Source organism: Ylistrum balloti, unplaced genomic scaffold, assembly GCF_031769215.1.
Source record: "Ylistrum balloti isolate Yb309-2 unplaced genomic scaffold, AGI_CSIRO_Ybal_v1 Utg370580, whole genome shotgun sequence".
NCBI lineage: Eukaryota > Metazoa > Mollusca > Bivalvia > Pectinida > Pectinidae > Ylistrum > Ylistrum balloti.
Genome location: NW_026782361.1, coordinates 683,961 through 820,731, shown reverse-complemented (window position 1 = coordinate 820,731; position 136,771 = coordinate 683,961). Strand labels below are relative to the sequence as shown.

General features: G+C 35.5%; 10 protein-coding genes across 11 annotated transcripts; 7 read left to right on the top strand and 3 right to left on the bottom strand.

The window, feature by feature from the left end:
- The first annotated feature begins 1,515 nt into the window (after positions 1-1,515).
- Positions 1,516-4,146, top strand: LOC132556647 (toll-like receptor 4). The gene has a single exon (XM_060221082.1). The coding sequence runs from the start codon at positions 1,516-1,518 to the stop codon at positions 4,144-4,146; it is 2,631 nt and encodes an 876-aa protein (XP_060077065.1).
- A 6,711-nt stretch (positions 4,147-10,857) lies between these two features.
- On the top strand, positions 10,858-14,821 carry LOC132556600 (ER membrane protein complex subunit 4-like). The gene is made up of 5 exons (XM_060221027.1): positions 10,858-10,970; positions 11,448-11,571; positions 12,361-12,514; positions 13,270-13,427; positions 13,982-14,821. The coding sequence occupies exons 1-5, from the start codon at positions 10,873-10,875 to the stop codon at positions 14,015-14,017; spliced, it is 570 nt and encodes a 189-aa protein (XP_060077010.1). The 5' UTR covers positions 10,858-10,872; the 3' UTR covers positions 14,018-14,821.
- A 5,010-nt stretch (positions 14,822-19,831) lies between these two features.
- LOC132556646 (uncharacterized PPE family protein PPE12-like) lies at positions 19,832-26,875 on the top strand. The gene is made up of 11 exons (XM_060221081.1): positions 19,832-19,874; positions 20,072-20,086; positions 20,543-20,557; positions 22,424-22,444; positions 22,894-22,911; positions 23,334-23,351; positions 23,657-23,710; positions 24,098-24,193; positions 24,738-25,157; positions 26,278-26,309; positions 26,861-26,875. The coding sequence occupies exons 1-11, from the start codon at positions 19,832-19,834 to the stop codon at positions 26,873-26,875; spliced, it is 747 nt and encodes a 248-aa protein (XP_060077064.1).
- A 6,167-nt stretch (positions 26,876-33,042) lies between these two features.
- Positions 33,043-36,491, top strand: LOC132556645 (uncharacterized). Its single transcript, XM_060221079.1, has 3 exons — positions 33,043-33,126; positions 33,282-34,525; positions 35,193-36,491. Exons 1-3 carry the CDS (start codon positions 33,043-33,045, stop codon positions 35,419-35,421), a joined length of 1,557 nt encoding a protein of 518 aa, XP_060077062.1. The 3' UTR covers positions 35,422-36,491.
- A 2,230-nt stretch (positions 36,492-38,721) lies between these two features.
- On the bottom strand, positions 38,722-42,595 carry LOC132556627 (AN1-type zinc finger protein 1-like). Its single transcript, XM_060221062.1, has 8 exons — positions 42,538-42,595; positions 42,020-42,062; positions 41,576-41,615; positions 40,675-40,802; positions 39,837-39,925; positions 39,485-39,681; positions 39,079-39,159; positions 38,722-38,922 (listed from the first exon to the last, which is right to left on the bottom strand). Exons 1-8 carry the CDS (start codon positions 42,593-42,595, stop codon positions 38,758-38,760), a joined length of 801 nt encoding a protein of 266 aa, XP_060077045.1. The 3' UTR covers positions 38,722-38,757.
- Positions 42,596-42,861: 266 nt separating this feature from the next.
- Positions 42,862-50,134, top strand: LOC132556629 (cyclic nucleotide-binding domain-containing protein 1-like). The gene is made up of 14 exons (XM_060221064.1): positions 42,862-42,978; positions 43,264-43,345; positions 43,878-43,991; positions 44,357-44,403; positions 44,707-44,878; positions 45,170-45,318; positions 46,024-46,172; positions 46,663-46,724; positions 47,106-47,184; positions 47,422-47,554; positions 47,923-48,029; positions 49,058-49,208; positions 49,579-49,646; positions 49,970-50,134. Exons 1-14 carry the CDS (start codon positions 42,900-42,902, stop codon positions 50,096-50,098), a joined length of 1,521 nt encoding a protein of 506 aa, XP_060077047.1. The 5' UTR covers positions 42,862-42,899; the 3' UTR covers positions 50,099-50,134.
- A 1,235-nt stretch (positions 50,135-51,369) lies between these two features.
- LOC132556620 (NADH dehydrogenase (ubiquinone) complex I, assembly factor 6-like) lies at positions 51,370-58,728 on the bottom strand. Its single transcript, XM_060221053.1, has 10 exons — positions 58,544-58,728; positions 57,829-57,928; positions 57,235-57,315; positions 56,619-56,660; positions 55,937-55,993; positions 54,241-54,343; positions 53,786-53,919; positions 52,702-52,803; positions 52,042-52,098; positions 51,370-51,584 (listed from the first exon to the last, which is right to left on the bottom strand). The coding sequence occupies exons 1-10, from the start codon at positions 58,726-58,728 to the stop codon at positions 51,456-51,458; spliced, it is 990 nt and encodes a 329-aa protein (XP_060077036.1). The 3' UTR covers positions 51,370-51,455.
- Positions 58,729-62,266: 3,538 nt separating this feature from the next.
- On the top strand, positions 62,267-70,006 carry LOC132556634 (pachytene checkpoint protein 2 homolog). The gene is made up of 11 exons (XM_060221069.1): positions 62,267-62,376; positions 63,072-63,237; positions 63,524-63,703; positions 64,268-64,358; positions 65,529-65,665; positions 66,177-66,263; positions 66,481-66,587; positions 67,150-67,303; positions 67,990-68,102; positions 68,573-68,642; positions 69,914-70,006. Exons 1-11 carry the CDS (start codon positions 62,267-62,269, stop codon positions 70,004-70,006), a joined length of 1,308 nt encoding a protein of 435 aa, XP_060077052.1.
- An 11,056-nt stretch (positions 70,007-81,062) lies between these two features.
- Positions 81,063-94,645, top strand: LOC132556648 (palmitoyltransferase ZDHHC1-like). The gene is made up of 11 exons (XM_060221084.1): positions 81,063-81,233; positions 84,122-84,291; positions 84,438-84,539; positions 84,980-85,104; positions 85,860-85,889; positions 86,178-86,303; positions 87,113-87,213; positions 88,147-88,217; positions 92,888-93,017; positions 93,265-93,406; positions 94,002-94,645. Exons 1-11 carry the CDS (start codon positions 81,063-81,065, stop codon positions 94,643-94,645), a joined length of 1,812 nt encoding a protein of 603 aa, XP_060077067.1.
- Positions 94,646-102,427: 7,782 nt separating this feature from the next.
- Positions 102,428-136,357, bottom strand: LOC132556577 (L-fucose kinase-like). Of its 2 annotated transcripts, none has more exons than XM_060220993.1 (29): positions 136,278-136,357; positions 132,825-132,907; positions 132,581-132,732; positions 131,981-132,031; positions 131,723-131,848; positions 131,545-131,617; positions 130,787-130,881; positions 130,224-130,304; positions 129,633-129,752; positions 128,876-129,062; positions 128,419-128,558; positions 127,143-127,307; positions 126,668-126,793; positions 125,262-125,363; positions 125,015-125,145; positions 124,726-124,803; positions 123,769-123,905; positions 122,804-122,955; positions 122,362-122,508; positions 121,689-121,850; positions 117,312-117,346; positions 115,779-115,882; positions 112,526-112,663; positions 111,012-111,106; positions 110,004-110,222; positions 109,040-109,139; positions 108,453-108,682; positions 108,203-108,220; positions 102,428-106,148 (listed from the first exon to the last, which is right to left on the bottom strand). In XM_060220993.1, exons 2-29 carry the CDS (start codon positions 132,898-132,900, stop codon positions 106,077-106,079), a joined length of 3,312 nt encoding a protein of 1,103 aa, XP_060076976.1. In that variant the 5' UTR covers positions 132,901-132,907; positions 136,278-136,357; the 3' UTR covers positions 102,428-106,076. The 2 variants fall into 2 exon arrangements, with proteins under 2 accessions (XP_060076976.1, XP_060076975.1); XM_060220992.1 differs by having other exon boundaries at positions 132,825-132,910; positions 136,278-136,344.
- Positions 136,358-136,771: the final 414 nt, after the last annotated feature.

The following is a 136,771-nucleotide window of genomic DNA, read 5'->3' as shown; positions in this document are numbered from 1 at the left end:
ATACACACATCATATCAACCCTTATACACCTATCATATCACCCCTTATACACATATATCACCCCTTATACACCTATCATATCACCAATTATACACCTGTCATATCACACCTATCATATCACACCTATCATATCAACAATTATACACCTATCATATCACCTCTTACACACCTATCATATCACCTCTTACACACCTATCATATCAACAATTATACACCTATCATATCACCCCTTATACACGTATCATATCACCCTGTATACACCTATCATATCACCCCTAATACGCCACCTGCAGCCTCTCTTGCTAGGACTGATCACCCTTACCAAGAATTAGTTGGTTTGGCCCTACTTTGAACGTGTTCAACACTTTCAGTATCTTTCATGGTTGCACTTTTTTATATGACCTACCTTTGCATCAACATTTCCGGTTACGGTTAGATACCTGCACGCACAGCACATAAACACGGAAGTTGTTAAGATGAGGCGTGAGAGATTTTACTGATTCAGATAAGTTTTATATTATTGTAAGACAGTCTGATCATTTTTGTTTATACAAATTAATTTTAAGGCATTATGGTCATTATTTATTATTACTATTATCTTTGTACGTTGTCTGATGTAGATTACAAATCGGTCAAAATAAAAACAAAAGTTGTTCTATGCCTGATTTTGATGCCATACTCTTCAGCATATATTTGTTTCATTATTCTATTTCCAGTATGTTGGAGATAAGGGGTAGAAAAAAAGGATCATTCTCTAGTTTAAGGGTAGGACAGAGGCAATTTTCCCCTCACTTTTTGATAACTTCCGACGCCACTAAAAACATAGCGCTGTTGATAAAATCTAACTGTGCAAAACAGATAAAAAGCTCGTTACCTGTGCATAGCCTCCTACCCCCCCCCCCCCCCCCTCTCCTCCTTATGGCATAGTGCCAAGATAAAACTCCTGTCAACCGGACTATGTATAATAGTGTGTTTTATCTCGTGTCAGGGGGGCGATTAAACTAACATAGATATGCGGAAGTGTAAATTTTAAACATCCATGGGAAGTTGGCCGATAGGTATTTCAATGTCAGTGCCATTCCGGGGAAACATTTCGCACGGTACGTTATTTAGGTGTTATGTAATTATGTACGTATTTAATATCTATATTCGTTCCGAATTATATTTCCGTGATATTTTGTTTTCTGTGAGATCAGTGTGAAATTCGTGCATATTGTACTTTCATTTTCATCATTTCTATGAATTAGTCGAAAAGTATTACCAAATTATATATGCGTGCGTGCGAATGTGGCTTTAATTCATAGAATTATTGAAGTTTTATCATCCAAAATGAAATTTAAACAAACGTGTTTGACGTTTGACAGTTGTTTACCTTTCAAAGGCGCCTTTACCTAAAAATTCAAATTAGTTTTTACCAATGTATCATAATCAGTGTACGAATGCTGCACTCGTTGCGTCACGTGACTTCTTCAGAGCTAATTCCTTCCTTCATAAAGAAGCATCCTTTTTGCAGGTATGTACAGCTATATGAACATGTATCAATGGATTCTGTTGATGACTCTACAGTTCAGCTATCCTATCCAGGGCGTATACAACGTGCACAGCCTTTCAAGAATACTTGACAATACGAAAACACAAAACAATGGACATGAAATGGCCGTGTCTTCCAACTGTTCGAGTGAGGTTCGGTGTTGGTGTGGAGAAGTGGGCGACATAGTTGTGGCGGATTGTTCCTCGTTAAATCTAACGGTGATCCCGGAATTCCAAGTCACGGTAAATATCATAGATCTCCGGTACAATCAGTTACTTGTAATAAACAACACAGATCAGCTGCCGACAAACCTTCTCTACCTCGACCTATCGAATAATGGACTTACTGGATCCATAGACTACCCCTTCAAGCACCTGGCCAACCTGACCCATCTGGACTTCAGTTACAACGATTTGAGATACTTACCTGAAGTATACCCTCCGAACATTTTCTGTGGTTTACACTCTTTGATATTTCTCAACATCAAAGGAAATAATAAAAGAGGAGATTTGGTTCAGTATCACTACCCTCGCCCTGTAGCCACTCTACTCGGATTGACATCACTACGCATGGACGGACTTAGGAACGCGCGTCTCGGCGATGTGTTGTCACCTTTGAAGAAGCTAGCATCACTAGATCTGTCTGGCGGAAGTGGTCAGTGCTCAATTGACCACATGGCGGAAGATTTCTTTGACGGTGTTCCATCCTCACTGAGTGATCTTGATCTGTCCAGTTGTGATATACTGTATATAGAAAACGGAACCTTTCAATCCCTACCAAATCTCGCTGTCCTAAGTCTGACCGGAAATAAACACCTCACGTTTCACGTTCTGAGAAATTTGACGTACGATTTACAGTTTACAAACATACGCACGCTCTACTTAAACCAGCTTCATTGTACATATGGTATAGGTACATTCATATTTAAAGAAGACATGATCTTCCTGAATAACACACGACTAAAAGAACTGCATTTAGACTTCAACAGGATTGAAATGGTGGAGGACACTATGTTGCAATACCTTCCCGACTCCCTCGAACAGCTCACGGTCGCTGGAAACAAATTTACATTGGGAAGATACTTAATTATGATGTATTTGCTGAAATCTCTGAAAAAAATCGATATCAGTTTACAAGCGGGTCAACATGGACCTGTTAATGAAATGTTAGATCAGTGTTTTGATTGGCGAGGCCCAAAAGAAGCAAATGATCACTCTCACGAATATGGAGGACTGGAGCTCTACACTCAAGGATATCCCGATGTAAATGTCCCTGAAAACTTGGAAGTCATTGACGGTCATAGCAGTTCTTTCCGGGGTGCAATAGGTCATTTCAGCTTCATGAAAACGAATCGTCTCAAGTATCTGGATGGACACGACAACTCGCTGCACACATGGAAAGGTCCCGTCCGTAATCTACACCGAGTCGAGTACATGGATTTATCGGATAATTCCTGTGAACATGTGACTGCTAACTTCTTTGAGGACTTTCCGAGTATGACGACTCTTAATATCAGCAACAATATCCTAGGTGAAGTTTTCAGAAATGATACTGCTGGAGATTTACTTAAAAACCTTACAAATCTGAAAACACTGAACATAAGCTACAACAAGATAGACCGTCTGTCTGAGGCGGTATTCCACGGTCTCGCTGCTTTAGAACAAATTGATCTCAGTTTCAATCAAATGACTGACTGGGACGTCATAATTGACCATATGCATCATTTACAACTTCTAAATTTTTCAAATAATCGTTTGACTGTTCTTCCGAAATCATTTATGGATGCTGTAGACCGTCTGATTAAGATAACTGACCTTACACTAGACTTACGGGGAAATCCACTACGCTGCAGCTGTGCTGGACTTGATTTCCTGAAATGGGTAGACAGAAGAAGAGGCAATTTCTTCAATCTGACCACGTATAATTGTAGAATCACGGATGAAACAGAAATGTCATTTGTTCATCTAGAGGACATTATATCAAAACTGGACAAAGAGTGTAGTAATTATGTTGGTGTAATTGTAGGGACATCCTCGCTGATAATGATCTGTGTGTCCATTGTCATCAGTGGTCTGTTGTACAGATTTAGGTGGAAGATTCGCTACCTCTACTACATGGCGCGGAACAGATACAAAGGGTATGACGTAATTAGGGACAGGTCAGGGTACGCGGAATCACAGTATACGTACGACGCTTTTGTGTCTTACTCGGATTCCGATAGGTCGTTTGTTATACAAGAAATATTGGAGAACCTCGAGACCCAGCGTGGTTTACGTCTTTGTCTCCACCAGAGGGATTTCCTCCCAGGTAACGAGATCGCCGTCAACATTACAAATGCCATTAACAACAGTCGCAAAACGGTTGCCATCATTACCAACAGTTATCTCGATTCCTATTGGTGTATGTTCGAGTTCAACATGGCACGCATGGAGAGTGTGTACACACGTGCTGAGGAGAACGTGCTGTTCTTGATTCTGCACGAGAAAATTTCCCGGCGACAGATTCCAATGGACGTGCTTGACGTCATCGATTCTGACTCATACATAGAGTACCCAGATGACGAGGAGGGCAATGTGGTGTTCTGGAATAAACTCGAGGAAGCTATATCGAGATAGCCAGCTTCTTTAAATCACTTGTGGACTTTAAATGAACACGGTTAACTAATGTGTCAAAATGCCATAAATCTATTCTGAATAATTTAATCTTCATATTCTAGTACACGTATATAACTTGCATAACATACCTTTTTAATGCTTCTCATTGTGTTTTAATATTGTGTACTAGTTATTGTCTGTTATGCACTAGACACGAAGAAAATGTATGACCTCTTGTTACACACATTGCGAGTCTGAGAGGAGTAATAAAGAAATATTAAAATCCTGACACTACAAGGGCGTGAAAAGAAAGACTTCAATCATGCCATAAGCTTACAATTATTGTAAAATGAAATAATTTCAGTCATTACTGATAGCCGCAATTATGTTTAGATCTATTTTGAAGTTTTGTACATCTCACATAAGCTGGATGTCAGAGAAATGTTGTAGTAAAGTAACCCATGTTTATATTAGACGTCATTCTACTCTTTGTTTGAAGAGTTGTGACTTAGATGATTCTGTTTTTGTTGATCTACATCCTTTTGAGATTTATTTGCTACATCCTATCTTGGAAAAATAGAAATAACTGTTTTTGAGACTATAGCGTAACCTAGTGTCGTCGACGAATTCGGAAAAGCTTGCCTTTCCGGAACACATGGTCTTGTTCCCATAACATCCTTATGAATAATCTCCTTGTAAATTTTGACGTTGTTCGTATTTTAAGCTTGATTTATCGATTTGTCCATATTCTCTCGCTGTGTTTTGTAGATGTTTTATAAGTTTTATAAACATTAAAACTTTTGCAGTGCAATCTTTTTTTTTTTTTTTCTATCTCTACATTAGATCGAGTAAACATGTGTCACATCGTTTGGGATAGTTTATTTACTAAAAATGATACCGGACAGATATACGTCTGTTTGGGGAAGTATAGGAGGAGCCATTATTTGCTTTATCTTTTTGGTCTGGTTCATTTAAATGCTTTAAACACTCAGAATACATTGATATATAAAATATTTATCCGTTTTGATATAAAAATGATGTAATTTAACGTTTGCTTATTTCTTATTAGCATCAAATAATCCGTATATTACGAATATGAGGGCATGGCGTTTGAGAGGATGTGACAATCTTAGAAGTTTCCCGTCTCGTTAGCTGTGTAGTTACACAGGAGTGTCTTGTTGTATATATAGATATAACGTTTTGAGGGAATGTGATAATCTTAGAAGTTTCCCGTCTCGTTAGCTGTGTAGTTACACTGGAGTGTCTTGTTGTATATATAGATATAACGTTTTGAGGGGATGTGATAATCTTAGAAGTTTCCCGTCTCGTTAGCTGTGTAGTTACACTGGAGTGTCTTGTATATATTTGGTATGGCCATTTTGTTGCCAGTTTAGAGGCATTAACATATTTTAGCACACATATTCATCAGTCATGCATCTGACTATCTTCAAACTACTTCAATGTTTTAAAACATTGTGTGGTGCGTCGGGGTATTGGATTTCAGGTTTCAAAAGTTTAATTTAGTTTAAATCAATTTAATTGCAAACAAACTACAACAGGACTGGACAAAAGTTATAACAACTTATTTACGTCCTTTCCATAACAAATAAAAACATGCAAATTAAGATAGTCACGTAATAGCCTTAGAACTTTTCATATTTCTTACTTAAAGATGGGCTTAGAAAATGAGGAAAAGAAAACAAAATTGGGGTAAGGGGTGGGGGCACCGACCAGAAATTCTGTGGATTTAGTGACTGTCATTTCCTAATCCAGTCGGCAAAGAACTGACTCTTTACTGGACACACATTGCGTTCTACTTATCTAAAATGTTCAGTCACATCCCATGCTTTAGCCGTCGTTCTCCTGGATCACTCCTTGTCCTTCGACGAAATCGTTCGCAAATACTTCTATTCACTGATACTGTTTTGAGTAGATCATGAAGGGAATATAGCCAAGGACGTACGCGCCACTGTTCGGAACCCCACTTATAACATCTTGTTAACCTCAAAGAGAAGATGCATATAACACAAACAGCGATTGAAAACAGTATATTTGCAGGCTTTCGAATTTGTTTCCTTTATCAAGCTAATGAGCGCAAATGACGGAGTCTTGACGACAGTATACTTTCGGCGAACGGACGAAAGTGTAAAATCAAATGGCAATTGTCGCGACGCATTTTCGTGAAGATCACAACCTTGTACTGCAGATAGTCCGGAGATGTTAAGTAGATAAAAAGCAGAATGTTAATATTTGCTCTGTTCGAAGGCATTTGTATCTAAAACGGGAAAAGAATGTTGTAATTCAATCCTCTATGAAACAAGCATTTCGTTTTGTTTTATTGTTTGTTTTTGTTTTTATCACCCCATAATTTACGAAAAACAACCTATTTCATTTAGTGATGTCACGTTTGATTGACCAATACGGTAGTGTAATATTTTCTATCTTATTGATCAATAGAGAAAAATCCGAACAGCCGGGACTGAAGTTTGGAATATATGGTCAAGAGTTTTGCACATCTTAATAACAAACTGACGTTTTCTGTCAAGTGGAAGATTATGTGTAGATCACATAAATAATAACCAATGTTTATGAGAAGATTTGAAATATAATGTATAACTCTTTATAATAAACATACATAAAGCCCTATATCAAAGGGTTATTTATGCGAGAAAGGAGACTGGTTAGTTGGCATAAAAGCTGAGATATCCCGATGAGCAATCGGGTCATTTGTGATTCTTATTTCCCCTGATCTGAATTCGAGTAAAAATGTTAAGATCCTAAGCGTACTGACCTTTTCTCGTATTTCAGGGCTATGAGAACTAATATACTATGTTTACAGGATACACATTTCACCGAAGAAAATGAAAATATTTTAAGAAATGAGTGGGGCTTCCAGTGTTACTTCAATTCTTTCAAATCGAATCCAAGGGGCGTTGCAATTTTGTTAAAAAATAACTTTGAATTGAAGGTACTTAAAGAAAGAAAAGGTGGAAGGCCTTATGGTAATTTTCTAGCTATCGAAATTGAGATTGAAAATGTTATAGTTACCCTTATTAACTTGTACGGTCCAAATGAAGATAATCCTGAATTTTACAATATTTTATCTGAAACAATAGAGGATTTTGGTAATAAATATGTGATTATTTGCGGTGATTTTAACCTGGTTCTAGACCCCGAAATAGACTATGATAACAGTTACAAACAAATCAATAATCCTAAGGCAAGGGGGAAAGTTTTGGAAGTTGTTGATAACTTTACACTAATAGACATTTTTCGGGAACAGCATGAAAACTTGAAAAGATACACATGGAGGAAAAGTAATCCACTAAAACAGGCAGGTCTGGATTTCTTTCTTGTTCCAGAAAATTTACTTTCCAGTACTATAAAATCAAACATAGAACCTGGGTACAGGTCTGACCATTCTTTTCCTTCAATTTCCCTAAAACTTACTGAATTCAAAGCAGGGAAAGGTGTCTGGAAATTTAACAATAGTCTACTATATGATATGAATTACTTAAATCTAGTTAAAGAATGTATAATAGAATATAAAGAAATCTTTTGCCTTCCAGTCTATAACTTTTCTAAGTTATCAAACATATCTGATGCCAATCTTCAGTTTACCACTAGTGATCCTATTTGTCTTGAGACTTTACTTGCACACATCAGGGGTAAAACAATTTCCTACTCAGCCTATATCAAAAAACAAAAAAATTTAGATGAAGATACCCATAAAAAAGATATTCAAACTCTTGAAGAAGAAGACAGCACTGATTTAGTTCAATTGGAATCGAAAAAGAAAGAACTGGAAAGAATTAGAGAACATAGAATTAAAGGCAGCTGTATAAGATCAAGAGCTAAATGGATTGAAGAAGGGGGAAACCCACAAACTATTTTTTCAATTTAGAAAACAGAAATTTTGTCTCAAAAATAATACCTAAACTGCAATTAGAAGATGGGAGGATAATTGTAAAGCAAGAGAGGAAATTCTGCATGAAGTTCATGATCTTTATGAAAAGCTGTATACAGCTGATAGGGAGATTCAAAGATCACAATGTATACAAACTAAATAAACAGGAAGCAGAAACATCGGAGGGTACCATAACTCTAGCAGAAGCAGGGAAAACATTAAACAACATGAAAAATAACAAACGTCCTGGAATAGACGGTTTCACAGTTGAGTTTTTTAAATGTTTTTGGAGATACTTAGGTAATTTTATTGTTAGATCTATAAATTCTGGATATGAAAAATGTTAACTGTCTATTTCTCAACGACGTGGAATTATTACATGCATACCAAAGGGGGATAAACCCAGACACTTTATAAAGAACTGGAGACCAATCACATTACTTACTTTTATATATAAAATAGCTTCTGGTACAATAACACGTAGAATTAAAACTGTTTTAGACAAAATTATAGACAAAGATTAAACAGGATTTCTAGTGGGGCGATTTATGGGGGAAAATACAAGACTAATTTATGATTTATTGCGATATTCTGAAGAAAATGATATGCTGTTAATGATAGATTTCGAAAAGGCTTTCGATTCTGTTTCTTGGGTTTTTGTGGAAAAGGTCTTAAATTTCGTTGGTTTTGGAACTGGTATAATAAATTGGGTCAAAGTCTTCCATAATAATGTTAGTGGAACTATCAATCAGGGGGAAAACTTATCATCCTTTTTCAATATACAAAGGGGTTGTCGTCAGGGTGACCCAATTGCTCCATACATCTTTATTCTTTGCGCAGAAATTTTAGCTTTGAAATTACGAAATAATAATAATATAAAAGGTATTGAAATAGACAAGTGTCCAATTTTGCTTTCACAATATGCTGACGATTCCTTTTTGGCATCAGACGGTTCTGAGCGATCTCTTAAAGAATCTATTACTGAATTGAAGTTTTATGGTCGAATGTCTGGTTTGAAAATGAATATATATATCAAAACTACAGGTAGTCTGGATCGGGAGTAAGAAATTTTCTGAAGACACTTATCTTCCTGAGCTAAATTTAGAGTGGGACAGACATAAATTTACACTTTTGGGTATTGAGTTCCATGTTAATTTACACGAGATTCCAAAAAGGAATTTTGACAAAAAACTTACAAAGCTGAAATCTTTAATAAAAATCTGGAATAGGAGAAATTTAACTCCAATTGGGAGAATCCATATTACCAAATCACTCCTTATTTCACAACTAAACCACCTATTTATCTCATTACCAAATCCAGATGACTCTTTTATTTCAAAACTCAATACTACTCTTTTTCAGTTTTTATGGAACAGCAAAACTGACAAAGTTAAAAGAGAAGTAGTTTTTCAAAGCTATTTTAATGGCGGCCTGAAAATGATTAACATTAAAGCTTACATAGATTCTTTATGGCAAGTAATTCTGAAAAATACTGTTAATATAGACCTATTAGCAAACTGTGGTGTTGACTTTGTACAATTATGTCAGAAAAAAAATTAAAAATAAGTTTTGGATTGATGTTTTTAAAGCCTGGAACAAATTAACATTGATTAATGAAAAAAATACCCCAAAAGGAGATTTTTATCAGCTGTGATAAAGTTTCTATCTTCAAATGAAATCCCAAACTCAAAACCTCCATATCCTTTTATACCAACAAATTTAGAAATATTTATGATGAAAAGAAAAGGCTCCAAAGATTTTTACAACATTTTGATAAAAAGCAACACTATACCAACAGGGAAAAGGAAATGGAACAAAGTTTTTGATCTGAATGATTTAACTTGGGATCAAATATACAAAATTCCTTTCTCTGTTACTAGAAGCACAAAGCTACAATGATTTCAGTACAGAGTTAACCACCATATCTTAATTACAAACCTTTTCTTTTCAAATCACATCTTGCTATTTCTCCGTTGTGTACTTTATGTAATGCAGAAACTGAAACAATAATACATTCTTTGTGGGAGTGTAAAGAAGTTCAAAACCTACTTGATAGCTTTAAAATTTTACTAGAAGCTCTATTCATTCCATTTGATTTCAATAAACAATCTTTCATTTTTGGACTGACATCACCAAACCTCAATATACACAAAGTTGACAATGAAATACTTCTTCTAATCAAACAATATATATTCAAGATGCGATGCCTTCACAACTCTCTGAACATTTATAGTCTTATTATCACAATAAAATACCATTATAATTCACAAAAATACACTGCTAATAGTCAAGGTGAAATTGCCATGGAAAATTTCAAAAAGAAATGGAAAAAATGGGAGAAAGTTTGTAATTTGTGATTTCAAGAAAAATATATTGACCCACTAATGAAGTGCCGATAAACTATATACAGTATTTTGAAAATAATTTTTTTTTTTTTAGTATTTTAATTATTATGCCATCCCCCCCTTCCCTCTCTCTCTCTCTCTCTCTCTCTCTATTTTCTCTCTGCGGGTGTTTGTTGGTGAGGGTGTGTGTGTGTGTAAGGGGGCGTGGGTTGGTATATATGTTTATATATATATACACTGCAGATGAATTTTTATACCGATACACGAATGATATAATGCTCATGGCAATTATGAATAGTGGTGAGAGGAAGTGTGTGTCATGTTTTCTTGTGTATGTTTGTATTTATGTGAAAATTTCCAAAAATAAACAAATACAAAAAAAATGTTAAGATCCTCTATTTCAATAGTGGAACTCGGACATTTTTACTAAATCGTCTTGTCATCAATTTTCCCCGTTACAAGGGAGATAATTCTGATTACAGTTGGAAATCTTTTATGCCGGAGGAGGAAATAAGTGACAGGAGGACCAAGAAGATGGCATCAAGCAGGAAAAGAGGGTTCCATAAATGGACTATTGATTTTACGAGTTCACGGTGAGTATACCAACTAATTAACTGGTACCTGAAAAATGTTGAGTATTTTTACCAAAGGCAGATTTTAATGACCCCGATATATTGTTCTTATCAAAACTCAATACTTACTTCAGTTTTTGCAGTGTAACGTACGCGTGTTCGCAGGTTAGTAGGCCAAAATGATAGGCTTACTTATATCTCATTCCATTTTTTCAGCAGTTCTCCAGCAAGGTTTACGAAATCAGGATTCCATCTGTATATGTCCTTATTAAAACTATTTAAAAGATGTAAACCTCGTTTTTTAGACATGTCTTTTTGCAGAAACATATTTACTATAGATAGGAAGTATATCTTAGGCTATGTACCTTGCTTTGGCCCTTTTTGTTTACACTTTGAATGATGTAGCTATATGTAATGGAACAGATGCCTACCTCAGCAGCTACAATTATGTTTGTCTGTACCTGGTAATATCTGTCTAAATGTGTAACTTGTTTTTAGAAAACTGGACCGCCAACTGATGACACAAAGTGCAGAATTAAAACCTCCATTGGGGTTTAATGACAACCTTGTCAGTGTTCAGGATCACAGTGGTAAAGACTCTGACCAGAAACTCATTGATAAAGTAAGCATTACATCCACATGGAACTCTTACAGACCATGCAGAAGATAAAGTAAAAACCAATGTTGTGGTTGTACAGGATCATATAGCAAATTGAGGGTCCACTGTACTATATACATAATTCAGTGACAAGTGAATATAAATGTTAATTAAGTGTTTCAGAGTCTGTAAATTTGAGATTATAAAGAGTTCTGTCACTTTGAGATGTGAGCAAGTTCTATTTTTTGGGACTCATGATCTGATATTTGAGTCATGGACAATTACATATTGCTTTTCCCGGGAAAAAATCTGAAAAAAATTTCTGAAAGTACTGATTATATGATTACATTCATTCTCATACCAATAGGTTTTATGTCTTTATTTACTAATTTTTCGAAACAAGCGTGCACGCTCTATGCTCCAGGGGTTATGATTACCTTAGCTCTCTGCACCTTTGAATGTTTTATGGCAAACTTGAAGGCACAAGCCTAATTTGATCAGTCTAGAGCGGGTTTCAGGAGGAAAAAATTGACCAATCACAGACTGATATGCTCCTTTGAAGATTACAAAGGAGTAACACCCAACTTCAAAGCCGGTACAGCATACTGTTATGTGACTTTGAGATTCATTTGATGTACAACAAAGGATCAAAATAATCTTCTTGTCTTATCCATAAGGTGTCTCACATGAAATCTTTAATTTTGCAAGGAAATGTCCAAGGGGTGCAGATGCAAAAGGGATTGGAACCCCCATGAGTTTGGAGTTGGAGGATGACAAGGTTGATAACTAACATAAATTTTTGTGCATTTTTAGCGATCATGGGACATAGCCCTGGGACCACTGAAGCAAATCCCAATGAACTTTTTCATCATGTGGATGGCAGGAAATACTATTTCTATTTTCCCTATTATGATGGTGGGCATGATGTTCTTCAAACCCATCCAAGCACTCATAGCAATCCAGACCAGTAAGTTTCACAGCTACAGTTAAAGAAAACATAAGATTCTGTGTACCTTCGAAATGCTTTTATTCTCTTATTTTCAAAATGTCAGTAGGATTGTTTCTCCATCTTGAAAAACCTTTTTTTGCCCTGATGTTTACATTTTCTCCAATATAAAATGTATTGTGACAACCTTAAAGAGCAGTTTTAGTACAAGTGTAATCAACATTTTTGTTTTGTAGGTTTATGTTGAAATTGTTCAGAAAAGGAAAATCTTATCAATGAGTTTCCTAACAAAAACTTGTGTGAAGCATTTATCTGTGGAAGTAGCATTGTAGGACAGGTTCTAATTTTATCTATTCAGAGCAATGTAGTTGAAGTTATTTTTCTTGTCCTTACAGTACTCCTTCTGCAGAGTTTTTTGTTTTATAATGTTGTAGAGCTTTAAAACTACATGTAATTACATTAATTTAATTAAATCTCCGATCAGAGTTTACTTACACCCAACAGATGATGATAATTCAAGAGACTTTACCTCTTCATCACTGCGATATATATGTAGTTGTCTCAGAGTTGTTCACAAATTATCTAGCACTGAATTTGTACCTTAAAATATCTTTGAATCACCTTAAAGGATTAACAATATATATGTGTATAGATTATTACAAAGCGTTTATGTCTACATTGATTTGTTCTTTATTTTACTGCTTATATGATGATAAAATGTACCTACATCGTATTTAGTGAAACTGTGTTATATTGATTAAAACTGTCTGTTTCAGCTTTTAACATGATTGAGGGGTCTAAAACAGTCCTACAGAAATTTGTGTATTTAATCGGCAATGTTGTTTGCTTGGGATTAGCTGTTTACAAATGTCAAGTGATGGGCTTGTTACCAACACATTCCTCGGATTGGCTGGCATTCGTGGAACCTCAACAGGTTGTATAGCACTTTCTTTTGGAAGAAGTTTGTTTAAAGTATATAAAAGAGTTACAGAATATCCTGCTTGATTTTGTTATTGTCATATTTAACTGACTAGAATCTAATGTACTAAAAGAAGTAAATCAAACATTTTGAAATCTGAAGAATATTACCAAAGGATTATTGATCGCTACTTTTTCACACATTCCTGCACACTTTAATCCACAAATGTTTTATTTTGGTACATTGAAGAGTTTAACACATTCCTGCACACTTTAATCCACAAATGTCTTCATTAAGGTATAGAACTTAACACATTCCTGTACATCTAATCCACAACTATGATTATTTTGGTACACTAAGAGAGTAGTATTCCACATCTACACACTGTAATTAACAACTGTGTTTTTTTCAATGTCTTCACAAAGATTAGGACCTGGAACTTTGAGCTTTACTAGTCAACTAGCATTTACCATGTTTACATGAATTCATAAGCACAAGATTATCTTATAGAGATTAAATAAAGATGATTTAATTGTTATTGTAGTGATAATAATGCTTTTTTTCTTCAGAGAATGGAATGGTCTGGTGGTGGCGTGTTGCTGTGATCTGTGTGGAAGTCTATTTGTTGCATTGTATTTACAATGGACATGTTTGTGTTGTACCATACTGTTATCTGAAGATGCAAATCAGTGACTCACTCGAGACACCCCTTTACAATAGGAGTATTAGGCAAAACAATGTAGAAGGACAAATGTCTATACTCTGCAGAACAGCCAGACTGGACACCTATCCTTTGGGAGTACAAAACCAACACCTGTGAAAGACGCAGCAGAATTCTTAATCTGTATATTCAACAACTCATACTGGACAAGCATATGTTTAAAATTAGTACTAGACCGATATCAATATTCCATAAGGCAGACAGAGAAGCCTCTGTATTTAACTGTTTCTACATCTCAATAAGATCATTATACAAGACGAATCTATCGCTATTATTTATTTCATGGATACATGACAATTGATGGAATTGTCTTGTATACAGTTTGTACTTCACATTGTTGACTAGAATGCCTTAACAGTAATTTTGTGTGTAATTGCCTTCAGAATGTTATGTTCAGCAATATTTTCATCAGACGATACAGTGATAAACGTAGCAGTTGAGAGGCATCAAGAATGCAACATACACTACAGCAAATTTTCAAGTACTGGACTTTATACTCCAGAATCTTTCAGTTAATTTCCTTATTAGAATTTAATGGTGACGTTGGTATATTGGTTCATGCTAATGTGAGAGTGAAGTGTGTTAGCAAGACTTGGAATATGTACATGGTCATGATAAGTCTACACAGCATAGATTGTCAGTTGTCATTGTTAATTCATTCGTCAATAAATTTTCAATTCTTCTCCCACTCCACGTCTACTTTTATTTGTATTCAGTAGAATATTCTGAGTTGATGTTGCTTGTGATTTATCATTATCCTGTAATCACATGTTTATATGACATCAGAATTCTTGCTGTTTTAGATCATCATCATCTACTGGTCAATTATTCCTGGAGATTAGTCAATCTTGTGTTCCATGAAATAATTTCATTAATTTGAGAGATCTTAAATAATGTATGTGACACGGTATACCATACAGTGTGCTTAGTTACTTTCTTTCATGTTTTAAATTTGATATATTTGTATCATTAAGGAATGTTGGTAGCACCAAAGGATAAAACCTCAACCATGGACAAATCTGGTGCAATCTATCACATTAAATGTGTGGATTGTCTTCTGTGTGATGGAAATGGAAAGACTACATCAAGAATGGTTGTCAGAACACCATTGGTCCCACATGAGGGACCGCATCCTCATTTCCACTAGATTTATCACTGGTAAATATTTCAGTAGATAATGCTTAACTATACATATATTTTTTTTAAATTTTAAGTCTTATTTGTTAACTTTTTTTAAGAGTTTGTCAAATATTTGGCATTTTACGATAAGACAGAAAAGCTGAAAAAAATAATTGGTCGATAGGGAAGACAAATTTGTTAACACCTTCTTTGTTCAGATTCAATGGTAACCATGTTAGAAGGTCAGTAAATACAAAATTGGGATGGATCACAGCTCAGGTCATTTGATCAGTAGACAGAGCTATGACTGCATGACAGAATTATTTAGATTAACGAGAGTTGTGGTTACTCGGATGTTCTAGAGGGTCATTTATGACCAGGGACATATTGTATGTATCGTTGTCAAATACTTTGATTATTTAACCAACATTATTACTACAGAATAATATAGCAGTAATGAAATCATACAGAATATTCCAATGCGCTCAGTTTCTGATCACTTAACATTAGGAAACAATCCAAAAGTTTACGTAAAATCAATAATACCAATTGGAACTGGAAGACAAACTGACCTTTTGGTACTACGCCGAGTTGAAGGAATAATGCCAGTCTGAAATCTATATACTATGCTGAGGTGAAGTAAGAAGGAATAATGCTGGTCTGACCTCTATATGCTATGTTGAGGTGAAGTAAAAGAAATAATGCCGGTCTGACATCTATATGCTATGTTGAGGTGAAGTAAGAAGAAATAATGCCAGTCTGACGTCTATATAATATGTTAAGGTGAAGTAAGAAGGAATAATGTCAGTCTGACCTCTAGTTACTATGTTAAAGTGAAGTAAGAATGAATGAAGCGGTCTGACCTCTAAATACTATGTTGAGGTGAAGTAAAAGAAATAATGCCGGTCTGACATCTATATGCTATGTTGAGGTGAAGTAAGAAGAAATAATGCCAGTCTGACCTCTATATGCTATGTTGAGGTGAAGTAAAAGAAATAATGCTGGTCTGACCTCTATATAATATGTTAAGGTGAAGTAAGAAGGAATAATGCCAGTCTGACATCTATATAATATGTTAAGGTGAAGTAAGAAGGAATAATGTCGGTCTGACCTCTAGTTACTATGTTAAAGTGAAGTAAGAATGAATGAAGCGGTCTGACCTCTAAATACTATGTTGAGGTGAAGTAAGAAGGAATAATGCCAGTCTGACCTGTATATACTATGTTGAGGTGAAGTAAAAGAAATAATGCTGGTCTGCCTCTAAATACTATGTTGAGGTGAAGTAAAAGAAATACTGCCGGTCTGACCTCTATATACTATTTTGAGGTGAAGTAAGAAGGAATGCTGCAGGTGTGACCTCTTGATACTATGTTGAGGTGAAGTAAGAAGAAATGCTGCCGGTCTGACCTCTATATACTATGTTGAGGTGAAGTAAGAAGGAATGCCGCCGTCTGACCTCTTGATACCATGTTGAGGTGAAGTAAAAAGGAATAATGCCAGTCTGACCTCTATTTACTATGTTGAGGTGAAGTAAAGGAATAATGCCGGTCTAAACTCTAAATACTATGTTGAGGTGAAGTAAGAAGGAATACTGCCGGTCTAACATGTAGATACTATGTTGAGGTGAAGTAAGAAGGAATGCTGCCGATCTGACCTCTTGATACTAAGTTGAGGTGAAGTAAGGAGGAATAAAGCGGTCTGACCTCTATATACTATGTTGAGGTGAAGTAAGAAGGAACAAAGCGGTCTGACCTCTAGATACTATGTTGAGGTGAAGTAAAAGGAATAATGCCGGTCTGACCTCTGGATACTATGTTGAGTTGAAGTAAGAAGAAATAATGCCGGTCTGACCTCAATATACTATGTTGAGGTGAAGTAAGAAGGAACAAAGCGGTCTGACCTCTAGATAATATGTTGAGGTGAAGTAAAAGGAATAATGCCGGTCTGACCTCTGGATACTATGTTGAGTTGAAGTAAGAAGAAATAATGCCGGTCTGACCTCAATATACTATGTTGAGGTGAAGTAAGAAGGAATAAAGCGGTCTGACCTCTATATACCAGTTGAGGTGAAGTAAGAAGAAATGCTGTCGGTCTGACCTCTTTATACTATGTTGAGGTGAAGTAAAAGGAATACCGCCGGTTTGACCTCAATATACTATGTTGAGGTGAAGTAAGAAGAAATAATGCCGGGCTGACCTCTATATACTATGTTGAGGTGAAGTAAAAGGAATACTGCCGGTCTGACCTCTAGATACTATGTTGAGATGAAGTAAGAAGTTATAGTGCCGGTCTGACACCTAGGTAATAAACTGAGGTTAAGTAAAAAGGGATACAGCTGATGTGACCTTTAGCTTTTGTGTTGATGTTGAGGCCGTCTGACACAATTTATTCTCTGGAGATTTTGTTGAGAGCAGTTGATTTGGTCTCTTGATACCTCAGCTGATGAAATGGTCGGACCATCATTTACGGTTTCAGAAAGATAATAGTAGATTTTGACAAAATATATTCTATAGGAATATACTAATACTGTTGAAAGCAAAATGAACTCTCGAATGATAAGATAAACTTGTCTCTTTCACCACAGAAGACATATGTTATCCTGATCTGTCAGATTACACTGTAAACCTTTCGCTTTCCCTGGTTTTATTGGCATACCAGTTATATCGGTGTTAAGAGAGCCCGGGAAAATTGATTGAGAGAGACATGTTTAGTGGGTGTCGCCAGGGCTACGTATATCTAAGTATGGACATCTTAGTATTACTTATCAAGTGTCTTCAACCTCATTGATTGTACAAAAGACGCACAAATGAAAAGCAACATTTAATATAATTAAGTGCTAAGTGCACTCTAACTTAGGTCTCGTTTATAACTTGCAGGTTTGTCATATCTTGTTCCTTACTTTGAAAGATTGTACAAAAGACACTTGATTGAATAGCACTTTTTTTTACACAATTTTACAGTTAGTTGCAGTAGAGCCAAACAATGAATTAAACTGCATCATGCTGTTTCGTCCTTCTTGTCAGTGATGTTAAGAACCTAATTTTTGAAGCATAGGAGGCGACCGAGGAAAATCCAAAGTAACCGAAAGAAAAATCAAAGATGGGGATGTGCACTAGCTAAATAATTCAGTGAATTTTGTAATTTTCATGTTTCTGATGATTTTAAAACAATGTCAAATACATGTGTATAGTCTAAACAGTGGCATTGATCGAATGAAAATCTGATGATATTCTTCCTGTATGTTTTCAATGGTGTCCATGTCAATGCAAATGCATCAACTAAAATACCGGCAGCCGACATAATTTTAATTCAGACTCAAGAGTCTCAGAAAAAAATACGGACAAGATAAAGATTTACGGATACGGAGACCCCTGATGATGTTAATCGAAATCGAGACCTGACGGCGAAGTAAGTATGTCGCTTGTATTATTTTTGGAATGTTTTTTGATGAGTATGATGCTAGTATTATTTTCGGAAACACTTTTCCTGATAATAGGCATTATTTATCGAACAATGTTTGATGGGAATGATGTAGCTATTGTTATGTTTTATATTTGTTGGTAAGAATGACGCGGGAATTTTTTTTTTCATTGAAAATGTTGTCGGTATTATTTCTGGAACCATTTTCAATGAGAATGTTGGAGTTATTATTTATGTAACAAAGTTTGATGTGAAAGTCGCGGGCTTTTTTAAAATAATTTCCAAAGAGTGGATGAGAATATCTCGAGCTATTTTTGGAACAATGTTTGACGATAATGACGTAGGTGTAGGTAATACTTATGGAATAGTTGCAGTAAAAATGTTGTCGGTATTATTTCTGAAACCATTTTCAACTTAGAATATCGCGGGTATTATTCGTGGAACAATTTAGATGAGAATATTGTGGATACTTTTTTTTGGAAGAGTTTTCGTGTTAATCTGGTAGAAAACTCTTAACGTTAAAGTGGTAACCCTTGTAAGATAGGGCATGACAAGGGGATGGTATGTGTCGAGGGAAATTAATCTTATACAAACTACTTTGAGGTCACTCTGACTGAAACTAAATCATCGAAACTGCGTCTCAAGTTTAGTTATCCTTACCATGACAGTTCTAGTTTACGCTGTAAAATCCCACAGCTTCAGGGTTAAAAAAGCTCATATAGACTTTTGTTCGTTGTCTGTCAGACCTAAAGACATTTATTCATCTGATACATGCTTCAGTCAAAGCATGAATACCACAAAGCCTGACAAGTTCAATAATTCACAACTCACTAAGACTATCATGAAGTTTTCGCCAAGTCGTAATATCTGTTGATGAGATGTGGATATGCATTGAGGTTGTACATGTTGGTTTATGAGCAATACACGCCAAAGGATGTATCGGTACTAAAAATGTCATGTCTCTGACACTCGACTCACCATCTTGCAAGTATACTGAACCATCTCCGTTTAGACAAAGGTGTCAAATGAATGTCTCGATGTATAGAAGTAAATATAATCAAATTGTAAGTAATACACCTGCCTCCTGACCTATATAAAAGGCCAGTGTTGGATTGTTGCTTCACAGTGTCCTTGAGAGTCCAGTCGGAGAACTGTCAGCATGAACGGTGTAGCGCTTTTAATAGTGATTGCCCTAGCGGCAGGTATGTGGGCTGTAATCCTAATAGGATATAACGGCATGTGTATTTTAGTAGAAATTTCAATTTCGATATGCGGAATTAATTAATCATTCAAACAAATAGAAAATAACTTTCAAGCTAATTACACAAAAATTGAAATGTCACTCTTGCTTTATTCATAATGGAAACAATTTCTAAATATCTTTATTTTTGTATTTCAGGTTCTTCCGAGGGATGTGAGTAAATCCTTTTACTTATACATATCACTTATAAAGGTGTTCATTTCGAATATTGGTTAATTATTTTCATGCTTGATATCTTGTTATTGCTAATTTTTCCATTATCTATTTTACAGTTGGCTATCGAAGACGTGTTTTCACAAAAATAGGTCAGTTTTTCCTCCTTGACATTTTTTATCTATCAATGGACAATTTCCCTTCTTTACAAACTTCTAATTGGTAGATATATACTATAGATGTTTACTTCCATGAACGGCATTAAAATAACGTGTCTATAGTATTGTTTAAAGGATTTAGAGTATATGTTTTCAATGACGTCACAGCATGCAAACCTTTGGTATATTTGTTTAAATGCAATACTTCATATCTGTAATTATATCTGTAACGGAAAGTAATATGCAAAGTGTAAGAATCTCATACAATGTTTTGATATGATTTAACATGATTTTTCAGTTCCTGTACCTATGCGTAAGTAGTAATTTCTCAATTTCTGTACCTACACGTGAGTAGTTTTATAATTGTTTTTGTAAATCAATGAGGACAGTCGTTTTCTGAATGTTTTCATACGGTCTATGATGGACTTGAACTTTGTTAGAATTATTTTTATTACAATCATTATCATTTTTGTTTCACTCATTTTTGTAACCCTAATGGTCACTAATTAACCAAATGAGAACATTGATGGGTTACGCATATCATATCACACACCGTAATAAGGTGGGAACCTGCCTTCGGAGTCGATGATGCTTTCTTGTATGTTCGTAAAATTGTCCATATTCAGTAAATTCCTATACATATCTCATTTCTCCTGACTTGGTGTCTAAGTGTGATATGCTGATGATTAGGTGTTAAGATATTCACGTTTTTATGACATGACATGCAATGGCTATTTTGTAAATGTATGATTTCTTGAACAAGTTTCTTCATCTTGAAATTTTTACACATATTAAACTCCCTGTATAAAATAATTGGTTATTTGAGCGATATGTCTGAGATTGATGCTCATTCATTTACAACCTGCAAAAGTCTTTCCAATTAACTCTTTTTCACTTTATTCAACTCTATGATAACGGACTCGGTGGCTGTTAATTCATGGGACTGACCTTTAATTCATTCTCTTCTTTCTTTTATTCTCTCGTTTGTTTACGCTAAAAAACAAAAGACACAAATGAATATCACATTTTAATACCAATTTGGATTTGCTACAGCAGAGCCAAACAATGACTTAAACTGCATCATACAGCTATTTCGTCCTTTTGGGACTCGTCAGCGATGCTGAGGGCCTAAGTCTAAGAGGCAAATAGGGAAAATCCAAAGTGATCGAAAGAAACGTTAAAATCTAGACGGGGAAATGCAGCATATAACAGATAATTTTAGAAGTCAAAATCCATGCAAATCGAATTTGTTCAAATTCCTTTTTCTTTTCACAAATCTCCTGTAAACGCATTACAAAAAGTTGAAAGTATGAAATATAACTTATATTCAGTGCACCTAGGACGTTTCTTATACCTTTTTTGTGAATAGCTTTTATAAATATCCTTTTTTGTGAAAGAATACCGAAATACAACAGGGAAAACACGACGCACGATAATGCTGTGAATGCAACAACTTAAGTGATTTATCAATGCTAACCCAGAAACAATCATCTGAACTCCTCACACATGTCTGTCTGATTGATAGATGGACGGTAGGTCAGCGGTAATACACCGTCCTCAGGTGTTAGTATTACAATAATGTGTATACATTAATCAATCACAAGGTATCATAATTAGATACTACTCAGCACATTTATCATTGTATTAAACTGCTGCTTGCTGTTAGCCCATATATCATGATGAACTCAAGGTTGCATGTCCAAAGTATTATTCCGAAATATAGATGCAATAACAAAAAAAGAGGAGGGTACGCATGCTGGTAAAGCCTTTCTGTCTTAGGTTTTGTTGCGAAATGTTAATTTATCGCTACAGTTTGTATGACGTCACTTACGCCATCATTATCATTATTACTCACCAAAATAGAATTGAACAAGCTCGTGAATATTTCAGATAAACATTTTAAAAGATGACAAGAAAAAATTATTTTTTTCAAGGGTTTGACTATAGTATGTTAATCTAATTATTTTTAGAACAGGTCAGAAGCAATTAGATGATGGACAATGACAGGATTTTCAAATAAAGTTTTGAAGTAACTGAATTAAATAATTAGCCTTCTTGGGAATCATTGATGAAATAATAATGTGTAATTTGAGGGTGTCGAACACTTTTATCTCTTTACAATGAAGTAGCACTTACATCTCACTACAATGAATTACATATGATATGTTCTTTTTTTCAGCGTTTCAAGTTAAAAGACCATGTAAGTATAGAAGTGTTTTGTTTGTCATCATTTTCGTGTTATCTATTATAATCATGACACGAAATCTGTTTGACAGCGTATCCATAAATATAGAAATATATTTTTATAACAAATACAATATTTCAGTTTTTTTATGATAAAACTTTAAACTTTGAACGTATCTCGATTTTTCACTTATCTAAACCATTGTAGAATAACTGTGTTTTTGATAGAATTACGATATATCTAAAACATTGTAGAATAAATGTGCTTCTGTTAGACTTACGATATATCTAAATCATTGTAGAGTAACTGTTTCTGATAAAATTACGATATATCTTAACCAATATAGAGTAACTATGTGCCTCTGTTATACTGATATATCTAAAGCATTGAAGATTGAACGTGTTTCCGTTAGACTTACGATATATCTAAACCATTCTGTAGTAATGATGTGTATTTCTTTCCAGTTGTCATCAACAGACATCGTAAGTATACCGTTTAATGTTTCTATCACGTTACTAAATAAGTCATTGAGGGAATAAGGCTACTGACAACTTGTTACGGATTGTTGTTATTTTATACTTAGTAATTTGTTTTATTTAAATGAGAAGTGCATTAGATTTGGGATACGGAACGTATTACAACAACACTTTGCTGAGTAAAATTGTATTTTTAATTAACGAACAAGTGATATAACCAAGAGCCAAGCTTATAGGTATTCTGAACCGCAACATGCGGTGTGATTCAATGTCGTCTAAGTTATCGAGTGCTTCGTGTATGTAATATTATCATATTTAATAATACATGTACATTGAAATGCTTATGTACAACAAAATTTCCACATATGATTTGTTTTGAGACAAATACATGAATTCGTATTAATTTACCTTTTGTCTATTTTCAATAGATGTAATGGTGAAACAAGGTAAGTAGCGACGTGACAGTAAATAGTGTGAATACGCATTTCCGAATATTATGTTATTTAATAATGAATTGATAATTCTATGATAAACATCGGAACAATTCAATCTCATTTCAAAAGAATTTTTGAACATTAAAAAGTCCGTTTTTAATTATTCACTTATTACTAATGTTATAAATAATTGAATCAATGGCAAATTGAGTTTTGACGATTAAACTGCATTGTTATAAGGTTACTAGAAAATATCCAGATAACTGGAATAGCTGTGATCCATGCAGATGTAGTTATCGATGTTAATTTCATTAAAGTTCCCAAGATCCAGACGGTAGTGCTGACAAAGAAGGTCCCACAGATACAGAAAGGTAGGCACACAAATGACATACGGAAAGGTAGGTACACGAATGCCACAGATATAGGAAGGCAGGTACACAAATGCCACAGATATAGGAAGGCAAGTACACAAATGCCACAGATATAGAAAGGCAGGTACCCGAATGCCACAGATACAAGAAGGCAGGTACACAAATGCAACAGATACAGATAGTATCAACTACGTGTATTTCGTTTACATAACTCATTCTTCAATACATGTTTTCATATTGTGCTAACCATTTGGTTTTATTTGGCTCAGTAGGCATTCACTCAACCACATGGTTTTGATACTACCATTAGATTTTAATATCGCCCAATGTTAATAATAATAATAATAATAATTTCAAAAAATTGCTTAACCCTGTTGAACTTCTCAGTTTTAGTAAATAACCCGGTACCTGTAAAGCAGGTCGTGCCACGTGACCGCACCGTTGTTGTGAACAACCCTGTTCCAGTGGCACAACAACTGTCAGGTAATTTTTTTGTCTTTGACTTGGTGTGAAAAATCAATTGAATTACATTGAACATTATTTTCGTGGGAGTTTATTTTCTTTCATTTGTTGGTATTCTTAATAAACGGATTCCGATGTCTACAAACTGTTCGCGTAAATATCTTAATTTACAGGACCATAATTGATGTGACGAGAAGACAGATATGAACGTTTTTATAATTCCAGTGTAGACGTTCAATCATGTTCAAACATTACATTGTAAAACAATTTTTTTCTTGTGCGATTTTATTTCACGAATTTCGCAATCCAGACAAAGTCACGAAAGTTAATAGCCGCAAATGAAGACATGCATATCAAACATTGTTAGAGTATAATTCCTGTGTCAAGAAACTAACTCACTGTGAAAAAAGTGTTCGTGGGAAGTTCTTGCACAACTATCTTTAGTTCAAATTTGAGAATTAATTTCCAGATTTGGTAAATGTTAATTATAGAGAATCTCGTCAAAGTCTACTACAGGGTCTACTAGATAAGATTTGTATTTAATTGTAATATTCATCATCTACAGGGTCAGTTGGTGGTGTAGGGCTTGGAGCAGCTGATATGGGCTTTGGACATGGATCTATTGGCATGGGAATTGGAGATTTCGGATTGGGGCACGAAAATGGGGATCTGGGACTAGGACATGGAAACGGGGATTTGGGATTTGGAAAAGGAAATGGGGATCTGGGACTAGGACACGGGAATGTGGATTTGGAATTTGGAAAAGGAAATGGGGATCTTGGACTAGGACACGGAAATGTGGATTTGGGATTTGGAAAAGGAAATGGGGATCTTGGACTAGGACACGGAAATGTGGATTTGGGTTTTGGACACGGTAAAAATGCCGATTTTGGAGGTGGACTCGGAGGAAAAGACCTTGGACTAGGCGGCTTAGACCAGATGGGAATTGTCCCTATCGACAGCTTTGGTGCATTCTCCGACTCTGGTAAGACTTCTCTAATTCAATATTCTCTTACCTTCGTATTCATTCTTGTGAAGCATTAAATATATCATACTTATGTTTATGAAACGCTCAACATTAGGATGTAACTCCATACCGTTTCTTTATTATCATCAGTTCGGTGGTGTAACAACACAGGGCCGTACAACTATATATTTGAGGGAATGTATGTATTCTTACAATGTGTTGTGATATACATGTATATATATATATATATATTTCTATGCACATTTCATGCTCCCCGAAAATTTTCGGATGAGCATATAGTCCTCACCTTGACCGTCCGTCTGTCTCTCCGCCCGTCCTTTCGGGTCCAGAGCATAACTTTACTTACAGTTAAGGAAGAATCATGAAGCTTTGTGTATACATAGGTCACACTAAGCTGCTCAGTATACCGAATTGTGGGTCTGCAACCTCTCAATTATAGAGTTATTGTCGTTTGTTAAAATTTCGTGTACGGAACATTTAAACTAAGATAATGAAACTTCGTGTATATGTTAGCCATACAAAGACTATGTGCAGTGTACCAAATTGAAGGCCCGCAACCCCTTACTTCATTGACCTTTGTTAAAATTCCGAATCTAGAGGACAACTTCAATTTGCTGGCATTTAAACTAGGATAATCAAACTTAATATATACATTAATATTATTAAGAGGATGTGCAGTGTACAAACCTCCTGGTCTGCAACCCCTTTATTACAGAGCCATTGCCATATGTTAACATTTTGTATGAAAAGCATCACGGGCATGCATTTAAACAACGTTATTGAAAGTGATGTATACAAACGCAATGTTCAGTGTCCCGACGTCAGGGACTGTGACATCTTAATTTCAGAGTTATTGCCCTTTTGTATTTCTTTTAAGTCCGGTTCATAACTTTGCTTGTATTAAAGCTAGGATAATGAAAAATGATGTTCAGTATTCCAAAACCAGTGGCCGCAACCACATTATTACAGATTTAGTGTCCTTTGTAACAGTGTAACCAAATTCAATGCCTGAACCCCTTGAATTACATAATTATTGCCTTTTGTTATAATTCTGTTTCCAATAAAATTGTTTTCGGTGAGCAATCATCAGTTTAACTCACTCTTTTGTTTATTTTAGGTTCACTGAATGGTGGTGGTGATGGACTTTTTGTAAGTATTTTATGGTGGTGATTACGAATGCCAATAATCAAGATCTATTTCAATAAGGAGGTTTAAGAAACAACACTGTCAATGTATTTCACGTTCAATATCATAGAACTGTCCTAACCAGAAAGAAATTCACATGGTAACTTGAAGTTTGACAAAAAACGACGCTTGTTCCGGTTTAGGCTAGTTTATGTGGATTACGTTTTGCACGTGTATGTAAATTTCTATCCATGTTTACATATTTATAACATACATTTTCTGAAATTTTAATCACTATAACAAAAAAGAGACTTCAGATGAATCATGACTTGTGTGTGATAGGACAAAAGATGACTTCTGAATCGTGTGTGATAGGAATCCAGATGTCTCATGACTCGTATGTGATAGGAATCCAGATGTCTCTTGACTCGTGTGTGATAGGAATCCAGATGTCTCTTGACTTGTGTGTGATAGGAATCCATATGACTTATGAACCTTGTGTAATAGGACTTTAGAATAGCATGCATGTTTTCTATTTCCTTTCCTAACTTTTTTGTTTATGCATTTGCTTTCAGAAAGAAACACATTAGCAGTCAGGATGTACGTTAGCCAGCGAGGAGAAACGTGAGGGCGATGTTCATTACTAATTGCTGACAGTGGAGTGTTCACTAGCTTTTTGTAGTTGTTAACTTACAATCAATTGTTTTCTTGGCACCGTGTTTATTCAAAAAATAAAAAAAATCTGTTATCATTTACCTTGTTTTCAATTCTAGATGACATAAAAAGGTTGTTGTAATTCAAGTGGAAATCATAATTTAAAAAGTACAACAAACATTCTCTTAACCAGTAAGAAGTAAGAAGACTGTAAGAAGATGTTTATTTTAAACACAAAGGAGTCTAGACATCAGTTCAGTATTTGGCGAATGACAAAACTGTTAAGTCAACTGTGAAATTGTCACGATGCTATTTCGTCCCAATCACACTCTTATGCTGCAGCCAGTCAGAGGGACAGTGGGTGTTTCATCCCATGTTGGTTGTTAACATGGGGATCATGTAGATGGCTCAGTTCGTGCCTCATTCTTCTCTATCTATCAGTTCGTGCCTCATTCTTCCCTATCTATCAGTTGGTGCCTCATTCTTCTCTATCTATCAGTTCGTGCCTCATTCTTCCCTATCTGTCAGTTCGTGCCTCATTCTTCCCTATATCTCAGTTCGTGCCTCATTCTTCTCTATCTATCAGTTCGTGCCACATTCTTCTCTATCTGTCAGTTCGAACCACATTCTTCTCTATCTATCAGTTCGTGCCTCATTCTTCCCTATCTATCAGTTCGTGCCTCATTCTTCCCTATCTGTCAGTTCGTGCCACATTCTTCCCTATCTGTCAGGTCGTGCCTCATTCTTCCCTATCTGTCAGTTCGTGCCACATTCTTCCCTATCTATCAGTTCGTGCATCATTCTTCTCTATCTGTCAGTTCGTGCCTCATTCTTCTCTATCTGTCAGTTCGTGCCACATTCTTCTCTATCTATCAGTTCGTGCCTCATTCTTCTCTATCTGTCAGTTCGTGCCTCATTCTTCTCTATCTATCAGTTCGTGCCACATTCTTCCCTATCTGTCAGTTCGTGCCTCATTCTTCTCTATCTATCAGTTCGTGCCTCATTCTTCTCTATCTGTCAGTTCGTGCCTCATTCTTCTCTATCTGTCAGTTCGTGCCTCATTCTTCTCTATCTGTCAGTTCGTGCCTCATTCTTCTCTATCTGTCAGTTCGTGCCTCATTCTTCTCTATCTATCAGTTCGTGCCTCATCCTTCTCTATCTGTCAGTTCGTGCCACATTGTTCCCTATCTATCAGTTCGTGCCTCATTCTTCTCTATCTATCAGTTCGTGCCTCATTCTTCTCTATCTGTCAGTTCGTGCCACATTCTTCTCTATCTATCAGTTCGTGCCTCATTCTTCTCTATCTGTCAGTTCGTGCCTCATTCTTCTCTATCTATCAGTTCGTGCCTCATTCTTCTCTATCTATCAGTTCGTGCCTCATTCTTCTCTATCTATCAGTTCGTGCCTCATTCTTCTCTATCTATCAGTTCGTGCCACATTCTTCCCTATCTGTCAGTTCGTGCCTCATTCTTCCCTATCTATCAGTTCGTGCCTCATTCTTCTCTATCTGTCAGTTCGTGCCAAATTCTTCCCTATCTATCAGTTCGTGCCTCATTCTTCTCTATCTGTCAGTTCGTGCCAAATTCTTCCCTATCTATCAGTTCGTGCCTCATTCTTCTCTATCTATCAGTTCGTGCCACATTCTTCTCTATCTATCAGTTCGTGCCACATTCTTCCCTATCTGTCAGTTCGTGCCTCATTCTTCCCTATCTATCAGTTCGTGCCTCATTCTTCTCTATCTATCAGTTCGTGCCACATTCTTCTCTATCTATCAGTTCGTGCCTCATTCCTCCCTATCTGTCAGTTCGTGCCTCATTCTTCCCTATCTGTCAGTTCGTGCCTCATTCTTCCCTATATCTCAGTTCGTGCCTCATTCTTCTCTATCTGTCAGTTCGTGCCTCATTCTTCTCTATCTATCAGTTCGTGCCTCATTCTTCTCTATCTATCAGTTCGTGCCTCATTCTTCTCTATCTATCAGTTCGTGCCTCATTCTTCTCTATCTATCAGTTCGTGCCTCATTCTTCTCTATCTATCAGTTCGTGCCTCATTCTTCTCTATCTATCAGTTCGTGCCTCATTCTTCTCTATCTGTCAGTTCGTGCCACATTCTTCCCTATCTATCAGTTCGTGCCTCATTCTTCTCTATCTATCAGTTCGTGCCTCATTCTTCTCTATCTATCAGTTCGTGCCTCATTCTTCTCTATCTATCAGTTCGTGCCTCATTCTTCTCTATCTATCAGTTCGTGCCTCATTCTTCTCTATCTATCAGTTCGTGCCACATTCTTCTCTATCTATCAGTTCGTGCCTCATTCTTCTCTATCTATCAGTTCGTGCCTCATTCTTCTCTATCTATCAGTTCGTGCCTCATTCTTCTCTATCTATCAGTTCGTGCCTCATTCTTCTCTATCTGTCAGTTCGTGTCTCTTCTCTATCTATCAGTTCGTGCCACATTCTTCCCTATCTATCAGTTCGTGCCTCATTCTTCTCTATCTGTCAGTTCGTGCCTCATTCTTCTCTATCTATCAGTTCGTGCCTCATTCTTCTCTATCTATCAGTTCGTGCCTCATTCTTCTCTATCAGTTCGTGCCTCATTCTTCTCTATCTATCAGTTCGTGCCTCATTCTTCTCTATCTATCAGTTCGTGTCTCTTCTCTATCTATCAGTTCGTGCCACATTCTTCCCTATCTATCAGTTCGTGCCTCATTCTTCCCTATCTATCAGTTCGTGCCTCATTCTTCTCTATCTATCAGTTCGTGCCTCATTCTTCTCTATCTATCAGTTCGTGCCTCATTCTTCTCTATCTATCAGTTCGTGCCTCATTCTTCCCTATCTATCAGTTCGTGCCTCATTCTTCCCTATCTATCAGTTCGTGCCTCATTCTTCCCTATCTATCAGTTCGTGCCTCGTTCTTCTCTATCTATCAGTTCGTGCCTCGTTCTTCCCTATCTATCAGTTCGTGCCTCGTTCTTCTCTATCTATCAGTTCGTGCCTCGTTCTTCCCTATCTATCAGTTCGTGCCTCATTCTTCCCTATCTATCAGTTCGTGCCTCATTCTTCTCTATCTATCAGTTCGTGCCTCATTCTTCTCTATCTATCAGTTCGTGCCTCATTCTTCTCTATCTATCAGTTCGTGCCACATTCTTCTCTATCTATCAGTTCGTGCCTCATTCTTCTCTATCTATCAGTTCGTGCCTCATTCTTCCCTATCTATCAGTTCGTGCCTCGTTCTTCTCTATCTATCAGTTCTCCTTCCTCCCTTATCCAGATTTCTTCGTCTTTCTCAGTTTCTAGTGATCCTTTCTTTCCATTACCTTCGAGCTGCTCCAGTCCATTATATGGTGTGTGATGGCTGATTAATCGTGTCCTTTTCCTAGTATATTTCTGGTATTTTAGTGTATAACTTGCTTTCAGTTTTGACAACTTATTTTTTATATTCCTTGATGCGTGTGCCAAATCTTCGTCCAGTTTCACCGATGTACCTGGAATTTGGTCAACCACGCCGCATGTGGCCTTATAGGAGAGAAGATATGATGATTTCACAAAACCCTAAAAATTGTCGCCTCTTCTGAGTTTTTCACGTGAGGTTGTGTTTTCCCACAAGTGGCCTGAGGATGTTTACCGGCCATATTGATACTTTATCGTTATTTTCCCCAGAAGCTGCCACAGGATATCTGCTAGTCATCCTGATACACTGTATCCGATTAACCTTGTGCTGTCCACAATCGGTCGTAATGGATAGCTTGGCTTGTGGATATTTGGAAAACACCTGTCCTGTACATCGTTTAGCAGTTCCCGGCAGGGAAAAGAGATGTACTTATACATGGATTAATTCTATAGAAATGCTTTATAAATCTACTCAAGTATAACGTTTAGAAAGACATAAATAACTATCTAAAAAGCAATTACATATATTGTAAAGAACGTGTTTATGTATGAAAATCCGTAAAATTGCTGTTATGTCTGTTGAAGTTTGGAACTATATTTTCGGGCGGATCAATTGTTTTGGTGTACGTCATTAAACCAAATTCAGCGTAACGTTAACGTTAGTTCAACAAATATTGAACAAAACACTTGACGTTTTGATAGTCCGAAATTTCAACCGCTGCTCAGGATAAATAGAATATTCAGGACAGAGGCTCGCCGCTTTTGTCACTTATATTTTCAGACACTGACAATGTATTCTCTATGTAGTCAAAAAAGTCTTTGTGCGAACGAAGATAATATTCAAATACATATGAAAATGATAAAGAAAAACGTATTTCCTACAATTTTAGCAGAAATAATTGATTCTGTAATAAAAGGGATCTTAATTTATTTCCATTTCACGTAAGATTTAGGAAGCATACAACAGTTACCGATTCACTGAAATGTAGAAATATCATCAATCATATGAATTAGCAAACATGTGGTATCATGACTAGTGAAGCTAACACATTAAAAGTACGGAAAACTCGTCAGTTTAAACTGAAAAAAAAACAAGACTGCCCAACCATTACATGTTAGGAGAACTAGACACATGTGTCCGTTTTATAGGTGTGACCTGTAGTATAAAATTGGCCTACTACTGGATTTACACTGGTATGTACTTTTGAGGTATCACATCTGATCATGGCCAAGGACACATTTTTTCTATCAATTAGTACACAGTATACATCATTGCTGCATTCGCCGAGTGTTTGATTCCGTCGTGTCCACATTCTCGTTGATAATGCAAAATATAATTCCATCGTCTTTAAAGCTGTTGTTGAACTTAAGCTATTAATCTTTTCAAGCATAGTAGACCTGTCTACAAAGGCAACCCAACGGAGCAGAGAATAGTGACCTCTATAGGTAGGTCTGTTTTATAGAGAGGTTCAATCACTATCATGTATATTACATGAGGAATTATCTGATTATTGAAGGAGGTCTACGACCGCTATTACGGCCTTTTAAACCATTCCATGAGGCAATAAAAGAATGACCCTTACAGACAGTTATTAGTTATAAATGTGGTATTTAAATAACTCTGGGTCGTGACAGCTCAGTCGGAGTCTACAGTTGCTGAAGATCCGAGGTGCGACGTGGTTCGATGCTCCTTTCCCGTCGTTGTTTTTGTGTTTGTGAGAATCCAACCGGTCTGTGCTGTCGTGGTTGTGACCTTGGGCAAGACTCTTTACCGCAATTGCTCTTGCGTGTTACAGTCCTTCCGTGTTTAGTCCACTTAAGTTACAATGTACATCACTAAAACGATTAGGCAATGTCACATTCATCATTGCATATATATATACACACACACACGCACACATATATGTGTTAATATAACCAATTCATTTATGACGATATCTAAAATATACATGTCGCACCATATCCTAATGAATAGGTGATCATATGACTCATCTATTGAATACTCGCCAAATGCAAAAATTTAAACGGCGCCTCAAACTCGTGGTAATTATACTTATAATAACTCTTCCGTGTTGTATATATAATGTCAGAAGCTAACACAACAGCCTACCACAAATACATCTAAGTCACAGAGGAAAATGCCGATCTGAATATTGGACAAGTGCAACGCACTTTGCGACATGTTTTTTTGTGCAGCGTCCAGACTCTCCATAGTCATGTACATAAATTATAGACATTATTGTAAGTAATTTTCAATGTTGGTTTTGAAGTTTCGTGTAATTATAGCAAAAAAAATTTAAGTGTAATTTCACTAGTTATAACTGATGTGACCTTGATGTACTTAATCAGGTTCATTTCCTAGGATCCAATACCACGGACTTCGATTTAGTAAGCAGAAAACACCGAGTATAGTAATTCGAAAAACTTATACACCTGACCTCAAAGTGTCTTTTTAACAATAGTTTTATATTGATCGTGAATGGCCGAAAATTTTGACCAAATTGGCACTTAGGTTCCAGCTAAGTTCACATTACTAGGCCCCTTAGCCATAGCTTATTATCGCCTTTTGGCGAGTGATTGTTTGAGCTCCTACGATCGCGCATAACATGTTTACCATATTTTTTAAAAATCTGATAGCCTCTTTTATTGGCAAACAACCCTATTTGTCAAAAAAGTTATATTTAGCTGACCTATTTCATGTTCACTTGTACGCACTGAACATGAACTTATCAGGCATGACCCACGCGGAAGCCAGGTATTTGTCTATTCGGCACTCTTCTGACACTATCATGGGTAAATATAAGGTTAGTCAAGAGAGGATCGCATAGATAGATAAAACAGTCGTCAAAACGTTTGTATATATCATGAGGGTTGAATAATAAATAAGCTCCCATATAACTTTGACGTTCTTGAACTTGGCCCCGTTCTAATCAAGCAAAAAATGTAAACAAGCGTGTAGGTTTATAACCCCGGATCAAAACAACTCATGTCAGTCAGGAAAATGATCTCGTTCAGGAAGGTAGCGCTAACTGTAAGTGGCGTAAGAAACAGATCGGTGATAACTGTTCATGAAACAAAAGTGGCATCACGTCATGCCTTTGCTGATGAACGTCAGAATGATAGCAATTATCCGACGATAGAAGGTGTCCAAGGCCCCGATAGAGATATTTCAGCTGAGGAATCTCGGAAGATTTTGGAAGAGGCAATAGAATACTCGATACATGGCCCAAGTGTACAAGGGATTCAGGGGGGACACGATGAATTAGTTGCTTTAGGAAATGCGTCTGCTACCAACGTCGTTGATTCTCAAATTCCAGAAAATATTCGGAACTATTCATATTCCAGAAACATCAGTTTGCATGGATGTATGCAGACGAATGTTCCAGACCCATATAAAGTTCAGTCTGGCCACTTTACTTCACAGCTGGATCACGGTACACCACAAAACATGCCAGGAAATGGCAAAAAACTATATCAGAAATATATATCAGGTGGTCGAAATGATGTCAATAGTTCACAGCCTCCAAGACGTTCTTTTCATGTAGGCGTTCAACATCTGTCTCAAGATACACAACCAAATTACCATGGTGCATTCATTGATAATTCTGTGAAATCACAAGGTATTGAAGGTGTTGGTTATGGGCTTAAAAACTACGATAAAAAATATAATCAATTTGGAATGGAAACTCAAGCTCATGTTTTCTTGGAACAAGAGGAAATCATTCGAAACACAGCAGAAAGAAATAGAAAAAGTATTTGGAGTCACCAATCCAATGTATCTCCAGATACACCGATGGATGTTTCTGCATTATGCAGTAGCCAGGCCAACGATGACATAACATTTGGACTATGGTTAGAAAATTGTAATGGGTTTCACCTTCACAAATATCGTAAAGAAAATCTACAATGGTTCAAGATAAGGAACAACAGTTCATCCAGAATCTTTAACCAACAGGACCAAACCATTTACTCATTTGTAATTGGTTGTCAACAAATGAGGCATTATTCAACCTCAAAACAAAACCAAGATTCACAAGAGGTTGGTAACAACCCACCTGAATCTGATCAAAGCCTAGACAATTCTGCAAAATATTCCAGGGCCAATTTAAAGAAAGCTATAGCAGAATATGGTTCCACTGTGATCATTTTCCATGTTAGCCTTGCTTTGATGTCTCTTGGAGGGTTCTACGCTTTGGTGTCAAGGTATATTTGATTTGGTGGGAGAAACTGGTGTAGATCATATATATCAATGAGTTACACTAAGATAAAAGTTTATTTACTTAAGTATATATTGCATCATAATTTTTCAGAACATGTTGATATTAGAGGAAGTATTATCTTATTTAACATATTTTTAGCCCATTATCATCAGATATGGTATGCTGGTCTGTCATTTGAATGAGAACAATTATTGCTATCACTATTTCTTGAAAAGAATTGGATTGGTCTTTCTTAAATTTCATCAGACACTTTTCCTTGATTCTTAGTTGTATTGTATTTGACAATGAAAGTTTGATATTGCAATTTTAAGAAAATTGATGGATGGATCCATATGTAGGTTCCCATTTGTCACTAGATGTCCTCTTTACATTTTTGAAAAGTTAAATGGCTGAAAGGCAGCCATCTTGGAATTTGACAATGTAAGAACAGGAAGGTTAAAGGTTTTTACTTGTTGACAATTAAACGAGCTGCCCTCCATTGTATTCTTTACAATTTTTTTAGATAAGGGTCCGTTCATTATTGATCAGACCAGTGACATGTAAGTGGTTTTATTTAGACATTGATGAACTCTGAATAAATATTTATTGAATTTCCTGTATTATAAAACTGAATGATAAGTTTCTGTATGAGTAATATTTGTTCTTTGCAGTGGGATTGACGTCGTTGGACTCTTGACTAAGGTTGGAATAGGAGAGAGCATTTCCCAATCAAAGGTGGCTGCAGGTGCTAGCACATTTGTCATTGCCTATGCTGTACACAAAGTGTTTGCCCCAGTTCGAATTGGAATCACACTCACTGCAACACCATTCATCGTGCAGTACCTACGTAGAGTTGGGTTCTTGAAGGCTCCTCGCAAGTCCACTCCAAAGTCAACTTGATTGTTAATTTGATACAGGATTGGTGAAGTTCAGTTTCTGTACTTTTGATACAGGGTTGATGTACAGTTTCTGTACATAACATGTTCACATGATTGAGGTACAGTTGTATTTATATATGTCTCCATATTTTTGGTTGTCTTGATCTTCCACTTAATAAAAGAAACCTATTCTTAACCCCTTTATGAGACAGTTTGTCACAACTGTTTGTCACTGAAGTTTTTTTACCTACCATAGATTAGTTTACTTTCATTTGAGGTTGCCTTACAGAAATACTTCTACTAGTAGAGTTACACTGTTTAAAATACTGATCTTGGAATGTTATCAAGATGATAATAGAAAAAATTCCAAAATTTAGGAAACGTACTGTTACCCGAGTGAATGTTTCATTTGAAACTGTAGACAAATCTTTGTTACCTGTGGAGTATGACCATTACTTACAGGTATTACTATGCTACCTTTGGAGTATGACCGTTGTAGGATACAGCCTCAAGATTCACAATTAAGTCACAGAAATGTGTAGACCAGTTATAAAAATATTTATTTTTTTCATGGCACTGTAGGATACAGCCTTTTTCTCAAGTCACAGAAATGTATTGGCAAATTTGAAAAATATTCAGTAATGTAATACTTTAGTTCTGTAGAACACAGCCTAATTCACAAAATGAATATGAAATAAAATGTAAATAAGTAGTTCATCAATGTGCTTTATAGAAATGTTTATTTTCTGGTCCAGACAGTATTGTGATAGTTGATATTATTAGTGCTTACTTTTATATTTGAGTAAGAAGTATTACAGATGGTACATAAAAACTTTTATAAAAGAAGGATACTGCAAAAACAAGCGGACATTTGTTAATGTCCAAGTTTGACAATGGACGATGACAAGATTTTCCAGAGAATCAAATAGATTTTCATTTATCATTTATTAATGTCAGGTTGATTTAGAACATTGTTTTACAAGTGGTAATGGGATATTTGTTCTGTTTACAGGACACATGTTAAAAGGCAGGTAATATTTACATGCTAATACAAAATCTTCTAAACAATAAACTTAACCTGGAGGAAAACAATGTCTGGTGTTTTGATTTATTCCATGTATTTACCTTATTGTGTACATGACCACCTCACTTGGCAAAAAGAGCATCACAGTTAATCTTTTCTGATATACACTACTAATCCAGAATGTCTTTATTTTGCTAATTATCATTATTCATATTGTTACTACTAGTTGTTATTTAGCAAGAAATATCAGTAAATGAAAGGTGTTCAGTGGAGAGGATTATTAACTTTGCTTTCAAATGGGAAGGTCACTTTCTTGGATTGAACAATATTTACATGGCAGGTATTGTCTATGAAGCAAAAGACATCTAACACTCCTGCAAGTTATAGGGTCTGTATAAATCTTTTTTACCATATTTCTACTTAGTTTCATTGACTTTGGTATTTCTTAGTTGTTTTAATGGAAAGGCATTCCATGTCGTGTAAACGGAGTAGCTTTCATTATTTCATCAGATGTTGGGCTATTCAAATCGCCCTGCGTCAATGGTCAGTCCATCATCTGGATCTGAACAATTCTTGTAGCTTTCTGGAAAAATCAATAACTGCTGCAATCTTTTTTAAAAAACGTGAATTGCATGAACATCAAGGCACTTACCTGCCATTGAAAACTGTCCCTTGTACACTAAGTCATTGTTAACAATAAGAAATTTCCTCCTGAAGAGTACTTCAGGGGGTTGTTGCTAGCAAAATGTCCCTCGATAAAGCCTCCGTGATAAAGGCAAAACTAGTAGACAGGTTAAACACCAAACTACAATTAATGTGCTAGTATGTTGTGATTAATTTTCTCTTCATATTTCTGGAGTATTTGCCATCTTGGATTTTGACAGTGATAGTTTATTATCCCTGTTTCTAGAGTACTAGATAGATCTTTCTCAAATTTCTTATGTACATTCCCCTTAGTACCAAGTTGCACAATGTCCAATATTCAGACTGATCTGAAAAAAAAACATGGCTGAAAACTGGCCATCTTGGATTTTGTAGGTTCCTCTCTGTCCCTAGTTGTGCAATTTTTAGTCTGATCTCAGAATCAAACATTTTGATATTGTAAGTTTATTGGAAGGTTATCACTGTTTCTTAGGTACTGTATGGATCTGTCTCAGATTTTATATGTAGGTTTCCCTTGGTCTATTCTTGTGCCCTTGATGATTTTAGAACTGTCACAAAAACAAAATACTGACAGGCGACCATCTTTCATTTGACAGCTGAAAATTATTATTGCTATTTCTGGAGAGGAATTCTTGGATAAGAAAAGAAGGGAAAAGGGGAGGGGAAGGTGTCAATTTTCAGGTTTTTTAAGGAAGATGCAATATTTCATTATTACTTGATTTTGTGAATAAATTAAGTTTATTCAGTCTCCTTGCACTTATTCTCACAGTTCATAGACATAAAAATTGGTGAATTTAAGAGAACCCAGGAGGACATTAACAAAGGTAAATCCCCCATGAAAATGAATGATTTTGACATGAACATGAAACGAGGTTGACTTAATGACTTTAGGATGGTAAGATCTTTAGAAGTTGTTTGAACCTATGTGACCTAGGAAGGAGAGTGATGTTGTTTCCATGCAGATTTGAAAGCCCCTCATACCAGCAAACCAGAATAAAGATATCATCACTCTGGACCTTGTGGAATTTTCCCCCAGAAATCATTGACCCTGGAGGTTGTTTTAATTATGTTATTTGCCTCTGTAATTGTTCATGGATATACGATTTCAGCTACAGAGTCCAAAAGCTAGCTTAATTGGCTATCCAATTGAATGTTGTATTCATGTACCAAAGTAAAGTAACATTAGTGTAGTCAATATTAGATGAATGACCACTTGGTTGGACCTTCAATGCATGTCACACTTGTACTAGAAGCTCAAGGTTCCTCTAGATTTGTTTAGGGCTTTGGATTCTAGTTCTGAGGTTTCAACCCTTCAGATTTTCTGTGACTGTGTGATTTAGTGTCAAGTTTTCACCTTGCAAATGATCAGCAATTAAATGGATGACTGCTCTATTGCACTTCCAATATATGTTACAATTCTTATAATATTCATTCCATGAAGCCATCACACTTGAATGGTATATCAACACCAGACCATTTCATACTGCTGGATTATTTAGATGCCAGAGACACATTTTGGTGATTGTATGCTGTTTTGAATTCCTTGAATGAAAATTGACGGGTGCTGTATTAATTAATTTAATTCCATGCGAGAAACTTATATTTTTTAATTTTCAAGAACAAGACAAACAAATATTTATAAAAACTAGATTTAATAACAAAAAATTCCTGTCAGGATTTATAGTCTTTAAAATTGTGTATTTGAGAACAGTCTGAGTGTACACTCTCCAGAATAACTGAGCTGCCATTATATAAAGTTTCTTTCTGCAGGCAGAGCTCTAGGGATGCAGTAGTATCCAGCAACACCCCACAGTCATGCAGGAATAACCGTAACTTCTGTAACAATAGGATTTCAAGAGTAAAACAAGAATTCATCATCAAAATCTTAATTAATCCTTCAAATTAAAGCAAGACATAGCCTCTATTTGATTGTAGAGTCACATTATTGATGTCAAAGTTCTTTTGTAATGATGAAATGTTAGTTGTCCTTACCTTTTCACTACCTGTGTTGTTAGAGTTCACAATCTTATTAAAATCAGCAACACTGTCAATCACTCTTCCTATGGTCCAAGTCTGTAATACAACAGCAGCAATACTGATAACATCCAAATCATGGTCATCATCTTCAAAAAACTTTTCATCCCATAAATTTCTTTAGATGAAATATCATATTTCAGCATTTATTTTTGCGAAAAGTCATGATTAAAAACTGGGCTCTTTTTTCTTCACAGATGATCTCCCTTGTTAGCATTGAGTAGTTTATAAAACAATATGAATTAATAGTTTGTTAAACTCTTAGTTGAACACATTGTAATAAAAATCACATTGTAGTCTGCCATATTTCCAATTTTTTATATTCCTATGCCTCAAAAAGTATACAATCCTACTTTCATCTCACCTTGGAGAAGAACATAGCTTTGGACTTGGGTTTAGTGTCCTTGGGAAGGTGAACCAAGAAGAAGACTCTGCTGTCCTGTGGAATGCCCTTATCACCAACAGCATGCATCTTCAACTTCATCAAAGCCACTTTTGCTGCTGTCTTGCTTGACTTACCTCCCTTGGAACGCATACCTGAATCTTTGTTTGGTTTTGATGCTGTAAAGAAAATAAAGAAAAAAAAATGAAAACTACAACAAACTTGAAGAGGAACTTTGTTACTACCTGTTCAATAATATCATAATCCCAGATGGACTGCATTAGATTTACGTGGGTAATACCAGAACAAAAAATATAGAAAGATGATCACTCACCAATGATCTGACGAACATGTTCAGCTGTTTTTGTTTTATCTTCTTTAATTTCCAGTTTTTCACAATTATGATCAGATTGATGACGATGACTGAAAAAAGATTTGAAAATAAGCAATCAATAAATTCAATATCATATAAATGCTATTATGTTCTATACATAATATTACCTATTAACCACTATTTACTTTAACATTCTGAATGGATATGGAGACATGACCTTCTTATTGATGAATGAGAGTACAGTAAAGTCTCCAACATCTGAGAGTGCTGTTGAAGTCTATAATATTAATAACTTTGAATGTACAAATATTTCGAAGTGTTAAAAATATGACCTTAGGTTTTTAAACATGATTTTTAATGATCTATGAACCTATGTGTATCATGAATGTTTAAAGAAAAAAATGGATAAACTAAATATCATGCCACAGACTAGTGAATAAAGAGCAATTATTTGGGAAAAAACTAGTAGAAAACCATGTCACGGCAGCAGATGATGATATGTAGGAGATAAGTCTTTGATTGGTTAATGCAAAACTTTTAGTCAGTCTGAGAGTAAATAAATTTGTCAAACATTTGAAATTAATAATAAGGGTAGAACAATATACATCCATCCCATTTCAAATCATCACAAAGAAACACGGAATATACCTGTATATTTTCTTATCACATAACTTTTAATGACAATAATTTTTTACCTCAGTATGCATTTGTATGAACTGAACATCTTGACCAAAGTTTAAAAATTTGGTAAGTAAATACTTCATCAGTTAAAAACTTAAATTGGACAGACAGACAGAAGGATATATAGACAGACAGATGTACAGACAAACTAACTTACCTTAAACAAAAATTTTTCTCACATTCCATGCAAGTAACTTTCATCAATTCCCGTCCTTGACATCCTTCAAACGTACAACTGTAGCTTTTGTCCCCACTGTAATCTCCTGAGGCTGTATGTTTGTTCACCTGTGAAGCAATACCTTCATAAGATAAAACCTTAAAGTACTTTACTTATAGTTATTGACACAATTTCAAATATGAGCAGTTAGAATAAATCATTAGATAAATTCATAAAAAATCAATTTTGTCACACAACTTTATCTTTTATAGAAGATAATGGTAATGCAAAAACAGTTAAGGAATCAAGTAAACCCATCCTCGATACTCCAGGGGAATCTATCACTTTTGCTCCAGTAGTATCAAGGATGAATAAACCTTGCACAACATGCATTCAAATTGTAGTGAAGATTCAGTTTAATCTTTAATCTTTTTCTTTCCAGAATCTCATGGAAAAATGGTAAAACTGTATCATCCTTTTTCTTCTACCGGTAATCACATTTATATTATCATTATTAAAGATGAAACTGTTTCAAATTCCTGTTTTCCCCAATAAATTTTGACCAAATTGTCCATCAAGCAAGTATCTTTAATATGTAAGAAAAGCTTAACATAGATGATACCTGGCCAACCCTTCCTATTTAGGAGGGCTACTCTTGATTTTGAACCCCTAATTTTGCTATTTTTTAATGAATTTGCTATACTATCCTTAGAGCAATGATCTTATTATGATTTCATTTGAGTGAACAACACAAAAAATACAAGTGACAAGTGTTATTTCTTTACTAAAGGGTAATATACATATACACACATTTCACCTATGCTCTTATTTTGAGCAGGTAAAATCTTCCTCATGAAAATCTATAAAAGTTGGCAAGTATGGCAGTGCAATATATATCTACCTGATCACATTTGTGGTTGTCTGGAAATTTATGATCACCACTATAAAGAAAAAAGACATAGCCATTTATCATTAAAAAGCAAATCCTCCCCATGAAAATAAAGTTTGATTTTAATGGCCATTCTGGCCAACAAAACCAAAGTTACCACATTTACAAAGCAATATTTTCTATGAATCTTCGACCTTTTCATGTGCTATAATCATCTTGTCATTTATGTTTCAACAAAGCCACTACTGAGTGTTTGATGGCAGTGAAATTTATTTTGGTTGCAAGTACAAACTTTACACAATGCAATCAAAGAATATTCATCTATTGATACTTTACAAACATTTTATAATTCTAATGTATTTTGGCTTACAAAAAAAACAGTGTTATATGTATATCGGTATATATACATTGTATATAAATAGCAGGCAGTGAAGTTCACTTGTTCCTAATTCTTACCAAAACGTTTTTCCACACCCGTCACAATCATAGGGTAGAAAATCTGAAATAGTGAATCAACAATCATATTATATGTACAAAATGTTTAAAACAAGAATCAAAATAATTTCTTCTAAATATCATGGATTAGAGTGACGCAAGACATTGTCAGTCGCCTGATTTTTGTCACCCACCAAACCAATAATATCTTTAATAGTTCAAGAGCACATGCATCAGGATGCAGTAACAAGTGATAGGTAACAGGTTTCAATTTGTGTTTTCATTTTCAAAAAATGCCTTCCCATTATAATCATAGAAAATGCCTATGTAAAAAATTGGAATTTATTACTATATGTGGTCATCTCTACACTGGTTACAGATCCTGTCGTCTGCTACATACAGCAAAAGGCGTATAGGCTAACGATCAGCCAGGAACAATACATAAGGAATATGTGGTATTTTTACACGAAACGGAATAGGACCTACAGTGTGCCTTATATCATTTAAGATTACAGATCACCTGAAATATATTTCAATACCTAATTGTTTACAAGATTGTAAACTACAGTGTTTCCCTAAGTCAGGAAATTCCGCCATTGTTATTAAAATAAGTAAAGCTATATTTATTATGGTTTTGATTATCGGATTTCTTCCATATTTTAAAATTATCAAGAAAACATACTTTTCACATTAAATACCTTAAATATCTTTTCAACAAGTGCATTACTACCATTACATTTTACAAAAAAAAAAGATAAATCTTTGATACGAAACTACGGTCTGTTGCTCAGCGGTGTTACGAATGTAAACAATATGGCGGTGACATGAACAGGTGCCCGTTGATAATTAATTGAGCATAAAACTCTCATAATCTTTGTAAATACGGATAAAAGTAATTACGATGGCACTTGTGAAGCTTGAAAACACACTCAGGCGTCCAGCATGGGGACGAGATCATACAAACAGTAAAAAGAACAATTGTAAGTTATATATTTGCATTCATTTTACAGATATTCCAAACGTGTGTGATTTTAATGTATGACCTCTTGTAATATGTTAAATGTCATAGCAATTCAACATAGCTTAAATGTCCACCAGATAAAGTTTTCAATTTAGCTGCTTCTTTTATAGACTAGATCAATTCAATTTATATTCTATTGACAACATTTTCCCGTGTTATGTATATTATGAACAGTAAGAATGAAGGATCCTTGGACATTTTCACTTTGTTTGATTATTCATTATTGTTTTGATTGACTTGGTAGTGCCAAATCTCACTGAAAAGCCTCCAACAATCGACTATGAAAAATTAAAGTGGCTGAATAATTTGGAAGGACTAAAAGGAAGGTAAGGATGCCATACATGTATTTAACTTGTATGAATATATTACCTCAGTCTCCATGTGTTACATAAATGACCGGATTTATCACCAGACATGGGCTTATATCTGTTAATTATGATAATATATTATTCCACTTATAATTATATTTGTGGACAAAAAGGATAATATAATTATGCTATTCCACTAGTTCAACAAAAAAAAAATCAATTCTCAATTATTATACATTTCATTTCGATCCATAAAAATAAAAAGTGCTTTGAAATTTTTGAAGTGAAATTTATAGAACCACATGATGTGCTGTATGCCTTTAAGATCAAAGTCAATATTGATAACCACTATTGTTGTTGATTTTGTTTCACTCTACTGAACAAGTCCTCATATAACATAGAATATAGGAGAAACTGGTTTATCACTGAACTGATAAAGGTGACATTTAAACACATTTCAGCTAAACACATTAGAATTGTCTGCATGTATCATTACATATTGTTTGATGTATTTCAAATGTTGAAAAATATTTTCTAAACTACATTTCAGAGACTATACAGAATCTACAGAAGATGCTCATGAAGTATTCATGAAAAGTTATCATCATATGTTTGTCAAACCAGAGAAAAAAACTGGATTTCCAGTCCATGCTGCCAAAAGACTGTAAATATATATCAAGATTTAGTTTTCAACAGATTATGATTATTATTATGAACAAGTTTTGCCACAAAAACTCGAATATGAGGATGGAATCAAAGAAATGTACCCTTGTATTGTATTTCAGTCAAATTTTCTTTTTGCAAACTCAGCCATTCTAATTTAGAATAACTTCCTATTTCTCAATGGATCAACATAATTAGATTGTTGGCCTTAATGTAATTCATGGTATTGACAATTCCTAGTTCATCAGTTGAATAAATGAAATGGTCACTTTACTTTTGGAATTGTTTTCAACACCTAAATGTCAACACTTGTATTTTTTTGTTAAATTTCTAAACGATTTGATGGCTATTTATGTTGTATTTCAGTGAACAGCAAAAATCCACATTATCAACAGTCACTCACAGAGCCACAGGTAAATCCCAAGGGTTCTTGAAGATCTAAAACAAATCGCTGCTGGAATTCTTAATTTGAGGAATTAGCTTCGATAAATGGAACATGATTTTGTGAAAAACAACAGTTTTGAAGATTTGCGAAAATGAAGAAAATGTAAATTGTTGTTGTCAGACTGAAAATTTAGGAACATGAATGCAGGACTACATGGTGCACTGATAAATCTTTTTATAGGATCAGTACATGTACTGACTGTCTTGTCAAGAATAATTGACTGCAGAAATGTAAATTGATTTCAGTTTGAATATCATAATTTTATTTGCAGGAAAGACAACTGAGGCTGATAAGATGCTAACCAGGAAATTGTACCCTGTAGATAAAATAACATACGATATTAGAGATTATCTCCCTTTGTTGCACAAACAACGCCAGAGTGAACATCCAGAGGCTATTTATAGATCCAACATGAGAACACTTCGGAAACTACTGAAAAAATTGTGAGTGAAATATATTGATTGCAGTTGAATTCCATTTCAATATTCATCAAAGAAAAATTAAAATACAACTTTAGAACAACAACAATGCAGAATATCTCCTACTTCTTATTTGCTTTGTTAATGTAAGTTAACAAATGCTACAATCTTTGAAAGGATTTGTGTTTTTTATGTACGGTAATAATAACAACAGCTGTTGAAATAATTCATTGTTGTAGAATTTTTATTCTTATGAATGTGCTCATTACTATTTAGTCACCTTTTAATGCTTTATGAACATCTGTTTTTGTTCAGACCATTTGAAAGGACAGCATCAGAAAATGACAAAATGTTTTCCATCTTGAAAACAATGGATTTTTTCCGTGATAAATTCCCACCTGCAGTCCTTAAAGAGCTGTGTGTTGTCGCAGTGTGTGAGCAATGGAAGGACCCTGGATTTTCAGGTATGATTAAGATGTATTCGTACATGTATCTGAAGGAAATATTGGTACATGTATCTGAAGGAAATATTGGTACATGTATCTGAAGGAAATATTGGTACATGTATCTGAAGGAAATATTGGTACATGTATCTGAAGGAAATATTGGTACATGTATCTGAAGGAAATATTGGTACATGTATCTGTGACAAACACTGGTATATGTATCTGTGTCAAACACTGGTATATATGTCTGTGTCAAACACTGTTATATATGTCTGTGTCAAATGCTGGTATATATGGTTGTGTCAAATACTGTTATATATGTCTGTGTCAAACGCTAGTATATGTGTCTGTGTCAAACACTGGTATATATGTCTGTGTCAAACGCTGGTATATGTATCTGTGTCAAATGCAGTTATATGTATCTGTGTCAAACACTGGTATATGTATCTGTCTCAAACACTGATATATATGCCTGTGTCAAACACTGGTACATGCATCTGTGTCAAACACTGGTATATGTGTCTGTGATTCTCAGATTAATATTGTTACATGTTTTCTTTTTGATCATTTATGCTTGTTGTTGCTATTGAACTCTATACTTTTTGATAAAGAACTGAATGAATACACCACACAGAATTTCTAGTACTAGTTGATAAACTTTATCTGTATGGTATTGTTTGTGTGTGATGACGATATTTGATAAACTTGTACATGTGGTTACAGTGTATGGTAATACTAGTGTGTACATGGTACTACGAGGGAGTGTCTCCCCTACCAGTCATCCTTATCTGGATGAGATGGAAAACGTCAACGAGAATGGACAGCCTGGTTCACCCAAGTCACGCAAGACAGAATCTGATGGTGCTCTACTTGTGAGTCATTAACATTCAAAAGGATCAATTATTTGTTTTAAATTGCAGCACATTTTATCCAGGAAAATATGTAAATGAATATCACAATCTGTCAAAATCTGAAAGTAATTTTTTTGTACAGTCCAATATGTGGCTGTTGAAAGGTGTTTGTTGCCTCCCAGACAACTAAGAATGTCCTATAAGTACAACTTCTCCCTAAAGTCACACAAGATTAAAGATGGTCAGCTCTTCTGCTCACTTCAGGTTCAATGATCTTAAAGTCACAAAAAATAACATATAATCAGGTCTACTCTACAATGGACTTCTTATACTGTTTAAGTTCCCTCCAGCTCAGTCTTTGTGACAGGTAGCAACATAGTTCACTCTTTTAATTTAAACATCAAACAATGTTTTCATACAGAAACCAATTACCCAGATAAATATGATACAAATGCTAGCCACCAAATAGCGATATAAAGGGGCTGATTCAGATGGTGGTTATTTTTTTCAGCTTGGAGTAGGGGACATGTTTGGGACACTGAGAAAGCGTGATAAAGACGACAAAGGCAATAAGTAAGATAGTGTGAGATTGTACAAGCACTTTGTCATCCTATACATATGAGAACTTTATCATTCAATAAAACAAGCATTTGTAAAATGGTTATCACATTGAAACTTTCTCAATTTGTCTCTTAACAATAAGTGTAAAGTGTGAAAAATATGTCAGCATGATTAGTTAAGAATGTAACTTTTTCAATTTTAACATTATATGTATCAGTGTTATAAAATTCTAATAATATCAGACACAGAACTGATCTTATTTCAATATCAATTTAGGTGGCAGATTTTATTCACAAATATCATTGTATAACTGATTTACCCTTCAAACTGATTCAGTATACAGTAAAAGTTTAAATGACTGACCGTAGCAATCATATTTTTTCTTTTGTACAGACCATTTAGTGTTATAACCAATGAACCTAACTGTGAATTTATGAAGATCTCCTCAGCAGATTACAACAGAATCATTGATGTGAGTCTTTACCAACGGTATTGTTTTATGGTACATTTTATCATTGGTGAGAAATAACACTTTGTTGAAATGTTTATTGTATAGACAGCAGTGTTTAGTATGTATAAATTGTTCATCACACATTAATATTCATTACACAAATGTTCATCCTAGAGAGATGTTTATCATACAGTTGTTCATCATGCAGAGATGTTTATCATTGATGGCAATATTTATAAAGATTTATTTCATTTACAGCAAATCAAGCAGAGGGAACACACAGAGAAAGTAAATCTCCTGTTATCCTGTGGACAGTACAAACTCTGGCCCCGACAACCTCTATTACAGGTGGCTGAATTGATCGAGTGGATATCATGTCCTCCCAACACCAGTAAGTATACAGTACTGTGTCTACACAACACTGATAAGTTCACGCTATGCTGGAAAGAAAGCAAATAATGGCCCCTATACAGTACTAGTATATTCATAACACACTATTAAATAAATATGTAATAGGTCTTATAAATCAAAGAAATGCCTTTATCCATTATAAGAATATGTAATTTCAGGAAAAATACTTCCAACAAATTAAAAAATTCCAGAGATCTTTTTTTTAATATCAAAAACAAATCTGATCAAAGTAACATTGCTAGCTGTTGAATGGTACTATTTTTTTCCAGTGAAGGATACATGCCCTATGAACCTCTTGTTGAAGTTTTTTTAGTGAAGTTTGACATTGTTACATGTTGTATGTTACAGTTGTTGCCAGTGAGGGATACAAGGCACCATACATAGGATTTATTAAATCTGGGGAGTGTCATGTTCTCCGTCAAGTAGAAGTCATGTCAGACAAAAATGGACGAAGGGTGAGTTACTTTAACTGACAACAAAGTTTACTATATTTAAGTGTTAAACGAAACGTAGTCGAACTGTAACAATTTATTGCGACCAAGCATTACCAAGTGTTTATCAAAGGGTATCCAAATAGACTACAATACATTGTTACTATTTTGTATAGGATTTTTCAACAATCTCGTCTCGCTATTTTCTACCATTTTGTAAATAGGATTACAACGGAAAAAGTTGTGTTGGTTCCTTACCACCTCATAACTCCATACGTTACTGTATGCTTTGTGCTGGTCATTTGTCTGATGAAGGTGACAGTCATTAGAATGTCACCTTTCACTATTTTGATACAAATGAAGGAACCTCATTCTTTGGTGTTGTTGTTCATTCAGTTAGCAAAGTTCATTTACAAAATGTACATCACTCTCACATTTATTTCATGTGACAACAGACGATACAGTGTTTGTTTCTCAAGACTGAGGGCTAAACTCTAAGGAGTCACAACTTCATTTTAATGGGTTCTTTAAACATGTACTCATGACTGTACCAGTGGTTCTTTCTGTCCGTTTTTTAAATGAACTCAAGGTCGGTAGATAGATAACATCTGAAATTCTGTCGATATTTACGGACCAAGTGAAAATGTCACATTGATATCGGACACTGCCATCCACTCTTTAGTCTCTCTACCCTGAGAAAATAATTCACTAATTTCAATAACACAACAATATTGATATCCGACGCTGCCATCCATTCAATAGTCTCTCTACCTTGAGAGGTTAATTAACTAATTTTAATAACACAACAATATCAAACCAAATCACTTTAGAAATACTTATTTTTAACATCAAAAAACCAAAAGCCTCTATTTATAGTGGTTAAACCAAAATACTCTAGTGTCAGTTTTGGTTGCTGTTTGTGAGGTGTACACAGAGGTACTAGGTAATTAATGTAATGTTTATTCAGATTAATTGATTAACCAAAGGTAAATTAGCTGCATTAATTGATTCTTAGTTTCATCTCTGTAAGTGTATAACTTTACATGATCCAGGAGAAGAGAACCAAACAAGTTGTGATGGGAAAGCTCAATGATTCTGAATCTTTCGCTGAGCTGAGTATTCTCCTGGACGAGCCAATCACCTGCTCCATAGTGACAGCATCCACTGTACAAATGGGTATAATAAAGCCAGAGAGAATAGAAGGTAAGTAATGTACACTAATGTGTAATTACATAGAGAGGTTTCTAATGGAAAGTATGCTTGACAATCCATACAGAGTGCTATGCACTTAACATAGAATAGGAGAAAAGAACAGTATTGTTCCAACATTATTGGTAGAACAAGCATGAAAGCCATCGTCCTTTGACCTTCAGTGTACAACTGCTATATGTGACCCCAGGGCCAAATCATGATGTGCTGAGATATACAGACAGTTCATAAAGATCTGATATAGTGGAAGAACATTGTAGTGTTTTAGATTCTTTAGTGTGACCTGCATCCTACACTTTAATTTTCTAAAATAATTATGGTGACTTATATTTAGATTAATATTTGTATGTAAATTTCCTTGCAGAGCTAGATGAAGTGACAATCCAACTATTTAAGCAATCGAATGTGAGGACATTTGGTGAACTATCAAAGGTAAGATTCACTCCTGTATTATTGTTACTGCATGGCAAGGAATTCACATAAAATAGACAGAATTGGCAACATTTATGCCTTATTTTGATGTAATAATTGATACATTTTGTCATCTATAAAATTAACGAGGATTAATTACAATAAGATTTCCAGCATTATGAAGTACTTTATTTACTTGTACAACATTTTATCAGTTAATTTAAAGTGACGTGTAAAGTTTACGTCTGACTGTACCTGGTGTATGTTTGTTATATATTATATTATTACTGTTTGTTTGTCTATAGAATCCCAAGTCCTGTATAAAAACTCATTATTTTTTTCAGGATAACATCCAAGATGAATATATGCATCAAGAATTGAAGCGAGAGTGGAATGAATTCAAACATGGAGTTGTTGTGGAGGTGATCAATTATCGTGGTATACGACCTGGCTATGGCAAATGGTCAAAGTGACTGTAACCTCACAAAGTGACCTTGAACTTACATTGTGACATGAATATATTGTACTAAAGATAATACCTATTTTTTTTACCTATACCTCGGTGTGAATAAAAGTATACTTATGTATCGAATCATTGAACTGATGATTGTGTATACATATACTCTGCGTATCTGTCATGTGACCTTTCCTGAACTGAATGTGTATACATGTACTCTGTTGGTACCCATCATGTGACTTTTCTCTCTTGTCATGTGACCTTAACTGTACTGGGTGTGTTAACTTTAAAAATATTGGACCCGTCATGTGACCTTTTCTGAAATTGATGTGTTAACTCAGTACATATTTATCACATTAATCTCCTAAAAGTAAATGCTATATTCTCATAGGTATAGAAAATCTGTGATGTCCATTTGTGTCAAAATCCTCAAGAAATGCAGTACTTGTGTGGTTGAGGGCTAAATATTACAAACGATTTTAAATGTTCTACAGTAACAGAAAGTACATTATTACAGAAAATTAGAGGAAAGTTTATATAATAGTTTTACTGACACCATGTAGATAGAAGTCAGATTGTGTGGTGATAGAGAATTCTGCAATAAAAATGTCCATCTAATCATCATCATCTGTCTCCTTTACAAAGACTGCATGGTGACTGCTATACATTTACAAGACAAGCAAAGAAGCTGGATTAATGAGCACTAACATATTAATGATTTAAAGTCTGTGATATTTATTGATGATAGCAATCATCTTACTGTTTCTGTAAATGATGGACATGTCATAATATTTCTACAAATTTATTTGTGCTGACATTGTACACTCAATTTATGTATCTTGTTAAAATACAAGAAAGCAATCATAAAAAATAAATCATGGATATAAATAAATCATATACACAGGATTTTGTTGTTTTGTGTTGTGACTTCTAAAAGCCAAGGTGAAGCATGTTCACTGCTTGATCAGAAACAAAAAAGGTCTTTCGCACCAGTTGAAGGCAACTAGATAAATTAGTATAAATTGTCACACAGAGGTAAGCCTATCCATCTTGGACTCCCTATTTCTATCACTCAAAAAAATATTTTAACTTTTTGGGATCATATCTAATAGGACTGAACATTATAATAAAGTTTTGTTTAAAACTGTTTCATTTGAGTCAGAATTGAAAAGTTAAAGACTGATTTATAAAGGTAGCATGCATTGGTAACACTTGAAAGTTTAGACCAGGTGACCTACAAATGTGAAGAGGGGAAGGCAGAGAGCTGAAAGATAAATAAATACAGAATGCCACAACGAGAATTTATTCTTTCATTTTACATAAACAAAAATTATTTTTTATCAGAAGTGACAGCTACCACACTTTTTCTCGCATTAGTATGTTTTTTTCATACTCTGCATAAGTAGTTGTAATGGAAGAAGTCCATTTCTCCTCTGTAATTTAGTGTCAAACACATTAAATCCAGCTTGTTGAATATTTGTCAGGTACTTTTCACATATCACCTACAAAACAGCAAGGAAAAAACATTAAATATTCTATTCATTAATTCAGTGGAGTGATCTTCATTTTTAGAATACAATCAATGAAGTGATAAAAATAGTTAAAATACATCAGTTTTTCTAAATCTTAAACAGCACTCTGAAATCATTCTGTAGTGTTGGATTGGGAGTAACATAGGTCTTTTGATCCTTTGATGATACAATTTGTTACCAGTGTCTGCTTCGTCCCAAATCAATGTCATCACTTCAGCAACTTCAAGGTCATGTTTTAGACACTTCAGACAAGTTTGTGATTCAGAGTCCAAAGGTCAAGGTCACCATAACAATAGAAGTTTGTTAAACAATGATGCACATTTATGTGGTAGCAGATGCATTCTAGTCTAGCATTTACTTATTTTTCTTTTATTTCCTCTAACCTTTATTATCCTATGTATCAGCACCAGGAATAAAGTATACATACAGTGTTCAGAAATGTAGGTACAGCAGACTTGGGCACATCTTTCTTCAGCGACCGAGCCTGGAAATAATCAATCTTTTATGACTTCTTCCAGAATAAACAGCAATTTATAGAAATTCAGGTGTAATGATGTTATTACAATAGACTCTATATGATATATATAATTTGTGTATAATACATTCTTAATTATTTCTATCTCAAAACTTGTTATTCACAAATGAAATGGAAAAATACAATGACGTAATCATCAATGGTAGGTCTATTTTAATTGAAATACAGAGATGCTGATTAGCTGAATAGCCATATTACTGACAGCACAGGAAATGAGATAACAATTTTTTTGTCAGTAAGATTCTTAAGGATTATGTTTTTTTCTCTCCACCTGCATCAGAAGAAATAACATTGGGGTAACTACATAAATATTGATTGCTTACAATATGTAGTTACCTCAAAGTCAAAACATTTTGATGCAGGTATGGAAGATAAATAACAGCTCTTATGTCTACATTTGATAACCACTGAGTTTCAATATATTATAAAAACAATAGTGAATTCAACAGAAAAGTCATATCATAGCAGAAGCAGTAGGTGGTGCCATTTGCGTGTCATTGAGTACACCATGTCAACAAATACTATAGACTATATAACACAAGATTAACTTACAGTACGGAGATGTTGATTAGCCACACTTGCAATATCATACACAATGTCATTGACAAGGTCAGGCTTCTTCCCTCGATATACATCTTCTTGTGACACATTGTACTGTGAAAGTAAAAATAACATTGAATGTTTATCTTACGATGTCAAAGAAATCAAAATCAAGTACCATAAGTAAGATAATCTGACAAAACAAAGGATAAAATACAAAGATAACAATCTGTTTCTGTAAACAGTTTCATAGAGTATACTGATGTTATTTACTTTGTAGATCATTTATCCTGGTTTATAAACTCAAAATGTGTTTATGATGTTTTTGGTATAACATACAATTTATGGCTCTAATTTTACTGAGATATGAAGATTTCTTTATCTTCTGGAGTTATGACACATTCAGAAAATGTAACTTCATATTTCCCTGTAACGAGGACCATGAATGCGTAATATTTTGCCTGGTTCAAAGTTGAGAAAATACATGCTGTTTGTGGAAAATTCAGTATATCTCATCAAATTGTGACAGAAATCTGTAAACCTTTGTATCCTGCGACTGGCACAGCCATTGCCGGAATACACCTGCTTCATATATTTTTGCTGTATTTGTCAGTGACAGCAAAAACAGTTGTATTTTAGCAATGATTGAGTTTACATATTGCAATGAACAAGTTTATTTCTTAATTCATAAAATTGCTGTTACCCCGGTATACACTTTAAAGTTTGGAACTATATTTCTGCATGGAGAAATTAGTTCTGTGTAAATCATTAGGCAAAATTCAGCATAATGTCAACATCAGGCAAGCAAAGATTGGTATACTAAACAGTTGAAGTTGATTTTCAATCCGTGTTGCAGCATAAATAGAATACATGGTCAGTATTTTAAAATATAAGCTGCATTTTGGTTTGTGGCAGAAACACAAAGGCATCTTGCCAAAGACTCACCATTTTTAGCTTTCTTCACCCTCACCAAAATACAGCTTTTATTTTAAGACATTGACCATGTATTCTATATATATTTCATAAGAGAGACAAAATTTGTGTTGGTTATGAAAAAATAACCTTGGGTTCTTTAAAACATGACAGAAATATACACCTTTATGAGTAACTCTGTTGGTAGATTGATTCGGCCTCGACTGGTGTTAAATGGAATAGCTCTGAGGAAGGTCACTAAGCCATGGGCACGTCCTATGTGGCTGGCAGCATGGTCAGCATGGAGATCCTTTATACCTAGACAACAAAATATTCCAGATCAGAGTAAAGATAACTCTGTTACTCTTCACAGTTTGAATATATCTTTACTTACAGCACCAAAAACACACCAAAATGTTGACAAGTTTTACTATCTTTTAAAGTACATAGAATTTAATTCAATTTCTAGCTTAGTTAACAATCTATTATCTTGCTGAAAAAATACCCTTCTATAGCCCCAGTTAAGGATTAGCATCCATCTACACTAGATGTGTTGGAGCAGCACAAATTCAGTTTTAAGTGTGATTGACATGGGTTTTTATGGCCATCTGACTATAAAGACATCATAACACAACCTACCCAAACTTTCTAGGATCAGGTACATGACTGATGACACTGAGTTTTCACAATAATCCTCAAGGTCATTTATAGATCTGAAGGAATCATTCTCCAGACAGTCCGCCTACAAGTATAAAGATATTGAGTGGAGCATGGACACATATTACAATATTGATGTAATTATGAATAGGTACTTACAGGTGTACAGCAATAGTGCTGAAAAGTACATAAAGTACCAAAATATGTGTGATTTCAGAAACAATAAATGTCATTAAACACATGATGTTGGGATAGAAATGATGACAATTTCCTATTAAAAATGCTGTTCCACTTGAGGGGTTATTTTGTTGAATAATTTATTCATATTTTACGTTATAGCCCTGTGTATCTCTTTATTATGGATATATTTCATTATTCATAAGCCGAATTCTCCATTTCCCGATGTTGAAATCTAAGGTAATTTCCGCTTTAATGTTTGCCAAAAAAATCTCTGGCAGTTATATTGACCATGAATGCCAAAACGAGACAGTTCAGTGCTTTTATATTAATCCATCTCTGTATTGGTGATTTACCCTCACCTCATAGTAAAGGAGACATACCCCAGCGTCTACACACCTCATCTCTGTAATGGTGATTTCCCCTTACCTAAAAGTAAAGGAGACATACCCCAGCGTCTACACACCTCATCTCTGTAATGGTGATTTACTCTAACCTAAAAGTAAAGGAGACATATCCCAGTGTCTACACACCTCATCTCTGTAATGGTGATTTACCCTAACCTCAAAGTAAAGGAGACAGTGTCTACACACCTCATCTCTGTAATGGTGATTTACCCTCACCTCAAAGTAAAGGAGGCAGTGTCTACACACCTCATCTCTGTAATGGTGATTTACCCTCACCTCAAAGTAAAGGAGACAGTGTCTACACACCTCATCTCTGTAATGGTGATTTACCCTCACCTCAAAGTAAAGGAGACAGTGTCTACACACCTCATCTCTGTAATGGTGATTTACCCTCACCTCAAAGTAAAGGAGACAGTGTCTACACACCTCATCTCTGTAATGGTGATTTACCCTCACCTCACACCTCAGTAAAGGAGACATGTCTACACACCTCATCTCTGTAATGGTGATTTACCCTCACCTCAAAGTAAAGGAGACAGTGTCTACACACCTCATCTCTGTAATGGTGATTTACCCTCACCTCAAAGTAAAGGAGACAGTGTCTACACACCTCATCTCTGTAATGGTGATTTACCCTCACCTCAAAGTAAAGGAGACAGTGTCTACACACCTCATCTCTGTAATGGTGATTTACCCTCACCTCAAAGTAAAGGAGACAGTGTCTACACACCTCATCTCTGTAATGGTGATTTACCCTCACCTCAAAGTAAAGGAGACAGTGTCTACACACCTCATCTCTGTAATGGTGATTTACCCTCACCTCAAAGTAAAGGAGACAGTGTCTACACACCTCATCTCTGTAATGGTGATTTACCCTCACCTCAAAGTAAAGGAGACAGTGTCTACACACCTCATCTCTGTACAGTGTCTACACACCTCATCTCTGTAATGGTGATTTACCCTCACCTCAAAGTAAAGGAGACAGTGTCTACACACCTCATCTCTGTAATGGTGATTTACCCTCACCTCAAAGTAAAGGAGACAGTGTCTACACACCTCATCTCTGTAATGGTGATTTACCTTAAAGGACTTACCCTGGCATCTATACACCTCATGAACCACTTTTTTGTCAGCTTGTTCTCAGATATGACCTAAAACAGAAAAAACAATCAAATTCAAGGAATTTATCTTCCTAACTTTCAATGTTCAATTCATAAAGAAACTAAAGTCTGGTTAAAGAATAAAGAATGGTTACACTATGGCCAATCAGATATGAAGTACATTTACCTACCTTAATTACATAAATATCAACGAATGATGTCAAGTGTTACAATGATGTTGAATTTTTGATAATTGCTTTATATGCACATGAGATATAAGCATTTCAAATTTGACCTTCATCTTTGACCTGGTGACCTTTAAATGTAAATTTGCATTTCTATTTATAGTAATGATGAACTTAACCTTTAAATGTGAAAAAAGGGTTAACACTGCCTATGAAAAACCATGGGAGACAGGCTGATTGTAATCATCCAAACAAATGAGATATTTTGCAAAAACAAATTTTCTATACTAATAGTGACTTTTACCTTTAAAAATCACACCCACACAAAAACTTCCTTTGGAGTAGAATCTGTTAAAGTTTGAATGCAACTGGCATTACAGAACTTGAGATATTTTGCCATAACAGAAAAGAAGAGTTTCCTAAAAACAGTGATTATTATTAACATATTGATGGACATGGGTTGAATTTAATTGTCTTGTACATAACTATACCTTGGCTAGCTGCAGTGCTATAGGTTGTTGGGGAGGGGAGCCCTGAAATGGAAAAACTTGGTATTAATGGAGTGAAATATTACCCTGTAGGATCTGTAATTATAACTACAGATATGTCTGGTTACAAGTATATGTCTGATATACAGTTAATACAGATATGTCTGATCACCAGTATACGCCTGATATAGTATTATTACAGATATGTCTGATCACCAGTATACGCCTGATATAGTATTATTACAGATATGTCTGATCACCAGTATATGTCTGATATACAGTTAATATAGATATGTCTGATCACCAGTATATTGTATTACGAGGTACACAACACAGCACAAAACAAAACAACATAACATGTATACAAAATTGGTTATCAGTCTATATATAATGTAATGGTCACTGAATAGTTTATCTCAATTGATGAACATCAAAGAAAACAGCATTCTAGGTATAGTACATACATCTGATAAACTTCTGTCCTGTATGTAGGTTAAATGATCTGTTTACCTCCTGTGATGAAGTATAACTAGGTCATCGCAGTAGGTGTAACACATATGCCTGTAATGATATTTTATAATCTATTGTAGTGATGAAGGTTAACTGGTATGTTTTTTACCTGGTATATCTTTTCGATGGTATCCCTCCAAAACACCATTCGCATAGCTCCCCGCTGTTTGTCTGAGACAACATCCTGAACCTACCAGAACAAGTAAAATTCTAAATCATAAAAAACCTTGTTATTTAATTTACAAGAATGGTAATTTAGGATTTTTATGTTTTTGTGACTAGTAATGTTAATTAAATTAACTTCATCAAACACATGTATAATTATACTATACTATCTGATCTGATAATTTTCCTTCAATTATGTATTCATGGACTTCACTACAGAAATATCTCAAGACATTATGACTGAGGACTACCAAAATATTATTGTAACTGAAGACTACCAAACTATTATTATAATTAAAGACTTCCAAAACATTATTACAATTGAAGACTACAAAAATATTATTATTATTGTTTTGTAACCTTTTAACAACAATATATCTGCTTTTGTTGAATAAAGCTACATATCATAAAATGTGAAATGCCATATAGCATCATAGATATGTCTTTTTATACTGAAAAATTCTTAATGAATGTACTTTGTATTTCTTCATATTGGAATAACTACCAAGGGATTTGAATATGTTATGTTTTAACTCACCTGTGCAATCTCTACATTGAAGGCTCTGATGGCAATAGCAGCTTCTCGTGCAGATTTTGAGTAAAGAAGAGTGCATAGAAAGTTTTCATGGTCAAACTTTCTGAAAATAATGAAATAGCAGTCATTTAAAAAAAGAACTTTTTATCCATATATAAGTCAAAGTGTTTCCCACCACAGTTCTCAGACCAATTCTATACTTTATCTATATCAATGACCTGTCATCAGGTTACAGGAAATTCAGTACTCTTTGGCTTTTTGCAAATAATAGGTTAAGTCTATATAAAAGAACGGGGAAAACACACATCTCTGTCAGCTGTCCATAATGGAATTAAACCTAAGTCTCCAATGTGAAAATGACATGGCCAAATGATTTCAGTATCAATATTGCTCATCTGTCTGGGAACACCCTACCCACTCCCTGCATTTCACCTAAGTAGACGCATTAACTCACAAGTACATTGTAATTGGCCTCCTTGAAACCTTCAACATTTTCAAAACCACATCACGATCATCAGTTTTAACACCTATCATCAAAATCCTAATTGCAATATGCAAAATGAAGGTCTCGGTTGGATCAAATCAAACATTGACACTGTACTTGTTAACATCACCTTAGAGTGTTGCTATAGCAAACTTTTATCAAGGAAAAGAGAACCGTACGAATTATCCAACCTCACACTAGATCTATGACAGGGTGAAGCAATGTCAAACTCACTGTATCAAATCAAGGCAATACTGCCGATTACTGGTGTTAATTGTTCCCCTTGAACTGCAAAATCTTAACTGTTGAGAAGGTTCAGTGTTCCGTGCACGTGTTAGAACTGCATTTCTCTTTTCATTTCGCCTAATATATGATAAAAATGACCATGTGCCCCGGTATGTTTTCGTAATAGTAGCCATAACCGGAAACAATGATGAAATTATAACAACAGAATCGCACGACATTCTGTTTCCGGATATTTCATGCATAAAAACTCCGTGTAAGGTGAATAAACAAGGAATGTGATATAAATCAGTAACTGCTGTTTTAAATGTCATGATATAAACTTAATTTGCCTTTTTATTTGTTTGCTTGCTTTTGTAACTCTATTTTATTTTGTAGAGTTATCGACCTTCGTTTCTTTCATTGATCCTAATTAATGTTGGTCCGGAGTGTTGCAATGGTAACGTACTCGCCTTTCGTCTAGGCCTAGCCGTCCAAGGTTCGATCAAGGAACTGACGTGAAAATGTCTAGAGTCAACGACCTCCTGGGTCCCCTCTCCCCCAGAGTACTTCAGTTTCCTCTTTCCTCCCACATCCCATAGTAAGACACCCCGCCCCTTCAAATAACTGGTCAACTTTTTTCCGCAATTGTTGTAAAATAAATGCAGTCTTTATATTTATCTTTTTCTTAAATTTCATTTTATTTATTTATTTATTTATTTATTTATTTATTCATAGTTCTTTCATCTATCTTGATCAGAGATCTGGGTTTCTCGGTAACTGAGGAGCATTTTAATGCCACCTTTATCGAACATTGCGGCAGATTTCACTTTGAAATAGTAGACTTAGATTCTAAATTTTTATTATCATTATTTTGATACAATGATGTGTTTCATGTTGGCATGGGGTGACGGCATATATTGTTCTGTGACACAATTGTTTTACTACCTGAACAAATACTCGTGCATCGACTCTCTGAACACCAGTACTAATACAATATGCACAATTTCATTTTCCTCGTCAGTTATAAACCTGAAGCATCCCATTCAATTCAAATTCGATAAATAGACAGATATTATAGCATTCTAAAATATTCGTTCGCCATACTAAAGACTCTGGGAGATTATAAGACGATGGTTTAAACTGATATCACATTCTGTTTATTAGAGACAATGAATAGGTTTTAGTATTAATAGTACTTTGCTTGGTTCTCATAAAAAATTGGGGAGGGAGAACGTTTTTGCGTCGTAATGCAATGAGGTTCACGGGTGCTTGTGAACATGATTATACTACAACGCCGGTATTTTTCGTCTGATGTGATCAATTCATTGAGAATAAAGCATTACATGACATGTGTTTAACAAACGTAATTGGGAAAATCCAGGTGAAAAAAAAAGTAAAAGGAATGAAAATTATTCACATTGTAATAGTCAGTTTGGTTTTTGATCAGGTCGATCTACGCAATTACACCTGCTAACGGTCTTAAAAATAACAATGATATAAGCATTCTGCAAAACGATTTTAATAAACCCCAACCGTTTGTGGTCAGCGAAATGGCTACTTAAAATTCATCTAAACGAATGTACAGTGTTATCGGTCAGATCTACAGAAGAAAGAAAATATTACATGTCGGGGCCACCAGCCGAACAAGTAGAGCTCGATAATATAACATCCGAGGAAGACATTGGAGTGACTGTTGATACAGATTTTGATTCGTAGATCACATCTCTAACTTGGTGTAAGCCAGACGGAGATCACTTTGGGATTAATTAGAAGATCGTTTACCTATATGGATTATCTAAATTGATATTTAAGGCAATTGTAAGGTCACACTCGGAGTATGCCAGTTCATACCAGGATGTGAAAATCTAACTTACATGGGATGCGCACAGAAACTAAACCCATCATTTTTGGCAGAAAGAAAGACGAAATGATGAATGTCTACAATAAAATCTTCAATTGCATTCGAGTCGTGTTAATAATTTAATCTAGATCAACACGAACAGTAAGACAAGGGGACATTCGCAACAAATATTTTTAAAATGATGCCATGTAGTTATCAGAAAAAAAATAATTTTGAGTTACCGTGTCGTATGTAAGAGATACACACCTGTTGTTGTACAATTTGAAATATTACTGAACAACACTGTGAAACGAGAGAGAAAAACATATCCTAAATCTGACAGTTAATCGTTTTGATAATTGGTTAAACGCTAAGTGAATGCAACGTACACAAGAAAAACCAATCATTATTGTACATCATAAATTGATGCGAATACAGTAGTCCTCAGCCAGCATCCGTTGTTTTCTCTATTAAATAATTGCTGAATTCCCCGCAAAACCCGAAACTCACAGTTTTAAGGCACTTTCTCTGCAGTATCCTTGATACCTGTTGTGAAAATGCGAATTCGAAGTTGACAATTTATTTCAGATTGGTATTTTCATATTTCCTTTTTAATTCGGGTTAATATTTTATGCAGATAAGCTCCATATGGCCCCAATTCTAACTTGAGTTGTGATAACAGCGAAAAGAATATGGACACTTTTTTTTACAAGAAATACGGTAAAAAAAAGTACCTCTACGCCTTCAATTCAAAACATTTTCACGACTAAGACCTGTCACGAGAACGCTTTGCAGCTGACTACCGCCAGATTTGAAGAGCAATATTAGCCTGATGTTTGTGAGCTTGAATGAACTGGTTGCTATATAACTTTAACTACATAAGTCTTTATTCTTATACCAATGTTGTCATTCATATGTCATACACAATTTTCTATATTGGATATATCGCTTTTAGTCATGTAACGATTTCCAGGAATCAACAGTTTGTTTCAACGTGCTTTCTGATTTACTTAGGCCTGATCAGAAACACCTTTAGAACCGCATTTAATCAGGTAATACTATGTTGATAAGCCATTAAGCATGACTCTATCTGGTTTTTATTTGGAATTTCTCCTAAAATGTATAATTTTCTTTAAAGCTCACGATATGATGTATTAGCTGTATCTGGATTATGAATTTCATATAATGATATGTAGCTGGTATGAAGCTTAGATTGCTATCTAATTATCTCAATTATCATATAAAATGTTGTGCATCATTCTTTCAGTGAATAAATATATCTCTGAATGTATGAAATACACAATTCTTTTGTAGACTAATAAACTATTGAATGTTGAATTACAATTATTCACCATTCCATTTACAATTAAGCAGAGACGTATATATCACATATATACGTCTCTGAATTAAGGATCTTTAACTCCAAACTCCAAATAGATCTTTAACTTATATTAATTCCTTTCCCATGTACATACAAAGACAAATATAAATCGGAAATGGAACACCTAACATCGACATTGGATGAAAAAGTAATATTTGGACATAACAATAAAACATATTAACTTACCAAACTCCAAATAGTATAAACTTTTTCTGTAAGATTTGAGTAAAATTTAGTATATTGCTCTAGATCAATAAAATCTCGGAATAGTGTGATATTGGTTAAAATCTATAAACATTTGCTAGAGTTACAGAACTAAGAATCCTCTAAATAAATGATTTTGTTTCTGTGAAATAAATTCAATTTTTATTTTTTATTTAATTGTCAGATTTAAACCAAAATTGGCACATGGCATGATATTGGTGAGATTTCAAACAAGTTGAATATTCGTCAAAATCTGTCAATATTTACAATATACCAATATTTTCTGTCCAGCAGAAGCTCGCACATTATGTCAGCTATCACTGTGGATCAGGTATCGGAGCTAGGTGATCATGGACATTCTGGTTCTCCGGTCATCAGTCCAGTCTACCATATTGAAATTTGTCAAAGTCCTTCAAGGTAAGAATATAGTATAATACTTGAATAGACAAATTAAGTTGTCAGGATCCCTCTACCAGTGTTTGTAAAGTTCAACAGTCTTCTGTTGTCTTCATTGGTTCTGTAGTCCTAACGAAAGATTCTTTGTAATAATTCAGCTCCAACTGGAAACCCAAAAATTCTAACATTGCTGCTTTATTTTTCTGAAAGTGATTGCAGTTGATTGGCTTTGCTTTTCGGATCTAAATGTTAAAGTCATACAATAGAAAATTGGTTTCAGGAGAAAAACAATAAATTCATGCAAGACAAAAGGACTCGCACTAAATTAATGCTTCATTAGTGAATGGGATTGCTTGGGATTGTCTTTCTTGCTTTAGGTCAAATACAGACTGTATTAATACCACTGCTGATATAAATAAAATGATGGTTGCAGCTGCAAATGAATTAAGTTCTGTACTTTTGGGCAAATAAAACAGAAATACATACCTTGCTATAAACTATAGTGCTTGCATTGAATAACGTTTTAGGTTACACAGAGGAGTGTCTATAATATACATGTTTTAATGGTTAATCTCTCATTGTTTAGAACTCTATGGAGTTGAAATATACTGATATTTACTATATATGTATTTGTACCAACTTTTGTCTCATTTATTTTATTCCATATGAAACTTCAGATTCTAATTTTTGTATTTCGTTTCCGTTTAATCATTTAGCACAGCTCAAGGAAGTATTGTGAAAGAACATGTGCTTGGCCTTCTACACAGACAGAGAGTTGCCTATGGTGATTTTGTCCTAACTGAATTTGATGATCCGTTCTTACAAGAACATGTTAACTCAGTAGCGCTCTGTGATTCTGACCTCAGTGGCTCAAACAAACAGGTAATATATACATGTCTTAACTTACTGTTATTCCGACCTCAGTGGCTCAAACAGACAGGTAACATATACATGTCTTTACTTACTGTTATTCTGACCTCAGTGGCTCCAACAGACAGGTAACATGTCTTAACTTACTGTTATTCCGACCTCAGTGGCTCCAACAGACAGGTAACATATACATGTCTTAACCTGCTGAAAAAAGTCAGAAAAATGTGTCCCTATAGATGATAGACTTTTCAGTGAGTTATTGGCAACAGACCTATTCATATTCAATTGATATTCCCAGACAATAGATCTATGTGGGAGACAGTTGAAGCTCCACGTATTCCAGCTACAGGAGGATGGCCCAGGAATGGAGGAACTTGATGAGGAAGACCTTGCAGCAGCCTCACACTGGCTTCTTCCTGCCCGTGATCTCCATGGCATGTGGGATAGTCTTGTGTTTGATGAAAATGTCAAGAGTCGAGTGAGTATGATTAATGTAGTTAAGTGCTTGGATGGCACAGTGGTTATGCAGGTGCCTTTCACTCAGGTGACCAGAGATTGATTCTATAATTAAACATGAAAAGGTATCGGCTCACCTGTCTGACCACATAGGTTTTCCACGGGTACTCTGGTTTCCTTCCAAAGTAAGACCCCAGATGCACTTCAATCAAAGCCAACAATAGTGATTAGTATAAGTCATTAGCTTGTTTTGTAATTGTTGTAAAAGGGAATAAATAAATGAAGTTTACAACTGATGTAATACTAAAACAGATTACCATTATTAATGTGCTTGTTACATGTATTTTTCAATAATGTATGAAAAAAATTAAAAGGAGTCTAATATCATTCTTAATACCAAGATATTTCTAAAAAATACAGCTGAAATAAGTTTACTACAAATAAAAAAAAAAGTAGACTTATGTTCAGATATGCTTTCAAAGGAAAGAATAGAATTTTGAAATTTTAGAAATGTGTATCTGTTATCTTAGCAATCATACTCTTCGAAGGATCAACAAAAATTTTAAAGTATCAAATATTTTTGCAGCTGTTGAACTATGCAACAACAACCTTGTTGTTTTCTGACAGACAAGTGGATAGCAACATCATAACCTGGAATAAGGTTGTACTTCTTCACGGTAAGATTTGTCAATAATTAGCTTACCTATATCATATTAACTTCATAACCTGAAATAAAGTCGTACTTCTTCACGGTAAGATTTGTCAATAATTAGCTTACCTATATCATATTAACTTCATAACCTGAAATAAAGTCGTACTTCTTCATGGTGAGATGTAACAATAATCAGCTGATTGGTATCCATATCACCAGAGTGAAAGCAAATGTCTTTCCTGCACATTAATTGGGGGACAAGTATTGTGGTGCTTTTAATCTCTTACTTGCTCCACCATCGAGTTATTGCCTTTTGTTCACCATTATTATGCAATATAATTCTTCAACCTTAATTTGCGCTGCACTAGAATTAAGAAATACGACCTCTCAACTTCTCATAGAGTTACTTCCCAAAGTTCATATAAACTTGTTAATTCTAGCTTTTTTAATTGGAGATATCTTCCATGGAGAAGACATTCCTATAATGACCACCATTGTAAAATTCTTTTCCTGACATTGTATTCGATCAAATTTTGTGTGTAAGAAAATGTACTGGGAAATGATCCTCAGGGTTTTTATTTTAATTTCCATCTCTTTCTTAGATCCAATACTAGATAATTACACCCGACCTGTCTTAACTGATATCCATGGGTATAGAGGTTTTCTTGTCCTACAGACATGTCTGGTTAGGTTTTACATAGCTGTCAGTTGGATTGTAAATACTTTAAGGTCTTCATTAACATGTTATTCATAGGTCCACCTGAAGTAGCTGTTATGGCATTCATTTTAAAATTTATTTTCCACTTAAACCGACCATTATATCATTGTATAGTACAATTATTACAATGAAAACTTCAACAGACTGGCCTTGTGTTTGATGCAAACAGACACCTATAATATTTTTTCAATCTGAAATTTCCTCACACTTCATGTTTGAATATTTTACAACTCTCTCTGGCATGATAACCATACCTTGTTTGAAAATTTAATAGTCCTCTTACATTGAGGCCTGTGATTAAGTCCATTTTCAAATCTTTTTGTTGTCAATTTTTTCAGGAAATCTTTTGGTTTTTTTTTTAACTAGCTTTGAATTAGCATATTGTTCCTGCGTTTACATGTACATATGTTATGCATTCATAAAAGTTTAAAAGCAGATATTAAACCACAGTTGTTTGTATTAATACTTTGTTGACAGGTCCCCCTGGCACTGGAAAGACATCTTTATGCAAGGCCTTGGCACAGAAACTGGTGTTGCGACTCTCTGATCGCTACAGTTATGGTCAGCTAATCGAGATTAACAGCCACAGTCTCTTCTCCAAGTGGTTCTCAGAGGTAAGCTCACATGACATTGACAATATATGGTTCTCAAAAGTAAGGTCTTATGTCAACTAGATAAATAGCTTGTCACTTCTCCAAAGGATAGACACTGTCTTATATTACGACAATCTCTTCAATTAGTTCACAGATAAGACCATACATCAATAAAATCTTTATATCTAGCAGCTGTCCAATGGCAATATAAACAATATTGTCAAGTACTTCTCAAACACTAGGTCACATATCAAGGTCATATGTCATTATGAAAAGTATCATCAAGTGGTTCTCAAACTCAGGGTCATATGTCAAAGTCACATAACAAGTTCACATGTTAATGCACACAGTCCTCAAAAGTCCTCATTTGTATTCACATATAAAAGGCCTAGGTCTATAGTTGGTTAGGTAATAATTTCTCTTTCGTTACTGACTCAATGTGGGTAATGTGTAACTATATAACTTATGAGCATTGATGGATCTTTATTTACTTATAAAAATTGTCAGTATATATTTTGTGAATGTTCCTTAGAGTGGTAAGCTTGTGATGAAGATGTTCCAGAAGATACAGGAGCTTATCGATGACAAAGAAGCTATTGTGTTTGTACTGATTGATGAGGTAAGGAAGGTGATAGATGTTTTGTTGAAGAATTGTCTTTTGAAGTTTGACTATTGTATTCATTGGCTGGTCTACAAGTACTGTTCACAGAAAATTTTCCAGGATGTGTTTGAATTAATAAAGTAAAAGAATATTTCATTTGATAATTATTAAACATTCTGCAGGAGTTACCAGCATATATGTACACAAGCTTGAGTTGACTTTTTATCTTGCCAAGGTTGAAAGTTTGACCTCAGCCAGAAAGAGTGCTATGTCTGGTAGTGAACCATCGGATGCCATAAGGGTGGTGAATGCCCTTCTTACACAGCTTGATCAGATCAAGAGGTAGGTGGAGCTTGGCATCGGTGATTACATATAAAGAAATAAAATCAATGTTCCCATTAAACCCTAGAATATTTGTTACTACTGCCCCGGATATAGATTTTTGTGATTGCAGAATATTGTATACACAGAGTGAGTCTCTGTCAGAATTTATCATATAATACTGTTTTATTAAAACGTGTAATTAGTGTCCATGTACCTATTTGTATGACATAATGTGGAGTGCTGACATCTGATTGTTTCTCAATTCAGAAGTATAGCCCCCACTATCATTTTGATACTTAATATTGGTCCCACATAACTTATAAAGGCGAGGTTCAGTGGACTCCATTAATAATGAATTAACTTCACACTTCCCCAAAACAGCTGAATATAGGTCTCCTGGCCTAGGAAGTAATATGGGGAAAAAGGGATTAATCATTTTTCATAGATTTATATAATCCATGTGTATTCATGGCCTAGATCTAAATAACTGGACAAGAGAAATAGTAAAATGGAACATACAGTATCGATATATCACAAAATAAATGTTGGTGTCAGATGTCAGTGTGGTGAATAATTTCAGACAGCCTAACGTGATGATCCTGACAACATCAAATGTGACGGGAGCCATCGACCTAGCGTTTGTAGACAGGGCTGACATCAAACAGTATATAGGACCTCCGTCTCCTGCGGCCATTTTCAAAATATTCCACTCTTGTATTAGTGAGCTGATGAGGGTAAGAAAGTGGTCCCCTCCTGACATTATGTATCTTATTGAAAACATATGATACCGTCATTAATTAAAAAATTGTCATCACATTTCATCCTTTGTTTCCGCTAAATCCATTTGTGACAGAATAATTTTTTGCTTACTGCAGGAAAAATATGGTATATCATATGATATGAAGGTGAATAACTGGAATCGCATCCAAGGTTTGCCATAACCTGCATGCTATATTTTCATTTATTTGAATAGTGGCACTGTTCTGAAAATATTCACGTACTTATTGAGATTTGAAATCATCTGAGATTGGAAAATAATTCATTTGGTTGAACTATGATACCAGTGCACTTTTCCATCTAGATTTGTATACTTCTTTTAACAAATTTTGATTTTTCTTATTTGCCTGTCAGGCTTCATGGTTTAGGCCCTTTGCATTGTTGATGTATCCTAAAAGGACAAAACAGCTGTATGATGCAGTTTGTTTTGTTACTTGGCTCTGTTATATCTATATCGTATTGAAAGGTGCTATTCTCTCGTGTGTCTTTTATACAATTGGAATACAATCTTGAGTATTATAAAGAGACATATATGTCATCTTTATACATGTATATATTTAAACTTTTAAGAAGATTCAAGAAAAATTTTAACATACTTTTTCGATTTTAAAGAAAACCATTATTTTGTCTTGATACTTGACAGGTTGACATCATTAGTCCTGCGCAACAGTTACTAGATCTAAGGGGTCTGGAGGCAATGAGATTCATGGAAAATGATGCCACAAAAAATAGTTTGGTGCTTCGTGATATTGCAACGTGAGTTAAACATTGACCAGACTGTCTTTACAGTTCAATGATTTGTGATATCGCTAAGAAGTTGAAACATTACACTGTGTCCATATTAGTTATTCATGCTTATGGATAGATTTTGCCTTTACTGATCCTAAATATTTTAGATGCTGATTCAATATCAGTAGGAAATATTGTAAACTTTTACGATAGCTTTCTTTGTAAACTTTGTTTATGTTTAATACAAAAAGGAAATTAAATATCTGTGCTGAACAAGGATTTTATAAACTCTCACTGTAGCTTTCATTTCTAGAGTTATCAACCTTGTTATACTAAATTTGAAGCATTTTAAAGTTCAAACCAGTTCCATAGCTGAAATATGAAGTAATGTGATCTTCATGAAGACGTTTGGTTGTGCTGTTTTACAATACTACCAACATGTAAGATGATCATTATAGTTCTATGCTTTATTTATAAATATTGTTTGTGTATTACAGTAAGAGTCATGGACTCAGTGGACGGACATTGAGGAAATTGCCTTTCATTGCTCATGCCATGTTTGTTCAGGTAAGTTAATACTTCTAAAATACAGTAGATCTAATTAGTAGGTAATACATGTACAAGACAGTAGATCTAGCTGGTAGGTTATACATCTACAAGACAGTAGATCTAGCTGGTAGATGATACATCTACAAGACAGTAGATCTAGCTGGTAGGTGATACATCTACAAGACAGTAGATCTAGCTGGTAGATGATACATCTACATGACAGTAGATCTAGCTGGTAGGTGATACATCTACAAGACAGTAGATCTAGCTGGTAGGTTATACATCTACAAGACAGTAGATCCAGCTGGTAGGTGATACATCTACAAGACAGTAAATCCATTTAGTAGATGATACATCTACAAGACAGTAAATCCATTTAGTAGATGATACATCTACAAGACAATAGATCTAGCTGGTAGGTGATACATTGACAAGGCAGTAGATCCAGCTGGTAGGTGATATATCTACAAGACAGTAGATATAGCTAGAAGATGATACATCTACAAAACAATAGATACAGCTGATAGGTGATACCTCTACAAGACAGTAGATCCAGCTGGTAGGTGATACATCTACAAGACAGTAGATCCATTTAGTAGGTGATACATCTACAAGACAGTAGATCCAGCTGGTAGGTGATACATCTACAAGACAGTAAATCCAATTAGTAGATGATACATCTACAAGACAGTAGATCTAGCTGGTAGGTGATATATCTACAAGACAGTAGATCCAGCTAGTGGTACACAGATACACTTGGGTCTACATTGGAAAAAGGCAGGTATGATATTGTACCGACCTATCTGGAAACACATAAATACTTTTGTTATTACATCAAACAAACATTTAATAAATTGAAATTTGAGTTCTACATTTTAAAGAAATAATCGAAATATTTGAAATGAGACCAAACTTAATTATACATAAAGGATGGTGATTTACTGAAATCTTGACGGACCCAGTAGGAAAGGTGCAATGTTGAATAGGGCTGTACTTCCATTATTTTGGTTTGAAATCAAACTGACATGTTCATCACCTCCCAGATATCAGATTGTGTTTACCTAAGTTTTGCTTTAGTACCAGAACCTATGGTATTGCTAGAGTATCCAATGTTGGGCAGCAGACAACCTTTCTGGAGATTCAAAGGTCATGTAGTTTCAAAGGTCATGTGACCCTGAGTAAGCACGCCTGCTTGATTTAAGTCCTGGTTTGTAATAGACCAACTGCTGTGATCACAATTTTAACAATCCAAAGACATTCTAACTAACTAATGCCTTGTCATTTCACAGGGTACATCTGTAACATTAGAAGACTTCTTGGTAGCCCTCAGTCAAGGAGTAGATAGACAATTCCAGGAAAGAGAAGATTTGACAAAGGAATGATGTAACAATACCTTCATGTGATAAACTGAATACAGGATTACTGTATTCTGGTGATGTGGTGTCTAATGGACACCAGTGATTTTTCTCCCTTTACTGCTGATCGTAACCCGAGTGAGAAGTGGAGGAAGAACTGTGATTGATCACTGTGCATTCTGAAAAAAATCAATTATCATGACAGTTACAGCAATGCTACTGGAATCAAACCAGATTTAATTGGCACCTGTATTACTACATTTAAAATTAAGCAGTGCCCATGGAATAAATCCAGATTTAACTAGCACCTGTATTACTACATTTAGAATTAAGAAGTGCTAACACTATCATTGATACAAATATCAATAGTCAATCATTTGGAGAGTTTATATTATTTCTGTACTAGACCATTGTTTGCAGCCTTGAGTAGTTATTATGATCCCAATCTCAATTCCTTTCTTATACTATCATCCTCCATACTCCAGGGGATGCAATCATTTTTGCTCTCTGCACCCCTGGAATATATCATGGCAAAACTGAAGGTTCTATTTGGGACAGCTTGTGAACAAGATGAAAAGACTAGTTTGATCCTTTGATGTACACTAAACGAATCCCGAGGTCATGTAAAGGTTTGTTGTAATGGCTTTGAAGTTAGGTGTTACTCCTCAGTAATCTTCAAAGGAGCATATCAGTCTACGATTGGTCAGTTTTTCCCCCTGGGACCCACTCTAAAAATGTCAAATTACTTCGCTTGTGCCTTCAAATTTGCCATGACATGTTGCAGAGAGTGAAAGTGATTGTAACCCGTGGAGTATTGAGGATGTTCTACAATATGCTACAGTGTTGTGTCAAACACTGCTGAATAAGACGTCATCTTTTAATCTGGTGCCATGCTCCTTTAACAAAACTGTATTACTCCTATTAATTATCAGTATTTAAATGTCATGTACATCTAGGAAATGACACCAGAACAGGAAATCTAATATTATGTTCTAGTATAATCAGATCCTCACAAGAATGGAGTTCATTGGTTTGGAGTCTGATAGTATTTCTGAAAATGAAGTGTCCTCACAGAACAAATGAGTTGTTTTGAAATTTGATATCAATCAAGATAACTGATCTATCATATATTTAAAATCATATATTTGGCACACATATTAACATATTACTTTGATGAAGTAAAATTGAGTAATGATAACATAGTATTGTCAAGTGTGACATCCATTTTTGTCATTGTGAACATGTTTCTTTGAAAAATTTGTGCCTTGATGAATTTGATTTAGAACTCTGATGAGTACTTTATAGGATTGAATGTTTTTTTTGTTTGCATGAACTCATGAAAGAAGGTGAACCTTGTGCATATGAAGTGTGATGATTTGGTAAGGAGTAAAGATCTGTGTATTCCCCAAGCACCTTTATATCAGGCATAATATTAATATTATACTTGTAGCCATAGACATCTAGTAAAAAGTGTACTGTTCCTTATATATATCTATAAATATCAAATATGACATTGGGCTGTATCACAAAACAGAAAAGGATGTCTTTGAAAACAGAACAAAACCATAATTTTATTTAAGTGACAGATTCTCCAAAGTGATCACACTATGTGTGCATTCGCCGTACAAAACACATTTTTGTCCACTTCATATATTTGTAACCAGTCATAGTATGGTGATGAAACATTGTATGCTTGTTAACCATTACTGGAAGATGTGCCACATACCAAATTCTTATTATACTCAAAAGGTTGAGTTCTGAACTTTTAGAGTTTTCCATCGAACATGCATATTAAACTACAGAACTCTGTATGTATGTATGAGATGATGTGTCAAATTTTGTCTTCCTAAGGTCAAACTCTGTATTGTTTCTCATGAAGCCCCTATATTGAATTACAGAGAGTTGTGTCCACTTGATTACTTTGTAACAAGTCATAGAAGAAGGATGAAACTTTGCATGATCGTTTACCACTATGAGAGGATGAGTTGTATAAAATATGTTTTGACCTTCAAAAGGTCAAGGTCTCAACCGTAGAGCACATCGTTGTAACCTTTATGTTGAACTTCTTACAGAAAGTTGTGTCTGCTCCTTGCATTTAAAATCAGCCAAGTCCAATATCATAATCACACATGTCTGCATGGTATATTTGTTACGGTCAATTGGTGAAGAAAACTATCATGTGTGATTATGCATGATGCAGTGTACAATATGTACCATATTACAGTCATTAGAGTAACACACCTTACAATAACTATCTTGCATAATTGTCTAGCTATTGGGATATTGCTGTTTCAATGTTATTGTATATGGCACAATGTTAAATTTGTGGTTATATTTCTTTCAGATTTTCTTTAAAATTTTATCAAAGCTGGTGGTGCAATACTTGTCAGATGTGTCAATTTTGTCTTAGTATCAGTAGATTTCTTTGTTTTTATACCAAGAAATTGGTGCAAGCATAAATGTCCATATCTTTTATGAATTCTTCAATTTTTCATGAAGGTTTGGCTGAAAACTTATCACGAGTGCATGTTTTTGGCCGGGAGACAACCCAAAGTCTTCCTCACTGGCACGAATACTCAATTTAAGGTCAAAAGTGGGGCAGTGTCAAGGAAGATCTTTAAAAAATAGAGAAAAAATACAGATCCCAAATTTGATTGCCTCATACAATCATGCAGTGGAAGCAAAAGACACAGTTTCCCTACCAGCAGGGCATTTCACAGAGGTTATTTTTAAATCTTAACATTGATGTGACATGAAAAAAAATTGTTCTGCCAACTTGAAATGACATTTGACAATTAAACATTCTCTAGTTGTGTAAAACGTTTGGCATTGACACATTATAGATGGAATTTATCATCTGAAAATGTTGACAACACTGCAATATCTGGATGTGATTAGGAATGCATATTTACAATATCAACAAACAATATTCTCATTAAAAGAAAATGATCTCAATCCCCAGTGAAATACTACACTTATACATACTTTGTGTCCAATATTTTATATAAAATTATGTGATTATAAGTGCTATTGGTTTTCTTGTTTCATGTTAACAAAGGAAATAAATTAATTAACAAAGTGACTGAAAAAAAGTAAACACTCTATTTTTTTCTGTAGGAGGTTGAATGAATTTCATGAATGGCACATACCCCAATCAGTATTTCACCCATATAGTGATTAATATAAGTAAGTTGAAATAACTTATTTCCAAATTGTTTTGCAAGAGCTAATCAATGGTTGACAAATCTGTTAATTAAGAATAGTACTGCTATTCACGAAAATTATTGTGAAAATATAAAAATTAATTTTGGCGATTTAATATAGTGTTTGGTATTTACATTAAATACGGTAATTCAAAAGTATTCAATGGATTTATGTCCCTTGAATTTTGAAGAAAAATAGTCCGTTCTAATTTCCATTTCCTCTATAATAGCGTTTGAATGAACCGTTAGACTTTAACTTGTTTCATTATGACCGGATCATTTTTATTCTTTTTTTGTCCGGTAATCTATATATTTTAATTTGAATACGTGAAAAATCGATCGATAGACTGCGGAGTAATTTTTTAGTTGACATTATCACCTTGGATTCAAAATGGTGGATAAATGACCAGAAAATTGTCACATGAAACTTTAGTTTGATGTTTTCTTCGGTTATTTTGACATTTGAGGTACGTACATCAACAAATTGTTACTTGAATGCGCTGGTAATTTTATATGCTCTATATAGTACTGAAGTTGTTATATATCTATGTCAAAAACTTTTTTTTTAATTTAATGATTAGCAAAATGACAATGTTTACATCATGAACACGAGTCTACCTAATACATCTTAGTACTCAGCTTCTTTTTTCTCCGAACTGGCACCACAGTACTGCAAAATGGTAATGTTTTCAGCGTTATGCCTAGATAAGGATAGAATAAATATTTAAAGACAGTGAGTTGACAGTTCCACTTGATAGGATTCGACCCTGTCGCGACTCCGTGAAGCTAATCACAATGAAACGCATGTTCATTTTGATACATTACTGGACTGCAGTTACAAGTGAATGGTAAATAATTTGTATGTGATTGGAGCATTTTTAGATTTGCCAATAATACCTCTTTTAATTGTATGTTGCTTATCAATTACACCATTTAAAATAAATGAGAAGAATTCCTACGAATCGATGCCGTGATATAATACAAATATTCTATCGTATCTCAAAGCAAGAAGAAATACGACTGAAATTGACATTTTTAGGGGGAAAAAAGGATGAAGAGAGTGTGGAAAATTTTCAAAATGGGAAAACACAGTTTACCAGTTATTTTTATAAACTGACTGATAATTTTGTAACATATTCTGGGGATAAAATGAAATAATACAAAGCCTTGTTGAAAGCATATAAAACCCAGGAAACACGACAACATTAGAGTAGCTCCACTGAAAGAAAATGGCCAATTTCTCAACAGCAGAAAAGCTTAGGCACAAATCCTCACCAAACAATTCTCCACCAAAACTAAAACTTCCAAACTTCCATCACTCCAAACTAGCATTAATATCCCTATATTCTTCTATTAAGTTGTAGAGGGGAGCATATAAGCTATACTACCTGGTTATTCAATTACGTCTAAAAACAAAAATATAGAATAAAAGTAGAAACATTAGAAAACTGCAAAACATCCAACATAATCCTCCCATCTGAAAAATTGAACAGTACAGAAATTCTTTTCTTGGCATTGAAATAATCTGGAACCATCTGGAAGATAGTACTTCTTAAGTGCCAAGCTCCCCCGGCTTTTCTCTGAGGATGCATCTCTATCTCATCATACCATAGTCCAGCTGGAAATCTGTGATGTACTTATACAGATACACAACAGAATGGTCAAACGTCGAGGTGTTTACCCTTGACATCAATTGATATTGGTACATAAACAAGAAGGTCAACTCCACATCCACAAAAGCTAGCCAGGATAAGCAATGTTGAGCATGGATGAATAATTTAACAAGACAAAATTTGGATCTGAGCATAGAGGCCTAATTATGGTCTACATTCATAATCGACTAAGACTAAGCAAGAAAGGATGGGTGACTGTTCTGTTTTACCCCTGGTGCACATTACATTTGGTGGTAGCCAATGGATCTGGTATCATGTGGGGTGCCTTTGGAAAGCAAGGAAGTACAGTGTTCCTGAAGAGACTTGTTGGAGACTATGGGGATCAAGTCCTGATGTGACACCAATATGAGAGGGACAGTTAAGTATGCTTAGGATGCCAGGTTGGATCCAGGTTTGGAAAAAGTACTTGTAATGTGAGCTTCGAAACTGATCATAACGTAAAGGTTCCTGGATACCGGCATTCCAAAAGCTAATTTTTGTGACTGGTTGAGTGTCATGTCTGTGTACTAATGTTAAGCAACAACAAGCATGGTCATCACCTGGATGGGTGACCACTCTGTTTTACCTGTTGTACATGTTACATATATGAGACATTTCATTGTAGGTACTAATTCCCTCTTCTATTTTAATGTGAATGTGAACATTCTGGTATAAATAGAGACAACTTAATACCTCTATTACCAGACAGATGCATAAAAAAGCTGAAGCATTTGTTGGAAATGTCAATATTTTTCTACAAAGTCAGTTATTGCTGCTCAATACAACTTTCAGTACTTGATTGGAGAGGATAAAGAGGAATAAGTTGAAATTGGAAACTTGTCCATCCTTCTATGATGTACAGGGTGAACCAACCCTACCCCTAACCCTTAACCCTTCATTATGAATTTTGACATTTGATAGTAAGTGTCTTTGTGGATAAAATTTTGTAGATTAATGATTTGCAACAATTAAGTTAAATTTAGATTTGAATTGTTTTTGTAGAGACAATGTTAGTTCAAATGAAGTGAAATTTTTCAATCTAGCAGAGAGGCCCATATCTTTTCATAATAATTATTTTGGTGCATTTATGAATTACCATCTATACCACACTTACAGTCAATACTTTTAAACTTTTTCTTAATAGTTAAATCAGTGAATTGTAAGTAACTTGTCTGACATTTCATGAAAGTTACCAGGTTTAACAAATGACTGAATGTGCATGTGTGCTTCAGTATATTACTGGTATGTCACTTCTCAAATTGGGTCACTGTGATTGGCAGAATTCCTCTAGACTTAATGAGGCTGCTGTGGATTTATTGACTGATGATGCCAAAATGGTATTTTTGTAAGAAATCATTAGATTGCAACAAGACTTGTCTAGTTTCACCCCAGCTGGATACCTTCATTTTCATATTGGTAAAGATTTGAGAAAGCCTCAGTGATCTGATCAGTAATACAAGAGAGTGCTAATAAAATTAGGTCTCTTTGACTTTAACCTTGTTTGTAGAAATTTACTTGTGTAGGCAATAATTTCTGAACCATTCTACCTAGAACTTTACCCATGTCATACATTTGGATAGTGGTGGGTCGCAGTTTAATCTTTTCACAATAGTTTTCAGTATACTATCTGTGTCTGGAAATCTCTCCTCTAAAAATTTTGACCATCTTTTTAAACCTGAAAGGTTTTTTTGACCACCATGTAGCTATTTTTCTACTTTCTTAGCATTTCTTTCTTTTCTCACTATTCTACTTATGACATTTGTACATATTGGTACAATTGTCCTTTGTATTATTTGATAAATGTTTGTTTGTTTTTTTTTCTCTTTTAAGTTCTTTGAATTCCTGGTAGGAAAACACATCTGTGGTGTATATATATATACACAATGATAAACACTTTCAATATTAGGAATGACGCTTTCTAATGTCTGAACAATTGTTTTCCTGGAATGATATCGTGATTGTATTTGCATTTGATATGATAGATTGACAATTGCAAAGTGATGAAAAGAATTTCAAGAGTGCTGAAAATTGGAGTTGATAAAACAAGACAAAATGTTGAATGGAGCTTGGAAGCTGACAGGTTGGTTCATAAGGCCATGCACAAATAGAAAGGAGAGGATAGAGATAAAAACCTGACGGAAACAGATTATCAGTTATCAGCTACTGGTTTAGTAAGATTTATTATATTCTTAATAACTATTGATTAAGATGAAGTGCTGTGTGTGTATTATTTCTGTGGTTATGCACATCAACATGCCATGATTTGATACAATCATCCACCCACTGGAAAAGCGGCCACTTAGATGCCACACAATAAAGCTGTTTTGCGAGGCCGGTGGGACAAAGTCTTGCCATGATGGCAGTGGGGTCTGTTGGTTGCTGGATTTAAGTGGGACATATATTGATTGTCTGGCAAGTGATAAAAATACACAGTCACAGAATCAATAGAGCGTCACAAGACAATACACTCTCTGAGAGTGTAGTCCTAATACAGTAGTCGGGTAATTCTGCTCATACCCAAGCTTCTGCCACAGGCTCTTTACTTGCATTTACTCGAAGGTAAGTACTGTAAGATGCACAATCTTGGGAACACTTGGAATGTTTTTTGAGGCCCTGAACATGTATATTTATTCACAGGTAATGTTGAATGGGGCTATAAAGTATCGGGCCCTGTACATGTATGTATACTCTAAGGTATATTTGTATCTATTACTGAACTTGTATGATTGTTACTCAATATTAATGTACATGTACATACAACAGTATGGCAATTTTTCAAAAGTTAAACATGAATGGTTGTAAATTTGTGAGCTTCGAGGGGAAATAGCTCAAAGAGCTTCTTTAATTAAAAAAAGTGGTGAGGGGGGGGGGGGTTATTTAAAAAAGGTAATACATAAAGTTTTGGTAAAATTTGGAATATTATTGCAAAAACGCTGTATTTCAATAACAAATTTTAGTGCCAAAATTATTTTCAAGTCAAACCTTTATATAACATGTTATTTTATGGTAATAAATATAATTTGTTTGTAAGTCGATGCTAATTTGATTATCCTGAAGATATCCAGTGAAGCTTTTTTATCACTCTATCCTCCCATTATCCAGTGAATTTGCCTGTGTAATATTTTGCATATATCACTAATATAATATACCCTGGAGAGTTTTTCATCGGCTGCACCAGTCAGAAATTGATTGTGATGTCATAATATGGAGGATGATGTTGCAATTGTACATTACGCATTGAAACTGACAACAAAATGGTTGCCTCATTTTGATTTAGTTCTCCATAATAATATCTAAAATGAGAGTACATTTCGTATAAGATTTTGTGAAACTCAACTCCAAGTTTTAAATTTTGCTTCCTAAGACTCACAAAAATAAAAACCAAAACATCATAAGAGGGGATAAAAGAGCCAACACCTTGCTTGTACATGATGGTGTATCAGGTTTGCCATCTAGATATGGATATCTTATAGTAAGCAAGGTGAATGACTTAAACATATAGACAAGGAGATACAATAACAACACAACCTGGTGTACTGTTAACAGTGTTTTATATAATTTTAATCTATATTCATGTATGCTGACCATTTTTGTGCGGGAAAGGGTTCATCAGAGCAATTACAATCATTTTGTCATTTCCTAAGATGCAGATTCCTGTTCTTAGCTGATTGTAGATATCATCAGTTGATGTTATGATTGTGGTAACCTTAACGTCATGTATTGAGTAACCATTTCTATGAAAATAGTAGTGTATAAAAAGTCGATTTCTGTAACACTAATTTCAGTTTTATAGTGACATAGTAATGGTTTAATGCCAGGGTGAAGTATATTATGTCCTCTCTTGAGTGTGGCCAATTGAAACAGAGATTGCCTTTATATCTCCACTGTACTATGGGTGTTTGATTATAGTTCAAATGTACATAAGGCCCAGTGAAGAGTACATCAGGTTGTGTTATGATTTCAAATCCTTGAGTAAAACTAAGACATGTTTTTTTTTCATAAAATCTCATATGAAGTGGAAAGTCATTATATCCTGTACAAATTAAATATATATTGTGTATGTACATTTTAACTTTGCATTTTATCATACATTATATACAATTTGCCTACATACACATGATTGCCACATCTTTTTAAGGTTATTAACCCACTAGTCAATGAAAGTAACAGCCCATTTTAAAATCAGAAAAACTTTCAGACATCTCAGTGAAATATGTACATTGAAGTTTTTTGAAGAAGTTTGGGTTAGAGAGATGTGATGGTGTGATATAGGTAGTGTGCATCTTGTTACCAAGCACACCTAGTAGTTCAGGAATGTATTACGTAGTAGGTGTGTGTATAAGGCTGACGATAAAAAGTTTATAAAACACACTGCGTAAGTACCTACTTTTCTATTTATACTTTAAAATGTATTGATCACTCATTATAAAAGAAAACATTGACAAGGTCTACTAAACTGCTAGCTCACGTTTGGTAACCGCTTCATTCTGTACATAAGCTGACTGATCTGAAAAGATATTACAGAAGGGACGTAGTTCATCAAGCTAAGTACAGACCTAGCACACTAACTGTTATTACAAGGTCTTACTGATGTCCTAGAAGGGGCCTACTCCATCAAGCTGTGTATAAACCTAGTATACTAACTGATCTGACAAGCCTTACTGATATCCTAGAAGGGTCCTACTCCATCAAACTGTGTATAACCCTAGTATACTAACTGATCTGACAAGCCTTACTGATGTCCTAGAAGGGTCCTACTCCATCAAACTGTGTATAAACCTAGTATACTAACTGATCTGACAAGTCTTACTGATGTCCTAGAAGGGGCCTACTCCATCAAACTGTGTATAAACCTAGTATACTAACTGATCTGTCAAGTCTTACTGATGTCCTAGAAGGGTCCTACTCCATCAAGCTGTGTATAAACCTAGTATACTAACTGATCTGACAAGTCTTACTGATGTCCTAGAAGGGGCCTACTCCATCAAACTGTGTATAAACCTATATATAACTGATCCTTACTGATGTCCATCCTACTCCATCAAGCTGTGTATAAACCTAGTATACTAACTGATCTGTCAAGTCTTACTGATGTCCTAGAAGGGTCCTACTCCATCAAGCTGTGTATAAACCTAGTATACTAACTGATCTGACAAGGTCTTACTGATGTCCTAGAAGGGTCCTACTCCATCAAGCTGTGTATAGATCTAGTACAACTCCATAGTTGATGATTTTTTGATGTGATAGAGAGCTTCTGTTATGGAGTGTAACTGTCCCTAAAATTGAAAAAATCTCAACTATTATATAATATTTGTGTGATATATCATCTTTCTTAATAAATGAAGTCCATTTCATTTCTGATTTCACGGTCAAAGCAAGATCAGCTGTCTGTTTTTTATTCATTTTGTGATCAAAGACAAGATGTCCTAGTTTGGCAAACCTTGGCATATTTAATCGGGTACAACATCACAGTCTCTAATTGCCTTTGAGATTTACTTAGGAATGCTTGAATTCACGATTGAGGGGATTCTATCTCTGTATTGATTGTAGTTATTGTATTAACATTCTCAGTTTTAATGGGCTTCTTTGTGTTTGTTCTCATTTCATCATAAAATCAATGATTATTTGAGATTCCAGTGTGATGTTTTAGGTGATTAAGATTTGTTAGAGATCTCCACATCAGTTCTGGGTAAGTTATAGTCAGTCATCCCATTAGTGCTGGGTAATTCAACTCAAGTTAGTTTGGACTTACAAGCTAATGAGCTTTGATGTACATAGGGAATGACTTGTTAATGAACTGACACTTTAGGAATGAATTCTGCTTATAACTTACCACATCTTCATAGACTGAAAGGCCAATAATTTAATTGGTCTACATACCGGTATATGTCTTTTTTTTTCTAATCAACATTATGACCACAATTTTTTTCTCCTTACTCAGTATTGACTATACACAGAACAGAAGGCAGTTTTGTCTCAATACTCAATATTGACCACACACATAGAACAGAAGACAGTTTGGTTTCCATATTCAATATTGACCACATAATAGGAAGCTCCATCCTTTTGCATAGATTCATAACCTTGGATGGAAACATGTTTCGTTTATTTCGAAAAAAGATGTACATTTCATATTTCTTCAAATCTAAAAGACTCTGTCAGAAGGAAAGAAAGTAACTTCAAAAACTAATATGACAATTTTTCTTTTGTAGGTTGTAATGTAGGAGAATGCCCCAGAGGTTGCGTCGGCCCCGCCCCCGGGCACGAATCAATGGCTGGACACTGCCTCCACACCCATTACAGTGTGTTGCTTGGTTTGCAGTTATATACTTTGCCTTCTTCTATTTCACAACCTTCGTGCCGGCCCTTCCTGATGACTGGCAGATTGCAGCCTATGTTGTATCCTTTTGAAACTTGGATGTATTGGATATTACCAGTAATTTCTACAGATCAGTAAATAAAGAAATTAGTAGATTATGTAATTATCTGAATTTGATGATACTTGATCCCTGATTGACTAGTGACAGCAGAAAATTATCGAGTTGATTGAGGTCACTGGTATTGCTCTTGATAATCGGTGTTTATTAGCTCACCTCTCAATGACAAGGGAGGTCATGCTGTTAATCCCTGTGTAAGCATCAGTGTTGGTTTCTAAATGTTAAGTTTTTGGTGCAAGAGTTGACAGGCATCAAGAAAATTCTTCATAAATGTACTAGGGTACTGAGAGTTTGGTTTGAGAGTTGCTGTGGATATGAACTATTACTTTCTGGAGTCCGAATGAATACTTTTTTTGAAAAAAAAGTCTTCTTTTATTGTAAATATTTTGAATTTGGACTTTTCATGCCAAATCTAATAACATATGTTCCATAGTACAAGTGTTAAAATGCATCAGTAAACTCCTTTATAAGTGTGTAATGGTAATGATATTTGGTTTGAGGGTTGCTGTTAGGGTGTTGAAAGACAATAATTCATCCGGAGATATCAGTTTATTGGGATATAGACTCAAATAGATGAAACCATCCCCTTAATACAGTTTTAGGTTTAGTGATAAACAATATGAGACAAGCTTTTATACCATAGGTGGTAATCTGATCTTCTAAAGTGGAAAAAAAAAATAGCTGACATCCTTTTTCACAATGAGATCTTTTCCACCAGAATTTCTTACATAGTCTTTTCTAGTATAAAATTTTCCAAGTCTTGAGAGTCAGGGACAAATGACTACATTAAAAAATTATTCCAATTCAGACTTTCTTGGAACTTATTCATCAGACTTTTCACCAAAATTTACTCCGTGGCAATGAACTGATTAAGTTTCTTGTTTTGATATTTCAAGTATGAATATTGAGATGTGGATATCATTTGGTAACGTTGGAGCTTCCTACAAATATGTTACAAATCCATCATCAATCGTACCTACTCAAAGCTGTACATTTTCATGTGAACTACATGCAATGTGTTTGTGAAAGAAAAGGCAAAAATAATACACATTCTGGTAGAGTGCCCTGAACAGAAATCGAACCAAGTTCCCCAATGTGATAATGAACAGCTCTATTGAAAGAGTCAAAGAAGCATGCTCCATCAGCTGAGTGACAGAACATGTTAAGCACCATGTACAAGCCACAAGTTCACCAGCCAACTCCCCTTTTTTTTCTTGAGATATTTTTAATCTCAACTTGAGATTCCAAATACCACAACCCTTGGGATTTTGTTAGGCACCATTGTGTAAGAACAAGGAAAACACACATTTCTGTTGAGTGCCTCGGCCAGAAATTGAATCCAGGTCCCCAACATGATGGTTTACCAGCTCTACCAACAGAGAGTCAAAGAAATATGCTAAGTCAGCTGAGTGACAGACTTTAACACTTTGTACAAGCCACACCGACTTGTTCCCTTTACGTGCTTTGTATTCGTGAGTTGATAGTTATTTGGTTCCATGCAATGATAAATCAATAAGCACGTTATAATTTGTGGTTTTTAAAGTGGTTTTTGGAAGAAAGACAACATTTGATTTTATGGCTCTAACACCTTTTAAGTTTTCATCGCTGGTTGCCAAGTTGATCTTTCTATGATTGTCAGTTTAAAAAACAGTAAGAAAAGCTGGTGCGTTAAGGAAGAAGTATTATCTCAAAATATTAGGATTTTTGTGTACATGTACTGTGTGCTGTTAGTCCTTGTTCAGAAATGTGTGATGTTGAGTGTTGATACACATCTGTAAAGAACGCCTCATTGTATTGATTTGTTTGTGTTGGTAGTAAAATGTCTTCCCCACAGAACCAGTAATGTGTAATTATGTCAGTTGAGTGATTAAACACAGACTTGACATCTAGTGTGAGAAAGTATTCCATCAAGCTATATTAACCAAGATTTTTTGTCTCAGTTAGAATTTAAGGAAGCGTGGCTGCTTTATTGTTGGGTTTATTTAATCAATAACGTTTATGATGAATGACTGAGGAATAAGTCAGGTCTGTAATTCAAACAATCAGGAATAAAGTAAATCTACATGTACAAGTATTAGTTAGTAGGGCGTAAATGATCATATGTAAAGAAACAGTAATACACAGAGAAAACCCACATTGTTGGACAGGTAATCCTGTGCCTTTTTTACATTCAATTCAGGAATCAAAGTCGGGTGAAAGGTGAGGATGTTGTTCTCTGTGTTGAGGATGTTATTATCTGTGTTGTCCAACCAGCCAGAATGAGTCCATAGAATGCTGAGGATCAAAATAACACAGACTGAAGTTAACACATAATACTTTCCTCCATGACTTTATCAAGAGCTCTATAGAAGTGCCCTGTTGTAATTTATTTGTTTTTAAGAACTATCTTCAGCCATGCTATTGTCATCATGCTGTCAAGGAAGTGAACACAGCAATCAATTTGAAGTCCCCATGCAACAATACAATCACAGTGATTTTCTCATTGGTTATAGCTGTAACTTTACACTATCTAAGGGGAAAAAAGCACTATCATCTAAATTCCTTGTGTTTTGTAAACAGTCGTTTCATCACCATTACACGCGGCTAACAGAAGAACTGATTTCCCAAGTTGTCAATTTATGTTTTTACTGTATATCATGTAGCCCAAAATAAGCTGTGTTTCTTGGCAAGAACATGTTATTTTTATCAAATGAAGAAATCTGCTGTATGTGCCCAATTACTAGGAAAACAATATTTGTTAAAATCTTGATTTATACAACATAGACTGCTGATTAGGAGAGTAGCACTGGAAAATAGCAGTTTATTCATTGGTCACCTTGTGGTCACTTGAAATTCCTTGACCACCTACAGTTAACAGGGTTAGCTTTCCTGTGTCACATTCTCACCCATGTGGTGGCAAGCAGTATCAACCCTGCTGACCCCGCTGTGTTGAGGATACAGAATGGCAGGGAGGAATTTGACCGTACCAAACACCGCCATGTCATTGAGAATATGCACTGCTACATCTGTGATGCTGATGTGTAAGTATTCTTGGGGCTAAGTTTGTATAACTGAAATGCTGTAGGTAAATAAGGATATGAAACATTTGAAAGTCCTTTTAAATTCTGATGAATTTTGCAGTGCATGATTGGTTTGATGATATGTAGGTTATATTTCTATTTTGCAGGGGATCCCGGTCAAAACATTGCAGTGCCTGTAATAAGTGTGTGAATGATTTTGACCACCACTGTAAATGGCTCAACAACTGTGTGGGAGGCAGAAACTACAGGTATATCTCCAAAAGGCCAGGTGTACAAACCATGTCACGGTCTAGTTACCGTGGAGGAAGGGAGAGGGTAAAGCTTGAGGGGAGGGGATGGAATATGTGTCACTGTCCAAGGCAATAACTTTAGTAGAACATGCAGAGGATGGAGGGTGAGGGAAGAGCTTGAAGGATGGATGAAAAATGTGTCACTGTCCGATAACTGATATGATACATGTTGAAGGAGGGAGAGGGAAGAACTTGTAGGAGTAAAATATTTGTCCTGAAGAAATACTGTTGCTGTTGTGTAACTGTATTGTCCTATAGTTAATGTTTATTGTAGTATAACTTACAGCTTCTTGGTGGTTATTCAGTGATTGTTTCGGTTGTGTGTTTGGAAATATACCCAGGGGATATGGACATGATTTAATACATAGATTATGACAAATTTTTGTGTTTGTTTACAGGTGGTTTTTACAGGTACTCCTCACTGGTATCATTGGTATTTTCTTTATACTGGTGGTCACACTGGTAGAAATCATTGCCTACAGCACAGATGCTGAGACTGGAAACATTCTACAGCCATATATAGGTAGGCACTGTAACAACACCTCTTGTCTTCTTGGTTCAGGGCCAAAGTACCATCTTTAGTTATGACGTTGCCTTGCAGGTAGGGCACAAGAATAGTAACTGTATGCTGTACCCATGGTATGATCATAAATGATGACTAAATTAGGGATCTTATCTGGTCTCTTCTTCCTTAACAACTACCTTCTCTCTAATGTCTCTCTTGGCACTGCCTCACTTTTGACTTTTGAGTGTTCACCCCTGTGAGGAAGGCTAATAGCTCAGTCTTCTGCAGGAGACATACCAGAATCTTAACAATGGTAGTTACTGATGCCTATTTACAGTTCATTATTGTGGTACTGTAGAGTATAGTTGCTAGTTGTCGGTATAATGTGACTGGGTAGGATGTGTCTTTCCAGATGCCTTCAGCAGTATACTTTAGTATAGTAGCAATATAAAAATTTCAGTTCCACACTATCACAGGGAGGCTTAAATGGACATATTTCAACCTCTCAAAAAACACATTCTTCTTGCATACATTTGTACATACAAAGGCCACCATTACATGACCATAGATGTTAATAGGATGCTAAACCATGACGTAGAATTCAGCCATGTAGTTCTAGCCAATTACTGTGTCCCATTTCATATGTACCGATTATAATTAAGGGGAGGTTACTGTTGTAAAAATGTTTTTCTTAGGACCTCAGTGTTTTGTATGAATGCTTTGGTGTCATTTGGATGATTATTATGTAAATGATATTTCTTGTTTTGTTTCAGATGTGAAGAATAATGTAACAAGTGAACCAGGTAATTAGTACAGGGGTAAACATAAACATGTCTTAACTTTCAATGTCACATGTATATAATGTACATTGGCTTCTCTGTCATTCCATCACAGAGATATGATTGTAGCATCTATGAATTTACTGATGCCAACAAAGACATTGAATATTGTTTTTCTTCCAGCTAATTGTTTATAATTTTATTACAAAAACAAAATTTCATGTGAAATAAGAATGTTGAGAATTTTCACCTTTTCTGCATTCTTTATGCTCATTGGTAAAAGCATACTGAGATGACAACTTGTGTTTGTAGTGTTCTACATGGTATACCAGCCAGTATCTGATAGAGGATTTCTGGCAGTCCTTATCATCACCTTTTTCCTCCTCGTTGTTGGACTTGCTCTGCTGCTCCATCTCTTTGTGTTCCACTGCTACCTCAGTGAGTATAATATTCCACGGATACCTCAGTGTAATGTTTCACTGTCACTTCAGTGTAATGTTCCACGGTTACCTCATTATAATGCTGTACTGTTCCCTCAGTATAATGTTCCATTGTTACCTCAGTATAATGTTCCATTGTTACCTCAGTATAATGTTCCACTGTTCCCTCAGTATAATGTTCCATTGTTCCATCAGTATCATGTTCCATTGTTACCTCAGTATAATGTTCCACTGTTCCCTCAGTATAATGTTCCATTGTTCCATCAGTATCATGTTCCATTGTTACCTCAGTATAATGTTCCACTGTTACCTCAGGAAAATATTGTACTGTAACTTCAGTGTAATGTTTCACTGTCACTTCAGAATAATGTTCCACTGCTACCTCAGTATAATACTGTACTGTTCCCTCAGTAAAATGCTGTACTGTTCCCTCAGTATAATGTTGTACTGTTCCCTCAGTTTAATGCTGTACTGTTCCCTCAGTATAATGCTGTACTGTTCCCTCAATATAATGCTGTACTGTTCCCTCAATATAATGCTGTACTGTTCCCTCAGTATAATGTTCCACTGTTACCTCAATATAATGCTGTACTGTTCCCTCAATATAATGCTGTACTGTTCCCTCAGTATAATGGTGTACTGTTACCTCAGTATAATGTTGTACTGTTACCTCAGTATAATGCTGTACTGTTCCCTCAGTATAATGGTGTACTGTTACCTCAGTATAATGTTGTACTGTTACCTCAGTAAAGTGTTTCACTGTTACCTCACTATAATAGTATCATAACTTCTATGTCTGTGTTTCAGTGTACAACCATATAAGTACATATGACTACATAGTAAAACAAAGAGAGAATGATGACAGTAAAAAGAGAAGTGCAGACAAAGTCCAAAATAAAACAAAACGGGTAAGTTATCTCCCCTTTCTTGATTTGATATAACACTACTAAAATGTTCCATGGCTTATTCCGTATGGAGGATATAAAGAACTGCAAACAAAAATTTTCTTTAGTAGTGCTGTTAGATTATCTCATGTAAATCCATCTAGACCCTGTATTAACTAAGATTACTATAACTTAAAGTTAAAGAACAGATATCAAGGCTGCCTATAGGAAAGGTGTAGGGCAGGGGTCGGTGGGAAGTCTGTCAGCTACATTTCTGATACATTTCTTATACAATATTAATAATTGTAAATGTGGTTATTTCCAGGGGGGTTGATTTCAGTTAGCAACTTGTATGTGTGTAGGTTATTTATAATCTCTACCACACATTGCATGTGTTATTCAACTCATAAGTCATTTATCAATCATTGCAAGTGTTGTTTGACATAACTGATAAACCATGTGTGGTATAACACCTGACACTTCACAGAAATTCAAGTGAGGAATAAAATGGTTCTATAATGTTCTTGTTATCTAATTTTCATACACATTTCTACCATATAATAGACATGAAAATACTGTTTTTGTTAATTTCTTGTTAGAAGTTGAAATAAATTATAATATTTCTAAAAAAAATTCTGGAATTGTCATTTTTGAATATTAATAAGTGGCATTTTTTTTGTTATAAAAGTCAATAGTTCCCAAGTGTAAAATGTATTTTTTTCTCGTGGAAGAAACCGGTCAAAAGTGAGTGATTTTTTGTAACTTTTGAAAATAATTGACTCAAGTGAAATGAATACCAGAAACAACAACCACTGTTTGTGTAACCACTCTGTATATTTTGATATGTAATACATTACACATTCATGATCTGTTTGTGATCATGTATATTTCAGATAATCAAGGTTGTTCCCAGTATTGACCGAATATAAAAATAGTTTGATGTCGTGTATATTTCAGATAAACAAAGTTGTTCCGAGTAAACAAAGACAAAGTATAAGAATGATGAATTCATCACCCCAAACTAAGTTGTAAGTATTACGGTTCATATGACAGGCTTAAGTAGTGTCCCATTCCTTACTAATTACAAACTAATACAGAAATGTAATATGGAAATGTTCTGTAATTTATTTCATTTCCAGAATACTTCTCAGTAAAATCTTCTTTTTTTTTTAAATATCAATAGACATTTTTTTTTTACCTATGACAAGAGTCGAATGTGATTTTTCTCTACAATCTGTATATAATGCAGTGAATTTGTTTGAGAATGTAATCAAACTTATCATGAGTTTCATTACTTATAATGTGATAGAGCCCACCAGTCAAATAAATGTTACAGTCCAGACTGTATCACTATCCCACTGTTATAGTCCAGACTGTATCACTACCCTACTGTTATAGTCCAGACTGTATCACTACCCCACTGTTATAGTCCAGACTGTATCACTACCCCACTGTTATAGTCCAGACTGTATCACTACACCACTGTTATAGTCCAGACTGTATCACTACACCACTGTTATAGTCCAGACTGTATCACTACCCCACTGTTATAGTCCAGACTGTATCACTACCCTACTGTTATAGTCCAGACTGTATCACTACCCCACTGTTATAGTCCAGACTGTATCACTACCCCACTGTTATAGTCCAGACTGTATCACTACCCCACTGTTATAGTCCAGACTGTATCACTACCCCACTGTTATAGTCCAGACTGTATCACTACCCCACTGTTATAGTCCAGACTGTATCACTACACCAATGTTATAGTCCAGACTGTATCACTACCCCACTGTTATAGTCCAGACTGTATCACTACCCCACTGTTATAGTCCAGACTGTATCACTACCCCACTGTTATAGTCCAGACTGTATCACTACCCCACTGTTATAGTCCAGACTGTATCACTGTTATAGTCCAGACTGTATCACTACCCCACTGTTATAGTCCAGACTGTATCACTACCCCACTGTTATAGTCCAGACTGTATCACTACTCCACTGTTATAGTCCAGACTGTATCACTACCCCACTGTTATAGTCCAGACTGTATCACTACCCACTGTTATAGTCCAGACTGTATCACTACCCCACTGTTATAGTCCAGACTGTATCACTACCCCACTGTTATAGTCCAGACTGTATCACTACCCCACTGTTATAGTCCAGACTGTATCACTACCCCACTGTTATAGTCCAGACTGTATCACTACCCCACTGTTATAGTCCAGACTGTATCACTACCCCACTGTTATAGTCCAGACTGTATCACTACCCCACTGTTATAGTCCAGACTGTATCACTACCCCACTGTTATAGTCCAGACTGTATCACTACACCACTGTTATAGTCCAGACTGTATCACTACCCCACTGTTATAGTCCAGACTGTATCACTACCCCACTGTTATAGTCCAGACTGTATCACTACCCCACTGTTATAGTCCAGACTGTATCACTACCCCACTGTTATAGTCCAGACTGTATCACTACCCCACTGTTATAGTCCAGACTGTATCACTACCCCACTGTTATAGTCCAGACTGTATCACTACCCCACTGTTATAGTCCAGACTGTATCACTACACCACTGTTATAGTCCAGACTGTATCACTACCCCACTGTTATAGTCCAGACTGTATCACTACCCCACTGTTATAGTCCAGACTGTATCACTACCCCACTGTTATAGTCCAGACTGTATCACTACCCCACTGTTATAGTCCAGACTGTATCACTACCCCACTGTTATAGTCTAGACTGTATCACTACCCCACTGTTATAGTCCAGACTGTATCACTACCCCACTGGTACTGTCCAGACTGTATCACTACCCCACTGTTATAGTCCAGACTGTATCACTACCCCACTGTTATAGTCCAGACTGTATCACTACCCCACTGTTATAGTCCAGACTGTATCACTACCCCACTGTTATAGTCCAGACTGTATCACTACCCCACTGTTATAGTCCAGACTGTATCACTACCCCACTGTTATAGTCCAGACTGTATCACTACCCCACTGTTATAGTCCAGACTGTATCACTACACCACTGTTATAGTCCAGACTGTATCACTACCCCACTGTTATAGTCCAGACTGTATCACTACCCCACTGTTATAGTCCAGACTGTATCACTACCCCACTGTTATAGTCCAGACTGTATCACTACCCCACTGTTATAGTCCAGACTGTATCACTACCCTACTGTTATAGTCCAGACTGTATCACTACTCCACTGTTATAGTCCAGACTGTATCACTACCCACTGTTACTGTCCAGACTGTATCACTACTCCACTGTTATAGTCCAGACTGTATCACTACCCCACTGTTATAGTCCAGACTGTATCACTACCCCACTGTTATAGTCCAGACTGTATCACTACCCCACTGTTATAGTCCAGACTGTATCACTACTCCACTGTTATAGTCCAGACTGTATCACTACCCCACTGTTATAGTCCAGACTGTATCACTACCCCACTGACTGTATCACTACCCCACTGTTATAGTCCAGACTGTATCACTACCCCACTGTTATAGTCCAGACTGTATCACTACCCCACTGTTATAGTCCAGACTGTATCACTACACCAAAGTTATAGTCCAGACTGTATCACTACCCCACTGTTATAGTCCAGACTGTATCACTACCCCACTGTTATAGTCCAGACTGTATCACTACCCCACTGTTATAGTCCAGACTGTATCACTACCCCACTGTTATAGTCCAGACTGTATCACTACCCCACTGTTATAGTCCAGACTGTATCACTACCCCACTGTTATAGTCCAGACTGTATCACTACCCCACTGTTATAGTCCAGACTGTATCACTACCCCACTGTTATAGTCCAGACTGTATCACTACCCCACTGTTATAGTCCAGACTGTATCACTACCCCACTGTTATAGTCTAGACTGTATCACTACCCCACTGTTATAGTCCAGACTGTATCACTATACCACAGTTATAGTCCAGACTGTATCACTACCCCACTGTTATAGTCCAGACTGTATCACTACCCCACTGTTATAGTCCAGACTGTATCACTACCCCACTGTTATAGTCCAGACTGTATCACTACCCCACTGTTATAGTCCAGACTGTATCACTACCCCACTGTTATAGTCCAGACTGTATCACTACCCCACTGTTATAGTCCAGACTGTATCACTACCCCACTGTTATAGTCCAGACTGTATCACTACCCCACTGTTATAGTCCAGACTGTATCACTACCCTACTGTTATAGTCCAGACTGTATCACTACCCCACTGTTATAGTCCAGACTGTATCACTACACCACTGTTATAGTCCAGACTGTATCACTACCCCACTGGTACTGTCCAGACTGTATCACTACCCACTGTTATAGTCCAGACTGTATCACTACCCCACTGTTATAGTCCAGACTGTATCACTACCCCACTGTTATAGTCCAGACTGTATCACTACCCGACTGTTACTGTCCAGACTGTATCACTACCCCACTGTTATAGTCCAGACTGTATCACTACCCCACTGTTATAGTCCAGACTGTATCACTACCCCACTGTTATAGTCCAGACTGTATCACTACCCCACTGTTATAGTCCAGACTGTATCACTACCCCACTGTTATAGTCCAGACTGTATCACTACCCCACTGTTATAGTCCAGACTGTATCACTACCCCACTGTTATAGTCCAGACTGTATCACTACCCACTGTTATAGTCCAGACTGTATCACTACCCCACTGTTATAGTCCAGACTGTATCACTACCCCACTGTTATAGTCCAGACTGTATCACTACACCACTGTTATAGTCCAGACTGTATCACTACCCCACTGTTATAGTCCAGACTGTATCACTACCCCACTGTTATAGTCCAGACTGTATCACTACCCCACTGTTATAGTCCAGACTGTATCACTACCCCACTGTTATAGTCCAGACTGTATCACTACCCCACTGTTATAGTCCAGACTGTATCACTACCCCACTGTTATAGTCCAGACTGTATCACTACCCCACTGTTAATGTCCAGACTGTAACACTACCCCACGCATAAAGTCCAGACAGTATCACTACCCCACTGTTATAGTCCAGACTGTATCACTACCCCACTGTTATAGTCCAGACTGTATCACTACCCCACTGTTATAGTCCAGACTGTATCACTACCCCACTGTTATAGTCCAGACTGTATCACTACCCCACTGTTATAGTCCAGACTGTATCACTACCTCACTGTTATAGTCCAGACTGTATCACTACACCACTGTTATAGACCAGACTGTATCACTACCTCACTGTTATAGTCCAGACTGTATCACTACCTCACTGTTATAGTCCAGACTGTATCACTACCCCACTGTTATAGTCCAGACTGTATCACTACTCCACTGTTATAGTCCAGACTGTATCACTACCCCACTGTTATAGTCCAGACTGTATCACTACCCACTGTTATAGTCCAGACTGTATCACTACACCACTGTTATAGTCCAGACTGTATCACTACACCACTGTTATAGTCCAGACTGTATCACTACCCCACTGTTATAGTCCAGACTGTATCACTACACCACTGTTATAGTCCAGACTGTATCACTACCCCACTGTTATAGACCAGACTGTATCACTACCCCACTGTTATAGTCCAGACAACACTACTGTATATTTTCGTTTTATATCACTTATGCAGGAATGAGACCAAAGAAAAGAGTGATATCAGTTTATACCATCAGAAGTCAGAAGAGGAAGGTCGACGGACAGAGGGTGAGACCCCGCCTCCGTCTTCTAGCCCTATACACCATAAGGAAACAAACAACAATGTGAGTGTTGTAAGATTGAAACAATGTAATATATCCTAGAAATTCACTGAAGATCAACAGAAGCAGTATACTTTGGATGTGTTCCAGGGCTCTATTGTTAAGGTCATTATCGTGATCTAAATTAATTTGTCAATCAAATGATACTACTATGGATGAGAAAGACAATATTTGTTTCCTATAGATTATGTTTTCCAGATATAGTACAGGAAAACAACAGTCTGGTAACAGTGTTTGTTTTTGTTCACAGAAAGAAGGAAGGCTTCCAGAACTGAACAAACATTCAAGTGATGATATAACAGCTATTAAAAGGATGAAAAAGAAGAAAAAGATCAATTATAAAATGAATTCCAATTATGAAATATCTGAAACAGATATGATTTCTACTATAGGTAAGTTTTTTTATGTCAGAGCAACATTTTGATAATCTGAATTAACTGGTAAAACTACAACACCCAAAAACTCGGAGCTGTCAGAAATTATACAATTTTGGAAATTGGATTGAAAGAAGTCAATTTTTGTTTGATACCTTTCAGTTTTATCAATCAGAGTTACAGCGATCATTGAGGAAATTAATCTTGTGTCTCGAATTAAAAAGATTTGGGAGCAAATGATTAAAGATAGCAGTTGAAAATTTGTCTGATAAATGAAAATTAAAAATTTTTAATTGAAAAGATAAATTAAAACTAAAATTTTCAAATCTAAAGATATTCCAATAATGAAAATGACCACTTGCTATAATACTAGTCACCTTGTTGTTTCCCATAATTCTTGATGAGGGATCATATGGCTGTTTTCTGAAACATTTCCTGCTAAAATTGTATAGACATAAATAAGATTATGGTAATAGTGAGATTGTGGATAACACCAACGTGTGATGTGATAATTGCCTTCATGCTTGATTGTTCAGAGTTGCCCAAATGTCAGGTCTAAATTGTAAATCATGACACAGTGATGGAGAGTAAAGTGTTATTGTGTGTGTTACAGATAACCCATCCATGTACAAAACTCGGGGCTTCACTACCAGTCTGAATCTACCACTGACTTCTCCTGTGAAAATCACCCCACCCCCTCCACAACTGACCTCTGTCAATGGGGCAGGACCCCCAGCAGACTATCACTCCGACTCAGCGGAGAGCTTGACAGAGGTGGACCCCAACATTGCTGGCAGTGTTAACTCATCGCTAAGAAACTCTTTCCAGGTTCAACCTGGAGACAGTAATAGTGCCATTCAAGATTCAAGCGTAAGTCGTGGGAAGAACAGAAAAAGCAGTAAAAGGAGAAAGAAGAGGAAAAAGGAAGAGGATGGAAAAGAGCAAACAGAATTAAACTCAACTATGCTTTTCCAGATAAACTCCACAGCAAAACAGAACCCAGATGGAACACTAGACTACACTGATGGGTTCAAGAAACTGCCTTTGACCCCAATTCCACTAAGGAAGACTATGACTTCTGAGGAATTTAAAAGACCCAGTGCTGTCCCTCCTCTGGACCTGGGACCACTTAGGGGCAGTAGTGAAAGTGTGTCTTTTCAGCCAATGAGTTCTCTCAGGTCATCCGATACATACCGTACATCGCGTTTGCTTGGGAGTATGCCAGAACAACGACCCATTGTGGACACTGAAGTCTAGTCACTCCAAGGTGCAAAGAAAAGTAGAAAATTATTTTTAGGGTTTGAGAACTTGGTAGAGATTGAGTAGGCTAATCTGTCATTCACTATTTTCAGTCAGTGTTGTTTGTTTCAAAGCTCTAAAAGCACTCTTTATTTTCTGCCTCTCGCACAGCAATTCCTACTGTTTAGGGATAGTTTTGTATTAGCAATAAGTACTTGCACTAGTAATACACTATACTCAAAAGTAGCTTGTTACATCCATAAATGGTTAAGAATGCCAGAGGTCACCATTTTTCAATTGCCTTTGCTCATTATCAGAACTGGGACCTCTGACCCTAATCCAGTGCTTTACAGAAGGAGCTAAAGAGAAGTTTCCCTTAGCAGAATCGAGAAGAAACATTAAGTATTTTGCCTTGTTGACATAAATATGAACATTCCATAGTATGCAGATCTAGTATATAGGCTATTGCCAACATTGAAAATGTTGTTTCATCGAAAAGTTTTTTTTTACATTTAACAGCAATAAAATCCTACTTAGTATTGGAAAATTTGAAATTTCTAGGATGTCCAGTTTTTAATAGAATGTTAGATTTGTTTTCTTATTGTTTAATTTCAGATTTGATTATTTTGATCTGCTTTTCACAGGTAATAAATAATGTGTGACTGGAAATAGGTAAACTATTATAGTATTAGATACTCAGCATGGAGGACATGCCAATAATATTAGGCACTAGGTGAGGGGGACCTGTCCTTAATACTAGGTAACAGATTAGGGGGACCTGTCCTTAGTATTTGGGGTACCATATTTGGAGAACATGCCCTTGGTATTAGGTATTCGGAGTAGAGAACATGCCTCTGTTATTGGGTATTCAGTGTGGGAGACATGTCTTTAGTATTAGGTATTCAGTGTGAAGGACATGTCTCTAGTATTAAGTATTCGGTGTGGAGGACATGCCTCTAGTATTAGGTATTCGGTGTGGAGGACATGTCTCTAGTATTGGGTATTTGGAGTAGAGAACATGTCTCTAGTGTTAGGTATTCGGTGTGGAGGACATGCCCCTGGTATTAGGTATTTGGAGTAGAGAACATGCCCCTAGTATTGGGTATTCAGTGTGGAGGACATGCCCCTAGTATTAGGTATTTGAAGTAGAGAACATGCCCGTAGTATTGGGTATTCAGTGTGGAGGACATATCCCTAGTATTGAGTATTCGGAGAAGAGAACATGTCTCTAGTGTTAGGTATTCGGAGTAGAGAACAAGCCCCTAGTCTCTAGTATTAGTTACCAGGTTTGATGGGTATGACACTGTAACATTTATGTCATATCATACTGTCATTCTCTACAAACAAATTTCATTGATATTGATAAAGTTCTGTTGCTAAGTATAAGCAGAGAAGTATGAGCTAGAGAATCTAAGGCATTCCACAGACCTATACCATTCTGTGAATTAGTAACACCACCATTCAATGTATACCATTACTGGTGCTATATCTCAAAGACACCATTCGTTGTGAAACATTTGTCCTGGAGACACAGTTCATTAAACATATAAGACTCGCAGTTCACTGTCAGCACTCTCAGAGATGCAATTCATTGTGCAACTTAACAGTCTTCAAGACACTATTGTTTTTGCGACCTAATTGGTATCGTCTCATCAGATACACCATCAAAGTGGTGAAACTACGATATATTTGTTCTTTCATATTTCTTAATAATACAGTTTGTATTGATGTACTTGTTGAAATATTCTCAGCGAACATGTTAAGGTGTGTAAGAAAATGAAAAGTTGTGATAGTGTTTGATTTTTTCTGCTGATTACTGGTTAATTGAAGTGATTTTTGTGAGGTGTCTAGTGCTGCTAGCTATCAATGGGTGTCTGGTGCCACATCCGGTTCGTTGAAGTTACAAACATAGCCATTTTGTTATTTGTTATTGTTATACAATGTGTTAGTTGATTACATTTCATGCCCGACATTCAACATTCCTCATCATTACAAGGTTATGTAAAAAGATTAAAATAATGAATGTTTTACACTGGCATTCCAACAGTCTTTACTACACTTTGAAATAATGTTTATAACAAACAGTTGATAACAGAGGTCCTGTATCATTATTCCAAGCAAATATCAGGATGTTTCACTCCCCAGTGACTGGGACACATGATGTTGGCCTATATTTGTCTCCGTCACAGGGATATTACATGGTTGGCTATGTTCCCTATCACAGAGAAATTAAGAGGTTGGCCTGAATTTGTGACCTCTGTCACAAGGACACAAAGATAAGAGGCCTGTACTTGTGTTCCCTGTGAAAGGGATGTTAAGATATTGTATTTTTGTCCATCATGACTAGGACATTGAGAAATGTGACTGAGACATTAAAAGGTTTTCTTATACTTGTGTCTCATGTGACTGGGATATTAAGAAATTTGCCTGTAAAAGGGTCCATCGTAACTGTTGCAGTTGAATGTTATTGTGCAGTGATCCTGAATTGGTATAACATACAGAATCTGAATCCTAGATGATGAAACTGTTTATAAAAGTAAATTTTCAATTTACAACTATTTCTTGCTTCTCTGCCTTAAATATCTTACAGGAAACCAAATAGTATTGAAATGTTTTGTATGTTTTATCAATGTGCCAGCGGCACAGATAATGATTTCAATCCCAAGGGCTAAACGTGATGTCATCCCTGTGTACTAGGCTTGATGGTGTGTAATGGGCCTGATGGTGATGTGATCAGTGTTTTCTGGGCCTGATGGTGATGTGATCAGTGTTTTCTGGGCCTGATGGTGATGTGATCAATGTTTTCTGGGCCTGATGGTGATGTGATCAATGTTTTCTGGGCCTGATGGTGATGTGATCAGTGTTTTCTGGGCCTGATGGTGATGTGATCAATGTTTTCTGGGCCTGATGGTGATGTGATCAATGTTTTCTGTGCCTGATGGTGATGTGATCAGTGTTTTATGGGCCTGATGGTGATGTGATCAGTGTTTTCTGGGCCTGATGGTGATGTGATCAGTGTTTTCTGGGCCTGATGGTGATGTGATCAGTGTTTTCTGGGCCTGATGGTGATGTGATCAGTGTTTTCTGGGCCTGATGGTGATGTGATCAGTGTTTTCTGGGCCTGATGGTGATGTGATCAGTGTTTTCTGGGCCTGATGGTGATGTGATCAATGTTTTCTGGGCCTGATGGTGATGTGATTAGTGTTTTCTGGACCTGATGGTGATGTGATCAGTGTATACTGACTGTAATAAGTCTATCACTCATTAAAGGATTATTTTTTATCATCATCGATAGTGAATTTCTGTAACTAGTTGTATTTTTAATGGAATGATTTGGTACCTCAATGATTCATTCCCTCAGTTAACTGTATCTCTATGGTGACTTCAATCTGTTGTCTCCAACATATACGCAAAAGGCATGTGTGACGGGACTGCTGTCACCAACAAGTTTGGTCTGGACTGCTGGCCAGAAGGGTAACAGAGCATTTTATTGAATATTTCAATAGTATTACTTTGTATTACTTGTAAATTTTTAACATGCAATAGCACATGATTATTCAGTTGTGTTTATTAAATATTTGATTTTACAAAAGATGCCGTCCAATTATTGTGATATTTTGCAAAGCTCAATTACATGTTTCCTTAATTCAAGTATTTGTATTAAATTGAAATGATCTCTAGGTTTGAGGTATCTTTGTGTTTGTGATAGAATTTATATTTAATTGAAATGATTCCAATCCTTGCGTCATGTCTGTACTTCTTAGTTCAAGGTATCTTTGTGTTTGTAATATTATTTAGATTTAATTAAAATGATTCCAAACCTTATATATTTACATCATGTCTGTATACTTCATTTCTGTACCTCTTAGTTTGAGGTATTTTTATGCTTGTGATAGTATTTATATTTAATTATTGAATTAAGAATGATTCCAAACCTTACGTCATATCTATATCTTCAGTTTAGAGGTATCTTTGTATTTGTGATCGTATTTATATTAAATTGAGTGATTCCCCACCATTTGTCATGTCTCCATACCTGGTGTTTGTATCTCTAGGTTAGAGGTATTTCTATGTTTGTGATAGTATTTGTATTTGATTACAATGGTTCCAAACATTACATCATGTCTATATACGTCGTGTCTGTGTTCGTGATATTTATATTTAATTAGTCGTGTCAATGTTTGTGATAGTATTTTTTAATTTCAATGATTCCAAACCTTACTTCATGTCTATATACGTCGTGTCTGTGTTTGTGATAGTATTTATAACAATGATTCCAAACATAACATCTTGTCTATATACAGTGAAACCTGTCTTATCCGACACTGTACTGTATTCCCGTGAAATTGCATTATTTGTCAATGTATTAAAACACCGATATTTCCGGTCACTGTCAGTTCCGAATTCCGACACATATTTCTATGACGGCAGGCTATCTTTGTTAGTTAATTATACCTGGTAAATCCGACACGTAAGTCATCATCGCACCACAGATGTGTACACAACCGTTCCGCTTGACGTGGCGATAGTCGGTACATGCGGTGGGGTTACAAAGGGGGGATTATTGTACTGTACACATGTAAGTTTACCCTGCCATAGTGAGTATATGTCAGTTTTTTTTTTACACATACATGTATCTATAACAACTAAAAAGTCGAAGTAGAGTTATATTCTTGCAGTGTTTGATTTGATATTGTTGTCTACAGACGTTAAAATTTACCATGACATTTTCACCATCGTGTAAAAAAAGACTTTTAATGGATACAAGTAGTCCGTCACCAATGAGGCATCGGACTGATTTAACTTTGGAAAAAAAGATTCAGTTAATTGCAGACTCCGAGAAATTACCTGAAGTTTCTCAAAAGGAACTCAGTGTAAAATATGGTATCTGCCGTGCGACTATTAAAACCAAAAGATCAGTACAACAGTCAATTTCAAGAAATACATACATGTACATTATATTAAAATGAGTAAAACAAAATTAAAACATCAGTAAATTAATACTTCATTGTTTTGTTTTATTTTTAACACCATAGTGTATTTGTATGCACATTAGCTGTATGCTTAACGTATCTACCGGCCGTAGCATATATTTTTGTGTACAAAGTGAAGTCGACAACAATACCTGACTTTTCCGACACCCTGTCTAATCCAACCAAAAATGTCACTCCCCCATGGTGTCGGATTAGACAAGTTTCACTGTACGTCGTATCTGTGTTTGTGATAGCATATATATTTAATTACAAAATTCCATACACAACATCATGTCTATATACGTCATGTCTGTGTTTGTGATAGTATTTATATAACATTGATTCCAAACATAACATCATGTCTATTGGGTCGTGTCCATGTTTGTGATAGTATTTATAACAATGATTCCAAACATTTCATCACGTCTATATACGTTGTGTCTGTGTTTATGATAGTATTTTTATTTAATTAGTCGTGTCTGTGTTTGTGATAGTATTTATATTTAATTACAATGATTCCAAACATTACAGCATGTCTATATACGTCGTGTCTGTGTTTGTGATAGTATTTATATAACAATGATTCCAAACACAACATCACGTCTATATACGTCATGTCTGTGTTTGTGATAAGTATTTATATAACAATGATTCCAAACATAACACCACGTCTATATACATTGTGTCTGTGTTTGTGATAGTATTTATATAACAATGATTCCAAACACAACATCACGTCTATATACGTCGTGTCTGTGTTTGCAATAGTATTTATATAACAATGATTCCAAACACAACATCACGTCTATATACGTCGTGTCTGTGTTTGTGATAGTATTTATATAACAATGATTCCAAACACAACATCACGTCTATATACGTCGTGTCTGTGTTTGTGATAGTATTTATATAACAATGATTCCAAACATAACATCACGTCTATATATGTCGTGTCTGTGTTTGTGATGGTATTTATATAACAATGATTCCAAACATAACATCACGTCTATATATGTCATGTCTGTGTTTGTGATAGTATTTTTATTTAATTACAATGATTCCAAACCTTAGGTGGTGTCTATCTGTACAATGTATCTGTTAGAGGTATCTTTGTATAGTATTTACCAGTAAGGTTACCTGGTGTGAAGACTACTTCTACATAACTACAGGCAGAAAACCTCATCTTGTCGGGCAAGGATGCCCAAGCCTTTCACATCCAATCACAGAGTTCAACAGAAATCTTTGGAAGGACAGCGGAGTCTTATAGAAACCTTCAAACATATATTTAACAGTTATAAACAATTTTTTTATATTGGCTATGAGTTAATGTAATTTCATTTTTTGTTTTCCACCAAATTTACAAAGTTAATGTTCATTATCATGGCATGTCTGTATTTTCATGATTTTTTTTTTTTTTTATAAAATGTCTTCTGACTGAAAACTCTAACCAGTATAATCAGATAAAACAAAGTTTATAACTAACAAAATAGTATAAGGACCAGTTAATACAAGCCTTACCGACAAAGTGGTGTCTATTAGGCAGGTCTAACTTACCTTGACAGAATGATTACTGGGAACTTGTCTTACAGAACAACACATGTTTTACTTACATTCAGGTTGGTAATGTAAATAAAATGACCAACAGAAATAGATATTATAGATCTGATTCACCTTTTACAGTTGTATTTGTAATACAGACAATATTGGTTACATGTTATAAGTTGTATATCATTAATGTTGTCATTGATTGCATAATAGTATGGCGTTACTACCAACATTAAAGGGTGCTTTATCTGCATTCTCAATCAACTGTATTTGTTTAGGATTATTAATATTAACTGAATCGATGAACATTTTCTGTAAAATCCTAAGAAAGTATTTGTTTGTATTTGGTTTTGTGGCTATATCTTACTGTAAACATCGTAATATTTGTGAATTGTTATCTGTTTATCATTTTGTGGTTATACAAATTTGTGGATTAAGAGTATAAGCACAAAATCATCAGAAATAAAACCCACACCCAAATGAATGACTTTACAGTAACAAATATGCCACATTACAGATTTTAATGGTGCGAGAGATATTTTTATGTAAATAATCATAATTCAGTAGAATACCATTTGAGAAATATTGTAGTAAACAGATTGGTTTGATTTAACCAAGAAAACCATGTGAGAATTATGCTTTCAAGTTGTATGTATGAGTGAGAGTTGTTAACAACACTACCTAGTTATTGTTGAGGTTTTGTTGTTTATAACGACTGATGTTGCAGGTTTTAATGCTCCATGTACTTTATAGATGACCATTTCAAATACATCTACAAATGTAATCAAATATTTGATAGATATTAAAATCATGTTCCAATATTCTAATCTTTTCTCATTGTATCTCTGGTGCATCAACTCAGACACTTTGTGGTGAGGCAAAGAAATATGGGAGGTCAAAAAGCCTTAACAGTTCTATAAAAGCTGTTATTTTTGTTGTTGGAAAATGTCATAGAAATCATCTTGTTAAAAAGGTATGATAATTTGAACTACATTTCTCCTTTTCTCTTCTTTCCTGTTTTTCCTTTACACGGAATTTACTCTGTAAAAATAGCAATATTAATCTTTAACTGTCAAATCCAAGAGGTCACCTGTCAGCCATTTTGTTTTTCTGATATGTCCTAGGGAGTGAGGGTAACCTAAATATGAAATTTGAGAAAGATCACAATCCAATATGTCTCCAGAAAAAACCATATCAAGAATTAAAGTGGAAAGACACATGATGATTTGAATAGCCCACCATCTGATGACAGAGGGCTAAAAAAAAAAATACAAAAAATATCAACAATGGATGTTTATTAATGATTGCAATTGTAAAAGCTAAGGTATCACAATCCCTCGGTAAATCAGTATAAAAGCGTGTTGAGGATCACACATGCCCTTCATTCTTAAACATATATAAATATATATTGGAGACACAGACCCTTCATCAGAAAACATATATAAAAGTATATTTGAGGACACAAACCCTTCATCAGAAAAATTATATAAAAGTATATTTGGGAACACAAACCCTTTATCAGTAAACATATTTATGTATATAAGGGAACACACACACCCTTCATCAGTAAACATATATGAGGGAACACACACATCTATCATCAGTAAACATATATCAGGGAACACGCACATCCTTCATCAGTAAACATATATCAAGGAACACACTATTCCTCAGTTAATATATATAAAAACTTCAACAAATGTATATCATAAATATCCACTCAAAATACTCATCTTTTCTTTTCATACTGCATAGTTAGGCAACAATACAATTAATTCTATAAAACCTCCCAATGTCAGATCAAATGTGTACCACTCTATTCAAACCTAGCTCTAGTTTAAACAGCAAGAGGTCTATAGATCTAAACAGTCAACTGACTATCAATAAATGCATAATAGTGGCTTAATGGGCCTGAATTACCCACCTGTTCAACTGCTTACACAGAAAACTTTGTTGGTTCATAAAGTCAGCATCTGTGAACTTAAAATTCTATTCCTCAAGCAAGCATCCGATATTACCACAGAATACCCAGGGTAACCAACAGGCAGTATAACAGAGTACTCAGAGTAACCAACAACAGTTACCACAGATTTCTATGTGCAACCAACCAGTATTACCACAGAGTACTCTAAGAAACCAACCATAATTACCAGAGCACTCAGGGTTACCAACCAGTATTACCAGAGTACCCTGGGTAACCAACCAGCATTAACACCTAATATTCTGAGTAACTAACCAATTATACCATGGAATACTTATTGTAACCTACCAATATTACCTATGTACTCTGATTAAACAACCATATGATATGTATATTTCATATACAGTAAAACCCCACTTACTCGAACCTGCATTCCTTGAATACCCCATATTTGTTGAACTGCCTGCTCGGACCCTACCGTTTCCTTATATATTCTATGTTATAAAATCCCGGATTCCTCGAACCGCTATTCGTTGAATACCCCCTTTTCATCTAACTCATATTTATCCCCGTTCCCTAATATTACCATAGTATATTCCCATGTTTTCGTCGAACATGTAATCCATCTGTGTCACACTTGACTGCGTTAACGTGAGCTGATTGGCACTGATCACTGCCATGTGTTTACACAGGTGTGTGACATGACAGCAGCCAATTAAGGGATTAAAGACAGGTTTACCTACTTCTGCTGATACTTCACACCTTATGCAGTAATTTTATCATTACCTTTCTAGTACACACGTGGTTTAGCATGACTTAAAAAACTGAATAATATTGCAACATTATACCGGAAGTTTTATTTCAGTAAAACCAAATTACGAAATGACACACTAATAACAGAACAATTTTCTACTGATGTATCATTGAAACGACTTTTTCCCCAAGGGGCATTTATACACTTTTAAACAATGAGTTTGTGTTCGCATTTTTCTATGATTAGATTCACATATCTTTGTGTCCGTAATTAGGCCTATCTAAACAAACAGTACTTATAGAAAAATAGTCACTGAAGCCGACACGCCGCTACTCTCTGTGATATTAGTGATAACAAGCATTAATTAAAAATCAGAGTGGGTATTTGCGAGATCAAAGACTTAACTTCAATTAATATAATGCAAATGTTTTTAAATTGATAATTAGCATTTTAATAAGAGTAACTCGGGGTCATTATCTGAACAAGCCTAATTATGAGTAGCTCAGTGTCAAAATGTTGAGGAGATCGCTAGAGAATTAAAGGATAACGCTACCATGACAAATCATTCACAACCTCTCTCACAATGATTTCTAACTTTAATGGTAGAGCTGAGCAATCCAGTGTTGAAGGGCCCAGTGATACTGGGAGGGCAGCTGGATCAGCTTCTCCAAAGTTAAGGGTGAAGAGGAAAGTAAGTGACGAGACTCCGTCAGTATTCAATCAGAGACTTCTTACAGTAGTTCTGGGTATTGATTCTGAAATGTGTGAGATGTTTCTCCTCTATAAGACTTCAATCAAGTGTAATTGTTCGTTAACGGATTGATGACTACTTACTATGACCAGAGACATACCATCGCGGTACAGACTATATCTCACACACGATCTACATTTTGACCAACCTCTGATTACCCTGTATTCCTCGAACTATTGACACAGGCCCGAGGAGTTCGACTTAGCTGGGTTTTACTGTACATCAAAATTTTGAAGATGAGCCAGATCTGCTATTCCACTACCTTTTATACGCTGACTGAATAAGTCCCATTACCAATATGTTACAAGAGAACAAGATTCAGGAAATCCTTCAAATTTTACTTTTAAACATATAACAATGTCCAGCAGTGTTCCTCAATGTCACAACTCTAGGTTTACAAACTATATCAGCCTGTTTAATGATTAAAACAGCTTGGTTGGGACAGTAAAGCTGCTCATGATTGTCAAATAAATTAATGTGTACATTATTTGGCCACTACATACCTGTCAACAGGAAATGTCACAAGTTATTTATATACAGTACATACCGTCTGACTGTCATACAACTATAATATAACATACAGACATGAACTCATACAAATTGTTGTTTTTGTCTGAGACAGTTAAGGTCAGATATAAAATTTCTAACATCTATGAATGCCAGTCTACTTCATTCTCACTAGTCACCTTTGATCCTTTTGTATCCATGGTAAATTTTGACTCCTTGACAGTCACTTCAAATCCTCTGTATCCATGGTAACTGTAACCATATGCATCGACATTTAAATGTAGTCCTTTGTACCTATGGTAACTGTCACCTTATTCCAGGAAAGCTACCCAAGTCCCTCTGTATCCTTGGTAACTGTCACCTTACTCCAGGAAAGCTACCCAAAGTCCCTCTGTATCCTTGGTAACTGTCACCTTACTCCAGGAAAGCTACCCAAAATCCCTCTGTATCCTTGCTAACTGTCACCTTACTCCAGGAAAGCTACCCAAAGTCCCTTTGTATCCTTGGTAACTGTCACCTTACTCCATATGACAGTAACATTAAGTCCCCTTGTATCCATCTTTATCAACTCCACACATGCAGTCACCTGGAATTTCAGTATCCGTTGCAACTGTCACCTTGAGTCCCTTTGTATCCACAGTAAATAATGTCTTACTCCATGACAGTCACTTCTACTCTCTCTCTATCCACAGTAACCGGCCTTATTCTTGACAATCACCTGAATTTTCTATGTATCGATGGTAACTGTCACCGTAAGTCCCTCTGTATCCACAGTAAGCGGCCTTATTCCTTCACAGTCACCTGAAGTCTCTTTGTATCCATGGTAACTGTGATCTTAAGTCTCTTTATATTCACAGTAACTGGCCCTATTCCTTCACAGTCACCTGAAGTCTTTTTGTATCCATGGAAACTGTGATCTTAAGTCCCTCTGTATTCACAGTAACTGGCCCTATTCCTTCACAGTCACCTGAAATATTGTATCCACTGTCACTTTTAGCTTACTCCTCAACAGTCACCTGAAGTCCCTCTGTATCCACAGTGGCATCATAGATGACGGAACCTTCAGCTCCCTGTTAAATAATTAAGAAAGTGTTGGATCACCATTGTTTTAAATGAGATGCCATTTCTTGATTTGATGAAGCATAATGAACACAACAGCACCAATCAAATTCAAATCCTTATAACAATTTTTCATACCATCTCAGTGGCTAGTCAGAGCCATACTGGACACAAGATTCCACTACCACACACATGTATTGTAGACACAAGATTCCACTGACACACACATGTATATGTGGAACACACAGTCTGGACACAAGATTCCACTGACACACACATGTATAAGTGGAACACGCAGTCTGGACACAAGATTCAACTGAAACACACATGTATAAGTGGAACACGCAGTCTGGACACAAGATTCTACTACCACACACATGTATAAGTGGAACACGCAGTCTGGACACAAGATTCTACTACCACACACATGTATAAGTGGAACACGCAGTCTGGACACAAGAATCCACTGACACACACATGTAGTGTAGACACAAGAATCCACTGACACACACATGTATATGGGGAACACACAGTCTGGACACAAGATTCTACTTATACACACATGTACATGTGGAACACACAGTGTAGACACAAGAATCCACTGACACACACATGTAGTGTAGACACAAGAATCCACTGACACACACATGTATAAGTGGAACACACAGTCTGGACACAAGATTCTACTTATACACACATGTACATGTGGAACACACAGTGTAGACACAAGAATCCACTGACACACACATGTAGTGTAGACACAAGAATCCACTGACACACACATGTATATGGGGAACACACAGTCTGGACACAAGATTTCAATGACACACACATGTATATGGGGAACACGCAGTCTGGACACAAGAATCCACTGACACACACATGTATATGGGGAACACGCAGTCTGGACACAAGAATCCACTGACACACACATGTATATGGGGAACACACAGATTGGACACAAGAATCCACTGACACACACATGTATATGGGGAACACACAGATTGGACACAAGATTCCACTGACACACACATGTATATGGGGAACACACAGATTGGACACAAGAATCCACTGACACACACATGTATATGGGGAACACACAGTTTGGACACAAGAATCCACTGACACACACATGTATATGGGGAACACACAGATTGGACACAAGATTCCACTGACACACACATGTATATGGGGAACACACAGATTGGACACAAGAATCCACTGACACACACATGTATATGGGGAACACACAGATTGGACACAAGAATCCACTGACACACACATGTATATGGGGAACACACAGTTTGGACACAAGAATACACTGACACACACGTGTATATGGGTAACACACAGTCTGGACACAAGAATCCACTGATACACACATGTATATGGGGAACACACAGATTGGACACAAGAATCCACTGACACACACATGTATATGTGGAACACACAGATTGGACACAAGAATCCACTGACTCATTCATTTATAGGTCGGACACAGACTGGACAATAAAAACATACTGTATATTGGAAATGTCTCTCCAATTGTGACCTACATTACATGCATGAATTTTTTGATATGTTTAGGAATGTTTTTCACCAAAACACAACACATACAAGTAAAACAACATGCATGTTAGGTCTCAGTTCTCAATGATAGGAACAATGGAAAATAACATTATATTTAACAATCTTCATAAAAATCAGCAAATTTTATTCTAACATCCAATTGAGATACAGATTATTATCTTTACAACAAAATATCAGACCAAATTACATTATTGGAGAATACTGTTGAATGTAAATTAATGAAGCTTAAAACATTAGAAATGATTCAATGGGCAAGTAACTCTACCTTATTTCACAGCCAATTCAGAACAATTCAGAAATTCTAATTTGAAATATACCAGAAGATGGCAATCAGTGTATCAGATACAGTAACTGTTAAAACTTACCGATTTCCTACATATTAGTGTTGGGAGTAGTAGTGGGATGCTTAACATGCATAGGATTTAAACAAAAAAGGGATTTCTAAACTGAACATACATAGATCATTCAAATTTACCTCAACTTGCTCAAAGATCTGTACAGTGAGAAAAGTAGGTATTTAAGAGAGAGAAGCTTTTTTAAGCTGACAATAATCAAGCCAAACTGACATGATTTCAGTTGGTCATAAACACTTAAAATGAATATGTAGTAAATCTTTGTAAAACGCATAAACAACAAAAACATTGGATTTTAACAAAAATGTTACACTAGTGTTACAATGAAGTCCAAGAACTATTGATTAATTAAGTCATAAGTGATTCATTTACCTTGGCATGACTGAGAACATCCTTGATTACCTCCCTTTGCATATTGTCCTTGGCAATGGCATACATAAAGCCGCCCCCTCCAGCCCCAGCCATACACATGCCATATACATGTGGTTGAAGCACATTCATAAGGGAGGCAATTACTTCAGTTTCACAGCCTGGGGCCATCAATTTCTTCAGTTCCCAATACCTATTGAGACAACTTCCCAACTTCTCAAAATCAGTAGGGCCTACAAAATGTAACAAATCAATAGTAGGGCCTACAAAGTGTAACAAATCAATAGTAGGGCCTACAAAGTGTAACAAATCAATAGTAGGGCCTGCAAAATGTAACAAATCAATAGTAGGGCCTGCAAAATGTAACAAATCAATAGTAGGGCCTACAAAATGTAACAAATCAATAGTAGGGCCTACAAAGTGTAACAAATCAATAGTAGGGCCTGCAAAATGAAACAAATCAATAGTAGGGCCTACAAAATGTAACAAATCAATAGTAGGGCCTACAAAATATAACAAATCAAATTGTCTTCAACATAAAATTACCAATCTATGTAACACACTCAATCCTATGAAGATATGAAACTTACTGTCAATAAACACATTAGCACACTCCTGCGCCAGCTTTACAAGGTTATCCTCTGTCTCTACAATCTGTGGGTTTCTAGCATACCAGTTCCTTACTACATCCTGTGTATAGGAAAACATAGATTAGAAATCAACAGGTCTATATCACCAACACAAGGCGTTATATCCAGGAAGGAAATACTGCTTAATAAATATTACTAGTCAACCTTATATAACAATGGATCAAAGTTCTGTTAACACAACATACTCTATTTTCTGTTCTTTTTCCATATGGTTGACCAATATTTTGTGCTTTTTATGTTAACCATGTCTGTCAGTTAATAAACATAATTCATATTCCACACAGGAATCTGACATCACCACATGATTGATCTGCCTTTCCTGTTTATCTTAGTTTATCTGTTTTTGGATTACAATAAACATTCTCATAATACAATAACTTTGCCTTTTGTTTTGGATTTTGATTGTCATATTCAAAGACTATCTCATGTAAATGTAACAGAAGGCCAAATGGGACTGAACTGTTCGAGTTTTAATCATTACATTTGGTAATCTCCTGTCTTTGATCTTCAGAGTAAGTCCAGGTCATTTATACTTTTGCAAAGTCGATGACAAATAAACAAACAGTAAAGATTTTTTATATTAAACACCGCCCAACTCAAAACCAACTGATACCTCTTTAGTAAGAAAATATAAATACATAAACATAAAAAAAAACAAAACCACTGACAATCACACCAGCATTGCCATTTATCCTGATTCCAGATCTCTTGGTCACTTAAAAGTCAAATAAAGATTTCAACATTGCTGAAGATTGTTTCATAACCCTGATTATGAATATATCAATATGAGAAATAAACAATCCTTTACATAAGGTGATAAAATTACAGATCAATTCTCGTGACACACAGCACACTGACTAATGTGTTGAGGTATAGGTCCTGATGAATGCATTGAAAGTAAGACCTGAAGGAGATTCCTGGCGAGGCGAGTCTTGCCAGTGTAGATGAGGATGATACGATCACTGATGGCCTTGATGACATCTTCTGAAGGTTTCAGATCTATAGAGTCTACACTGATGGGAAGTTTGGCGTCAGAAAGTCCGATACGGATACCTCCCATGATGCCTCCGACTTGGTCCTGCCAGCCCCCGCCTGTTGTTAGCAGCTGCTCCAGGTACAATACCTACAGGTAAGTTAAAACAGTTACACAATTGTATACAGGTAAGTCATTAGATATATCAGGGGATCTGAAAGGGACGTTAGCTCCTGATCTTGTATGATACTGGTACAATGCAAGTTTGATCTTTCTTTTCTGATCTTGTGTGGTACTGGTACAATGCAAGTTTGATCTTTCTTTTCTGATCTTGTGTGGTACTGGTACAATGCAAGTTTGATCTTTCTTTTCTGATCTTGTGTGGTACTGGTACAATGCAAGTTTGATCTTTCTTTTCTGATCTTGTGTGGTACTGGTACAATGCAAGTTTGATCTTTCTTTTCTGATCTTGTGTGGTATTGGTACAATGCAAGTTTGATCTTCCTTTTCTGTCCTTGTATGGTACTGGTACAATGCAAGTTTGATCTTTCTTTTCTGATCTTGTGTGGTACTGGTACAATGCAAGTTTGATCTTTCTTTTCTGATCTTGTGTGGTACTGGTACAATGCAAGTTTGATCTTTCTTTTCTGTCCTTGTATGGTTCTGGTACAATGCAAGTTTGATCTTTCTTTTCTGATCTTGTGTGGTACTGGTACAATCCAAGTTTGATCTTTCTTTCTGTTATTTGTTCTATGATATTTGTTTACTTATTGACGGAGGATCATTAATGGATCATGTGATAGCATTGTCCAACAAGGCCAACCTGTATCAATCCTGAACCATGCTGACATGCACCAGTGTGAGCCCATTTATTGATGGCCAAAGTAAAGTTTGTAGGTTACTCTACACACTCAACAGAAGATCAGAAAGACTACTTACAGCATGTACTAGTCCCTTTCTGTCACATGACTTCCCAGAAGCCCGCAGTAAAGCAGCCATGACAGCCCCTGCAAGGATACTGCTGGTCCCCATACCTGTAAAATTGTCAAAGCAGAATTCTCTTGTAAAGCTGGACACAATTCCCATACTACTGGACTCTTCAGCTTCATTGTGATCAACATTACCAAAATGTTTAGTAAAGTTGAATAGAAACAATAAAAATTATATTTTTACTGGGCTCTTCAGCTCTATTTTGATAAACGTTAGATCAGTTATAAATATTTCATTGTAAGGTAATTCATAATAAGTGTCCATTTTAGGAAATTATTTAATGAGACAACAAGTGGCTACACATTTGCACTGAAAAGTGTCATCTGCTGTTTAACAATGATAAATGAATATTCTATGATTGAAGACTGATATTTTTCCAGTATTTAGTGAAAGATACATACAACAAAGTTTAGTACATCCAACGCACACAACCTGAGATGTAACATCGTGTTATCAATACACCTGAATGCTACCTCAATTATAATAAAAAATGTCCTAGATGACCCTGTGGTTTTGAACATATTTATTGATGGCACTAGCATATCTCCCTGTACCCTCTGTAGCTCAGTGTTAGCAGTGTGTGACTTCTAAGCCTGTTCGGGTATGACAGCTCTCTGAACCCGAGTAATTGTTTGGATGCTCTTCTTTGAAATCATTTCAACATGTTTTATTTCATGTGGTTGCCTATACATTCACATATTTCAAGTGGACCAATATAAGAGACTTATAAAGCAACACAAATGTTTTATCTTTCAAATATGGAAAAGTTCTATGGATAAATACAACATCAAATTTATCTTTAACCAATATTTCGATTATCTATAGTATATATATAGTATAGTATTATCTATGTTGTATCATCTACAGGCACCTGAAGAACTTTTTCACTTGATACATCTTCTATAGCTTCTTCTTTGAGAAGAAAGTAAGTATGACTTTCTATTGTCTGACCCATATGCATGGATTTGCACTTTCCCGCATGAAATAGCAAGAGCCACTTGTCGCTCCATTTAAAGAGCCTGTCTATATCCAATTATAGTGCATTCACATCTTCAGGTCCCCATTTCACTTTGAATTTAAACAATTTGATGTCATGGGCAAAAAGGTACACATTAGAATTTATATTATCTGGCAGACAGTTTGTATAGAATACAAACAAAATAGGACATAATACTGATCCCTGAAGTACACCTGAAGTCAGTGGCTTCCAGCTTGATTGCTCACCTTTGAGACAGACTATCTGTTTTCTATCCAAAATGAAATAAGATAGTTGTAGTTGATAATTGCTTCCCTTGAATTAGAGGATTTCATTTCTTTTATCAACCTTTTATGGGGAACAGTATCCAAAGCCTTTTGGAAACCAATACACATGCAGTGAATAGGTAAGAAGATAGTTTTTCTGGTATTATGGGAAACATGTGTCCAACAAAGTATCCTCTAATTGACAAAACTGAAATAAATACCTGAGCCCTGTGGAAGGTTGGACCAGGTGTGAATTTCAAATCCACCGCCATAGTTGCGCTGTAGCTGTTCCTTCAGTGACAAATCCGAGTCTAGGTTGATGATGTCAGCACATACAATGGCAGCCTTTAGGAGAGCACCTGTAGAACAAGAATAATCTTTATACATTCCTTCAGAGAACAGCTGTACAACATACCTTCAGGAGAACAGCTGTACAACATACCTTCAGGAGAACAGCTGTACAACATACCTTCAGAGAACAGCTGTACAACATACCTTCAGAGAACAGCTGTACAACATACCTTCAGAGAACAGCTGTACAACATAACAGCTGTACAACATACCTTCAGAGAACAGCTGTACAACATACCTTCAGAGAACAGCTGTACAACATACCTTCAGAGAACAGCTGTACAACATACCTTCAGAGAACAGCTGTACAACATACCTTCAGAGAACAGCTGTACAACATACCTTCAGGAGAACAGCTGTACAACATACCTTCAGAGAACAGCTGTACAACATACCTTCAGAGAACAGCTGTACAACATACCTTCAGAGAACAGCTGTACAACATACCTTCAGAGAACAGCTGTACAACATACCTTCAGAGAACAGCTGTACAACATACCTTCAGGAACAGCTGTAACATACCTTCAGCTGTACAACATACCTTCAGGAGAACAGCTGTACAACATACCTTCAGGAGAACAGCTGTACAACATACCTTCAGAGAACAGCTGTACAACATACCTTCAGAGAACAGCTGTACAACATACCTTCAGAGAACAGCTGTACAACATACCTTCAGAGAACAGCTGTACAACATACCTTCAGAGAACAGCTGTACAACATACCTTCAGGAGAACAGCTGTACAACATACCTTCAGAGAGAACAGCTGTACAACATACCTTCAGAACAGCTGTAAGCTGTACAACATACCTTCAGCTGTACAACATACCTTCAGAGAACAGCTGTACAACATACCTTCAGAGAACAGCTGTACAACATACCTTCAGAGAACAGCTGTACAACATACCTTCAGAGAACAGCTGTACAACATACCTTCAGAGAACAGCTGTACAACATACCTTCAGGAGAACAGCTGTACAACATACCTTCAGGAGAACAGCTGTACAACATACCTTCAGAGAACAGCTGTACAACATACCTACAGGAGAACAGCTGTACAACATACCTTCAGAGAACAGCTGTACAACATACCTTCAGAGAACAGCTGTACAACATACCTTCAGAGAACAGCTGTACAACATACCTTCAGAGAACAGCTGTACAACATACCTTCAGAGAACAGCTGTACAACATACCTTCAGAGAACAGCTGTACAACAGAACAGCTGTACAACATACCTTCAGAGAACAGCTGTACAACATACCTTCAGAGAACAGCTGTACAACATACCTTCAGAGAACAGCTGTACAACATACCTTCAGAGAACAGCTGTACAACATACCTTCAGAGAACAGCTGTACAACATACCTTCAGGAGAACACCTGTACAACACACCTTTAGAGAACAGCTGTACAACATACCTTCAGAGAACAGCTGTACAACATACCTTCAGAGAACAGCTGTACAACATACCTTCAGAGAACAGCTGTACAACATACCTTCAGAGAACAGCTGTACAACATACCTACAGAGAACAGCTGTACAACATACCTTCAGAGAACAGCTGTACAACATACCTTCAGAGAACAGCTGTACAACATTCCTTCAGAGAACAGCTGTACAACATACCTTCAGAGAACAGCTGTACAACATACCTTCAGAGAACAGCTGTACAACATACCTTCAGAGAACAGCTGTACAACATACCTTCAGAGAACAGCTGTACAACATACCTTCAGAGAACAGCTGTACAACATACCTTCAGAGAACAGCTGTACAACATACCTTCAGAGAACAGCTGTACAACATACCTTCAGAGAACAGCTGTACAACATACCTTCAGAGAACAGCTGTACAAGCTGTACAACATACCTTCAGAGAACAGCTGTACAACATACCTTCAGAGAACAGCTGAGAACAGCAGCTGTACAACATACCTTCAGAGAACAGCTGTACAACATACCTTCAGAGAACAGAACAGCTGTACAACATACCTTCAGAGAACAGCTGTACAACATACCTTCAGAGAACAGCTGTACAACATACCTTCAGGAGAACAGCTGTACAACATACCTTCAGGAGAACAGCTGTACAACATACCTTCAGAGAACAGCTGTACAACATACCTTCAGGAGAACAGCTGTACAACATACCTTCAGGAGAACAGCTGTACAACATACCTTCAGGAGAACAGCTGTACAACATACCTTCAGGAGAACAGCTGTACAACATACCTTCAGGAGAACAGCTGTACAACATACCTTCAGGAGAACAGCTGTACAACATACCTTCAGAGAACAGCTGTACAACATACCTTCAGAGAACAGCTGTACAACATACCTTCAGAGAACAGCTGTACAACATACCTTCAGGAGAACAGCTGTACAACATACCTTCAGGAGAACAGCTGTACAACATACCTTCAGAGAACAGCTGTACAACATACCTTCAGAGAACAGCTGTACAACATACCTTCAGAGAACAGCTGTACAACATACCTTCAGAGAACAGCTGTACAACATACCTTCAGAGAACAGCTGTACAACATACCTTCAGAGAACAGCTGTACAACATACCTTCAGAGAACAGCTGTACAACATACCTTCAGAGAACAGCTGTACAACATACCTTCAGAGAGAACAGCTGTACAACATACCTTCAGAGAACAGCTGTACAACATACCTTCAGAGAACAGCTGTACAACATACCTTCAGAGAACAGCTGTACAACATACCTTCAGGAGAACAGCTGTACAACATACCTTCAGGAGAACAGCTGTACAACATACCTTCAGGAGAACAGCTGTACAACATACCTTCAGAGAACAGCTGTACAACATACCTTCAGAGAACAGCTGTACAACATACCTTCAGGAGAACAGCTGTACAACATACCTTCAGGAGAACAGCTGTACAACATACCTTCAGAGAACAGCTGTACAACATACCTTCAGGAGAACAGCTGTACAACATACCTTCAGAGAACAGCTGTACAACATACCTTCAGGAGAACAGCTGTACAACATACCTTCAGAGAACAGCTGTACAACAAGAATTTATCATCACACATTCCTCCAGGAGAACACTTGTAAGCAAGAAATTTAATACATGTTGTACACTTACCTGGACTGTGAGGTTGATAATAGTTTTCCAGGTGAGACAACTCCTCGCACATGACGTTTGTGTCCTCCTGGTTGTATCCGTACAAAACCATCACAATCTTCGGCCTGTCATCATAAAAAAAACATTCTATTTAAATGTAAACAATACAGAGACAATTATTTAAAGTTAAAAATTTCTTTCTTGACACTACAAATGTTGATTAGGAATTGTTCTATATTAATATTGTAATACCTCATTACACAAGGACACTGTTAAATATTGTTGTATAGTAATACTGAAATGCCTCATTACATAACATATTTTCTGACATTGTTGTATGACAATATTGAAACACCTCATTACACAAAGACATTATTGGATATTGTTGTATGGTGATATTGAAATAAACTTGAGACACTGAATAATATCAGGGCCAAATTTCCTCGGTATAGTGATTGTAAGAATGATTTTTCAAATATTTATAAATTCCCCTGCATATGTGAGATTTCATTTTTGTAAGAACTATGATGCATTAAGAAACTGATCTTGGTTGAAAGTAGACATAAAAGCTTAACACACACCCTACCAAGATTAGTTCCCACAAAACAAAATGAAACAAGAACTAAGGACAAACTGATGCCCGCCCACTTTACATCCCTAGACATGTACCATTCCCTTGTAATGCCATATCTCCTTACTAGGTAATATAAAAGAAGATGGCGGACAATGTGCGACACACAATGATGAAACACAATGGCTTTAGGTCACTCTGACCCTTCTGATATGATGACCTAATAAACACAATGGCTTTAGGTCACTCTGACCCTTCTGATATGATGACCTAATAAACACAATGGCTTTAGGTCACTCTGACCCTTCTGATATGATGACCTAATAAACACAATGGCTTTAGGTCACTCTGACCCTTCTGATATGATGACCTAATAAACACAATGGCTTTAGGTCACTCTGACCCTTCTGATATGATGACCTAATAAACACTATGGCTTTAGGTCACTCTGACCCTTCTGATATGATGACCTAATAAACAATGGCTTTAGGTCACTCTGACCCTTCTGATATGATGACCTAATAAACACAATGGCTTTAGGTCACTTTGACCCTTCTGATATGATGACCTAATAAACACAATGGCTTTAGGTCACTCTGACCCTTCTGATATGATGACCTAATAAACACAATGGCTTTAGGTCACTCTGACCCTTCTGATATGATGACCTAATAAACACAATGGCTTTAGGTCACTCTGACCCTTCTGATATGATGACCTAATAAACACAATGGCTTTAGGTCACTCTGACCCTTCTGATATGATGACCTAATAAACACAATGGCTTTAGGTCACTTTGACCCTTCTGATATGATGACCTAATAAACACAATGGCTTTAGGTCACTCTGACCCTTCTGATATGATGACCTAATAAACACAATGGCTTTAGGTCACTCTGACCCTTCTGATATGATGACCTAATAAACACTAACATTTTCACCAGGTTAATTCATGTTAAAAAAATATGCTTCCTAATACTTACTCTCGTATTCGCCTCACTTTAGATCCTACCGGCCTCTGTAATAAATCACATATGTCTGATTTAATAGATTTTTATAACATGAATTCTGACATTTTATACCCATAAATAGAACATAACAAAACTTACACATAAACAGAACAGAACAATACTTACACATAAATACAACAGAACAATACTTACACATAAATACAACAGAACAATACTTACACATAAATACAACAGAACAATACTTACACATAAATACAACAGAACAATACTTACACATAAACAGAACAGAACAATACTTACACATAAATACAACAGAACAATACTTACACATAAACAGAACAGAACAATACTTACACATAAATACAACAGAACAATACTTACACATAAATACAACAGAACAATACTTACACATAAATACAACAGAACAATACTTACACATAAATACAACAGAACAATACTTACACATAAATACAACAGAACAATACTTACACATAAATACAACAGAACAATACTTACACATAAACAGAACAATACTTACACATAAACAGAACAGAACAATACTTACACATAAACAGAACAGAACAATACTTACACATAAATACAACAGAACAATACTTACACATAAATACAACAGAACAATACTTACACATAAATACAACAGAACAATACTTACACATAAATACAACAGAACAATACTTACACATAAATACAACAGAACAATACTTACACATAAAAAGAACAGAACAATACTTACACATAAATACAACAGAACAATACTTACACATAAATACAACAGAACAATACTTACACATAAATACAACAGAACAATACTTACACATAAACACAACAGAAATACAGAACAGAACAATACTACACATAAACAGAACAGAACAATACTTACACATAAACAGAACAGAACAATACTTACACATAAATACAACAGAACAATACTTACACATAAATACAACAGAACAATACTTACACATAAATACAACAGAACAATACTTACACATAAACAGAACAGAACAATACTTACACATAAATACAACAGAACAATACTTACACATAAACAGAACAGAACAATACTTACACATAAACAGAACAGAACAATACTTACACATAAATACAACAGAACAATACTTACACATAAATACAACAGAACAATACTTACACATAAATAGAACAGAACAATACTTACACATAAATACAACAGAACAATACTTACACATAAATACAACAGAACAATACTTACACATAAATACAACAGAACAATGCTTACACATAAATACAACAGAACAATACTTACACATAAATACAACAGAACAATACTTACACATAAATACAACAGAACAATACTTACACATAAATACAACAGAACAATACTTACACATAAACAGAACAGAACAATACTTACACATAAACAGAACAGAACAATACTTACACATAAATACAACAGAACAATACTTACACATAAATACAACAGAACAATACTTACACATAAACAGAACAGAACAATACTTACACATAAATACAACAGAACAATACTTACACATAAACAGAACAGAACAATACTTACACATAAATACAACAGAACAATACTTACACATAAATACAACAGAACAATACTTACACATAAATACAACAGAACAATACTTACACATAAATACAACAGAACAATACTTACACATAAATACAACAGAACAATACTTACACATAAATACAACAGAACAATACTTACACATAAATACAACAGAACAATACTTACACATAAATACAACAGAACAATACTTACACATAAATACAACAGAACAATACTTACACATAAATACAACAGAACAATACTTACACATAAATACAACAGAACAATACTTACACATAAACAGAACAGAACTATACTTACACATTACAACAGAACAATACTTACACATAAATACAACAGAACAATACTTACACATAAATACAACAGAACAATACTTACACATAAATACAACAGAACAATACTTACACATAAACAGAACAGAACAATACTTACACATAAATACAACAGAACAATACTTACACATAAATACAACAGAACAATACTTACACATAAACAGAACAGAACAATACTTACCGGTACACATAAATACAACAGAACAATACTTACACATAAATACAACAGAACAATACTTACACATAAATACAACAGAACAATACTTACACATAAATACAACAGAACAATACTTACACATAAACAGAACAGAACAATACTTACACATAAATACAACAGAACAATACTTACACATAAACAGAACAGAACAATACTTACCGGTACACATAAATACAACAGAACAATACTTACACATAAATACAACAGAACAATACTTACACATAAATACAACAGAACAATACTTACACATAAACAGAACAGAACAATACTTACACATAAATAGAACAATACTTACACATAAATACAACAGAACAATACTTACACATAAATACAACAGAACAATACTTACACATAAACAATACAACAGAACAATACTTACACATAAACAGAACAGAACAATACTTACCATAAATACACATAACATACAACAGAACAATACTTACACATAAATACAACAGAACAATACTTACACATAAACAGAACAGAACAATACTTACACATAAATACAACAGAACAATACTTACACATAAATACAACAGAACAATACTTACACATAAATACAACAGAACAATACTTACACATAAATACAACAGAACAATACTTACACATAAACAGAACAGAACAATACTTACACATAAATACAACAGAACAATACTTACACATAAACAGAACAGAACAATACTTACACATAAATACAACAGAACAATACTTACACATAAATACAACAGAACAATACTTACACATAAATACAACAGAACAATACTTACACATAAATAGAACAGAACAATACTTACACATAAATACAACACATAAACAGAACAGAACAATACTTACACATAAACAGAACAGAACAATACTTACACATAAACAGAACAGAACAATACTTACACATAAACAGAACAGAACAATACTTACACATAAATACAACAGAACAACACTTACACATAAATACAACAGAACAATACTTACACATAAATACAACAGAACAATACTTACACATAAATAGAACAAACAATACTTACACATAAATAGAACAGAACAATACTTACACATAAATACAACAGAACAATACTTACACATAAATACAACAGAACAATACTTACACATAAATACAACAGAACAATACTTACACATAAATACAACAGAACAATACTTACACATAAATACAACAGAACAATACTTACACATAAATACAACAGAACAATACTTACACATAAATACAACAGAACAATACTTACACATAAACAGAACAGAACAATACTTACACATAAATACAACAGAACAATACTTAAGACAATAAACCAATAGATTTACTGACACCTTGTGACTTTCTAAGTTAACAAAAGACAAAAATAACAATACCCAATTTATTCAAAAGTTACAAAAGTTGTATTTTTTGGGTGTTTTCAACTGTTAATTAACAATGAAGAGGTCTGAATCTTAATATGAATATTGATTTTATTGTGACAATAGCGTGACAGATTTTCTTTTCAGAAAATTAAGTGATAACGGGGCATAAGTTGCTCTATGATAACGATGTACTGAGATATGACTATCGGTCAGAGTATTTCGTTGGGTTTTATTTTTCTTTCAATGTGTTATGTATGGTTAAATGTAGAACTTCAGGTTCAGAGGTACTCTTAAGGAGGATTTTTATTTCAGGAACTAAATCTTTATTTCAAACTGAGTTTTTTCAATTTTCCAAATTAATTTTTCTAATCTTTTTATTACTAAGGACCAGCAAAGTACTTCAAGTTAAGTACAGTACAGGTATATGAGTTTTCTGTGTACGAATAAATGAAGTTCTACTATACCTTACCATAAATCTGTAGTGTATATTGCTCCCTTACCATTAATCTGTAGTGTATATTGGTCCTGTACCATTAATCTGTAGTGTATATTGGTCCCGTACCATTAATCTGTAGTGTATATTCGTCCCTTACCATTAATCTGTCCCTTACCATTAATCTGTAGTGTATATTGGTCCCTTACCATTAATCTGTAGTGTATATTGGTCCCTTACCATTAATCTGTAGTGTATATTGGTCCCTTACCATTAATCTGTAGTGTATATTGGTCCTGTACCATTAATCTGTAGTGTATATTGGTCCTGTACCATTAATCTGTAGTGTATATTGGTCCTGTACCATTAATCTGTAGTGTATATTGGTCCCTTACCATTAATTTGTAGTGTATTTTTGTCCCTTACCATTAATCTGTAGCGTATATTTGTCCCTTACCTTGCCGTTGATCTTAAGTGCTATATTTGTGACAGCACCACCATGTTCGTAGGTTATGGGTGGCGTGTCTGACCAGCCACCAGCTACATCTATTCTAGCAGGACATTCAGCAATCACCCACTTTCCAATATCAGGTGCATCACAAAACTCCAGTTTGAAGTTCTGAAGGACAAAAAAGAGATTAAAACGGTACGGTGTTGGATCCTCCCAATGGTCTACAAATAAATACCTTGTACTGTCTTGTGTATAACACACTCTTCAGAAACATGTTCAATGCTAACTGTATGTATTGTTCATCAGGATGTGAAAAGTAAAGGAATCTTAAATTCTTGATTCTGAGAAAATCTATGGAAACAAAAATAAGTAAGACAGATAGACCAATGGATGGAAAAACAGACAAAGCAATAACTACTTGATGAAGTAGGATAAATGTGTTCAATATATATGAGTTAAGGTTCATGTGCCAAATAGGATGCATGGTTTGGGTATATATGAGTTCAAATTGATAGTTAAAAAAATGTTGAAAAAGGAAATAACTGAAGTACAATTATATACTGGGAAAAAAAGTAAAAAACTCTTTTAAAAAATCACAGAAGAATATCAAGTAACCTGTACTGACATGGTGCTATACCACGACATAGACAGTTTCTACAGACAGCTAATTGTTATGTACCTCCTTGGCTGTCATGACTGCCTGACGGATAAGGATGGCTGCGGCTCCCTCGTAATGTCTTGCTGCCCGAGTCAACAAGTCTGGTCGTCCTAGCCAACTTGCTCGGATCTTTGCGAGGGAATCTATTCCTCCTGCTAGGTCACCTTTCTGGGGACAAACATAACAACCTCTTATTGCCATAGATAGGGGCATTACTACCACATGTATGAAATATTGAATACCTCAGACTAGGGCCATCTTATATCAAACTGATCATACATACAGTTCATAACAAGGATGTATAATTTACAAAATAAGTAAGAATTAAAAAGGAAAAAATTGTTGTGTAAAACAGTTAAAGGTTTAACAATCTCAAAAACATCAGATTAAAACTGTCCATAGAAACAAAGTGTCTGTTGATCCAATGCTATCCTCAGTATTCCTTGGGAGTTCGGAGACTCACCTCCAATTGATGGAAGGCCCTAGTCCAGGACTTATTGGCAGCTGGTCCACTCCTAAGGCCTCCTTTGGTAGCAGCCATACACCCTAACACATCAGCAATGTTGGCAAGGGTACGAGCTGCAACTCCTGGCATTCCCTGACACTCCTTGGCCACTGTAATAAAAAATCACATTACGGAAGAGAGTTTAACACATCACATTTATATGTAAAACTTACTGATCACCTACCCACTGATACATCAAGATTTCTTGAATTATATACTATGATTTTTGTTCACAGTTTTACAAATATTTGTAAAACAAATTAGATGTGTTTCTCATGATGTCAAAAAATAGACTTGGTTTTCTTTAATATCGTTACTCTCAAGGTAACGTGAAATCCTATCCCTTATACATATAGTACACAAATACAAAGACTCCAGACCTATTGCTTGTTGAAAAAGAATTTCTAATATCTTGACTTATTTGACACAAGTGACCTTGTGTTAAAGAACCAACATGAACAGCCCAGACATTGTTTTTATTGATAAGAAGTCATTTGAAAATTTTAACACATTTGACCTATGTGACCTTAAAAAAGGGACAAGGTCAACTACATGAACAAAATTTGTAACCTTTCATCCCAGCATGCCACAGATCCAATATCAGCATCATCAGCCTTTTGGTTATGGAGAAGAAGTTGTTTAAGATCTTTACATATTTCATCTTTGTGACCTTGAAAGTTAGTCAAGGTCAACCACATGACCAAAACCTGGTAACCTTTCATTCCAGCATACTACAGGTCCAATATCAGTAACCTTGACCTTTTGATTACTGAGAAGAAGTAATTTGAATGTTAAGTTAAAATGGAAAGTTTACACACATGGCAGACTGCTCATGACTACTGCAAAACACTTTGGCTGTAGGTCATCCTGACTCTTTTGGGTCAGATGGCCTAAAAACCAATTTTTCACAATGAGTTCCTAACCTTGGTCGAGTGTTACCAGAATTTCCTGTGAGAATCCGTCTATATGGGCACTGTTGTAGATGGAACGAAAACCATGGTGACTACTTTGTAGTAAATCTCGCCTGATGTGAATTTTACTCACATTGTAAAATAAAGTCCTGTGAAAAAACAACTATGATTAGACACCTCATAGAGTATTTTCTACCATAACACATTGTGTTATTCCACTCTCAGGACCACTGTGTAAACATGCTGATGATTGTATAAATACGACCTTCCAGTCTTTTAATTGGTTAAGAAGTTGAACTTTGACCCAAAAGGTGCTTCAAGCATTTATGGAAATCAAAAACAGGCAATATGTAGTTCACAATTTTTTTAAGATTATTTTTTCAACCTGGAATTCTAACAATAAATTACTTTGAAAATTAATTAACTCATTTACTACTTGTTATCATTTGAAATTAATTATAATTTTTCCTTGTATTTGCATATTTATTAGCCACATGTTACTATGCTCCAATTGATGTCATTAGAAAAATATATGTTGGTATAAGATAAGTAATTTCATCCCTGTATCTTTCAAAAAAATAAGTAAATCCAGAGAAATTCCATATCCCACAACCATTTGTTGTGTATCTGTAGGAATACAGCCGAACACATTAACTGTAACATGTCACTGCAAAAGTTCAAATCTTTATCTCAGAAAGATTTATCTTTAGATTTACTTGATAATTTCCCACCATATCAAATTCAGAACCACTGCTTTTACATGATTAATTGATGTTAATGGAGATAGAGACCATCAATTCTAGATAATGATTTCATGGACTGATTACATTTAGAACCACTGTTTACACAGTTAAACAAGGAGCTCCATGTAGCCACTTCTTCACAATGAAAATGTCAAACTACATCAGACCCTAACCAATCATCACATTGGATAAATTAAGAACCGTCAGAAGCAATGAAACAAATTACTTTTTCCAGCGGATCTCCTCTTCCATACTGACACACGACAGGATATCATTGAGTGACAATCTCCAGGATGACCGCCATCTGTACAAAAAAAGAAGACATTTTGACCATAATATTAGTTTACAATCTGTAAATTTCCTAGAAATGAAGATAAATACTGATGGAGAGACATTGTTTACCTATCACCACATCTAGTAAGGCTTTCAGGGGACAAATATCTTGTAAGGCTGGCAATGTCACACTGGATTTAGTGAGACGTTAATAAAGGGATAAAAAAGGACACAATTCACACCTGCGTATGATAGTCTGATCTGTATCCTCTAGTTCTCCATGAAGCCATGAGATCTCCTCCAGACCAAGTTCCTCAGAAGAGTGGAACACAGGGAACAGTCTCGCATTGAGAACTGTCTGGTTATCACTGTCCTGTATATAAAGATAACATATCCATGATTGATTGTTGAATGAAATGGACATTTTTACACACATGCAATGACTGATGATACACATACTTCATAAGATAGTGTAAGAATAATACTCACCACATCGGGTCCCCACAGATCCTCTTTGATGATGCCTGTCAGGTTCAGAAACACCACCCAGGGGTTGTTACAGAAAGTTGTCGTACTCTTGTACATAGGGGCCTGTAAATATATAACACATAATATCTGTATATATTACACATAGGGGCCTGTAAATATATTACACATAAGATCTATATATATTACACATAGAGGCCTGAATATATAACATAGAAGATCTGTATATACCAAACACAGGGGCCTGTATCTATAACACAGAGGATCTGTATATACCACACACAGGGGCCTGTATTCATAACACAGAGGATCTGTATATACCACACACAGCGGCCTGTATCTATAACACAGAAGATCTGTGTATTCCACACAAAGGGGCCTATATTTATAACACAGAAGATCTGTACATACCACACATATGGGTCTGTATATACCACAAAAAGGGGCCTGTATATATAACATAGGAGATCTGTATATACCACACATATGGGTCTGTGTATATCATACACAGGGGCCTGTATTTATAACACAGAAGATCTGTAGATACCACACACAGGGGCCTGTATTTATAACATAGAAGATCTGTGTATTCCACACACAGGGGCCTATATTTATAACACAGAAGATCTGTACATACCACACACAGGGGCCTGTATTTATAACATAGAAGATCTGTATATATCACACAGGGGCCTGTATTTATAACATAGAATATCTCTGTATATCATACATATAGTCTTATAACACAAAAGGGCCTGAAACTTGTTAAACTTTTTAGTGTTCAGCACCTTCTTTAACATGGTCAAACTGTCTTTGGAGTAACTAGTTTGATTCAGTCAGTACCTTCTTTGATGCTGTCAAAATTTCCATGTGAGGTACTTACCTTGATACAGTCAAACTCTCTGTGTACAGAACCTACCTTGCAGTCAGATTTTCCACGTACAGTACCTACCTTGACACAATCAAACTTTCTGTGTATAGTACTTATCCAATCTTTCTGTGTATATTACCTACCTCAACACGATCAAACTTTCTGGGTATAGTATCTATCCAAACTTTCTGTGTATAGTACCTACCTCAACACGATCAAACTTTCTGTGTATAGTACCTACCCCAACACGATCAAACTTTCTGTGTATAGTACCTATCCAAACTTTCTGTGTATAGTACCTGCCTCAACATGATCAAACTTTCTGGGTATAGTATCTATCCAAACTTTTCTCTGTGTATAGTACCTATCCAAACTTTCTGTGTATAGTACCTACCTCAACATGATCAAACTTTCTGTGTATATTACCTACCTCAACATGATCAAACTTTCTGTGTATAGTACCTACCTCAACACGATCAAACTTTCTGTGTATAGTACCTACCTCAACACGATCAAACTTTCTGTGTATAGTACCTACCTCAACACGATCAAACTTTCCATGTGTAGTGAGGACATTCACAGTTTTCTCCAGTGTACTTAGATAGATCCTGAAGCATTGTACAACGGTGTAGTCTCCGATCTTTACTGTCTTCTTCAGGTCAGTCTGTTAGAGGAACAACAAACAACCAAATGGTGAACAGATATCTATAACAATAATTTATCTATTCTTGATACTGAGCAATACATATCTCCACATCAATATATGAGAAGAAATGACCAGCTCTTCAAGATCTTTATTTGACAAGCTTATCTTAACATATACTAATCTAAAAATTACAGAAAAATTATCAAACATTACTTGTATAGTTAACTTGTTTTTATCTAATACAACACAACAATAAATCACAATACCACATAAATACTTTTCTCTTTATACAACAATATTCCTATCAATTCAGTATGATTACAGATCCATGTACCTTTAACTCTTTGTAACTAAAGCACACACTTACCTTGAGCTGGGCATCAACACACAGTCCTGTTACCAGGCAACCCCGACCCACCTCCATGCGTCCACCTAGCTGACAGTCTGTGATGATGGACTTGGAACTGACCATCACTTTATCACTGAGGACACTGTTGATTAGGATGGCATCATCTTCTACTTTACACTTGTCCTACAAACCATAACCATACAGGTATGTACGTCATTCTACTTTACACTTGTCCTACAAACCATACAGGTATGTATGTCATTCTACTTTACACTTGTCCTACAAACCATACAGGTATGTACGTCAATCTACTTTACACTTGTCCTACAAACCATACAGGTATGTACGTCAATCTACTTTACACTTGTCCTACAAACCATACAGGTATGTACGTCAATCTACTTTACACTTGTCCTACAAACCATACAGGTATGTACATCATTCTACTTTACACTTGTCCTACAAACCATACAGGTATGTATGTCATTCTACTTTACACTTGTCCTACAAACCATACAGGTATGTACGTCAATCTACTTTACACTTGTCCTACTAACCATACAGGCATGTACGTCAATCTATTTCACACTTGTCCTACAAACCATACAGGCATGTAGGTCAATCTACTTTACACTTGTCCTACAAACCATACAGGTATATATTTAAATCTACTTTATATTTGTCCTACTAACCATACAGGTATATATTAAAATCTACTTTACACTTGTCCTACAAACCATACAGGTATGTACGTCAATCTACTTTACACTTGTCCTACAAACCATACAGGTATATATTTAAATCTACTTTATACTTGTCCTACTAACCATACAGGTATATATTAAAATCTACTTTACACTTGTCCTACAAACCATACAGGTATGTACGTCAATCTACTTTACACTTGTCCTACAAACCATACAGGTATGTACGTAAATCTACTTTATACTTGTCCTACAAACCATACAAGTATATACTATCTTTTTCACACTTGTGCTACTATACATATTTACAGTGTTACCTGTAGCTAGACACACAGACTACCTGTATATACTTCTTTCTAAACATTTCTTGGGTGTTGGCAATATCATGATAACATCAAATGTCCAAATAACTTGAGATGTTCTAAATAGCACTGGATGTCTGGGTAACACAAATTGTCTAATACCATTGAGATGTTCAATATAGCTGCAGTGTGTGGAATGTTTCACTGGTAAACAGAATTATATACAGAAGATGACAATATTAAGCCCCAAAAAACCATGTCTTTACTAGTAAAAGTGAAAACAATTACCTGTACTAATGAATGGTTGATGTCTTGCCAGGTGATCTCTGATTTGTGAAAGTTATTTTTGTATGGACAATCAAGTAAGATGGCTTCATGATCTAAGGGACAGCTAACCAGGTAATGGAACTCTCCTTTCTCTACCATACCTGGATAAAAAAAACAGACATTAACCAAGTAAAGGAACTCTCCTTTCTCTACCATACCTGGATAAAAAAAATAGACACTGACATAATATCAAAGGAAACATGAAACAATGTACCTGGATTTTTTGCCTTCAATCCATGGCTGCACAAAACTATCTTCATTATTAGTTTCTGATTCTGAAAATTAATTCAATTTGGCCAGATTCTTTCCTTTTATCTGTCAAGTGATGCAGTGGACATTATTTTAAATGATTCTCCCTGCATAAACATTAACTATTTTACAAGATGTCTACACTCCTTGACACAGTAAAACAACATACATGCCCATATTTTAAAGTTGTGTAGATTCTGCCATAGGATCTGTCTCGCTGACCTCATTGTCTTAATGATGTTGTCTGACCCAGGTAGGTGGGCTTGACCCTTGACCCCACTTCGACCTCCAGATACAAATTCCTTCTCATTTACATCACTTGTCATTGGTAACATGACATCAAAGAAGAGTGACAACTACAACATAAAGCATATCAAATTACTCTACATCTATCCAACCAAGTGTGAAGTACCTACAGATCTGGTAAACATTTGTTACCTCAGAAGACAGGTATGAAGTATAAAACACCTTATTATCCTACAGTAAAGCAACCATTACTTTGGTAAAAATAAGGTGACTGTGCTAGATCAAGATAATGGTCTATATCTTAATAATAATAAGGTGACTGTTAGAACAAGAAAATGATCTCTATCTAATACATGCACAGCCACATATTAAACTATCAAATTTCTGAGAAAGGAGTAGAAACTTATACTCTCTAAGTTCAAGTGCTTTAAACTACAGAATAAATATGCTGACAAGAACTAATTAGGAACTTGGCCTGTATCTCCTCATTACACAACTACATATCAAATTTTAGTTGAACTTTCCATCCATCAAAGAGTAAATCAACAGACACAAATGAGGTCAAAATGACAAGGGACAACTGTGTACTCTGGTCATTTCATGGCAGGCCATGAAAATAAAGTTTGTAAAACTATAACTTTAATTAACATTTCAGCATACATTTCCATGTATATACTTACCTGTATAGGGGGCTGACCACTGTCCACTCCCATGTAGGTACAAGCATCCAATGGAGGCTTTGTGTGAAAGGACAGGAGGGTCTCAGTTACAACATGACTGAGGTAGATTACAGAACACACCTGTAAAACATAAGTACATGTTTTATTTAACAGAAATCAGGTTTAGCATTCATAACTTCCCTGCCACCTGTATATTTCCCTTGAAGTGATAAAGAAGAGAAGGTTTGTGGCTCTGTTCCCTTCTTGGTATGCATCATTTTGCATTCTTAAAGTGCACATGCAGACCAGTGTCATCAATGCATGAACATATGTTTCATTAAGCTCCAAAATACTGTATTTTTCCAGACTGTCAAGACATAAGGTCAAAGGTCAAAGGATAGGATGACAAGTCACATTATATACCAGCATACTAAAGTTGGATGTTAATGCCTGAGACATTAGACAAGACATGATGGGAGGATGTAGAGAAGGAAGTGTACACAGAAGGACAAGATAGATAGATACACTATTATACTATCTATAGTGGATTATATAGGTGTCACCTCCAAAAATATCTATACTAAAATCAATTGATCCAAAAAGTGTATTCACCACTGGGACAGTTCCATCAGGTCTCTCACAGCACTCCAGTCCTCCCAAGTCCTTCTGATACAGTATATCTGTCACATATCCCTGTAAATAGTAGCAAAGTCAATCATACAAAGAACTGATAGAGACGAGAGGGCCCATCTATGACCTGGTTTTTAACAAAATAGAAGTAAATAAATTTTTGAGACTGATCACAAAAAGCGTAAACATCTAAGGCACAGAAGGAATAAAACTAACAGCTGCATCATGTTTACACTGTAATCTAATCATACCATACATTGTTTACAATTTCAGTGTAAAATTGTTATAGCAGAACCAATCACAATTCATAAAACAGTACCTCAGCATATATATATTTCCTTGGTCTTATGTTGTATGAAGGTGTGAAGTCACAGAAACGACACTTAAATTTCTCTGTTTGTATCTGATAAAAGTGCGTCATTATAGAAACCATACACATAAATTTCCCTGGTAATATATATATCTAGTGAAACATCACACATCAACAAATTAATTAGTTGTTGATGAGAAAGTGACATAGTAAACCTTACTGTATAAATTCTTACCTCTGTGTTGATCTTATAGACACCATGGTCACGACAGTATTTTGGCGTACTTGGAACTGTGATCACACACACATCAGAATCTTGCCAAGGAATGGCTACAATTAGAAACGGATAAATCTCAAATCTTCATCTCAACCCATATCATCAACCAAAAGACAAAGAAGTAGGTTTATGTTTATTTTAATGATAATACTTGATTTGGTAGTAGTAGTAGGAAGTTCTTATCCTGTTCACATAGTAGGGGTATTCTGGAAGTATCTTCTGGCACAGGTACCTCCTTGCATAAAACCTCCTAACTAAACACCCTGAATTGTTTTGTTAAACTTTTCCCTATTTTTTTGTACAAATGTTTAATAGCAAAATTTCAGTAATTCCTTGACTAGTGATGGTAAAACTAATAAGGTTGTTTATCACGCATAAAGTGATGGAGTGAAATTTAGAGTAGTCCATGCCTCACATTTTTATTGATGTCAGTCTAAAGGTCCTATCCTCATTTTAAGAGCTCATTTCAAAGGTCATTTCCTCACATTTTAAAGGTAATTTCCTGGCATTTCAACAGTCATTTTGTCACCTTCAACTAGGATATCGTTGACTAAGAACAGACACTCTTGTCTATGAAATATTATTTTCCATACACTTGCCAAACAAATTTTGATGACAATCCAAGGAGGAAGATATTACACACAAAACCGTCAAAACACCAGGGAGTATTATAAACTGTTACAGGATAAGATCTAAAATTACACTTATTTACAAACCTGCATTTTCTGGAATGGAAAGTATCATATCAACACTACTGACCCAAACTCCAGGCGGGGACTTGACAGCCAACTGGAACAAAGAGATCAGGTAGAAATTCATATTTACCCCTCAGGTAACAGGCAGGAATGCAAGTTATCTTTAACACTCTATAAAGACAAATGGAGAAGAACTTACCTTTTCTGTGAGGTTTTTTAGCAGCAAGTCCAACTGACATGTCATACCATCATATTCAGGGGAGGTAAGAGAGGCAGGTAAAGTAATGAATGCCCTACCACATGGCTCATAAGGGTAATTACGGCCCTGAAACGACATTTACATTCTGTAACATATAAACACATTATACATATTCAATACAAAATTTACTAACACACTGTAAACAATGGCAAATTGAAGACAAATATTACACATTATAATTCTTAAATTGTCACTTACACAGTGCAGGATGAGAACTTTGGATTCCTGGAGAACATCAGGATTTATGATCTAAAAAAACACAGAATCATTTATAAACATCAGTTGAATGATATTACATATTTTTAACTAAAACACGTTCTTTAAAAGAAAATAATCTCTGTTTTGTCCAGAGATCCTGAGATGTATTTCAAAAATGTGGCAGCTGTTTTCTAGATTACTGTGTGCAGCAATGTCTGATCTGTAGCATTTCAACAAATCTGAAGAAGTTCTATTTGTAACAAGAACCATTGAATGAATTCTGTAAACCCTTCAATGTCATCAGCACCTCTATAATACCAGAAATACAGAAACCAGGTTGGTCTGAGGAGTTTAAATAACTGAACAGGTTGGAATTGCATGAAATCTGATCCTAGCCGGCATTGAGGCCTGGATCAGAAGCAGTGTCCACAATTTGTTGAAACCTTCATGTCTAAGCATATATTTCCTTGTATTTCCAGTTCATTTTATACCCTACTCTTGATGTTATTGCAATCAACTGAGAATCAACTTACATTATCAACCCAGACGTTTCAAGATGACCTTAACCTTTCCTTTGAAATGTGACCTTGACATACTTACAGAGTATCCTTTTTGTGCAGACAGGTACTCGGTGACAGTGAGGAGAGCATTGATGGTGGCACCTCCACTACCCACACTTGATTTGGGATCCTCTACTGTGAGTAAAAGGACCCCTTTGTCTATCTGCCCCTTTGCTTGACGAATCTCTAACTCTGAAATAGATAGCCCCAAGGTAGAACTCATCAGTAACTTGTAATTTCTCATATACACCAGTGGTAGTTCAAGTCAGTGATAAGTTTATTACCTGTCTGTAAGGTGTTTGCCCATTGTCTGTTGGCACATGTCAGCACAATGGCTGTCCACTTCACCCTCTCCGCCATGCCAATTCTTCTGCAACAGAAATTTCTCTCAATCAACCATTCATCTATCTTTTCATTTTTAACCATCTAAAATATATGATGAACATTTTAGATTAAGTGATAACCTTACAAAATTCTTACTAATTAAAGTTTAAAAGCTTGATCGGCTAACTTTTCATCATGCCTGATGTCAAATAAGTCAGTCTATAGTGTAGCTAGATCAGAGTAATAAGTCAGTCTATAGTGTAGCTAGATCAGAGTAATAAGTCAGTCTATAGTGTAGCTAGATCAGGGTTATAAGTCAGTCTATAGTGTAGCTAGATCAGGGTTATAAGTCAGTCTATAGTGTAGCTAGATCAGGGTTATAAGTCAGTCTATAGTGTAGCTAGATCAGGGTTATAAGTCAGTCTATAGTGTAGCTAGATCAGGGTTATAAGTCAGTCTATAGTGTAGCTAGATCAGGGTTATAAGTCAGTCTATAGTGTAGCTAGATCAGGGTTATAAGTCAGTCTATAGTGTAGCTAGATATGGGTAATAAGTCAGTCTATAGTGTAGCTAGGTCAGGGTAATAAGTCAGTCTATAGTGTAGCTAGGTCAGGGTAATAAGTCAGTCAATAGAGTAGCTAGGCCTGGGTAATAAGTCAGTCTATAGTGTAGCTAGATCAGAGTAATAAGTCAGTCTATAGTGTAGCTAGATCAGGGTTATAAGTCAGTCACTAGTATAGGGAGGTGGCCTGTGTAATATGTCAGTCTATAGTGTAGCTAGGCCTGGGTAATAAGTCAGTCTATAGTGTAGCTAGGCCTGGGTAATAAGTCAGTCTATAGTGTAGCTAGATCAGAGTAATAAGTCAGTCTATAGTGTAGCTAGATCAGAGTAATAAGTCAGTCTATAGTGTAGCTAGATCAGAGTAATAAGTCAGTCTATAGTGTAGCTAGATCAGAGTAATAAGTCAGTCTATAGTGTAGCTAGATCTGGGTTATAAGTCAGTCTATAGTGTAGCTAGGCCTGGGTAATAAGTCAGTCTATAGTGTAGCTAGATCTGGGTAATAAGTCAGTCTATAGTGTAGCTAGGCCTGTGTAATAAGTCAGTCTATAGTGTAGCTAGGCCTGGGTAATAAGTCAGTCTATAGTGTAGCTAGGCCTGTGTAATAAGTCAGTCTATAGTGTAGCTAGGCCTGGGTAATAAGTCAGTCAATAGCGTAGTTAGACCTGGGTAATAAGTCAGTCAATAATGTAGCTAGACCTGGGTAATAAGTTAGTCATTTTTTTTTTTTTTTTTATCAAACCCAAAATCAAATGGGCACAAAAGGGACCAAGGGGAACATATATATGAAATTTAAGAAAGATCCATCCAATACTTCTTAAGAAAAAGCAATAACAAACTTTCAAAGTTAAAATATTAGAGGCCCGGCTTTCTGACTTTTTTTTATCTGTCCCAAAATCAAATGGGCTACATTTGAAAGAGATCCATCTTTTACTTTTCAAGAAATTGCAATAACAAACTTCATTGCAAAAAAATCCAAGATGGCAGCCTGTTGGCTATTTTGTTTTTTTATCAGTCCCAAAATCAAACAGACACATATTTTGAGCAAGATCCATCCAGTACTTCTCAAGAAACAGCGATAACAATAATTGTTTACCGACGGGCTGACCATGGACACAAAGCGATTTGAATAGGCCAACTCCAGACTGGCTGGAAGATTAAAAAGTGGCAGTTGGAATTTAATTCAGGGAAAATCTTTGCACTTTGACCACAACAAAAGGAGCAGATACACTATGAATGGTGAGGAAAAATACTACAAGGAGATCATGAAAAAGACCTAGGAGTCACAATTGAAACTGACTTGAAGTTCAGTATACATGTTGCCAGTTGTGTGAAAAATGCGAACAGACCGATAGAGCTATGGAAGAGGTTGTTCATGCATATGGACAAAGAAATGATTATTGTGTAAGGCCCTCAGTAGACCACATTTGGAGTATGCTTAAACTGTATGTAATCCACTGTTAATGTGCAAAAAAGAGCCACTAAGCTTGTTCAATCTTTAAAGGACTTATCATATCCAGACAGACTACTAGCACTCGGACTCCCAACCTTACAATATAGGAAAGAGGTCGGATGTCAGTCAAATCTATAGAATCATCAATGGAAGTGAATAAACAGATAGAGAATGTTTGAAATTATCAATAGCAACAGAAAAAGGGGGCATATATAACTTCAAAATCCAGCAGAAACATTCAAGACTACACTGAAGGGCGCACCCATTAGAACTGAGACTGGAACTGTTTACCGAATGAAGTGATCATTGCAAGAAGGCTGAATGCATTCAAATCAAGGGTAAACAATTCTATACACTTAAACATATAGGAAAACACTTAAATAAACTAGGCACAAATATTTTGGACAATGAAGCACAATTGACAAAGGAAGGCAATTTTCGACTTGTGCCTTGTCTGAGCCTCCGACTCAAGATCTACAGCACCAAATGGCACTGCAAAGACATTTCAAACTGCCATCGCATCCCCCCAAAAAAAGATGTTTGGAAGTTGTATTGATAGACAGCAGGAAATCCTCTACATGATCATAGTGATAAAACGTCTAATTATATCATAGGAACACCTGGATCGTAATGTATATTCATACATGGATAAAAAGTGTTCAAATAACACACATCAAACACGGGTACAAACAAGGTATTGTATACAGTATACAAAGGTTCTCGATTTGAATTACCTGTGGTTACATGCTTGAGCTTGATATGCAAAATATTGTTTGTTATTTCTGTTTACTTTGTTTCTGTCTTTGTTTGTGACCATATTGTCCCTAATATTTTTATAACTTTTTATCTGTTTTATGTTCCATGTATGTGATGTACTTTATGTAATATTTGTGTCTAGATAAAGGAGCAGATTGCCCTCGATAGACCACATTTGGTGACTAATGCAAGAACGCTAAATGCATTCAAATCAAAGATAAACCATTAGACAGGACTAAATGTCAAGTTCTATCCAGATTGTTACTAGTAAGGAGGTATCTACTAGGAGAAAAGAGGTCCGGGAATTATATACACAACAGATTTAAACGTAAACATTGACATCCATCCAAAGCTTTAATTTTAAATACGTGAAGTGGGTTTTTTTCTATTTGAACAGACTAGTTCAGATATCGTCACGCAAAACCAACGATAAAATCAAGACTGACGAATCAAGGTGGTCTAGAAGATTAAATAACTTGTGCAGACAGAAGATCGGGTGAATATAGTAATCCAAAACCGGCGATCCAAAACTAAGTCCTAGTATGGACATCGTCCGGAGGTTGGGGAATGAGCTGGCAAAAATCAAAACACGTCGGCAAGAAAAATCGCATCTACAATCATAAAAGAAATCCATCTACAAATACCTTTGTACGACGCGTTGGACACAGCTACTTCACAGAATGAAACTAACACCGTGCATGTGGTCCCGATCACGAAATGCACACGCTTGTATATGTGTGTGTAAAAAACAGAAGAGTTCCTCTTTACTTACAGTTATCGTTCCTAGTCCATACTATCCTCGGCAGCTGTCGAGCTTATCGCTGTAAGCAAATCTTGGAGATCAGAATGCGTTGTTTAGTGCCAACGTTGTGTGATCTTATTTGTTCTCTGTATGTTGGATCCGTCCTCTTCCTTTTCTGTTTAGTTTGTATATTTAATTCAAAATGTTTTTTGCAAAATGTTAGATATATACTACAAGATCTTATAATATCTTTGAAAATTATGATCCGTGAACACGAGTTTAAATATCAATAATATAAGTCTGTGCTTTTAACCGAACTAAAGATCAGCCGCTGCAGATCTTGTAATATAGACATTACCTAATTGACTTGCCAAATTGATATTAAAAAACACAACA

Excerpts from the sequence above, each read along its gene's own strand:
- LOC132556577 (XM_060220993.1), bottom strand. The coding sequence starts at position 132,900 with ATGGCGGAGAGGGTGAAGTGGACAGCCATTGTGCTGACATGTGCCAAC. Across the intron at positions 124,804-125,014 it reads GATCAGACTATCATACGCAG|ATGGCGGTCATCCTGGAGAT; the intron begins GTGTGAATTGTG and ends TTTTTTGTACAG. Across the intron at positions 109,140-110,003 it reads TCGCCAGGAATCTCCTTCAG|GATGTAGTAAGGAACTGGTA; the intron begins GTCTTACTTTCA and ends TCCTATACACAG.
- LOC132556645 (XM_060221079.1), top strand. The coding sequence starts at position 33,043 with ATGAACTTATCAGGCATGACCCACGCGGAAGCCAGGTATTTGTCTATT. Across the intron at positions 33,127-33,281 it reads CTATCATGGGTAAATATAAG|GTTTATAACCCCGGATCAAA; the intron begins GTTAGTCAAGAG and ends ACAAGCGTGTAG. Across the intron at positions 34,526-35,192 it reads TTCTACGCTTTGGTGTCAAG|TGGGATTGACGTCGTTGGAC; the intron begins GTATATTTGATT and ends TGTTCTTTGCAG.
- LOC132556648 (XM_060221084.1), top strand. The coding sequence starts at position 81,063 with ATGCCCCAGAGGTTGCGTCGGCCCCGCCCCCGGGCACGAATCAATGGC. Across the intron at positions 86,304-87,112 it reads TGTGTTCCACTGCTACCTCA|TGTACAACCATATAAGTACA; the intron begins GTGAGTATAATA and ends TCTGTGTTTCAG. Across the intron at positions 88,218-92,887 it reads TCATCACCCCAAACTAAGTT|GAATGAGACCAAAGAAAAGA; the intron begins GTAAGTATTACG and ends TCACTTATGCAG.
- LOC132556629 (XM_060221064.1), top strand. The coding sequence starts at position 42,900 with ATGGCACTTGTGAAGCTTGAAAACACACTCAGGCGTCCAGCATGGGGA. Across the intron at positions 44,879-45,169 it reads CGGAAACTACTGAAAAAATT|ACCATTTGAAAGGACAGCAT; the intron begins GTGAGTGAAATA and ends GTTTTTGTTCAG. Across the intron at positions 45,319-46,023 it reads GAAGGACCCTGGATTTTCAG|TGTATGGTAATACTAGTGTG; the intron begins GTATGATTAAGA and ends ATGTGGTTACAG.
- LOC132556647 (XM_060221082.1), top strand. The coding sequence starts at position 1,516 with ATGTACAGCTATATGAACATGTATCAATGGATTCTGTTGATGACTCTA.
- LOC132556627 (XM_060221062.1), bottom strand. The coding sequence starts at position 42,595 with ATGGCGGAATTTCCTGACTTAGGGAAACACTGTAGTTTACAATCTTGT. Across the intron at positions 40,803-41,575 it reads ACAACCACAAATGTGATCAG|GTGAACAAACATACAGCCTC; the intron begins GTAGATATATAT and ends ATTGCTTCACAG. Across the intron at positions 39,682-39,836 it reads ACATGTTCGTCAGATCATTG|CATCAAAACCAAACAAAGAT; the intron begins GTGAGTGATCAT and ends TTTTCTTTACAG.
- LOC132556600 (XM_060221027.1), top strand. The coding sequence starts at position 10,873 with ATGCCGGAGGAGGAAATAAGTGACAGGAGGACCAAGAAGATGGCATCA. Across the intron at positions 10,971-11,447 it reads ATTGATTTTACGAGTTCACG|AAAACTGGACCGCCAACTGA; the intron begins GTGAGTATACCA and ends ACTTGTTTTTAG. Across the intron at positions 11,572-12,360 it reads ACCAGAAACTCATTGATAAA|CGATCATGGGACATAGCCCT; the intron begins GTAAGCATTACA and ends GTGCATTTTTAG.
- LOC132556634 (XM_060221069.1), top strand. The coding sequence starts at position 62,267 with ATGTCAGCTATCACTGTGGATCAGGTATCGGAGCTAGGTGATCATGGA. Across the intron at positions 66,588-67,149 it reads CAGCTTGATCAGATCAAGAG|ACAGCCTAACGTGATGATCC; the intron begins GTAGGTGGAGCT and ends GAATAATTTCAG. Across the intron at positions 68,103-68,572 it reads GTGCTTCGTGATATTGCAAC|TAAGAGTCATGGACTCAGTG; the intron begins GTGAGTTAAACA and ends TGTGTATTACAG.
- LOC132556620 (XM_060221053.1), bottom strand. The coding sequence starts at position 58,728 with ATGGCTACTATTACGAAAACATACCGGGGCACATGGTCATTTTTATCA. Across the intron at positions 54,344-55,936 it reads TGAGGTGTATAGATGCCAGG|GCGGACTGTCTGGAGAATGA; the intron begins GTAAGTCCTTTA and ends TTATACTTGTAG. Across the intron at positions 53,920-54,240 it reads CCTGATCCTAGAAAGTTTGG|GTATAAAGGATCTCCATGCT; the intron begins GTAGGTTGTGTT and ends TTTGTTGTCTAG.
- LOC132556646 (XM_060221081.1), top strand. The coding sequence starts at position 19,832 with ATGAACGGTGTAGCGCTTTTAATAGTGATTGCCCTAGCGGCAG. Across the intron at positions 23,711-24,097 it reads GGTCCCACAGATACAGAAAG|TTTTAGTAAATAACCCGGTA; the intron begins GTAGGCACACAA and ends TGAACTTCTCAG. Across the intron at positions 25,158-26,277 it reads TGGTGCATTCTCCGACTCTG|GTTCACTGAATGGTGGTGGT; the intron begins GTAAGACTTCTC and ends TGTTTATTTTAG.